General features: G+C 52.4%; 7 protein-coding genes across 9 annotated transcripts in view; 4 read left to right on the top strand and 3 right to left on the bottom strand.

The window, feature by feature from the left end:
• CTTNBP2NL (CTTNBP2 N-terminal like) overlaps nt 1–15,487 on the top strand; it is a 21,198-nt gene extending 5,711 nt beyond the window's left edge. Inside the window, exons 3-5 of one of the 3 annotated variants that reach the window (XM_035561591.2) lie at nt 8,036–8,266; nt 10,433–10,540; nt 11,381–15,487. In XM_035561591.2, coding sequence (XP_035417484.1) covers nt 8,036–8,266; nt 10,433–10,540; nt 11,381–12,862 — 1,821 coding nt within the window. In that variant the 3' untranslated portion in view covers nt 12,863–15,487. The remainder of the gene's footprint in view (nt 1–8,035; nt 8,267–10,432; nt 10,541–11,380) is intronic. The other 2 variants (XM_035561592.2, XM_035561590.2) reach the window with 2 other exon arrangements.
• Nucleotides 15,488–49,972: 34,485 nt separating this feature from the next.
• WNT2B (Wnt family member 2B) lies at nt 49,973–65,975 on the top strand. Its single transcript, XM_035561333.1, has 5 exons — nt 49,973–50,136; nt 61,173–61,393; nt 63,750–64,027; nt 64,495–64,759; nt 65,746–65,975. Exons 1-5 carry the CDS (start codon nt 49,973–49,975, stop codon nt 65,973–65,975), a joined length of 1,158 nt encoding a protein of 385 aa, XP_035417226.1.
• A 9,054-nt stretch (nt 65,976–75,029) lies between these two features.
• On the bottom strand, nt 75,030–97,898 carry ST7L (suppression of tumorigenicity 7 like). The gene is made up of 16 exons (XM_035561330.2): nt 97,836–97,898; nt 96,255–96,337; nt 95,434–95,593; nt 94,842–94,896; nt 94,055–94,170; nt 92,437–92,515; nt 91,515–91,669; nt 90,898–90,995; nt 90,143–90,257; nt 88,282–88,354; nt 87,499–87,601; nt 84,269–84,419; nt 84,039–84,131; nt 81,155–81,294; nt 75,796–75,867; nt 75,030–75,576 (listed from the first exon to the last, which is right to left on the bottom strand). The coding sequence occupies exons 1-15, from the start codon at nt 97,843–97,845 to the stop codon at nt 75,814–75,816; spliced, it is 1,485 nt and encodes a 494-aa protein (XP_035417223.1). The 5' UTR covers nt 97,846–97,898; the 3' UTR covers nt 75,030–75,576; nt 75,796–75,813.
• On the top strand, nt 97,101–109,427 carry CAPZA1 (capping actin protein of muscle Z-line subunit alpha 1). Its single transcript, XM_035561331.2, has 10 exons — nt 97,101–97,230; nt 102,332–102,395; nt 102,642–102,693; nt 103,517–103,580; nt 104,860–105,066; nt 105,481–105,560; nt 105,994–106,072; nt 106,553–106,624; nt 107,245–107,307; nt 107,886–109,427. The coding sequence occupies exons 1-10, from the start codon at nt 97,192–97,194 to the stop codon at nt 108,024–108,026; spliced, it is 861 nt and encodes a 286-aa protein (XP_035417224.1). The 5' UTR covers nt 97,101–97,191; the 3' UTR covers nt 108,027–109,427.
• Nucleotides 109,428–111,517: 2,090 nt separating this feature from the next.
• On the top strand, nt 111,518–117,754 carry MOV10 (Mov10 RISC complex RNA helicase). Its single transcript, XM_035561425.2, has 22 exons — nt 111,518–111,713; nt 112,499–112,595; nt 112,742–112,872; nt 112,964–113,202; nt 113,283–113,523; nt 113,764–113,886; nt 114,002–114,155; nt 114,265–114,419; nt 114,560–114,736; nt 114,834–114,981; nt 115,068–115,229; nt 115,321–115,424; nt 115,610–115,707; nt 115,797–115,916; nt 115,994–116,096; nt 116,327–116,450; nt 116,529–116,720; nt 116,803–116,877; nt 116,983–117,108; nt 117,245–117,333; nt 117,422–117,543; nt 117,617–117,754. Exons 1-21 carry the CDS (start codon nt 111,580–111,582, stop codon nt 117,534–117,536), a joined length of 2,907 nt encoding a protein of 968 aa, XP_035417318.1. The 5' UTR covers nt 111,518–111,579; the 3' UTR covers nt 117,537–117,543; nt 117,617–117,754.
• Nucleotides 117,755–118,137: 383 nt separating this feature from the next.
• RHOC (ras homolog family member C) lies at nt 118,138–126,788 on the bottom strand. Its single transcript, XM_035561426.2, has 5 exons — nt 126,679–126,788; nt 119,943–120,100; nt 119,505–119,625; nt 119,097–119,227; nt 118,138–118,873 (listed from the first exon to the last, which is right to left on the bottom strand). Exons 2-5 carry the CDS (start codon nt 120,096–120,098, stop codon nt 118,700–118,702), a joined length of 582 nt encoding a protein of 193 aa, XP_035417319.1. The 5' UTR covers nt 120,099–120,100; nt 126,679–126,788; the 3' UTR covers nt 118,138–118,699.
• A 1,150-nt stretch (nt 126,789–127,938) lies between these two features.
• Nucleotides 127,939–137,176, bottom strand: PPM1J (protein phosphatase, Mg2+/Mn2+ dependent 1J). Its single transcript, XM_035561422.2, has 10 exons — nt 136,911–137,176; nt 135,385–135,511; nt 134,662–134,985; nt 134,108–134,220; nt 132,529–132,613; nt 130,660–130,778; nt 130,423–130,486; nt 130,088–130,195; nt 129,772–129,923; nt 127,939–129,474 (listed from the first exon to the last, which is right to left on the bottom strand). The coding sequence occupies exons 1-10, from the start codon at nt 137,174–137,176 to the stop codon at nt 129,327–129,329; spliced, it is 1,506 nt and encodes a 501-aa protein (XP_035417315.1). The 3' UTR covers nt 127,939–129,326.
• Nucleotides 137,177–137,870: the final 694 nt, after the last annotated feature.

Here is a 137,870-nt window from a genome sequence, read left to right as displayed (position 1 = left end):
CTATTCTTTAGGTATGGTAAGAGCAAAATACAGGGTTTGGTAACATGTAATTTACTGTACTGTGTATTGCCCAGGACACTTAGAGGATGCTAGTGCAAGTCTTTCAGCGGAGCACGCACTGGGTGTATTTCCTGGTGCGTTAAGGAGGCTGCGTGGTACTAATTATGGCGTTCCACTTCTGGCCTTTTGAACTGTTCTTAAAGTAGTCCTGTTTAGTGAACTTTGTTACTGTCTGATCTCTGAAGATAACAAGGTCCCATAAAGAGAATCTACTCTTACAGTATGTTTTTATGCCCCCTGATTCTGGTAGTAGATGTTTACAGAGCTGTTACACAATTTCTGATAAAAATGGCTTTGCTCTAGTCTGGTTTGCCTTAAGCTTCCTTATGGTTTTCCCAAGTAGGAAAAATATCCAAAAGACCTAAATCTGTAATTAAGAAGGTATTTTGACAGGAGAAAGAGAGATGCTGTCAAGTACAAGTGTAGACGATCTGTTTTCTGTTGGAGGAATGCTGTTACCCTCCCGGAGCAAGGGACTTCGTAGAGGCTTGGCTCCTCTCCTAGGGTCAGCTTTCCGTGTCACCAGAACGTGCTCCCGGACAAGCATGGCTTTAATACCACAACGTGAGATGCATGTAATGGGGCACGGAGGGACTGATGGAAAGGAATGTAGCTCCGTTCCACAGGCTTTTTATGAGCACCTTCCAATAGTGCAATGCAATTATCTTTTCTGTTGAAATTTAACCTGCAATTCCCTCCTGCACGAGGAGTTCCGTACGGTTAAAATACCCTTTTGACATCGATTGTCAGGTACTGGTAGCTCAGAAGAAATTAAATGAAACTGTAACCTATGCTTGATAATTGCAGAGTATAAAATACCGAGCTAATCAAAAGTTAGTGCTTTTTTTTTTATTTATTTTTTTCCCCCTTCTCATCCTGAGAACACCAGGAAAGCTGAAGGTAGCAGGAGAGGGCGGTGAGAGCCTCAAGCCGGAGCTGGCTCTGGCCACGTGCAGCCTTCCAACACAGCACGGGGGCTCCTGGGGGCGCGGGGCTGGCGGCCGAGCGCCGCGTCCAGCAGTGCCAGCGCGCAGCAGGCTGCCTGCAGGTAGGAGATGGTGTTGCCCATTTAGTGCCTGGGGCAAAGGGAAACAGCAGGAGCCACGTAGCTTTTGGTGGCGGCCGGACAGAGCCTCAGCAGCCTCCTGGCCTTGCAGCGTGCGCGTGTCCAGCACCCAGTTAGAGAAAGCCTGGCCGCGCTGCGCTTGTCCTTTGTTTGCTGATAGTAGCTGTGGTAACAGCTTCACAGGGCTTCTCCGGCTGGAATAGTTTTGTGTGTGGCTGTAATTAAAGGAAAACCCACCTTGCTAATCTGTTTGCTCATCTTTTGATAAACGTAAGAATGCTGCCGTGAAGAAAAGGCCCTCTGAGGCTGAACCAAAGAGTGAAGCCCGGAGCCTTTAGTTTGAGCCGAGCCCTGACGTGCGCCGTGAGGAGCGGGGACATCGGGGGCTGGTGGAAGCGTTCCTTGGGTTCGTGCGTGGAGAAGTCATCCGGCCGTAGCCTCGCAGCTGCCTCTGCTTTGCTTGGTTGTTGAGTAGTGATTTTGGTGGCCAGTCAGCCTTCTTTGGAGTCGTGATAGCTTTGCGTGAAGCACGTACATATGTGGGAGGAGGCGGCGTGGAACCTGAGCACAGCGTGGTCTCAAACAATGGCAGCGTTTGTCTCCTGCAGTTCCGTTACATATGGAGACGGCAATGGTTAAAGACCAGAGGTTTGTCTACCTAATTCAAACTTAAATGCTCCTGACCCCTCCGGATTTCTGAAGCAGATCCTATGTTATGTTGTAGGGAAGGACAAGCACTTGCATGGAAAAAGATTGCCTTAACTTGTAAACCTGTAATTTGACTGTAGTACAGTCTGCAATAATTGATATTCCTGCGTGCTTAAAGGAAAGCATTTAACATCTGGCATTTAGCAGAGAGAATCTGTGCATGCAGATTGCAAGTCCTAAAATAGTTTTCTTCTCCCTCGTGGTATCGGGCCGCTTGCTGGCTGGCACCAGCCCCGCTTCGCAGCGTCAGAGCGGAGCTGCGGGGCCTGCCCGTGCAGAGGCTGCCTGCTTTGCCCCTTCGCTGCCCACCCTTCCCTTCGGCTGCCCCCGCTCCTCTGCCCTTTGTCCCTGCTCGCCCTGCCGGGGGTCTCTGCACGGCGCCCGGGGGCAGCTTCCCTCCGCAGCTCCTGAGCCTCATCTGTCAGCTGCTCGGGTTCAGATTATAAAGAGCCGTTGTTAGGTCACCTCTAATTAATGCCTCTCCCTTACTGTGACTTGCCCTTGCTGTCTTCTCTGTTCTTCTGCAGCTTTCCTTTTTTCTTCTGCATTGTTTTAATTGAGTGCTGCTGGGCCTTTGTGACAGGGAGAATCGTCTGCGTGCCTTCGCCGTGTCCCTGCTCTGACTTCCGATGGCCATTCGGATCGGGTGTTGCTGCAATCCAAGCTCTAGCATGAAGGACTGAGAGAGCAAACTTACTGTACTCAGAATATTGTTTTCCAGTGCTCCAGTTTGCTTCCTCAATTTTAAAACCCCATTGAAAAAAAGCTGTTTTGCCTGAAAGTAGCTTCCTGTCCACTGCATAAATCTCAATGTTCTCCTCGGAGCAGGCCTTAAATCTCATTTCTTATTGTGTTCCTTTTCCTGTAGTTATAATCATGTTTAAATCATCCAAAAAAACAGATGCTGTCAGAGTTGCATAATACTAAGGGCTGGATTCTCAGTCCTTACTGCCATGTAGAAAGGATTACATGCCTGAAATATAGGTTAGCTTTCTAAAACAGCACACCATGATCGAAAACAATTCAATATTTAAACAAGCCTGTGTTGGTGTGTTAGAGCACCGGGTTCCCTCCCCCCTGCCCGTTAAGTGAGAGTTCTCTGTATGTTAGCAATGAAGTTCTGTTCACTTCTGGAAAACAGGAAGCAGCTTTCTGGCGTGTTCCTTAATGTTAAGGGCTTAAGCGAATTTGGAGCAGAAACTGTCTTTTGTGCTAATGAACTGTCTATTTTGTGGGAGCTGGCGTTCGTAACTTTGCTTCTGAATTCAGTAATTCATTCTATAAAGCACTATTAATGCGCTCCAAATTACGTGTCCATTTGTCAGTGGGTTTAGAAGCTAAGTTTACGGCACAATTTCAAAACGACAACATCTACCTCTTGATTAAGTAGGCAAAAAAGGTTCAGTAATAAAGAACCTGACTACGGATGCTAGTGTGTCCCAGGTGGGACAAAACGGGCTTTTTGCACAAAGCAGCTTAGATCCAGCAGGGTTCCCATGCGCCCGCTCCTTCCAGAAGACAGGCTTCCTTGCAGCTCTTCTTGCAGGTTTGGGGAAAACTTTGTTTTTCTGCCTTGAGGCAGCCCTGCTCGCCGGTATCTTTTGGACAACCGCTTCCCTGCTCCGTCGCAGTGCCCAGGTAGGTCCTGCCAGAGGGACGTTCTGCGTTTCGGGCTCCCAGCTTGGAGCCGAGTGCGGTGTGGGTCCCGCGGCATTGGTGCACGGTGCTCAGCCATCGCTGGGGACCCGTGGGCGCTGTGCCGCTGCTGCGGCTCATGCCATCTGCACTTCCAACCAAAGGTTCCCAGAGAAGGAAGCTGTGATTTTGTGCTGCTTCATGTTTATCGCGAACGTTTCTTACGTTTTTCGAAGCTGATAGGCCGTGTTCGGCAGGCAAATCTCGTTAGCTGTCGTTCAGCTGGTTTGTTGGCGTGGTGTACTGATGGCAGCTGGGAGACGCGTGGTGTTCAGCACCACGGCCCCTGCTGGGCATCGCTCCGGGGCTGGAGCTGGAGCTGACGTGGGGCCGGGGTCCTGCGCCGAGGTTTTTGTGCAGAGCAAGGGGTCCCAACCCAATTCCCTTCTCGCTGGCGGCCATGACTTCAGCGTGTCTTCGTTCCCAATATCTGCCTCTGGGGAAAGGAGCTAATGAGGAAGTTGAAGGCAGTAAGAAGCTATTTAAAGATTATACCACTCTGCAGCATAAAGGAGGAACTTCTGTGCGTATTATTACTGGAGAACTGCATACGCAGTAACTACGGTTAATTAACACCGTGTTTGTGTTGTGCCCAGGGTTAAATCCCGAACCCTAAAATTACAGAGAAGAGCAATATTCCGCCTTCTGTCCAGAAAAACACTTAAAGCAAGTGATGGAAATTCCCCGTTTGAAGTTCCAGTAAAACAAGTTGTAAAGCTTATTGAAGGCAGAGAGAAAATGCTGTCTCATAAACAAGGTTTCAATAAAAGGAAATCTTTAAGAAAAAAAAAAAAAGTATATTATGGGAACCATCCAGCCCAACGCAGCTTAGAAATCCCAAGAGGAAACAGTAGCTTTTCCCTAACAAAGTGAAGTTCTGCTGTGCTGGTCTGCACAGGAAGCATCTCTTCACTGTTGTCAGATACTGCTTCTGCTCCAGAAGTCAGAGGGAGCCCTTTCCAAAACGGACTAGCCGTGGTCAGCGACCCTAGCAGGAGCTAAAAGCCAGCGAGCGTATGGGACCCCCCCAGTGCCTACTTCTTCTGATCATCGGGAGTTTTATTTGGAGGAGCAATTCACTTGCATAGCTGCTGCCTGTGGTTTTGTTTCTTTGGGGTTTTGTTTGTTTGTTTCTTTGTTTTAAGAGCTGCCCAAACTTAAATTTTGACTTTTTTCCTCTTGGCAGAGGGCAATATAATCATCCACAAAATTGCCATATAGTTCATTTAGTTGCTTTCAGAGTTCGAATTTTTTTGATAAGAAATTAAGTTTACATGTCTGAGATGGTGGAGATGAAGGTACTGAATTAGAGGAACTTCTAACTGTAGAAAATTGCGTCGTCTTTCGAAGAGCAGCTCATCTTGTGGGATCTGTACATGTCGTCTCTGGTCTTCCAGATCCGATTTTCTGCTGCTGGGTTAGCAATGCTTTTTGTAATGTTGTTTGTTTATTACTGAGGCTCGGTCTCATGTCGATTTATATGTTACAATAGGTTGATACTGGGATCTGAGATCTGGGTTGATTTTTTTTTTTTTCCATGCTGGGCTCATTAATAGAAGATTTCTCTTGCATCATCAAGTTGCTTCTGTTCTGAAAGTTTAAAAAAAAAAAAATGTGTTTATGCCTGAATTCCAGTTCAGACAGGACAAAATCAAAACTGCTGGAGCTGTTTCTATGTAAGCCCCTAATCCCCAGCATGACTGGGGGAGGTCGAGCTGAAGAGGTGCCCGGGTGAGCAGCATCAGGCAGGGAGAAGCCCCACGCGCGTGTGCCCATCCCGAGCTGGTGCACCAGGAGCGGTGGTGGTGGCCCCGTGGCCACCTCGGAGCCGTGCCGCCCGGCGGCCTTGTGGCACGGAGGTGGCACACACAGGCTGCAGGTCGGCGTCTGCGTTTCTAGTGCGTGGCGGCCCGAATGCCCGAGCGGTGGATTTCGTTCTGTAAACTCGTTGTAGCCTGTGTAGGATGGGCTGTTTAAAACTTTTCGTGGTCTAGACAGCTTTAATTAAATGTTTATGCTGTGCTGGCTACTAAAGAAGAATAGCTGGACTTCACGAAGCTATTAATGTTATGATAGGCTCATCTGTTTGTCATGCTAGTTCAGGAAAACACTTAATTGCTCAGAGCAGTGAGGAAGAACTTCTCGTTCTTTCCCAGGCAGGAAACAAACCTCCCCGGCTCAGCTCAGCCGAGCTCAGAGCTGACTGGGAGCGAGGGGAACCGCGACTTTTGTCAGCGCTCACAGAAAACCAGAGGTTATACGTACTGGGTGTGAACTTAATTGGTGATAAATCCCAGTTCTTTGGGCTTTTATTAGAAAGCAGCAGCCCGGCAGGGAGCTACCCGAATGTCCTCCCCCTCGCGCACAGCGCCGGCGCCGTGCCAAGGGGTCTCTCCGATGTTTTCCTGCGGCCGTGCAGTGCCCACCACCAGGTGGGTTTGGCCCCGGGAAAGAGCAGCTCGTCTCAAAGCAGTTTGGCAGCTGGATGAATGTCCAGTTTTGTATTCGAAGCCTTTTTAATGCCTGAGTCACTTAGAAGTGCCCTACGCGCTTGCAGTGAGGTCGGGTTGAGTCACTTTTATAAATACTTTGGAAGAACTGAAGTTCCCCGCCCTGCCACAAAAAAAGTCTGTAGTTTTTCCTGTGATTCATTAAACCATGGGTGGCTTATTATCCGAGGCTGCCCTCCCATTTCCAGGGCTGATCCTTTCCTTCCTCTTTTTATTTAAATACATAGAACAATATCTTCAGCTCTGGCCAAACACATGTAGCACCAAGCCGTGCCCACCTTTCCTGAGAAGGCAGCAGGGCTGTCTGGCAGAGCAAAGTGTTCCTCTGTATTTGTGTGCTGCAGGGGTTAAAATGCAACTCCAGGTCAGTATCGGCAGACAGCTGTCTCTAACCAGGTTGGGTCGTGGAGGAGATATGGAAAGAAAGGTGCTTTTTGTGCCTCTGGTCAACGTAACCTATACGTTCCCCCTTTGAGGGCAGTGCTTGACTTTGACGTGTTTTTTCCACGCTAATCTCATGGTTCTGTCTTGGAATATAGACAGGACCAAAAAGTCTCCGTCAGCTATTTGAGTAAAGATTTATTTTTTTTTTTAACATCTGTGTGTTCACAAAGGTTTGTTTTGTTTTTTAGGACTTCTCAGTAGTCGTTCGGTAGGATAAGGCCGTAGCATCCTAACCAACAGATTTCCAGCTGGAAGGGATGGCTCTAAATGTAGGAAACGTAAAGCTTAGGAAGTGTGAGTTTCTTGAATTCTTACATGTCACCAAAAGAAACCTAATCGTTCCTATCTTGCTTCTTGAGCCACTAAGCTTTGTTTAGTCTGGGGGAGATTAGTAAGGATTTTATTAACAATTTACAGCTTTCTAGGTTATTGTGAGAGTAAAACTCTTTAATTGCTCAACATGAAATTCTTTGATGGTGACATAATGAAAAAAAACCAACACACAACTGCTCTCCCACCACCACATCAGTAAATGATTAAATCTCTCGGTGAGCAGGACCTGATATTTACCTTTTGCAGTGGTGGAATGGAAGTGATGGAGGCAGGTAGCTGTGGTATGAGGACGTTAGGCTGAGTGTACTCTGAAGAGGCTGTGTTTTTAAGCAAGACTTCCTTTTCTTCTCTGCCTAGTTTGCGTGAGGCCACTTGGCTGAAAGGGTTTTTCAGCCAGGGGACCAGTGAGAAATGAACGGTGCACGTGCTCCACATAGCTGCCACGCGCACACACTTGGCTGTCACAGGCAGGCACGCTCAGACATCTGCTCGTGTTCCAGTTGTGGAGATACGGGCGCTTCTCGCACGCTGTTTCAGGATCCCCGTCCCGGAGAGCAGGAGGGCTGGAGGAGCGGTGGCGAAACGTCGGGGCCAGCCGAACTGGACTCACTCGCACACTTCTGTTCCTTCTCGATTTTATTGTCTCTGTCAGTGGGGGACCATCAACCTATGTCCATTTTAAACATATAAACGAGGGGGTTTATCAGCTTGGAGCCTAGCTGAAACTTTAAATGTTAACAGCTTAAAAATCCTTTCTGATGGTAGAGGGAGTGTTGTCCTCGCCGTGCGTTTACCTTTGGGTAGTCTTAACTGACTTGATGAGTCTGCCGTCAAAGGAATAGTTTGGGCACCTGCTATGAGAAAGCTGTGGTGTTTGTCCCCTTGGTGCTGCCTCCATGAGAACGGAGGGTCCAGGTGGGCGCTGGGGATCACGCAGGTGGCAGGAGCTGCGCTGCTCCTCAGGTCGATCGCTGGGCCAGCTTCTGTCATCTGAATTGCTCTCTTGTCCTTGTCTGCTAACCACGTGCCTTTAACGTGACACACTTGTGGTTTTTCCTCTCTAAATACACTTATAGCAGGTAGTGGGTTATGTATCAGGCTGTGTCATGATTTCTGTAAGTGGAAAAATGGGGAAGGGATTATTGATGATGAACAATTTTCTTTTTTTAGCTAGTTTTGTATTTTAAGTATGTTGAAATGCAGATTTGTTTTATCACAGGCCCAGCATAGAGACACCTTCATTGAAGAGCGCTATGGAAAGTACAACATCAGTGATCCATTGATGGCTTTGCAAAGAGATTTTGAGACCCTGAAAGAGGGGAATCATGGTGAAAAGCAACCAGTATGCTCCAATCCCTTATCTATTTTGAAAGTGGTGATGAAACATTGCAAGAATATGCAGGAAAGAATGTTATCCCAACTAGCTGCTGCAGAAAGCAGACACAGAAAGGTAAGTTTTTCCTCAAATAAGGTATTCAGAATTTAATAGTTACATTTTGAAAATATGTTGACTTAAACGAAAACTCTTGAACGCCTTGAGTTTTGGTAACTGAAAGGAGTTTTCACCTTTATTTAAACTTCTTGTCACTCAATATGATGCAACTGTTAGGCTCGTTAGTTTGAGATTTGAAAGGCATACAAGATGTCTTTATTAGGGCACACAGGAAAGGAAGTAGTTTATCCACAACTGGGAGGTATGGTGCTTACTAAAATGTAGGAAAAGAATTTCTGGAAGGTTGAATTCTCAGCAAACACATCACTGTTTACCACCGTTGTCTCAGAAAGAGCTAGTACCAGGTACTTATGGGAGTGCACCCCTGGAAGTTGGGCTTTCCTAACAAGATAGGACTTGACCAAAACTAATTTTGGCCTCTTTAATGGATTATCTCTTATTCTTCATATGTAGCTTGAACGTACAGTGACACCAGTGAAGTGCCTGGGCCACATGTCAGACTTTATTTCCTCAGAGGTTTGCTCACCTGGCATACGTACCTCCGTTTGCTAGGGGAGCATAAAGCCGCATGCGAGTCTGAGAGCAAGAGTCCACTGACCTCAGCTTCTCGGGCTTGCTACAACAGCTTCTCTTTATGTGACTATTTAGCTTTTAAAAAACAAACAAAGAATCCGTGTGTTTACATGGAGTTCTTTTTGTCCTGCAGTAAATTTGACAAGCCAAAATGATTAAAATACTTGTCCCTCCTGTATAGTCAGGGCACGGAATAGTTGTCCAAGAGTGTATCACTGGAACCCGCGACTGGGAGGAGCCCTCCTGAGTCTCTAACCACCTGCACTGCAGCACCATGTCTTAACCTCTTCACATACTTCTGCTCCATCTAAAAAGTAGCTGGAATTTTTGCTTTTACTTGCTTTTACTTGCATCAGTGGCAGACTTGTATCTAGAGGCTAGCTTTTATAATGTCAAATTCAAGTATATTTTTGGCTACTGTCTGTCTGAGCCAGTACCATCTTGGGTGTGTTTTTTTGTTTTTTCCAGATGTTTGCTTTGATTAAAACTTACACAATCAAATACGAAGATACCAAATACAAGTAGTCACATTTTATTTCTAATCAAAAGGTTCAAAGTTGAACCCTCTGTTCCATTGCTCATCAGTGCATGGTTTGAAGTTTATTTTCATGTGATCTGTTGATGGGGACAAGAGCAAGGCCGTCCTTTCAGGCTGTGAAGAGTGTGAAGCATTTCTGTCACTCTTGTAAAGAGGTTTCCTTCTAAAGAGGTTTCTGTCGCTCTTATAAAGAGGTTCCCTGGGTGTACCTAAAAATATTTAAGCATTGTTTGGAAGCTTAAATTGCAGGAAGACTGAGAAGCTACTAAATCCCTAGTGAGTGTGTTTTAGGAAAGCCTAGAGTTCTGGAGGTGAGATGCAAGCTCCCCCCAAGAGACACTCTGCCTTATTTGGCTTTTTTTTGTTGAGTTAATAGAATTTCAATTATTCATGTAATTCAGCATGAAAACTGAAGGAGCTCCTTAACTGGGTCCTTATGGCAAGCAGTTTCATTTCAAGAGCTCATCTTGTTCTTAAGTGGAAGAACAAATTAATGCTCTTTAAAATAAACTTTGCACTGCAGTCCTCAAATCTCCTGTAAGAAACTGAAGGAGAAGTCTGAGTGTGAATTACTGCTGGAACTGCAGCGAGGATCATCGCTGCGACTGTAACGCCCTGTGTCGCCTGGGTGCGTCCTCCCTGGGGTAGTGCATCTGCTCTGCTGGATCTGGTGTTAAAGGTCCTGCCAGGAAATTCTGACGAGGGCACCCTACTGCCAGTGGCAGTTGATGGGAACTTCTCGAGGCTGTTTGCAGCTGGGAGGAAAAGCACGCAATTTGGCTACTGGGTAATAAAACGATTTGTGAAGGGTGCGATGGTGAAGGGTGTGAACTTCTTTCACAAACTGGCTCAACTATACCAAATAATAACACAGTGTAACTTGTTCAAAAGCTGCTTTTATGTGATTTCCGAGTTGAATTCGGATGTCAGACTGCAGTGGTAGCACTCCCGTGTCACTTGGCTTTGGGCGGCATGGGGAGGCGCCGCTCTCCCTGCGCTGTGCGGCTCATGGGTGCGGCTGGGTGCTGGAGTGACCCGAGTCTCTTTGGCAGGTGATCCTGGACCTTGAGGAAGAGAGGCAGCGTCACGCCCAGGACACGGCGGAGGGGGATGATGTGACCTACATGCTGGAGAAGGAGCGGGAGCGGCTCACCCAGCAGGTACGCTGTGCCTCAGTAGCTGCTGATTACCCAGCCCACGGAAACCTGGGGCCCCAGGTGCTCAGGCAGGGTTCTGAGCTCGGTACTGGTGTTAGATCACACCTTCTCATCTAAAGAATATCAGGGGCCTCGCTCCTCTGTAAGGCTCTCCTGTTTTTTTTTCATTTTGATGTGAAAAACAACCTCATTTCTCTGATTTTTTTTTTTTTTGAAGATGAATGGTGGTAAAAGCCATTAATAGACAAATGCTTTGAAATCTTTCTTTAGCCTGAAATCTGAGAAGTTCTCAAGAGCAGGGCTGCGCTTACAAATGGTAACGCTTTCTAGCACTCAAAAATCAGAATAAGTCATCATGAAAGGTCTCCCGGTGTGATTGCTCAGGGATTATAATAAATATTTAAGCTGCTGTTTTCTCTTACTCAATTGCTGCAGACTTTAATAAACATGTGTAATGTATCAGCATTTCAAAGCCCAATGCCTTTAAAAGGTAAACCAACAAAGTAGTAAATGAGGTGGAAGGAAATTTTTGCTCAGATCACCTGTTCAATCAGTGCGTGGCAGAACGTGTATATCCCACAAAGTGCCAAATGAGTATCATACGTGATGTAACTACTCACAAGTAATAATTCGTAATAGATGTGAACTGAGTTGCTTGTCATACAGGACTGTCTTGCAGACACCTGGGGCAAGAACCTCTTTCTTTCTCTTAGGCATTGCCATCTTTTACTGGGGAATGTCTCCAACGTGTATAGTAACCCCATTAGCTTTTGGGGTGCTACACGTCATTTACTTTCAGGAGGTTTTGTGGTTCCTTTACAGCTTTTCTTTGTTGTCTTCTAGTTGGAGTTTGAAAAATCCCAAGTGAAAAAGTTTGAAAAAGAACAGAAGAAGCTCTCAAGCCAGTTGGAGGAAGAAAGGGCTCGCCACAAGCAACTGTCTTCCGTGCTTGTGGTAGAGTGCAAGAAAGCCACTGCCAAAGCAGCAGAAGAGGGTCAGAAGACAGCAGAATTGAGCTTGAAATTGGAAAAAGAGAAGAGTAAGGTGAGTAAACTGGAGGAGGAGCTGGCATCCAAGAGGAAGCGGGGTTTACAGATGGAAGCACAAGTAGAAAAGCAGCTCTCGGAGTTTGACATTGAAAGAGAACAGCTGAAAGCCAAGCTGAACAGAGAAGAAAACCGTACAAAAGCACTGAAAGAAGAGGTAGAATGTTTGAAGAAAGCCCTGAAGGAGCTGGAGGCTGCTTGCCAGGAGCACAGTCCTACTGAGCCTTTGCAGCCAAGCCCCTCAGTGATGTCCAGAGGAGTTGCTACTGACAGTCCCGCCGTGAAGTCTGTGTCTTGCCAGACGGAGTGTCCACAAGCAGACCGAGCAAATCCTGCCAGCACCAGCAAAGCTGTGCATACCGTGTTTCCCAGCCCTACTACACCTACTCATTCCTATGCAAAATCCAATGGTCATTGCAATACAGACATGCAAACGGGTAGCGAGCTGCTGCAAACAAATGCAGCAGAGAGCCAGGCTCAAAAGGAGAAATATGCTGGTACAACACTAGAAAACACAGTTGAAAATGGAAGTTCTCCTGTAAGAACAGAGTCACCAGTGCATCTGATGTCCCAGCTCCCTTCTAGTGGGGTCTCCCTGTCTCCCAGCAGCACAGCTGCCTCCTCTCTAACACCTTCGCCCTGCTCCTCACCGGTTCTGACTAAACGCTTAGTGGGAGCTTCAGCAAGCAGCCCTGGTTATCAGTCATCCTACCAGGTGGGGATCAATCAACGTTTCCACGCAGCTCGGCACAAATTTCAGTCTCAAGCTGAACAGGACCACCAGTCAAGTGGTTTGCAGAGCCCACCGTCAAGGGATTTGTCTCCTACTCTAGCAGACAACTCTGCTGCCAAGCAGTTAGCACGCAATACAGTCACTCAGGTTCTTTCCAGATTCACCAGCCAGCAGGGAGCGATTAAACCTGTCTCCCCTAATAGCTCACCTTTTGGCACAGACTATCGAAATCTGGCAAATGCCGTGAGCCCCAAAAATGAATCTGGTCATTCTCCAAGCCCTGGCAAGGTTTCCAGTCCACTAAGCCCATTGTCTCCTGGGATTAAATCACCAACCATCCCTAGAGCAGAAAGAGGGAACCCTCCACCCATTCCTCCAAAGAAACCTGGCCTTGCTCAGTCGCCTGCTGCTCCTGCTCCGCTAACCAAAACCTCTTCTCAGGCGTCCTCTCTGGGTGCCCCCATGGACGTGGCAAGTAGCTGCTCTAACAATACTGTAGTGTCAAATGGCAAAGACATGGAGATACTCCTGCCAACTAGCAGCTAGTCTCCAGAAAATGTGAATGTGACATTCCATGGCTTAGCGTCCTAGAGCTAAGGCACTGGTTTTCCACTCCATGTTATTTATTTCCATAGTAGCAGAATCTGTCTGTATAAAGCATTTAGTATATTTTTCTTTTTTAATAGGTAGGAAAATATTTTTGTTTATGAAGAAACCTTAACTACAGCTATACAGTAGCCTCAAAATGTCTCATGGCAACGGTCAAATCAAATCAAGAACAGGAACCATAATCATGAACTGGGACCTATCTATCAAACTAAAATGGGACTGAAATGCTACTTTTAAATTATGCAGAAATAACTTTTGCAGACTTTTTACTCCAGATGAACATTTTATATAAAGTGCCTGAACTAAGCCTGCAATATGAATGTGATTCTCTGAAAAGGGTGAGGAGGGGGACCATCTAGCTGCAGAAAGAAATTCTTCTCTGAGTCATGAATGTTAAAAACACTGTTTTTCGTTTTAATTCTTTCCGTTTGCTAAAGTAAGTTAGCAAATGTGCTACCAATTCTGTAAAGTGACCACCAGACTGATGCAGCCAGCCACACTTTGTGCTTTAGGTCTTGGCTCCTAGGTATTTTAGGAAGCATACACAAGTTTCTTGGTGTGAAATTTAGCAGTAATCTGGATTGTCCAGATTACTCTGCTTTCAATATTCATTGTCCCAGCAGGTTTTTTTGTTTGTTTGTTTCCTATAGCATATCCTGTAGAGATGCCTGGGTGCTTTAAATGGCTAAGCTCTAGTTTCTGGTGTGTCACCTTTTAATTTTCAAGTTCCTCAAGCATTCTACTGTTGTGTGTAGAACTTCTGAGAAAAGGATCTTGCTACTACTTGACAAAGATCTTGCTATTACTTGAAAAACAAAACACTAGTCCATATGATACAGTTTCCTTTGCAACAGTAAAACAGGATCTTCTACTATACACAAAAGCAATAATTTTATTCATCACGTGCATCAATGGTGTCCAGCTGACATGGATTTTACACACTAGTTTTGGGATCTTGTTGGCTTTCACTGGCTGCTACAAATAGAGAACCAAATCATTACTGTCATAGGTAATTGACTACGTATATGTGTTTAGGTAGTTTCACACGTACCTATTAAATATACAACACGTTATGAAAATCTCTATTCTTGAGCTTCTTCCTAATATTAAGAAAACAAGGGAATTCTTTGAGATTGGAAAAAAAATCACTTAGAGCAAGGAATTGCCTAAGTTTGAGGCAAATCCTATGTAGGAAAAGTTATTTGGGCCCAAAAGGGCAGTGGCAATGGATTCTAGTGCAGAAACGTTTGGTACGAGAAGTGTAGTCCTCACTGCCATGTTCTGCCTATGCTGCCCATCACTCCACAGCACGGCAGAGTTGGTTTTCTGAGTCATCGTGGTAAGAAGTGCAAGACAAACATACCACAGATCAGTGGTAGAGGCTGAGAGCGTAACCCTGGGTTAATTATCTCAGGTGTTGTATCTAAACTGATCCTAAACTTAGAAACATTCAGCGTTTCCCTCTCAGCAGTGTCAAGTTACACACTATAGTTTCCCACTGCCAGCGATGCTTTCTCCTTCATCGTTTTTGAATATTTAATCAAACAAAGTACATCCCACTTCCCTGTTGTAGAAAAGATCCCTGTGGCTGCCGGGCAGATGCACTGCTGGACGTGGCCTGGAAGCTCCTTCACCTGGCAGCTCCTTCAAGCCCTGAGTCTTGCTCTGTAGGACATCGCAGCGCTTGTGCTGCTTTGGAGTGGCTGTTGTCTGAAGTGCCCCTGCTGTTCTTTCCCGTGCAGGCAGATATTTAGGCTAGAACAAGAGGTTTTTACAAACCTTTTAGTAGCCTTTTAAATTGTGGTGTTACGTGCCATGGTTCCTAAACCATTGGAAGGGGCTACATATAGGAAGATGGGCAGCCTGGAGATAAGTGGGCAGTGGCTTTTAGGGAAGCGCATTTATTACTTTTTTAAGTATTCATAGCAGATTTTTTCTCTTGATGAGAGTAATTCTGAAAACTGATGGGCAGATGAATTTAGGCTCACGTATCACTGCCGATTCAAAAGTGAGGCTTTTGTATACACTGCTTTAACGTGTTTCTTTGCTTTTACATTAATCTAAATTGTATTATCCCCTTTCCTTATCAATAGCTCTATAGAGAGAGATGCTATGATGAAGTTTATTAGGAAATGCACTGAGTACTGGTTCTTCTAAAATATAATACGGGAAGGGGGTATGCAAAAGAATGTATTTTTGCTAGTAGCCTATCTTCTGAGAGAAACTAAGCACAAGATATTAAAATGGATCCAACTAATTCAGTAAGACATTTAGAGGTAGTATTTAACTGTTGATGTAGATTCTGTGTGAAAGCAACTAAATATTTCTTCTATAATTCACATCTGTTACAAGCAGAAATTGTTGCAGAGTTTGTCACTGGCTAATGGAGTATAATGAAGTGCAAAATGTACACACTAGTATTAATTCATTAACACTTGTAAATTTGTAAAGCCAAATGTACCAAGCTGAACTCTTTAATCATTTTTATAGCTGACGGCATTAAACGTGTTAAACATTCATATTATCAATAAAGGATTTTATTTTTAAGATGTGCAAATTGCTTAAGGAAATGTTTGGAGTTTTGACGTGGGGCCGTGTGTGGCTCAGGGCTGCCTCGCACAAACCTGCTGAGAGCTGGGCTGGCGCAGGGATGCGGAAGCCAAAGCTTTAATTTATGCTCTGCAATTTCAGAAAAATTTCTTCTATATAACAGATAAGGAGCAAGTGTTGCTGACCATCTTCTGGGCTGTATCGTTTCTGTCTCTCTCCCGGCCCGCAGCACAACGCTGGATTTCTCTGTGTGCTCTGTCCCCACAGAGCAGCACCGTGGGGGCTGCCCCGTGCCGCCCAGCCCTGCCATCAGGGAGAGCCCACGGCTCATCGGCTCCTTAACATTACGCCTCAACAGCGACCTGGTTTTCTTATCTTTGCATCGGTTTGGCTGAACAGGTTTTGCAGCAAGCTGGAAGAAGCTCTTTGTTCATCTCTTCAGGCTTGATGAAATTTCCGAGGAGTGCACTGAGAGCGCTAGTGCGGGCCGTGGCCTAGTCGCACGCAGCAGCCGCTGAACAAGCTCTGCTTCCTTCCCCAGCCCTTCCTTCCTCCAACGCCTCGGCCGGGAGCCCTGCCCGGGCAGGAATTTGGGGTGGTACCCGGGCGTCTCGGCCACAGCCCTGCCTGCTTTTTATAGCAGCAGAGGTGAAGAGGGGTGTGTGCGAAGCTGTTGCCCGAGTCTGACTGCCTACAACCGCTTCTATAAACAATAATGTGTGCCCTACTTTTCCCCTGACCCCTGGCAGGCCGTGCTGCCCTCAGTGAGCATTTGGGTGGTTCTCTGAGCTGCGGGTGAGGCCGGAGCCTGCTCACAGCGCTGATGCCAGTGAGCCCAGCGTCGAGTCCCTGCTCGCAGCCATTTTCTATGCACGAGGGAGGGAGTTGGTCAGTCCCTGGACCACCAGGCGCCCATTCATCCCCCCGAGACCTCCACGCGGGCCATGCCCGGCCCTGCCCCAGCTGGCGGCCCTGCCCCAGCTGGCAGCCCTGCGTGGGGCCGCTGCTTCACCTGGGTACAGCTCCCAAGCACAGTGCAGCAGGCCTGGGTCCGGGGTGTGCTGAGGTTCCCTCCTCCCATCCCAGCCCACCCAACACTCCCACCCCAGGCAAGCCTGACGGCTGCCCGCGCACGGCGTGGAGAGGCCATGTTTACTTGGTGCAGCAAAGTCGAATGTCACAGACAGGCGGCAAAAGCAGTGACTCACTATTTCTGTTTTGTCAACAGCCTCCTAAATCTTCAAGACTAGCCAGCTCGCAGCCCCGCCTGGAATCACCTAGCTGGAGGCTGGTTATTGTGGAAACGTGGGGTTTATGGCAGGCAACTGCAAGCTGCGCTCGCCTCTCGGCGTTCCTGCCGGGAGCAGGGCCCGCAGCAGTGCCTGCAGCTCATCGTGTGGTGGGCCGCCTCGACACCACGTCCCCCTTTGAAGGGAAATGGGACGCAGCTTCGCTTAGTGTGCTTGTTTTCCTGTTCCCCCTGGAAGGAGCTGCACGCACGTCCTCATGGTTGTAAGCGGGCTGTGCCGGCGGGCTGGCGTTAGCCCAGCTCCTGGTAAGCGTGGAAGCTGCTGGAGCAGGGGCAGGGCTCTCCCGCAGGGACACGCGCTGTGGGTGCTGCTGCGAGCAGCGAGTGGCCTGGGGAGATGGCGGCAGCACCAGGGATGGAGAGAGACGAAGCAACGAAGGCACTTGGGGCGATCCTGGCCCAGATTGTGGGGGCGCGGCAGCATCCCCAGAACGGCGCCAAGGCCGAGCTCCCCCTTACTGCAGCACCCAGGAGCGGCCCTCAGCCCCCGGCTGTCCTTCAGCATCCCCCGTGCCTCAGCCCCCAGCTGCCCCTCGGCCCCCTGCCGTCCTTCAGCCCCTGCTCCAGAGCGAGAACCGCCGCGGGCTGCGCGGCCCCGGCGCTGCGGGGGGGGGGGGGGGGGGCGGGGCGGAGCGGGCGCGGGCCGCGGGGTGGCGCCGTCCGGCCGCGGGGCTGCCGGGCCCGGAGGCTGCGCTGCGCCGCGCCGCCGCCAGGGGGCGCCCGGGGAGCGGGGCCGGGGAGAGGGGAGCGGCCGCGGCGGGGCGGGGCGGGGCTGGCGGCGGCGGGACCCCGGGCGGGGGCTGCGGGGGGGGGGGGGGCGAGCGGTGCCCGGGGGTCCCCTCCAGGAGGGTGCCGGTAGAACGGCACAGAAGCACCCAGAGAAGCTGTAAATGAGTCGGCTTAATGAAGCCAGGCGGCTCCTCCCATGGTGCAGGTGCTTTGATCGGGTCAGTTAATTGGCAGCAGAGGACGGAGCCGATTTATTTGCCAGCCGTGGGGGGGAGGGGGGTGGTGGCTGCGTGTCTGCACCTCTCCTGGGGCTGTGAGCCCACGCTGCAGGATCCAGAAGCCGTCCCAGCGCCCAGGTGTGTGCGGTGCCCCCTACAGCCATGCTGTGCCGCATAGAGCATTTGCGGGCTGGGGGTGCCCGGGCAGGGAGCAGAGCCTGGGGTAGCGGTAGGTGAGCAGCCCGTGGGGGGGGAGCAGCCTGCTGGGGGCTGCCTTTTGGTGTGGGGCTGAGGCTCTGTCAGGCACAGGAGGGCGGCTGTCCCGCTGCGTTTCTGCTGGGGAGAAGCTGCTTTCGCTTTGGTGCGTGGCCACCACACAGTGTCGGCTTCGGGGTGTCCCAGTCACTGGCCTGTGCTCTGTCTGCATAACCTGGCCCCCGAGCCAGACCTGGCTCTCTCCCCCCACCAGGGTGAACACAAGCAAGGGAGCCTTCAGGTGCTGAGGGTTGTGAAAAGTCTTCATGCCACAGGTTTAGTGGAAGCAAATGTGCCGAGAAGCTGAGATCTGCTTGCCCTGCCCTCCTGCCCTAGTATTTCAGCCTCGACCACTGCTGCTGGTATTCCCTGGGGAGCCATCCAAGTGCCCCATCCACCATCATAGCCTCATCCCACCGTCAGCTGCTACCACAACCATCAGAGCAGCAGGTTAGAGGCTCCAGGTGAACTGGGTTGGGGGCAATCCCTTGTGGGACAGGGAAAGTAGCAAGCACAGGGCTAGATTCAGAGGCTGAAATGTCCCGTTCCTGGCTGTCAGTCCTCTCCTTCTTGCACCTGGGATGTATTTCCTGGCACTGTCCTGCACCTCTGCGTGCAGCTTCTCCTGGTCGGGGCTGCAGAGAGCTCTTGCCCTGCAGGTACAGGGCCCTAAAGTGCCTTCAAGAAGTCAATGCATGTGGCCACAGCAGTGTTCATACTGATATAATTGCAACATAAATGGGATTTGGTTCATCTAATTAGGATCTGGTGGATATCCAGCTGAAACATACTCCCTTGGAGCTGCACAACTCCAGCTCCAGCAGGCCTCTGTCCCCTGCTGCCGTGCTCTGGTCCCAGCTCTCAGGTGGGTCTGGGTCCTGCAGGGCTCACCCACGTCGGCTGTGCAGGGCTCTGCTCCCCTGGCTCAGCCGCAAGTACCGAGATGTTCTCTGCTGGGTGCCTTTCTCCAGGGCAGCCCCGCCAGGAGCGGTCTTCCAGGGTGATGCTGTGAGCTTCCCTGTGCTTGGTGAGGTTTTTTTTCTTTGTCCTCCCCAGGTTTCTGAAGGGCTTCAGTGCCTGGGAGCCACCAGGCTGCTCGTGCATCACTGGCACCAAACCCTGCTTGGAGGCTGTGCCTGTGCCATTGCAGCACCCACGGCACTCAGGAGTGCAGAGCGGTGACAAAATGCACCGAGACAGCCGTGGGGCCTGGCCACCGGAGTGAGCGCAGAGGGCAGAACCGGGACCCTCCTTCCCCATCAAACCGCAGCAGCTTCCCAGGTAGGGAGCCCTCGGCATGCAGCCTGCCTGAGCCCTGCTGAGCCCCCTGCAAACACAGCCCCACTGCAGGCTTGGGAGGCTGTTAGGGTGGGTGGGGGGCAGCTGAGCTGTGGGGCTGCCTGTGGCTGTGTCCCCTGGGGAGCCGGTGCTGCCACAGCTGCCTCTCGTCCTGGGCAGCGCAGGCTCTGCCAGGTGATTAATCTTTTGTCATGGGGTGGGGGGGGAACAGGGAGAACCAGGCATTAATAAATTTCCAGCTTAGGTGGTAACTCCACTCTCCTGTCCCCGCTGGTAAACATCGCCCTTTTGCTAACTGTCGGGATGCTCGGTTGGGCGCAGCGTTGCTGTGATTGTAAGGGTGGCTGGGGGCAGTGCCGGGGCGGGCAGGCAGCGGGACCGGGGTCAGGGCTGTTTGACGAGGAGGGGTCGCCATCGGGAGGATGTTTGTTTTTGTAGCAGCTGGATGTGTCTCGGGGAGGGATGGGAACGTCTTCTGTCACTCATGGGCTGGAAGGAGGGCTGGCAGGGCAGGGATAAAGCTCCTGACAAGTTTGGACTAGCAGGCGAGTTGATTAGCTGAGAGATGAAAATTCACAGCTCTGCTCTCGCAGGGGCCGTGAGCTGCTGGAGATGTGTTTATGCGAGGGGAAGGCACCCTGTGCGTGCACAGCCCTGCTTCGGCACAGGGCAGGGCCTGGCGAGTGCCTGGGTTCGGCGGTGGGCTCCCATCACAACCCTATCCAGCACCGTGTGGGGCTGGGTGCTGCAGGGACCCGGTGGGCAGCGAGAAGGGCATGGCCAGGAGCTGGTCTTTCATCGCTGGTCTAGAGGAAATGTGGATTTGTCTTCGGCTGGTAGATGGTCACAATGCAGAGAGCATCTCTAAAGGAGGGTTGGAGCAGGAGCATCGCACCACTGCTGGATGCTTGCGGGGCCCCTGCCCAGAGCACGGCTGTGGCATTGTGGTCACAGCACCCAGAGCCCCGGTGGCCGCTTCCCTGTGAAGCGTCAGGGGCCTGCGGGTGCTATAAGTGGGATGGCAGCACGCCTCGTGCAGGCAGGGCGCAGCCATTCCTGCCACATGGTGCCTGTTCAGGGCGATCAGGTTGAGATCAGGTTTAGAAGGATCAGAGCAGCTTTATGAAACAAAGGTACCTGGGTGCTTACGTGGGGGCTGAGAGGGGCTGCAGGGAGCTGAATTGGGAAGGACGCCCCAAGCAGCAGGGAGCCCTGCGGGATGGGTGCGGAGGGGACCTGCGCAGCCGCTTTGCAGGTGGTGGTGGGCATCCGGCTGCTCCCCGGCTGGCCTCTGGGGACACGGCCCCGGGCACCCGGCGCTGCCTCTGATGTTCACTTGCAGTCGAGAGTGAAAAAGAAACCCACCAAGGCGAGTCCGAGCCCTTGTCAGCTGATAGCTGTGCTCTTGTTGTGTCTGATGGCGCAGATTATGTGATGATAGACAGAGATAAATGTGTACAGCTGGAGGCAGAATAAATCGATGCTAGATGTTGTATAATTGTCTTGAAAATAAGGTAATGACTGGCTCTTGGAATGCTTTGATCTTATCAGAAAGACAAGGAATACACTAATGGCTTTAATTAGACTTTGGGGATGAAATGAATTCAGTCTCCTGGGTGAGCTGTTTTATGGAATTGACCATTGGTGGGGGGTAGAAAGGCTTTAATCAGATTTAGGCTCTTTAATACTCACGATGGTGTGTGTCTGTGTGTGATACATACCTACTGCTATGCACGTTTTGGCAGGGCTCTGCCGGCTACATGTGCTTGGGCTGCCTCTGGATTTACGAGTCTTTCTGATGTGCTTTACCCTTTGTGTTTGAGTTCCGCAGGGCACTGTGCCATCAGGAACTCCAGGGAGGTTTCTGTAGAAGAAAGTGTATTTTTGTGCCTGGATGTTCAAGCCGAGCATCTCCTGGGGAGGAGCAGTGTCTACTATTTTTATTTATTGACTTTTAAAGGAGAGTTAAGAACAATTTATCAAAAAGCAGTGGAGAATCTGGTAATTGTTTAATTTCACAACAGCAGGGTTATGGCCTGATGCTCTGGCAGCACGACAGCACGTTGGCCGTGCTTGAGCATCCAGAGTAAGCAATCATCAATTACCGCTCCGTGATTATTACATGCAATGGCTACAGTCAAAGCAACGGAAAAGCTGCTTATCTCTCTAGGAACATATCTTCGTGTCGTCCCCCAGAACATGTGGAAGAAGCGCTATTTAATGCGGGAGGACGAGCAGCATCTGACTCAGCGCGGTGACTCACCGGGCCCGGCAGTTGCTCATCGCCCCGTGTCCGCGGTCCAAGTGTCTGCGGAGCTGGGTGGGGTGCGAGCCCCGGTGGGCTCCCGGCCGGCTGCGTCCTGGGACTGGGGTGGGTGGGGGGCCCCGGAGGCTGCGCATGTTGCAGGCTGCACCTGACCTTCTGCTGCCGACGGCTTTTCGTGGCGAAGCCGGGCTCGGCTCTGAGCAGCGGCAGGCGCGGTGCTGAAGCTAAGCATGCTGCAGTTATTCTTTCTAGGCTGTGTTTGCCCTCCCCGTTGTAACCACAGGTTCGGATTATTTTGGTGGGTTGCCGTTAGCTATCATGTTTCCCTTATGTTAATTTGTTGGTCTTAGATGAGCTCCCAGAAAAGACTTAATAACAAGAGCTGTAGCCAAGGAAAGCACAGCCTCGTCCGGCAGTTACTGTGCAGCCAAATTATCTGTCCGTACCGCCAAGCCTCCCAGCACGGTGTGCGCTCCTCACAAGTGGCGGAGGGTTCCCGGCTGGCCAGACGGGAGCACAGCGGCACCGGGGCTCCCCAGGCAGAAGCAGGAGGTGGCGGCAACACTGCTCCCAGCTCCGCTGGGTGTGAGCAGCAGGGGTAGGTCACAACGCCGCTGGGGATGGAGAGAACTGCATCGAGCGAGCACCGGTGCCTGGGGATTCTGGCTCAAACTGTGGGACCACAGCAGTGACCCCCCCAAATGAGTGGGGCTGAGCCTCCTCCTTCGCTGCAGCCCTGGTGATGCACCTTGGCACCTGTCCTTCTGAGAGGAGCGGCCCTGTGGAGCAGTGTGGTGGTGCCAGAGAGGAGAGTGAAGTGGCTGCCCGCAGTGTGGTCAGTATGGGGCTGGTGACGGGCACCTTGGGGACACGGGCAGCTCGACCACTAGCAGAGACCAGGCAGCCTCCTCCCCACATTGCTGCCTCGCAAGAGCCGTGCCCCTTGCTCTGTTGACGCAGGTTGTGACAAATCACCCGTGTGTGTGTGGAAAGCTCCTCACCTGGGCACAAACACATGCTTAGTAACATAATCTCTTAAAAGCAAAATCCCAGAAATTCCTTTTTCTTCTTGGAAAATGTTGCCTGGGGGAGAAACTCATAATGAAGGATGAAAGCTTAATCCTTGAGGTAGAACAGGACTTTGGGGAGGGAATGAGTATAAACATGACAGTTGTTGCTCGGCGAGTTGGAAAGAAAGGTGAGGGGATAAAACCTGCACTGGGAAGGACGGCGCGGGTGGTGCTGCGGCTGCGTGACCAGGGAAGAGCGACCTGGCGGTGCTTCCTCCCAGAGGTGTCACATTTATCATTTAAATGTGCCTGTGACAAATGCACAGGGTTATCTTGGCAACTTCAGGCACAGAAAAATGTGTTTTGAAGGTGGAAGATGTGGGGAGAGTGAATTACGCTCCATACCTGTGTAACTCATGGAAGGAGACAGCCCTGCCTTACCAGGTATTTGCTCTAGCAACATAGGGAAGGGTCTTTAATCAAGATCAGGCTTTGACCACTATAAAATAAAATACCAATGTTTTTACAGATTTATTTTTATGTTGCCTGCCAGCACCCCTATTTACAGCCCAGAAGACATGACAAAATGCGGAGGTGGAAGCGCAGCGTGTGTGCAGGCTCCTGCAGCTGGGCACAACCAGGATAAAAAAGGCTGGGAAGAATGGCGCTGCAGACGGCAGCCCTGCCCTCGCACACAGGCACCGCTCGGACCAGTCACAGCTCTCCAGCACACACCATGTCCTGGCTGGGCTCCGCTCTGCCCCTGCACTCACCGTGGTCACTGCAGGGGCTGTGGCACTGCCCAACGGCAGTGGAGCCAGGCAGCAAGTGAAGAGCTTTGCCCTGGGCTCTGCGCAGCACAGCAGGGTGCCGGGCTCGGTGCTGGAGGGATTTCACACAGGTGGCTGCTAATGCACCCACTGCATGGCCACCTCCCCGCCCACGGCATCACTGCGCCCGAGGCTGATGGAGGCAGAGAGGCGGAAACTGGATCTGGCCGCGCAGGCGGTGACCCCACGCACTGCGGTGAGCAAGGGGCGGCCGGGCCCTCAGCACCACTGCAGCCCCTGGGGAAGCTGCTGTGGTGCCTGCCCACCATGCCTGGTGTTCTGGGGCCCAGGTCCTGCCCGTGGAGTTGGCTCCTGCCCCAGGGGCTGTGCCCGCCACGGTGACTTTTGAGAGTGCTCGGTGCCAGCTCTGGGGCTGCCCAGGAGGCCATGGTCACCAGCACCCGGAGGAGATGGTGCAGTTCCTCAGGTTGTCCTGCGGGTCCCAGACAGCTAAAGCCCAGCTCAGAGCTGTGGGTGTTCACCCTCAGGCTCAGGGGGTCACAACAGAGAAGTTTCCCAAGGAGTCAGTGAGGGGGATTTTTGCAGGCCAGAGGTTCCCCTTCCCAGCTCATGGGGGGGGGAGGGGGGAGGGGTCAGGTGCTTGCTCCCAGGACAGCATCCCTAAACCATCAGCGTCCAGTCAGAGAAGGACGAGCGCAGTCTGCTTCTCCTATTGTTTAATTCAGAAAAGGAGCAGAGGAGGTGGGGTTACACTCTCCAGAGCACAACCTGCTCTGGGTTTGCTCACTGCGCAGCAACGGTGTTTACGGACTCAGATTCCAAACCTCTCCTTTCTCAAGGCTGTGAAGATGTATTTCCTCTTGTGCCATTTCTCCTTCTGGCAGGCAGGCTCCCAGGTGTGTCTGGTAAATGTCAAAGTGGGAAATAAAGTTGTTCACTGAAAAAAAAAAAAAGGGGGGGGAAAAAAAAAGAAGTGCAAGTGGTGCAGGGTGAGGGCCAGGCTGGGAGCAGCGGGCAGGCAGCACCACGGCCCTGCAGCACCACCAGCATGGCCGCTGCAGCCCCGGGGGGGAGGAGGGGGCTGGGGCGAGCAGCTCAGGATGGCTGGGACTGCACCAGGCCCCGGCAGACTGCTGTCACGCTCGCCCTTTGTTTTTGTCGAGCACATGGGTGGAAACAAGAATACTGCATGCTTCAGCCATGAGGCATCCTGAGAGCCCTGGCTCGGTGCTAGCACTGTCACGGTCACCAAGCGCCAGCCCCGGGCACGCTGCAGCCCGGCTGGTCCCTGCTCCGCAGCCAGGCTGGGCGCTGGGTGCTGCGGGGGCAGCGCTGTGGCCACCGTCCCACAGGGGCAGCCTGAGCACCAAGTAAAAGCACAACATGAGCCGTAACCACGGCCCAACACGTGCACGTCACACTTGGCCTTGTATTGCCTGCCCTGTGTCCAGCCCAGGTTACTGCAATTTTCCTGACGAGTGCGAGCGTGTGTGCCTGCGCCTCTTGGCTAATCTCTGAAGCCCTCATATTACTAAAACAGATGACTGTATTTATCTGAAGTGACTAATGGGCGAGTGCATTCCTGGCTCCACCATCATCTGGTTCTCGTAATGTCAGTCATGATTAACACTAACAAACACACTCCAGCCTCTTCGGCTGCGTTGCACGGCAGTCCTGTGGCGGTGGCACTTGGTCACAGCCAGGTGGCTTTTGGCGACCTCGCTGGTTTGCATACAGCTGCTGGTACCAGTGCACTCGCACAGCCAGCTGTGTGATGCGGCACCGCATGGTGAGAGCTGCTGCAGTGCGGGCCGATTTGGTGCTGTTTGGTGACTTGTGGTGCAGTTTGGTGAGATCCGGTGCAATGCAGCGAAGTTTGGTGCGATCTGGCAAAGTTTGGTGAGCTCTGGTGCAATGCGGTGACATTTGCTGCAAGCTGGTGAAGTGTGGTGTGAGCTGCTGCAGTGCAATGTGCTGTGCTCTGGGGCACAGCGGTGTCGTCTGGTGCAAAGCGATGCAGTTTGGTGCGATCCAGTGCATTGAGGTGTGGCACAGTGCAGTTTGGTGTCATGTGGTGCTGCTTGGTGGGATGTGTTGCTCTTTGGTGGGATGCAGGTTGGCGCAGTGTGATACAGTGCTGTTTGGTGAGTGGCAGTGCACTGCAGGCTGAGGCAGTGCAGCTTGGTGCAGGCTGAAGTGACGCGGAGCAGTTTGGTGTGACGCGGTGCAATGCGGGTTGGGTTATTGCAATGCGGGGCAGTTTGGTGTGGAGCAGTGCAGTAGGGGGGTTGACGTGGTATGCTGTGCTGTGACACAGTGCAGTGCAGGGCCACCAGCCCATGGCTCCAGGTAGCTGCGCCCCACCCCCCCCCCCCCCCACCCCACCCCCCCCCCCCCCCCCCCCCACACCTGCTCACCGGTGCTGGGGCTGTGGGCGGCTCCTGGGACACGCAGTGCCACCCCCAACCCGTCCAGGAAACTGGTTTCCCAGCGAAAATTAGATGTTGACAAAACAATGTTTTATTCACCCAAACAGTTCTGCTCTTTGTGGAAAATATTTGCACTCAAAACATGGCCCCTCACACAAACAGCGGGGAGGAGCCGGCCCAGGAGTGCCGGCAGAGGCGCAGACATGCAGCAGAGCTGCGGTGCTGGCACTGCGTGGTCCGACCTCGGACCAGGACAGACACGAGACACCCCCGGCACCTGTAGGAGCTCCCCTGCAGTGCAAGGCCTCCACAGGCAGAGGGGAGGCTGGGGACAGGACCAGAGCCACCCACCCCAACTGCAGCATGGGGAACAGGGCCACTGCAGGACCTGCGCCCTGCACGGGGGGCAGCGGATGGCCCGCAAGCTGCTGGGTGCCTCCTGCTGCCGCCCCCAGGCTGGCCAGGATGAGGCCAGGGCTTCCTGCATGGGTACGTAGCTTAGGGAGATGCCCCCATGACTGCATAGAGCACAGGGCTCAGGTAGTTCATCCCTGCAACATTTAAAACAAAAAAATAAAAAAACAAGCCAACAAACCCAAACCAAACCCACCCACAAACCACAACAAAGTAACAAAACAAACAAACAAAGAAAAACAAGAAAACACCAAAGACCACCACCACCAAAACCTGATGTCTCTAAGTCAAAACAGGAGCCTGGTCCCCCTGCCAGCTCTGTGTATGGGTTAAGGGCACCAAGGGGGGCAGGCAGCCACAGTGCAGCAGCGGTGCCGGCACAGGGAGCTGTGCCCCCCTGCCAGCCGCAGCAGCATCGCTTCGCCTCCAGCTCCCGGCCCCCTGGTTGCCCCCAGCAGGCAGCAGCAGTCGGGGTCCCACGCTCAGGGACCCGGCCGCAGGGGAGCGGAGGGGTGGCCGTGCCGTGGCTTTGCCCCTGGAGCAGCGCGCAACCTGCCCGTAGCCTTGTGCGTGACCTCCCGGCAAACACAACCCCACAGACCGTGGGAGCCAAGGGGCTGGGCACAGATGCTGCAGATTAGAAAATTAAAAGCTGGGAGGTTTCTGCTGAAGACATTTTTCCGTTCATGAGGACATGGGGTGGAGAGGGTGGAACATGGGGAGGGTGGGAGGGGGGCAGCTGCCTTCAGGAACAACAAAAGGGAAAAGGGGGAGGGCAGCAAGAGGGAGAGATTTTTGATTCATTGTCAAAAATTACCCAAACTTTATTGCCAAAATGTCTACATTTTTATGCGCTTAAGCACAGTGAGTTATGGAAATCTTAAAACAATGGAATGATCTCCTTCATTGCTCTCAATTTGTTCAAAGTAACCACTCCTCTTAACAAAGTGGAATCTCTTTTTCCATTTTATTGACTTACAAAAACATCTTTGCTATCAACAGCATCCATGTGCATGTCATAAATACCAGGGTGGGACACAGAGCTTTGGGTAGCGGGTTTTTTTTTTTTTTAAAACCCAGCTCTGCCCCAGCCTTTTCTCAAGAAACGTTTTTATGGTGTTAGGTTGATTTGGCAAATTTTCTATTCGAACCTGCCTGAACAAGAGGGGCTCCGAATTCCTTGAATCAAGTCCAAACATACAGCTTTCTGGTTCCCTCGCTCTCGTCTTCGCTCTGTGGGAGTCCCTTATCTGTCAGTCACGTACCGCTCTTATAAATCTTCTGCAGCTACAGCGAGGGTGCAGGGTGCGCCTTACACGCTCCGGCTGCCAGGTGAGGGGCTGCAGAGGTGAAAGCAAGGGCCAGTAATCCAGCTAGAGCACATGTTTTGCAGCCCTGGACACACAAAATAAGACAGATAGAACTGGGGGGGTCCTCCCGCAGCCCTGGAGCAGGCGGGTTCTCCTCCAAGCGCAGCACACACAGAGCCGGGAGGATGCCCCATGCCGAGAGGTGCCCGGAGCCCTCCTGCCCTCAGACAGGCGCCCTCAGCACTCCTCGTGGGCTGGCGGCATGGCGCCGTGCACTGCGGTGGGGAGAAGACCCTCGCCAGCAGCTGTGCCTGCACAGGGAGCTCTAAGGAGACAGCAGGAAGGCCGACAACAAGAGCAACGCGCAGAGCTCTGCCCCTCCAGCTGCGCGAAGCCTGGCCTTGTGGGCCTGGGCTTTGATTTACAGCTGCCCTATGACGGGGCTACAGCAGAGAAAGAGCTGACCTGGGAGAAAGTGGGGACCAGCCTGGGGAGAGAATGAGGGGTTTGCTGCGGTGTTCCAAGGGCAGAGCTGCAGCTCTGTGGTCCTGGTGAGGAGCCAGCCCACAGCAGCCACCCGCACCCATGGGCGCCATGGAGGAAGGGACACAGACTGACACGTCCCGTCTGGGGACTGCAAGAGCTGGCTGCACAAGGAGCTTTGGGAGGAACTGTAGCACCAATGGGAAGCACTGGTGCCAGAACAAAATCCTCCAAGAATCCCCTACTTGCAGGTCATGGCGCGAAGGGCTGTCAGCAGATGGAACGCGACCCTGCGCCCAGCGGGGCCCGCGGACGTGCCATCCACCAGGCTTCGCAACCCCCAGTGATGATGATCTGCTGTGGAAAGGAAAGCTTGTGTGAGCCCCAGAAAAAATGTCTTTAGCCTTATAAACTGACACAGTTGTTTATAATATTCCTAAGTGCCATTGCATGATGATAGCAATTCTCCGACAGGGAAAATTTACTTTTTTCCTTCTTTTTTTAAATAAAGTTAGAAAGCTGTAAGTCCCACAAAAGATGTTTGGGCTATTATTCAGGGTTTGTTTGTTTTTTCTGTTTCCTATAAGTAACACACTGAGGGCCATTTGCTGGTGATAATGTTACAGCCTTACTGCAGTGCTGTCGGTGCAGCGGCGGTGCTTGAGCTGCCCTGGCCAAGCCATGCCTGGCACCACGGGCAGCCAGGACCCAGACCCTGAGGCTGTCCCCCTACAGCCGCCCACCCGGCCCTGCACCAGCACCAGCACCACTCACGGGGGCGAGGCTGGGCTCCAGGCAGAGGCAGCCACGGCAGCCCCTGTCATGCAGAGCCAAACCCTGGTGCTGTGAAGGCTGCAGCCGCCCTGGCGCGGCAGGAGCTGAACTTCCTGGGAAAGCGGCTTGAATGTGAACTGCTGAAAGTTAAAAGTTGTTGACCTTCTGGATAAAATTTTTCTGTCCACATTTCACATCCTGGGGCATGAAACCATTACTTTTTGTGTGGAAAAACTCCTCCATGTGAGTCAGGCGCTTTGCTGAGGACGTTGCAATCTCCAGTTTGCTTATATTGAGCTAAAAACAAACAAACAAGCAGTGAAATTGGATAGCTACAGCAATCCTCTAAACAGCGAAAAACAGTAGGGATTTATCAAGGCCTCATGTGAGACACGGCACGACTTCAGCAAGGCTGCTGAGCTGACTGATGGCACTCCTCCGGCACGCCTGTGCCCTCGCGCTTCAGCCACTGCGGCTGCGGCCCCGCGGTTGGGCGTGGGGCTGGCTCCCCACGGCCCTGCCCTCGCCACCAGCCAAAGCGTGAGGACAACGGCCATGGGCCTGAGCAGAGCCCAGGCGCGCACGGAAGCCGTCAGGTTGTATGCACTGACCTTGCCCAGAGCAGCTCTCCCCAGATCCTCCCAGGAGCACCATTTGGCTGCAACGATGTTGATGCCTCCGCAGTTCACAGAGGGTTATTTCATCTTGATCTATATCTTTGGAAAACAGGAATTTAGCCTGAGAAAATGTTGTTACTTTTCATCCAAGTTCCCAAATTCCAATCCCCTCCCATCCCCAGGAAAGCCCTTCTCTGCTCCGAGCTCAGTGCAGCAACCCAAGCTCCCTCATCGCTGCAGCTCCGTTTTGTGCTGCCCCAGGTACCGCAGCCGCTGCTCCGCAGCACGCGGCGCTGCCAGGACGTTTGCTGTGAGAGTCAGGAAACAAGATATGGGAAGTTTATAAACATGCCGTGGATGGTTTATGGAAAGAGGTTATGAAATGCAATTAAATGTTTTATAAAGTGTCCTGATTTCACTCCTCGGTCACTGTATAATTTTGATCATAAATCAGAAAATGAGCTGGAGTTAGAGAACTGAAAGGAAATTGGGAAGGCCAGGAGGGCAACAAAAGGAAGAGCAGAGACGTGGGTACCCCCATTCTCCCGTGGCACTCACTTGCATCTATTCTGCAGTCGCAGCCTCGACGCTCCTGCTTTGAGAAACGCCGCGCAGCCGGTGCCAGCCGGGTGCTGCCTGTGTTGGGGACGCGTGCCTGGTGCGGGCTGGGCACCCCCAGCACATCTCCCATCAGCATGGGCCCCACCGTGCCATGGCGCTGCGGCAGCCAGCACGGCGGCGATGAGGGTGGACAGAGGGACCAGCCCTGCCCCGGGCACGCGGCTGAGCCGGGCAGAGGGGGAAACGTTGGCCAGAGAAGAGAGGTGAACATCAAGGGGTAGAAAGGAAGCCGCAGCGAAGTGCATGATTTATGGGTTGATTTAAGACTGCAGAATGCTTCCTCGCAAGAGCTCCCTGGAAGGAGCAGCAGACGGCCGGTGTTTACCAGGGACGGCACAGCAGCCCGCAGAACTGGCCAAGAGCTAATTGCAAAAGTCTGAACTGCATCCTCCCAACTGTGAAGGGCCAGTCAGAAATAGAGATACAGGGCTGCGTGCTAACAGGCAGAGGCACAGCCAGCATGGGAATGCCGCCTCTCATGTTACCCTGGACGTAAAATGGTCTCTGCTCTGCCAGCTAGGGGGCTGCAGCGCCAGGGCAGGGGCTGTAAGGGGTGATGCGGTGACCTTGGGGTGACTGCTACGTGGTCCCAGCACCGTCCCCAGGCACCTTCCCAGCACCTTCCCCTCCCCAGGAAAGAGCCATGGCGCGATGAGGGGCTGCCACACGGGAGGAGCCCCTCTCCCTTCCCAGCTGCAGTGGCAGAGCCTCCTGCTGGCACTTGTGCCCCTACCAGTGACACAGGGCACTGCAAAAGGTCACAGTGAAAGCTTAAAGGATCTTGTGATTTAAGTGCTATTATTATTTCCTGTCCATTAAAGAAATAATAATAATAACAACAAACCCCTAAATGCAGCAGTACAGGCATCATGTGCCCTGACATTTGGCTTCTCCCTCCCAAGCCACTGATCTGACAGCTCACAAGCCAGAGGTTAAGCTTCCTGGTTCCTCTTTTTGATCTGCATCATTCACATTTTTCCATGTTGTTGGACACAATCAAAAGGAAAAAAGAAAAAAAAAATCCCTTTGAATTAGCAGGCAGGGAGAGACTCTAATTGCTTTCCCAGCTCCTCCCCAGGTCAGGTCCAGCTCGCTGCCGAGGGACCCGCACACGCAGCCAGCCCAGGAGTTCAACAGGCGAGACAAGAACAGGAGCCGCACCTTGGGGCAGGCGAACAGACAGCAAAACACATCTGAAAGTGCCCTCACCCTAGTGCAATTTGCGCTGATCCACATCCAGCCCACCAGAGTAAAGCTGCTCTCACCGCTGCCTTCAGCGGAGCCCCGAGGAAGCCCGTGGCAGCTCGCAGCGAGCTGCAGCCGAAGGGCTCTTGAAGGGGAACCAGCGCTCCCGCTCCGTCTCACAGCCCCTTAAACCAAAGCAGTTACAGCATCCTGAGCCGTTCATTCATTCACATCTCCTTCCTCCTCCCACTCCTGCGCCTTTGTCAAGCCCCCTTCCAGCTCCGTTTTCACCTTTCCCTGGACTCCCCCTGCACCCCCACTCCGGAGCTGCCCGAGTGCCATCCCCTGCCGAGGGCCATGGCAGAGCAGGGCAGGGATGCTCCCGTCCGCACGCGGCTCCACGTGCACGGGCTGGCTTGGCAGACTTATTTATATCCATTACCAGCTAATGCAATGGAACTGGCTGACAATGGGTGAAGCAGCTGCCAAAATCCAACATGCGGCCTGCAGATGTCCCTGGGAACGGCAAACCCTGCTGGAAGATCTGTGCGGTACAAAAGGTTACCCTCGATTTGCTTCAGATGCTACTCTCGCCATTCAAAAGCCATCATTGGAGGAGGGGGCTCCTTTGGAGAGAAAAGCATAAATCCAGCTCTACGTTCAGACCGTTATTATCTTCTCTGGTTCAAATTAAGTGACTGGGGTCATTTTTTATACGTTGCAATTTGTCTTTTACCTGAGGGCATTGTGGAAAGGAAAGAAAAAAAGGTGAATCCAGCACGAAAGCAGGGAATGAACAGAGTCTTTAGCAGACAATTAGCTGAACCAACATCAGGTTCTCCCTAAAACATTACAACGGAGATTAAATGTAGGCAGACACAGCTAATTCCTCGCCAGTGGGTCCAGCAATAAATCATCGCCCGTGCCTGCGGCTGCCTGGCAGAAGCATGCCGAGAGACACATGCAAGGCCTGCGGCCCCGTGGGACATTTTGGGATGGGAGCAGGGCAGGAGAGACCCAGCTCCCAACGGCACCGCCAGCATGGCATCGGGGCAGGCAGCGGCTCTGCACACCCTTGCTTTGCTCACCAAGGCCAAGGAGCGAAGTCAACGCCAAGGCCAGCAGAGCCCACTGGCCAGCAGAGCAGCATGCCAGTGCCACCGCCACAAGTCACGGGGCGTTTGTTGCTTCGTGCAACTCAACTAAAAAAACAAGTCCTCAAGGCATCTGTTCCTCATTTCCAGCAACAGAGGGCTTTGTGTTTTGGGTTGACTTTGTTGTACAAATACTTAAAGAAAACCGGTATTTTATCAACTGCTCCATTAACAGCAAACAAGCTGCTGGAAAGCCCAGGTTAGTGAGCATCACTGCTGCTCGCACCACTGCGCCTCACCACGTGCCCACTGAGCGGCCGAGGCGCTGCCTGCACACCAAGGACGAGCCGGCGCTCACAGCAGAGTCAGTGCCTGGCAAAGTAGCAAAGTGACCCCCGCTCCGAGGCCACCCTCGAGCACCCATCTCACCCCTCCCTCAGCTCATGCGCCTGGCTCAGGACCCTCCGTGCACCCCTGCACACCGAGGGAGCCGCAGATGCTTTTGTGTGGGGTCGCACTGTCGGCTCCTGGGGCAGCACCGAGCTCCAAGCCCAGCCCGGGGACGCTGCCCTGTTGTGCAGCCCACGTCCCTCCGTCCCCTATGGGGGCCACAGTGGCCCCAGCAGAGGGGCAGCTCTCCTCGAGTAGTCCCAGCTGCTGCTCAGCAGCCATTTCAAGTTGGTACCTTGGTGCGCGGTGTACAAAGCAGGACAAACGCCCACCAGGGCACTCGCACTGTCCTTGTGGGACCCCCAGCAGGGTCCCCGCACAGGACCTTACCCCACCTCCATGCCTGCTCCCGCAGCACGCCGCACACACGCTGTGCTGGTGGTGCCCCCGCCCTGCTGCTCCCCTGCGCTCCGCAGGGCTGGAGCTGTTCTTGTTGCTGCACGCTGCCTCTTGCACAACACAGACACCCGGCCTGCCGGGATCAGCCCGGCTCTGCTGCACAGCCAGGGCTCACCCGCATCCCCACAGCCCCTTCCACAGCCGCTGCCAGCCCGCTCAGACCCACGGGGCTCCCTTCTTCCTCCCGAGCCTGGGCTCCGTTTTCCCTGCTCGTGATACTGGGCAGCTCCCTGGCAGCACCAGCCAGCCAGGCAGCCCACGGGCATCCAGGCTAGGGGATTTGCAGACACTTCCAAACAAACTAACCAAACCACCAAACCAAAAACAAAGAGGAAAGCCCACACACAAAGAGGAAAAGGCCCTAAGCCATAACAGTGCAGTTTGGGGATGGCTTCCCAGTCTGTGAGCTCCGCTCCTGCCTGAGGTGGGACAGCACCAACGGGAACCCACCCGGTCTCATGCTCCGGGGTTTTCCTTTAACACACAAGCTCCCGGGGGCGAGGACCATTGCTCTGACCCATCAGAGGGATGAGCAGGCTGCTCTGATCCCTGGGGACAGAGCACATCAGCAGGTGGACATCCCAGCACAAATTATGACACTTCAGACCCACATGCAGGAACCAGCTGTGCAAGGCCAAGAGTGCATCCCGCTGGCCATCACCACAGCCTCTGGGCACCCCTGCATCCATCGGCCCTGCCGGCCCCACACAACACCCGTGGGCATCCACAGACAGGAGCCTGGAGCCCACGACAGACCCCAGTGGACCACAGCAAGGCTTGGCTCTGGCCCCGAATGCAGGGTCCCGACCTGGCAGGGTGAGCCCTTGCTCTTAGCCAGACGTCGCAGAGCAGCAGCAAGGGCACAAAGCACAGAGAAGGCAGCTCACCAAGCCCCAGTGGAGGTACCTGCAGCAGCCTCTGCACCTCAGCCCTTCGAGGCACCAAGGCCTCAGCCCTTCTAGAGCCCGGACTGCGCCCAGGAAACCTCCCCACCGCTTCTCCCTGCTTTAAACAAAGAGCCCACTTCTCACAGCCCTGCAAAGCTAACAGAGTAGGCGACACCACTTGGCGGACGAGCACGAGGAGCATGCTTGACTGGAAATGTTTACTGCTAAGATACACACAGAGTGCACTGATAGGGCAAGGCAGTGTATATTTAGGTTCTGGCTTTGGAGGAGGGCACGTCCTTTACTGAGAAACCGCTGGGCGGAAAAGAAAGAAAAGGGTATCCAATGCTTACAGCAAGTCTGGTCTGCCCCAAAAGCAGATTTTTTGCCCTTCCTAAGAGTTTTATGAGTCTGTAGAAATCAGCAACCTTGGGTTGGTCCCAAGTTCCCCTTACAGAAGGAAACGAGAGGCAGGGAGCCCCTCGCCTGCTTGCCCTGCCTAACAACCCCATTAGCATTAAAATATGCATTCATCACGTTCACCACACTCTGCAAATTTTACGTACATCAACAAAAATAATTCCCCACACCAGAGTCAGCTTCACATCATCACAGCACCGAGGAGGTGGCAATCCCTGCCCGGGGCCGCATCCTGCTCCTGGGGACTCCCCGAGGGGACCGGAGGGTGCCCACAGGGCGCCGGCCCTGCCTCTGTCAGCCCCATGCCTCCTGCGGCGAGCACCAGGCAGGGACATAGCGGGAAGATTTATATCCTCTGACAGGCTCTACACGCTGCGCTATTTTTCTTCATTGCTCTTGACACGTCTCCTGTCACACCGGGCAAACTCCTAGGTCGGCTGAGAGCCAGTGTCAGGGGGAGATGTGAGCTGCTTTCAGATGTTCTATAAAATTAACATCCCCAAAGAATCCCAGAGTTTGCAGAGGTGAAATCGGTGACTACGCCGCATCCACCTGGGATTATTCAGCACCAAGGGACCTCATCCTGAGCCTGCCTTCCTCTCCCAAGGCAGGGGCTGGATGGGGGTGAGGCCCCCCTGTGGCGCTGAGCACTCCACATGCGGGGCCAGGAGGGAGAGCTTTCCCCAGCCAAAAGCTCTGGGCACACCACAGCTCCCACAGAGCTGTCCCGACACCACTCGCACGGCCTCGCAGCGAGGAACTGGGGGCAGCAAGCTCCCCGCAGCGCCCCACAGACACCCTTCCACCGGGAGGAGAAGGATAACCTTGCCCTGAACTTCCCATATTAGAGGAAAAAAAATGAACATTTTTTTTTGTAGAAATTTAGACTTAAAGCCTGTGATCTGTTCTATTTTGATCAGCACACAAGCAGCTCTGTCCTGAAGCAGCCTCTTTTCAATATATTCGGTGATTTAATGAAAAATATGATTTCCTTTTTGTTGAAAGCAGATGCATTTCATGGTTCCACCAAATGAAAATGTAAGCTTTTAGAAAAAAAAAAAAAAAAAAAAAAACAGTTTGATGAAAAACTTTTAAACCAGCCCTGTTTGTAGCTCCCACAGAAAACTATCTCAGCCAGCTCTAATGTTCAACATCCAGCTACGTAGTTTGGGTCGGTCTCTCTCTTTTCAGCACTCCTGTTATTTTTTTCTCCTGAGGATGGGGCTGGGAAGGACTCAGCCTTCAACACGATACAAATCCTGCCCTTTCGGTAAAGTGTAATAAACTTCTTCCCCTGACACGTAGGAAAATGTTTTAAGGCAAGACTTTATAGAGAGCATCAATCACTTCAGAGGTGATGGAATTGCTGCAGAATTATAAGCAAGTCTGAAGTGTCTACAGAGGACTCTAAACACTGTCTTCTATTTATTCTCTGTGTCCTTTGTAAATGTAAACTTCAGTGGAGTCCAGAGGCCTTTCCGTCTCCATGACTTGTCAATCCAGCACCTTTCACCACCACTAAAATCACAATTAAAAAAAAGGGGGATTACAAAAACAAACACAGAGCTCGCGCTCACGAGTGATGGCTGCGGACTGTCGTGCCGCCCCGGTGGGCGGTGGGATCCTGCCCCGCAGCGGACCCCGGGGCCAACCCTGCCCCAGTGCCCCTGCTGCCTGTCTGCCGGGGGGGTGAGCAGGGCACGCATCCTTGCCACAGTGCCCAGACCATGAACCCATCCCTCCTGCCCAAGGGGCAGGGGCAGGAGAGGAAGCCCCGACCCGCAGCAGACCCCATCCCATGGGGATGCTCCTTGGGCTGGCCCTGCCGTGGGCATCCACGTGTGCCATCGCGGGGCACGGGCACGCTTTTATCTCCTGCAGACATTAGACTACCAGAAAGGAACGGTTAACGGTGCACCGCTGAATAAACACAGATTATGGCTCTGAAAGGCTCCAAGAAGATCAAGCAGAGGACAGTGCACTGACAGCGGGATGAAGCTGGGTGTGGGAGAGCCATCCCAGCTGGAAGGCTGCTCAAAGGACCCAGCACGAGAGCGGGGAGCAACTCTTGCTTCCACAGAAAGGAGGAAAAAAAAAGATAGAGAAAAGCTCTTTAAAGTTTTGAAGGGAATCTATTTCAAAACCTTTCCTTCTTTGCCAGAATACCCAGGAAAAAAAAAAAATCTGTACATTGAAATGCCCCACAGCTGCTTTAGAAGAAAAAAAAAAAAAAGCCTGTTTTTAAAAAAATACCTTGCATGGGAGAGCTGAGCCATCCCTTGAGCATACTCATCCCAGTGGGGGAACAAAGCCAACACACTCAGCACAGAGCCTGCGATGGGACAAGCTGCAGCTTTGTCCCTACCAGAGAAGGGGCCAGGAGGTACAAGACAGAAATAAAACACCGGGACCAGTTTTGTTACGGGCATTCGCTCCTTCGGGCGGCGCCGAGCACACACACAAGCCTCGCTAACTCTGAGCACACCTTGCAGTAAACACTGCGATGGGAGATTCCTGCGGCACCCCACAGCACCGAGCTCGCAGCACCCGCCCGAGCCGGGGCTGGGGGCTGAGCCCAGGCCCCCCCCCTCTGCCGGCACCTGCCCCAGCGGCCTTGTGCCAGCCCCTCCTGCCTGCCCCAGACCCACCCGCCCCGAAGGAGAGCCCCGGGCGGGCACGGGGCCCCCAGCACCCGCGTGCACCCCTCGGCCAGCCCCAACGGGGGGGTGCAGGGCGGCGGGGGAACGCGGGGGGAGCCCCCAGCACCCCCAGCCCCGCGGGGCGCGTCCTGCCCCGGCTGCCCGCCGGCAGCGCGGGGCTGCGGGACCGCGGGGGGCCGGGTCGTACCGAGCCGTACCGAGCCGTGCCGGGCCGTGCCCGCCGGCAGGTAGCGCTGCGGCTCCGCGCCCGGCCGCGGCCCCGACCCACCCCCCCCCCCCGCATCCCGCAGCGCTGCCCCGCATCAGCCCGGTGTCCCACAGCACTCGGTGACACCGGAGCGGCACAAGACAAACCCTGCCCTTCCTCCCGACCCCCCCTCAGATAACGAGAACGATTCCGGGGGCTCCAGGAGCTCCCTGCAGCCCCCTGCCGTGTGCCAGCTCCGGGGTGCCGGCTGGGCTGCGAAAACCAGACCTGCCTCTCACACGGCCACCAGCGAGCTAGGGACAGCTCGGGAGCGGTCCTTGCTCAATGGCAGGATCAGATTCCTCCTCTTAATGAACGGGCTCGATTTGCACTAGTTCCAGAGGGAAGGAGCAGGGGTAGGGGGAGAACAACCCTGACCACTGCACAGAGCCAACACCAAATGCAAAACTGCTCCGCGGCCGTCCTGCTGCCACCAGCAGCCTGTGCCCACCGTGATGCCTGCCGCCTGTCTCAGAAAAGGCTCCAGGCCCCGGGGAAGCAGCAAGGAGCACAAGTGCTGTGAGGAGCTCCCGTGCTCAGAGAGGGCCTGGGACCATCCAGCCTGGAAGGGACGGTCAAGGGAGATGGGATGGCAAAGCCAGAAGCGAGCAGGGAATGGCTTTCCCTTTCCCCACATCTTCTCCCTCAGGGAGGAAAAGAGGGGCTCTGCCTCTTGTTTCATCCCACTAAGAAAAAACTTCAAAGCCAAACTTTTCAAAGCCACCCTGGGAGAACTGGCTTTGCTTCCTAGACCTGAACCAGGAATGGGGTGTTTGTGATTCCCGCACTGCTGGCCTGGGCTGTCCTACAGCCACCAAGACCGAGAGCAATCCAGTGACCTTCAGCCTTGGAAGGAAGAGCCTCTGCCCTCGTGCTAACAGGGAACGTGATTAAATGCAGCTCCTTGCTGGTGCACGTCTCCTGGACCAGCTGTTAACGGGAATGTGATCAGGACCCATGGGCAGTTGCAGGTCTGCCTGCAAACATGTGCAGAGTCCTTTCTGGACACTCCAAAATCTCTGGCCAGGGCAGTAAGATGCAGGCATGTATGCAATGGCGTGGGCAGGAAGACACGGCATGCCCCTACTGCACGCGGGGCTGCAGACTCACCCTCCTGCAGAACCTCCCGAGCAGCTCCCGCCTCGCAGCACAACGCTGTGCCCTGTGCTCTCTGCTGGATCAGCCCTCGTGTCTGTGATGGTGATGGCAGCTTGAAGCACGAGGAGATCTGTACCTACAGGAAAGGGAAATACGGTCACATTTTGCAAGAAATTCTCCTCCTGGCGCGCTGCAGAATGTCAAGCTGTCCCCCGGCCCTCCACGCTGCCTCCCAGCTGAGATGCAAACAGCTGATCCCTGTAGGATCACACCAGCAGCCTTTCCTGTGGGCTGACTCAGAGCACCCCTGCCTCCCCAGCCCTGTCCATGGCCTCGGTGACTTTCCGCAGGGGCCTGTTTTCACCGAACAGTTGCTGTAGCAGAAGTGCAATACCAGCAAAAGCTGGCAGGGAATCCAGAGGGCAAGTCTGGAGTAAAATTCTGATAATGCTGTGTTTATACCAGGAATTTCTTCAGCAGATAAATCAAGCAAGGAAAATAACAGATGGGAACTAGCCGGAGACACTGCAGCGGGGCTCACCCCACGCAGCCCGGCTGCCCGTTCACCCGCTGGGCATGCCACTGCCTCTGCCCGCAGGCAGCGGCTTTAAACAGGGACGGGTCCAGCAGAGACCAGGGCACGGCAAGGCCCTGGTGTCTCAGTCAGTGGGACCAGCTCCCAGCATGACCACACCGCACTTCCCAGCGGCTGGGACGCCAAACCCCTCCTGTCCGGGGAGCTGGTCCCGGTGCCAGTCCCTCAGGAACGCGCCTTGTGGTGGGCAGAGCAGCCATCGACACCAGCACAGTAGAGGGACAATTTTTGACTGAGAAACTGCAACAAGCCAAAATGCACCCTTTAGAGCAACACTGGGTTATTTTAATGACAAGGCAGCTTGCTGAGAAAACCCCACTTGCAGCGCTGCTTAGTCCCTCCCAGCCTGCTGAAAGAGAGAATTCCAAGCAAAAGGAATAAATTTGACCCCACTGATCTCTCACAGAGAGAACCAGGTTAGCCAGGGCAGGTTTGAGACTTTCTGGTCTCTGTAAATCCACCAGACACGCTGCGGTGCTGCCAGGCGCGGCTGCACTGCCCACAGGCACACAGCCCCAGGGCACTGCAGGGCCCGGCTGCTGCTGCCACCAGGTCCCAGGGCAAGCAGCACAACTGCCCCAGGGCTGTCCTGCACCCAGCAAACCACCCCCCCCTCAGGCTGCAACGGGGCAACATATGGGACCTGTTAGCTGGATGCATATAAAATTCAAAGCTGCATTAGTCATCGGCTCCGTTACGCTCACCCCACCACCGGTAGATGCTGCTTTTGCAGAAGCGACCGACAACTGCTTGTGTTTCTGCTGTCAGCTCCAATAAACAACCGTGTTTAATACCTTGGGGGGAGAGGAGGCTCAGAAACTCTATCCAAAAATAACAAGTTTCAAGCACGATATCCTTGCCAGCTTAATGCCTCAGTCTCTCCCCCAGCTTGCTGTGCTGCACTAGAGGGAAGCAGGGTCCAAGAGCCAAGGCGACCCATCGCTCATAAATCACCGGCCCCCCGCACACTGTCCCGGCAGCCCTCCCGCGGGAGCCCGCCACACGGCCACACACTTCTCAGCATGCAGGACCCTGTGAATCACGCACCATTAACATTCTTGGAGTGACAACTCCAAAATACTTCGGGGATAAATTGTTTGCTGGCTGATTTGCAGCGCATTTAGGCAACGTTACGAGGAGGTGTGCTGGTGGGGAGCCAAGGGCTAGGTCCCAGCAGCGGGCACGCTCCCTCGGGTCATTTGGATGTCACCCGGCACCGGCAAATGTGGCACAGCTTTGGCCTTGTGATGGACACAGGAACCCCGGAGCCATGGGATGACCCTGCGGAACGTGCACCACTCGGCAGAAGCCGTTCCAGCATCTCTCTGTCCTCACAGCCCCTCCAGTGCTCCGCAGCTGACCTCGCCGTCAGAGGGCTCCGCACCCAGCACCAGCCACAAGAGCATCGCCTGCTGCAGCCCTGCCGCAGCACAGCCCGGCACCAGCAGGCAGGATTCCGGCACTCGAGGGGGGATTAGACATCAAAAAGAAGGCAGACAGGAACACAGAGAGCCCCTTCCATCTGTTTAGCACAGCCACGGCCCCGCTTACCCTGCTCTGCCCCCAGATCAAAGCAGCGGCCGATGGCACTGATTAGCATCTCCCTGCAGAGCAGCGCCCGGCCGGGGCAGCCGAGAGCTTCATCTGCCCAGCAGAAGGAGCGGAGGGACGAGGATGGAGCGAGAGGAGCTGGGGGCTGCAGGGAACCTGTGGGGAGGGAAAGATGGCAACAGAGCAAAACCTCCCATGGGGAGACCCCCGGCAGCTGCAGGGAGCCCCTGGCAGGAAGGAGGAGAGCCACGAGGACAGAGCCCCATCCCGCACCTCCAGCCTGCAGAAGCGGAGCGAGCATCAGCCCCTTACAGCAGACCAGGACTTCTAGTGCAGCACTGAAGGGGATCAGTTCGGCAGCTCTCACGATGCCCTGACCATACTGAAGAGCAAAAGTTCTCAGAGCAGACAGCCTGAGCGAAAGCAGGGCTGCTGCACACGGAGCCGTGGGCTTCCCCCACCTCCTCTGCAGCAGCACGAGGCTCACAGAGGCACGGGGAGATCGCGCAGTGTTCCAGACACGGGCTGTGCCCGCAGGGGCCGGAGACACCTCCCTTGGGAAGGGGATAATGCTCACTCCTGCTGGCAGGGTTAGCCGTACAGCAGGGCAGCTGAATCAGAGCTTCGGCTGCTAATAGGATTACGCCCCGGGGACCGCCAGTGAAGCGCAGCCACCGGCGCTGCCACAGTCCCCGCTCGCAGAGCCCCCGCCACATCCCCAGGGCTGCGAGGTGCACTTGCCTTTTGTTTGAAACATCACAATAAAGGCCTGGGCCGAACCCTTGACACCGGGTGAGCCCAGGGACCAGGCTCCACTTCCACCACCCAGAGGGGCTTTGACCTCTGGCATCCCACCAGGCAGCACCAGGACATGGGGCTGAGCAGCTGCCCCAGCCTCCTGCACCGCAACACCGAGACCTTGCCGAAACCCTCACAAACCCCAGCCTGCACACCAGAGACGTGGCCCCACAGGGCAGGGCTGCAGAGCTGGGATGCCCCCTCCTCTGGGAGGCCCCTGCAGGGCCGGGGTGAGCAGCAGCAGCTGAGCCGCGTTCCTGGCAGCACACCCACCGCAAAATGCTGGGTGCTGCAAGGGGCATCCCACGCAACCAGGCAGCACCAAGCGTGCCAGCAAGCTTTCTCCACTTCAAAGCTTGACATGACACCCCCAGTATCAAGGGGATCTTCCCACATTCTTTGGGAACTCTGGCTCAAACCCTCAATTTCCCGGGAAGCACAAACCTTCAGGTGTCCTACATAAGGGTCTCCACTGCGTTCCTCCAGACGGCCAAACACACTCCTCACATGTGAGGATTAACTGAATAATCAGGTCAAATGCAAATCATCAATACAGCTCAATGAGATGCTGCTTTCTGTGACATCTTCATTTCCTTGAACAGCAGATTTGCACCAGACCAGACATTTTTAAGGCATGGGGAAGCACCAAGCAAAATAGTGCTGTACAATTTTTAGGATAACAACGGATTTCACCTGCTTCAGCCTCCAATCTCCACAGTAGCTAACGTTACCTGGCACTGGCTCTTGACACATCAGCACGCAGGCTATCAGAGCAAATGCCTCTGTTCCTGGCACACTGGGGCTGAAAGCACAGCTTGCTCCCCTGACTCCTTGTCAGACTTCACAGGGGCTGGCAACTGAAAGCACATCCAATTTAGCCACAGTTCATTATCCAACATAGCATGACATTGGGCCACTTGCAGACATAATCCAGCTTCCTCCTGCCTTGCAAGATGTATTGACCAAAGGCGAGGAAACAGCATTAATAGCTCACTGCTGTGCAGACAAATCTGGGCAGCAGCAATGAGGTTCTTTGGGCTATTTCTGTCCAATCCTACATGAGAGTAAATCAGAAGCTTCTGCAGACTTCCATTAAATTTCTCTCCATTAACACCACCGTAACAGAGATCGAAATTTATCCTCTCTTTTAAATATATATATTATTTTTTTCCTGGTACTTTTAAAAAATGCTAAAACTCTTCAGCTTCTAGCTGAGCTTGAGATAAAAGTTAACCTCTGAACCATACAGCATCTTTCATATAAGGCACCATATAGAGAGGGCTTCTTAAAGAAAGTCTAGCTTGGTAACACGTATGTTCTAGATGGTTTCTGTTTGCTCTCGTCCTCACCTCCTGGAGCCAGGGAACAAGGGACACCAGCCTTCCCCATGCACAGCAAACAGAGGCAAGAACCAGAGATGCCAGCTTTGAGCCTTTGAGCTTGGGGCCAACCCACGTTCCCTGGGGGGAAATGCATTCGCACCCATGCTGGTGGAGCATGGTCCCAGTGAGACCTGTAGGAGATTCACCAGTACTGAGGATAAACACGAGGAGAAAGAGGTCCCTGCTCCCCCAGACCCAAGAATGTTGCCCTTGCAGCAACAAAGATTCATTAAGACTCTCAACTCTCATGCTGCAGAGGTTCCAGCACATATAATTTTTCAGAATGTACACGTGTGTGTATGCACGCATATGCACACTCTTTACCAGCTCTCAGCACTCTAACAACAATTAGCATTCTCGTTATGTGTAACAGCCATTTCTACCACCCATCAGAATGGGACCCCAACAATTCAGAAGAGAAATAAAGGGTGACGCTGTCTCCTGCAGAGGCTTTGGGACAGGAGGCGCAGCCCCAGGCTGGAGAGCAGCGAGGACTCCGGCGGTCCCACCTGCAGAGCACGTTGGATTTGCAGCCAGAGCAGCCCCGACGCTGGTTGCTCTCCTGCTCACCGCCTGCCCTCGGGGAGCAGCTCCGGGTAGGTCGGGTCCCCCCCAGACGAGGCTCAGGCAGGACACCCCCCAGCAGCAGTAGCCTGGCCCCCGCAGAGCACAGAGCACGTGCTCCCACCCTGTCCCCACACCTGCCCTGCCAGGCTGTGCACAGGCACCGTGGAAGGAAGCTGGTGAGGTTGTTGAGGGCCAAGCTAAGCCCCCAGCCCTGTGTTCGACTGCAGCTCTTCCTGCTGGCTCCTGCATGAGCCCTTGTACCTCACAAATGCCCCGTGCTTCATCAGAAGCCCTCGTCCCTGGCACCGCCACCAGCTCCGTGCAGCGCCTGGCCCAGGACGGGCACAGCTCGCAGCAGCTCCTCGCCAACACAGCGCAGCAGGAATCAGCCCCAGCGAGCAGCACGCGCTGCACAGCAGGTGTAAGGGGCAGCCCCAGCCTGGGCAGTGCCCGCACCTTCCCAGCACAGCCCCCAGCAGCTGGAGGTGCTGCCTGTGCTGCGGCCGGGCCTCTGGCACCCTTGCTCACCCCCAGTGACACTGGAAAAGCTGATTTCTTGCCTTGCCTCCACACCAGGGCCAAGCAGCCTCGGGGCCAACTTGGCAGATGTACCAAGCTAGGCAAGCACGTGGGCTTTGTAATAATCTGCTATCTGATCTGGGTTTCTCTGGCCTTTCACTTCAGTGGACAGTCCTTCGAGCCCATTCGGGGACTATGAGTCACTGAAGAAGCACTTAAAGTCCATCCTTGACGATAAGGTTAGAACTATGTGCCGTACATTTCCTTCCCTAGTTTGGAGTTACGCTCGGGCTATCCACACTTCCTTGCTTATTCCACCTTCCCCTTTCATCCCCATTCCCCACCACACTGAGCTACAGATCTGTGAGCGGGGCTGTGGAAGCCACCAGCCGGTGACAAGTCCCAGGGCACAGCTGGCAGCACGCAGCCGGCTCCTCCGTGCCCTGTGCTGGCCACGGGGTAAGGAAAGCACTCGTGTGGAAGGGCAGAACAAAGAGTGGGGACTTGGACCACGAAAGCCAGCTGCAATGCTGCCACCAGCCCACGACACATATCTCCACAAGAGCTTGGGGATGCTTGGAGATGCCTCTGGGAGGGAGCCAGCCCGGGTGAGCACGGATGGATTCAGCTCGCAGGTCTTTGCGCCACACTGGCAGCAGAACAAGGTCATGAAGTAACAGAGAAGGTAACGGCGTGCACCCACTGCCGAGTCTGTGCTGGCCAAGCTGCTTATCCGACATCATGCCAAGGAGGGCCATGTCATGTCACGTCCCTTGTGTAAAACAAGGCTGTAAACACTGCATACCTTTGGGCAAGGTGAAACTCGTCGGGTTCCTCACGGGCACCAGGGCTAACTTGAAGTCCAGGTTTCAGAGCCCCAGAAGGAGCGAGCACCAAGTCCAGGATGACGACAAAAGCAGGGAATTGCCTTCACTGGCATGTACCAAACCATACCGCACCCACAGCTCTGCCGCATCCACTGCTGCTATCAGCTGCGCAGGATAAGAAATTCCCCCTACATTAATGAAGTGATTATTCTTAATACTTGGGCACCGCTCATATTCCTGAGGAAAAGGAAACATAAATCCTCGCTTGCACTGACAGCAACAGCCCACATCCCTAGGTACGAGGCAGCTAATTACATCTGATCCTACCAGCCAAAACCTGACCAGCATGTTTGTGCAAGCACTACAGTCAAAGTATGTGCAGGATTTGGCCCTATTTCCCATTTTATTAATCACAAGAAACAATGTTAGAGACATACCTGATAGGTTTTTTTCCCTTGGCCACTTACCACTTGGCAGCAGAGATGAAGTTCTGGCTTTGCAAAATATTTCAAAACCTGTTTCTGTTCCAATTCAGAGTCACCCACCCCCCCAGAAGCTTTCCAGGTTATCTGTGAAAGAAAGCCCAGAGAAATGGATGGCTTGAAGTGCTTCAACTGATAAACTCTAAATATATTATTTTAACTATGATTTTGTTTTGCATTATAAAGTAGAACAAAGATCTTAACAACCACAGAACCAACAGGCTTTGGAAATGGAGAGGATTGTTTTGGAAGTGAAGAAATGGAACATTTGTGCCCTTAAGACCGCGTTCCTTTTCCCCGAAAGCCTGACAGAGTTTCACAAAACATTTCAAGTTGGATGTGCTGCATTTCAGTGGATCAAACCGTCCTTCCTGGGGAGGCTGCCTGCACCATGACGGGACCGTGGAGCTGAGTGGCCGCCTGGAGAGCAGCGCCGTGCTGGGAGCGGGTGCTGGGGTGAACAACAGGAAACCCCCACAGAGCCCTGGAGCAGGGCGAGGAACAGCCACAGGAGCAGAGACAGCGGCTGGAAGGAAAGGCAAGGCACACGGTGCTGCAGCGGTACCGGCCCCTGCAGCCAGGCCCTGGCCTCCCGCGGGCTCTTACACCCCATTTCGGCCTCTCCAGTGGTGGCTCGGGTGGGGGTGTTCCCGCCAGGGCTGCCCCAGCTCTGGGGACACCGCAGTGCCTGGCGGTACAGGACAGGCTCACGCACCGCTCGCTATGAGTGCTCCTTGCTGCAAAAACCCAACTCAAACACTGGCCTGGTTATAAATAAAGCAGCCACTGACCCTGGAGATTAATCAGTGGGCTGGTGTCTCTGCGTGATGTCACCCCATGTTTTTCCACAGGCCTGTCAAATTTCAGCCCTGTCTGATCTGCCGATGACAGACGGGGCTCGCGCCTGCCAGACAGCACCGGGACGCTGCGGTCTGTGGGAGGGGAGCAGCCGAGCGCGGAGGCCGGCAGGATTTATGGCCGCCTTTCTCCTCGGCATGCTCGCCTTCGCTCTCCGCCGCACACACAATACACAGATGCCTCTGCAAGACGACGGAAAATCGGGGCTGCTTGGCGCAGTCGGGGTATTTTTAGGCATATTGCGCCATTTCTGGCCTTTGGTGACTTCTATGATTAACGCGACTGGGTTTGCAGCAATCCGCCTGAACCTGGCTGCTCGCGCACACAGAGCCGCAGCTCAGTGGGGCGAGGAGCAGGTGGGGAGGGCACGGACCGAGCTGCACTGGGACCGCTCCTGCAGGTGAGCTCAGCTCTTCCCAGAGCACCAGATAGATCTGTTTGCCTCCGGGAAGGCAAAAAAAGTCTCCTGGGTGGAAAGCCGCATCTGACAGCATGCAGGGTTTTTTAATGCCACTAGCCAAGCTTTATGCCTGCTTGCAGCTCAGCTTGCTGCCCAAACACCATCCCAGCCACTGGGGCTGGAGGAGGACAATGATGGCCATGGAGCCACGGGGTGGAGGGGAAGCAAATGGGCACTGCAGCACGAGCCGCTCTGGGAAGTCAGCGCCACGCATCTCATGCCATGTGCTCAGGACACTGCAAGGACAACACCATGACCCATCTCAGGGCACACCAATGCCTGCAGCTCCCCATGCCCATTCCCCTGCCGCCTAACACAGGGTGAGCAGAGGAGCTCTGGGTGCAGCTGCACCGCCACGAGCACAGGGAGATGCCCTGTGTGGCAGGCAGGGGCTGGGCACCAACCAGCACAGGAGCAAACGGTCCCCACCACAAAGTCCATCCCCAAATAAGTTCCCAATAAACATGCTCATAACAGGGCTTTCTTGCCTCAGAAAATGAGTTTCACATGAGGTCAGCAGGCCTGGCACTGAGGGTTATCCTGGGACAGCGATTTTCCCCATTGGGGTTCCAGGCGGTGCGATTATGCAAGGCTCCGAGTTATTCCTGGGGCTGCCACATGTAAGGTGAGCTTCCTAGCTGTGCCCAGCGCGGGCGTTTTGGAGGTGCAGCAATCCCTCTGCAATCCCCACTAGCTCTGTACGCTCCTGGCACAGCACCAGCACCTGTGCCTGCACAATCAAAGCAGGAATCCAGCGCTGCTGTGGGGAGACAGCTGGGGCGTGAGGGCGACCTCTCTGCTCACGCACCAGAGCAAGCCCTGCTCGCAGGTCAGAGCACAGCCGCCATCACCCGCGGGAAGGTGGCACGGGCAGGCAAGAGCACACCGCCCTCACCTCTGGAAGGGGATGGGGAGACTGCTGCAGAGCAGGGTCAGGTACGTGCCCCCAGCTTGCAAACTTTTCCCCAGCCAGTTCCCAAGCACTGCGCAGGCTGGACACCAGCTACAGGGCAGCTCAAGGGGTGGGAATGCCCAAGGCTCTCCCTGCCTGCACATTCCCACATGCTGCTTTCTTTTCCAGGGGCAGCACGAGCAAGGGGACTGTCCCTCTGTCCCTGGCCACAGCACCATGTGCAGCAGGTGCTCAGTGGCAGCCAACACAAGGCACAAACCAGCACCAGACACTGCAGCACCGCACCTCCAGCACCCAGGAGCAAGCCCCAGAGCGACCAACCTGCAAGGAAAACAGAGAGCTCAGTCCTTTGAAGTTAATGAATCGTGAAAGCCTTTGAAAGCAGAGCCTTGTTTATTTACTCCAGGCAGCTCATGTGGCTGAAGCACACACACATCCCGAGCGCACTGCTAATTTGAGTGAAAGATCAAATGCGAGCCTCCTGCCCGGCCAAGCCGCGGCCGATGGAAGAGCGAGGGCTGGCCCCGCTGCACCGAGTCTCCATGGGATGCAGGCAGGGAAGGGAGAGCCCGATACAAAATGGGGAGGCAAGGCGATGGCCTGGGCTGTCAGCCAGACCCTGCTGAGTACAGTCAGGAACCAGGCGGACAGAAATGCCGCCCGTTGGAAGTAAAACTCTGTGAATTCGGGCCTAAGGGCACCACCCCAGCACCTACGTTCAGCTGCAAGCCCCCCAGCAGCACCCTCCCCTCCCAAGCTGGAGCTGCTGCAGCCTGGGTCCAAGTTCTGCCCAGTGCCATGACGCAGCTGAGATCCACACAGCCAAATGAGCACCTGGGAACGTGCCACCTGCCAAATCTGCTCTCCTCTTCCCCACAACAGGGGGATGCAGAGAACTCGGTCTCTTCTCTTTGAATGAAAACCAACCGAGTAACAGAGAACAGCCCACGGGATGCCAACAGCGAGTAACAGCTCTGCACCGCCTTGCTGCAAAGTGCCACGGCACCGAGGACCTGGCTCTGCCCATCAGGCAGACGCTCGTGCTGTCCCGCAGCAGCCACAATCTTCATTAGAAGCACCAGAGACCCCAGCATGCTATCTGCTCTGATGGGTCTTCTAAACAAATGCACAGCCTTCCACAATACTCTATAAATATCAGCCTTTTCAGTGCAATGGCTTCGCGAACAAGCTGTAAGGCAATATTTCATTTAGGCTCTCAGACAAAAGGACGGCACCCTACCAGCACTCGCTTTCTGCTGCTGCAGTTTTCAGAAGTATAATTGGATTATAACCAAGCGTGGGTTTCTATCCCAGTTTCTCCCAGGCCAGCAAAGCCGCTCTGATCTGTAACAACAGGAGTCGGAAGGAAGGAGCGGAAAGCTCGTGGGGCAGAGGGGAGGGGAGGGCTGAGAGCTCCGGCAATGCTGAAAGGACTTCAGCAGATATTGGGGGCCGTGGTCCCAGTGAAAAATTAGGCATCTAGGGAAGTGCCAGCAACGAGAGAGGTTACCCATGTAAGACTAATGCCTTCACCACCAGGGTGAGGAAGGGCCGGACTGCAAAGGGCCACAAGGGAAAGGGGAGCTCCCAGCCTCGGCCCTCACAAGCTACTAGACACCTGGGGAGGAAGGAGAGTTTAGAGTCAAGGGCAGCTCCTCCGCCAGCCCTCCTTGTCCCGCGGTCCCAGGGACCCAGCAGAGATCGGAGACCCCCCCGGGCGCACGCAGCCGCCAAACGCGGCCCGACGGGGCGGGCTGCAGCCGGGGGCCGGCGGTGCCCGCGCACGGGGACGGCGAACGGCGCTGCCCGGGGACCGCGCCCTGCCCCGGCCCCGCTCCGGAGCGCGGGGGCCCGGGGAAGCCGCGGGCACGGCGCTGCCCCGGACCCGCCCCGCGGGCGCGGAGAGGCGCGGAGCGGGGTCCGGGCGGCCGTTTCCCACCCTGCAGTGACACCTGGCGGGGGCGAGCGCGGCAGGAGCCGGCGGCGGCCCCGAGCATCCCGCCCGGCCGCTGCGCCCCTGCCCCGGGCGGACCCCGACGGGGCGGCCGCGGGAGCGCGGGCGGGGGCGCGGCGGCCGGAGCTGCCCCGCGGGGCGGCGGGCGGTGGGCAGGGGCCCGCAGGGGGCTGTCCGCCGTGCCCTCGGGGAGGCGGGGGTCGGTCCGGCCGGAGCCGCGGCTCCGCGCTTCTGACTCTGCCCAATGAGAGCCCGCAGCCCGCCGCGAGCTGTCAATATTTGGCCGCGGCCCCCGCGCTCCCATCCCCAGTGCGTCCTCGCCCTCCGCGCGCAGCCCTCCATGGCCCGGCCCAGCCCCGCCGCCCGCCCCGCTCCGCTCGGGGGGCGCTGAGCCCCGGGACCCCCCGCCCCCCCCCCCCCCGAGCCCCGCCGCCCACCCCCGCAGCAGCAGCATGCTCCCGGGCGCGGGGGCGCAGCCGGGGCTCGCTCAGCCGCGCGGAGCCGGGAGCCGCGCACCGGGGCAGTGACGGGCACGGCTCGGCGCCCGCACCGCCGTCGCCCGAGGGGAGCGCGGGCGGGCCCCCGGCCCCGCTCGTTCCTCCGGCCGGAGCGCGCCGCGCAGAGATATGCTGAGCACAAACCGCCTGGAAGCGCCTCCTGGGATTGCCGTGGCCCCCGGGCGTGCGGAGTGCGGAGCCTTCCCTCGGACGGCGGGCGCGGCCCCGCGGATTTACCTGCCCTTCGTCCTCATCCTGCTCGCCCTGCCGCCCCGCGCTGACTGCTCGTGGTGGTGAGTGTCCCGCCGGCACGGGAGAGCCCGGCCCCAGCCGCCCCGACGGGCGGCAGCGGAGCCGATCCGCGGCGCTCGGGGGGAGCCGGGCCGGGGGCCGGGAAGCGGCCGCGGGGCCCCGGGCAGCGCTGCGGGACCGGGCAGGGCCGGGCCGAGCCGAGCCGGGCAGCCCCGGCTCCCCCGGGGGTCCCACGCAGGACGGGTCCGGTCCCGCCGGGCTCCGCGCCGCCACCTGCGCGGCCCTTGGGGAGAACCCCGCGGGGTCTGCCTGGGAGCCGAGCACCGGGAGCCCGCTCCGCCGCCCGGCCCTTTAAAAGGCAGCGAGGGCAGAGCAGGATCAGTCCCCTCGGCGCGGGCTGCAGCTGGGAAGCAGCGCGGGCAGGGGGAGATGGGGCTGCCCTGATTAACCCGCTGCGGGCGGAGAGCAGCCTGGCTCTCCCGAACCTCTCCGGGCTGCAGTGTCGCCCCGGCACTTGCACGGTGGCTGCTCGTGGGCTCCCGGGGCACTGCTCTCCCTCACTGGAAGGCGATAAGGCTCCATGACAGCTGGAAGTGATGCCATAGAAAATGCCAGAGGAGCTGTGGCGAGAGGAGCCACACAGCCTCTTAGAAACTGATCTCCTTCTGTCCTAATTCCTGTAACAATGAAAATTCATGTCTGCAGAGTGAGAGTAATTAGGAAAACTGGGAATGGGAAGTTTTTCAAGTAAGCCTTTGCTGCTTCAACAGCTCAGTAACACTAAAGAGGGGAGGAAAAAAAACACCGTTGCTGCAGAAAAGTTCTCAGTATCCTCCCGTCCTGTAACAGCCCTCTCTAATCTTGTGCAAAACACCAATTTACGCGCCAATCCCATCATCATTAGCACATTGCGGTGGATGAAGCCGAATTTAATCAAATTCAATCCGTCTGACACCGAGGGGGGACTGGTGGCTCTGGAGCTCGTTAAGTGCCGCTGAGCACGGCCCGGGGCTGGGAGCGCTTCGAGGCTCTCGGTGAGAGCTTCCCGGGACGGGGAGAGGGGAAAAGAAAGGGGGAGAGGAGAAGGGGAAGGGAGCAGCGCTGCAGGGGCAGCCCGGAGCCCAGCTGGCGGCAGGGGTGCCATTCCCGGCACTGCCCCGGGAGACCTCCTGCAGCCCGATCGGCCCCCGTGGAACCGAAATCACCGGGTGAGAAAACGAGTCACCGGCCGCGGGGATCAGGTTGATACAGGACTGGCCTGACTTCCAGCCGCTATCTGCCCCCACCCATCAGGGCTGGTGAAGACAGGACAACATCTGCGCGGAAGGTGATGTTGCTGATATGCCAAAAGCTGAGGAAGGAAGAGTCTTAGGGTAGCGGGGAAGTTGAAGTATTTCTCTTCATTACCAAGGAGGCAGGAGAAGGAGAGGGAAGCTGCTGGAGCGCAGGGTAAAGCAACTGGAAAAAGACCAGGCTACGGCACGGTCACAAAGCCCTCTGCCCAGAGCTGAACAGTTCTGCTAAGGCACTCCGATACCAGCTCACAAGAGTAAAGTCTTTCTTTAGGGACGGCGCGAAAAACATTTTTCTTGCTTTTGTACCCCACTTCTCCCCACAATGACCATGGTGTTGGCCCCAGTTCCAAATGTGCGTCTCTACCCAGCAAGCGGGAGCAAAACCAGGCACGCTTTAAGCCTCGGTAGCTGTGGCTTATTTGTAGGAAGCTAGATTTAGCTCGCACAGCAGTTTGTGTTCTCAGCTTGCAGGCTGACTCCCCGGTTGGCAGCCTCTCATTTGAGGGAGAAAGAGGAGCCGGGGCAACCTGGTGATGGGGGCAGGGGCTCAGTCGGGGAGCGGGGCAGTGCCCCCACCCAGCCCAGCGTGCTCCTTAAGCCATGGTGGAGCCCAGCACACTTCTTTGGACCTCTTCCATAAAGCAGAATCGGTCCCAGTGTCGTTAAATATGACTTTTTTTTTTTTTAAATTTAAACCAAATATATTAAACTCAGAAGTTGACATTTTTGGTTGTACTTTCTCTCTTTTTTTTTTTTTTTTTTTTAAGACCAGAGCATTCCTCAGAAAACCTTCATTGAAACAAATGCTTGCCTGCTGTACATGTCGGTTCTGATCAAACAGCGTGTTTAGATGAAATTGTGTTTTACTGAAAATGGTTTCAACCAGCTGTGGTTTGGGAAAAAGTTGTTCAGTGATTTGCATAGGTTTCCAAGCACATCTTTAGCACTACTGATATTACAGTAAATACATTTGGTGGTGCATCATCGTTCCTTATTTTTATTATTATTGCCAAATTCTTCTAGGGATTCACACACAATAAACTTGTGGAAATAGAGGAAATGCTTCTCATTTTCAGAGTCAAGTTTTAAAGTAGATTAATAGAAAAAACTGGGTCACTTCTGATCAGAGTACATGGAAAGGAAATATCAACCAAATGTTTCTTCTAAACAACTGCAAATTATTAATTTTTAGTGACGTCAGGCACGGCCCCCGCCACCTTACAAAAACTTCAGGAATTGGTGAACTTTGGTGCTAGAAAAAGTGTCTGTGGACGTGCGTGTGCTTGGGCTCGTAGCGGGAGAGAGGAGCGGGGGCGAGGGCTGGGGCGGGTGCCGGGGCGGCGCTGCCAGGACCACCAGCGGCCACAGGACGGACGTGGCTGGGGGAGCAGCATCCATGCAGAAAGCTCCCAAACTATAAAACGTTACTTAGCAACCAAATACCAGCTGAAACACAGACAGAAATTAAAAAGGAATGCAACGGGAAAATCCCTAAATCCCGTTTACACTTGAGTGCGTCCAAGGGTAGGGAGCGCAGCATCACCCGCGGTGTGGGGCCGGGCGACAGGGAGCCGTGCCCAACACAGGCCTGGTCGCACTGCAAGGCAGCGTCAGGCCCCAAAAGCGGCCTCCAAAATTCCTTCCGAAAGATTTGGAAGATTAGACAAATGTTGCTTATAAACATAAACTGTGCAATAAACAAACTTGGTGTAAATAACTAAGTAGAGTTTACTCGCTATTGAGAGCCCTGCTGGTTGCTCTAGTGTGGAAAGCCATTTCAGACCGAAGGTTTGGTTAACGAAGAATGTACACAAAGCTGTATACACACACACCCCGTGCACCCCACCCTCACACGTACCCGCTTGCCTGCAAACCCACATGAATCCCCCCCACCTCCCAGACACACCAAATCCTCGTTAGCTAACTTGTTTATTGCTAACCACAGCCCTTGGAAACTACAAATATTTAATTTCATCTGGCATTGGAGCAGATGGGAGGCATCAGGCTCCCAAAGAGATAAAACAAATCTGGGGAAGGAAGAGCAGCGCGAGTTTGCGCTGGGGCCGAGCAGCGTGCAGGATCTGGCCGCGCACGGGGCTCTGCTGGGATTGGGGCAGGTCAGGGCCTGGAGCACGGCGTTTGGGCATGGGGCATAGTACCTGGGCAGGCGTCATGGGGGATGTTCTGTCCCGTCAGGCAGCCAGCGCCACGTGTCGGCTCCCTGCCTTGGCCTGCCAAGGGGCCCAGGGATCACAGGGAAAAACGTGCTGAGGGCAGAAAAAAACACTTTGTGGAGAAAGCATGCATTATGTTCTCCGTGCTGGAGTAGCCCCAGGAGCGGGTGCCCAGCCCTTGCCCAGTGCCTGACGAAGCCACAGGCACAGTACGTGGGGACGGGGACGCTGTCCCTGCAGCAGGGAGGCAGCAGTAGTGGTTTCTGCCACTGCTCATCTCCAGGGCTTGCTGTGCATTTCCATCCCAGCACCAGTGCTGGGTCCTGGCCCAGGTGCCGTGGATGGGCACAAAGAGTGATGGAGAAATGGAGCCACGTGTCGGCGTGGTTATCAGATATATGAGCGAGGCGCTCGTTTAAACAGGCATCACACTGAGGTGTGTGGGAGGGGAAATAGCATCAATAGGAATGTTTGAAATTAAGCCAAGGGAAAGACAGCTGCATGCACGAGCCTCCCAGGCAGCCGGTGTAACCCTTTGGGGGAGCGCGGGCACTGCCGGCTCCCCTCGGTGCCAGCCTCGGGCGGGCAGACCCTCAGCGACCTCTCCGGGCCTTGTCGGCGGAGGCTGCAGCAGCGGCTCGGAGGCCGGTGGCTCTGGAGGCCCCGATGCTGCCCTGCACCAGCTGCTTCCCTCCAACACTGCTCCTGCGGCAGCACAGCTCCATCCCATGGGCTCAGCTCCGGGGCTGTCCCAGGCACGTTCCTGGGACAGGAGCTGCCACCCCAGGGAGGGCGAGCAGCGCACAGAGGTCTGGGGGGGCCCAGCGCTTGCCCTGGCAAAGTGCTCTGCTCGGTATTAACAGCGGGAGGTCAGCAAACAGGAAGTATTTATCCCCAAGTGCTTCGTAGCCCCAGCCATCCAGGGAGCCCTCGCTTTGAAAAATAAGTTTTAGAGTAACATCAGACTGATGGAGAATGAACTCCCTGGCCTCTGTAGCAGTCCTGGTGTTCTGCGTTGGGAGTGTATTGGAACAGATGGGTTCTCTCAGTCACTCCACTCAGTTATAATAATCCTGATTGTATTTCTTAGTTCATTTTTCATTAGGGTCACTTTCACCTATAACAAGTGTCTCTTAAAAAAGAAACGCACAAGAAAAAAAATTCCTTCTGCTTTTCCAAACTCGTTAGCCTTCACTATTACTAATACCAATTTCAGCAGCACCTACAGACCACCATGAGGTGAGACCATGCCGGGCCTGTTAAAACAGGCATCCCCTGTTCCGAGCAGCCTTCGCCCCAGCACACGCGATACGCCAAGGACAAGAGAAACTTCTTTGCCACCAGCAACTGCATTGCCTCCGCATTTCTTGGCAAAGTGCTTTGGGATTTGGGGAGGGGAAAAAAGAAATTGTTACTTGAAAGGATAAAGCATAATTTTGATGAGCACTTTGGATTGTGTTTCTACATCAGCCGGCATCTGTCAGAGGAACAGCTTTCCCCCACCACAGTGCTAGGTTGCGGTCGTTATTTCAGAAGGCACCAGGGCCCTTTTCTGCCTCAGCTTTCCTGATTTTCCCCCCCACCAGCTCCGCAGGCGCACCCAGCTCCCCCCTGTGTCCCACCACCCCCAGGGCAGCCTCATCCCTGGCTGCTCACCTGCAAGGGGAGGTCCCAGGGCGGGGACCCTGGCAAGGAACTGAAGGCACGCGACAGGGAAGAAGGGTGGCACACAAGAAAAGAGATCACAGCGCAGAAAATGAGAAGTACTTGAATGGCACTGGTAGTGGCCCAGCATTATGATATTAAAAACCATTCAAGTGAGACTAACGCTCTCAACATACAGAGTAGTGGCTCTAAGTGAGGAAATTAGGACTATTAATCATTCCAAGGCGTTAACAATTCCAGCAGGCCAGGATGGCCCTGTTCCCAGTGGGGCTTAATAAAATACTCAGAGTTTACAATAATAAAATAATATCTCAAATGTCTATAGCACCTTGCAACCCAAAGTGCTTTGCAATTGGCTATAAATTGTCCACCCACAGCCATGGAGAGCAGGGGAAGGAAAGCACAATCTCCATGGGAAGTATGCAAAGCACTTGAGGAGGCGAAATTTTGTCAGGCTCTCCGGAATTTGCTCTTTATCAGATAGAGAGACAGGGATGTTGGATTTGATCCTATCTGGAAGGTTTGTCTCCCAACTGAGAGCTGCCTAGGGCTCTCCAGCCTCCCACCAAAACACATTTCATATCGACTCCTTGGGAAGGAAAGAGAACAGAAGCCAACAGAGCTTGGCTCCCAAGTCGATCTTTCAGGACTACCAGCATGCTCACGAGAGCAGTGGGTAAATGAATCGGCTTCCCCAGGGGAAGGACTCCAGCAGCACTCGAGAGCCCAGACGAGCCAGGCGGTGCTTTCAGCTCCCCATCAGCAGCGGTGCCCCAGGAGCAGAGGGCAGCAGCAGAGCCACCCTGTGCCAGGCACCTCCTGGCCCCCGCCTGCAGGGGCAGAGCCCGGGCAAGGGCACGGCAGCGGGTGCCCACCCGCTGGCCATCGGTTATATCAGGTTCAGAGGCATGCCTAACGCGTGGCTGGGAACAATTCCTCGGCTGCCTCGCTTGCTTTTTTTGGTGGTTGTTGTTGTTTTAAACGTGGTCTGGCAAATGGAGAGCCCTGAGCACTGCTCTGCAGCAGCGTGCAGCTGCCCGTGTCCCTGCAGGGACAGGGAGGGAGCCTGCAGGGAACCACAGGGAGCAACTTTGGTAGCAGGGGGTCCTGAGGTTTAAGCTGACCCGGCTGTCTTAAGCAAGCGGCGAGCGCCCTGTGTTTGGTGGGAGAGGCCAGGCCACGAGTGGCAGCTCCTCAGGTCAGAGGCTGTTAGATGGGATGGAGGAGCCGAGCCTGCCGCCTGCCTGGAGACCCTGCTCCCAGCCCCTCCAGGTCGGAGCAGCATCTCTCCACAATTTCAGAGCCACAGAGCTGGCTGCGACTGTCAGAAGCAGGCTTTGTGCTGCCGTGTCTGCCCCCGGGCACTTCTGTTCCCACCCTGCACAGCAGCTACAAATACTTTGCAAGGTGTTTCAGGATCCTCAGGAGGAAACATTAACCTGCCATCATTTTTCAGCCATTAACTCTCTCTGCATTAACGAACGACAAAGAAAAAGCCTTGTGCCTCAGCTCCCTGCATGTCAAAGCAGGCGGCAGCAGCAGCCGCTGCCCTCGCTTAGGATCTCCCCGAGCTGTCCCGACGAGCGGTGGGGATCCTCTGAGCATCCTCTTTTCCTGCATCGTCAAACTTGCTCACGTGGGCATCCCTCTCCCAGGGTAAATTTAACCTATGATTATTCTAATTCAGAATTGTGCCTTTAATGGTATTGGTGCAACCCTGATTCCCCACAGTGGGGACTTCCAACATTTCAACAGTTGCTTTAATCATAAAGCAGAGCACAAAAAAATAAAATTTTAAGATTTGCCTTAGAATGCCAATTCCAAAACTTTCCCTCTTGAAACTAAGTAAAGCTCAAATAGTGTGTGTTTTTTTTTGTTTGTTTGTTTTTTAATGCCATATAAAATATTAGATACAGCAGTGTCTAATATTATTTTCATTAGAAATTGAGTTAGAGCACTCATATTTCTCAACACCACCTTGACCTTACAGAGATGTTACAAACTATAGCAAGTTCTGGGTCCTCTGAAGTTTACCCATTCCCATGAAACATTTTCTTTCTTCAGAACTTGTTTTCCAGGAGCCATTTCCCACCAGATACCTGCTGTGGGGTCCAAACAAAGGCACGACCCCGCAGGAGCCCCTCGCCCTCACTGGGAGCTCGGTGCACAGAGCAGGCTCGCACTGTTGCTGTTGCATTGGTGGGGAGTGATTAGGAATTAAGCAAAATTAGGAGAAATTTCTTTACCAAAAGGGTTGTGCAGCATTGGAACAGGCTGAGGCAGAGCTTCGCTCGCTCCAGCAGGAGAGGTTCCCAGCCGCCTATCGCCGGGCGCCTTGGACTCTGGCGGAGCTCTCGGTCTGCTCGCTGCCACGCCTGGGAGCCAGCCCTTCTCCTCAGGCTTCTGGTCTTTCTCGCTAAAGAGCTCAGCAACAGGGGGCTGGTGCCAAAAGCAAAATTTATCGATCCAGAAAGAGGTTCCCAAACACCAGGCAGATGAAGTCAGAGCAAGGCGTATGGACCTCTGGTCCCGGGGACACTGTGCTGCACATCCCCGGACCTTGCAGCCAGCACGCAGTGGCACAAACGCCCCCTTACCCCGCAGGGAGGGGAGCAGCAGTTTGTAGGAGAACTCTGAGCTGCTGAGACTTTGCACCAGAGCAGCCTTAACTGAGGGCAGAGAAGTGGCGTGGGCCACACAGCTCCGCGAGAGCACCCCAAGGAGCCTACGAGCCCTTTGGGGAGCCAAAACGCTGTCATGGGAAGCGCGGAAGCAGAGCGCACACAATGCAGGGGCAAGCATTGGGAGGGGGTTAGCACAAAACGCATGCTGCCAAGTAAATAGATGCGTCTGCCTCCGATTTGCATGTTTATCTTAGAAGCAATTTAGGTTTCTCCTTGTTTACAAGAGTAGAAGTCAGCAGACTCTTAGAGTAAGAAAAACAACTGGGAGCCAACATGTGACAGTTGTCTCCTGTTCTCGCAATGCACCGCAGCAGCCAGCGCTTGCAGGCTATTGAGAAAGAGCTCGGCTCGCCTCAGCTACATCACCGGCTGCCTGCGTGCAGCAGATTTGCTTGCAGAGAAGAGAAAAGATAGCGGGAAGCTGGGGCCACTTTACCTCCTCTCCACCCAGGCTCAGGAAGCACTTGCCTGTGGAGCACCAAGTCTGGTCCGTGCTGGTGCCGCGCGGGTCGCTCCTTGCAGGAACCGATGCTGAGCGGGCGGCGCAGAGGTGCAGCAGGGTGAGCAGCAGCACAGCGCTCCCTGCACCGCTTCGCACCCACCTCCCAGCACCACTGGGAGCTGAGCTCCAGGAGCAAACGGGAAACACAGCACACAGCACGGTACAAGGCCATCAGAGGGATCGGTGCCAGCCCCCAGGCCTGAGCTGTGCAAACCCCTCTGCCTGTAGCAAGGGGCTCTGCAGACACTACAGGGCTTGTTATCCCGACCTGCACATAATTAACCATTCCCACCCTCTGCCCTGGCCCCTCCTTTCTACAGGATGCCCATGGGGACGTGCCCTGCCTCTCTCCATCACCTGTGTTTCTCTGCACCCAGAAGCCCAGGACCGAGCAGTCCCCGAGGACGTAGCAGCACTTTGCTCTCGCAGCTGTTTCTGAAGTTTGGGGTAGTTTTTTCCGGCTGTAAAATGCAGATTCCCCAAGAGTAAAACACTTCACAGAAATTTGCCGCTTCCAGCACAACTTCATTTCTAAAAAATGAAGCAGACCATTCTGATAAGGCAGCTGGGGACTTTTCAGAACATCCTTTTTATTTCCTATTTCAATGTTTTTGAAATGTCATAGATTTTTAGAAATAAGATCAGAAGGGATGCTTTAATCAATCCAAAACAAATGTTTGTTGTGTTTTTTTTCCCTCCCAAAATTCTGCTTGGCAGGAAATTTTTCGATGTTCTTGTCTCACTCCATTTCAGAGTAACTGAACCCCACTGGAGACTTTCCCACAGAATGGAAGAGCTAGGTCTCGCCGCTATGACCGTGGGCTTTCCAAGACAAAAGAGGAATTTTCTCCCCTTGTGCCATGCCACTTTCCAGTGCCACAGCCATTCTGGGAAGGGTTTCAGTACATAATTGCAGGTGAAGGCCTGCAGGTACCGCTGCAGATCATCTGCCTGTGGTGTGCACCCACAACCAGAGCAGAACAGGCGGATGCCTGCCCCGTGGACAGTAGCGAGGTGCTTGCTGCAGGCAGGTGTCTCTGCCCTCCTCCTGTGTCCTCCTTCCACTTTCTTGCTGATAGCATTTGCTCGGATCTGGATATTTGGCAGAAGAATTAATAACAGGAGAAGTAATTAGCTCAGTGTGCAAAAAGGGGAATGCCTGGTGTTTACCTTTTCTGGAGGGTTTCCCTGGGTCTGGGTCCCTGGGGTGGTGCTCGGCACCACCGTGTCCCCAGGATCCCTGGAGTGGAGTGGAACCCCCTCCCCTGCCCGGCATCGGGCAGAGCCCCTGCTGACATCCCCCCTGTGCCAACTGATGGGGAGGGCCCCATCAAGGAGCCTTTCGCCTCCTCCAGCTTTCCCTGCATCTCTTCTCCCCACAGTGAGGATGAGCTGCGGCTTCTGTCACAGCCTCCTCCCAGAGGACCACTGCACCCACTGCAGCCCCCCCCCCACCAGCCCCCAGCCCTGGGCAGCTCCAGCAGGGATGTGTGCACAACTCCATCCCCAGCAGGGACACGTGCATGTCCCTGTCCCCACCTGGGACTAAGCAGGCTGACCTGGGCCAGGCACGGCCAAGATCCCACAGTGCCCCCGCCATCGCACCAGGAGCATGCGGCCTCCAACCCTCCTCCTCCTCCTCCTCCTCCTCCTCTGCCATGGGGAGCCCCTGCTGCTGGTGGGAAAAGGACACCGGGGAGGGCCGTGAGGGACCCACCACCACTGCTGTGTGAGGAGAGGCTGGCGAGCAGGGCTGCAGAAGTAACATTCGCTGGCCCTCGGCGCCGTGGCTCGCAAAGCCATGGGGAGCTGGGTTTGTTATCCTCAGCTCCAGCCTGAGATGACCTTGTGCTTCTGCCAGCATTTAAACAAAATATTTTAAAAAAGGGAAAAGATCCCATTGCTTTCTGTGTTCACAGGGCTTTCCTGAGCTATCTGTGAGGCTGACAGAAATGATAGAACATAGCCAGAGAGAGAGAGACAATGAAATATTGCCCAAGTTTATTGCTTTTTATTATTATTAAAGGGAGGGTCTTATTTCCATACTGGGGGTTTGAAACATTTGAATCCCACCCAAACCTCTTCCCTTCCAGCCAGAAGCACAGCTCCATGGTATGTGGCAAAAATCATTCTCCGGCACAAAGCAGCCTTGCGGCTGGCTGGGGTGAGCAGGCGGCGGAGGCAGGGGCTGGATGGGGATGGAAAATTCCACCTCGCCTCCATTGTCCATGCTGGCCCGAGGCAGCAGCGAGGGCTGCTGGGTGCGGAAGGAGTCAGGATCCCCCTCAGTTCCATGGAAGGCTGCCCGTTAGGCTCAGCGAGCCGCACCAGGCCGTGTTTGCACATTTGTCTTTCTGCACCAAAACCCTGCCCACCCCCCTGCTGCACGGCAGGAGGCCGAGATGCAGGCAGCACGCAGGCAGGACGGGGGATGCAGCCTAGCCCTGGATGTCCATCTTCAGTGGTGTCCATCATCTGCTGATGCCATGGACCCCCGTCCCCGCACAGTGCCCCAGCCAGAGGGGAGGGCGGGCGGCATCGCGGAGCCGCTCCAGTGCTGGCCCTGCCGGCCCCAGCTCGGCTCCATCCCGCTGTGCTCAGCAGGGCCGGGCTGCAGCGTGGGGCTGGGATGGAGGGACAGAGGCTGGGAGAGTTCCTCTGCTGCCCCTGGGGACTCCCCTTCACAGAACATCCCGAGACCCTGCACCTCCAGCCCCCGAGCACAATGTGCTAACACCGGCCCCGTCTCTCCTGCAGGTACATCGGGGCGCTGGGCGCGAGGGTGATCTGCGACAACATCCCTGGGCTGGTGAACAAGCAGCGGCAGCTGTGCCAGAGGTACCCCGACATCATGCAGTCGGTTGGGGAGGGAGCCAAGGAGTGGATCCGGGAGTGTCAGCACCAATTCCGCCACCACCGCTGGAACTGCAGCACCCTGGACCGGGACCACACTGTCTTCGGCAGGGTCATGCTGCGAAGTAGGTGCTGCCCCGTGCCCTCTGCCCCCACCCGGGGACGTCTGCGCCGTGATGGGAAACGCAGATACAGGTGGCTATGGACGCCACTTGTTTAGCAGTAACATTTTGAAAATGTCTCAAAAAAGGGGGTTGGGATAAAAGTTCTTCCATGGTGGGATAAAGTTCTTCGTCCCTGGGGAGGGTCCCACAGGCGCCCAGCTGCAGTACCGCACGCTGTCCCCGCTCCTGCTGCCACCCGCCTGGAGGTCTGGGGGCCGTGCCTGGCCTCAGTGTGCGGCTGGGAGCATCTCTGCTCCCGCTCGCTGCCGTGCCCGGTGGCTCGGGTTACTGCCGGAGGAGAGCTTTGCCTTTCCCTGTAAATTAATCAAGCAGTAATGGGAGCAGACCACTGCTTTTGAAATAGCTGCACCAGATGAGATGGAGCAGGGGGAGCACTGGGGGAGAAGGGGGAAGGAGGAGACACCTCCAGAGAACAGGCTCATATGTAAACAGTAATGGGATATATAAATATTTGGAGAGCAGGGTTGGCCAGGAATCAGCAGTTCACGTGGGAACTCGCTGTTCCCTTGCATGGCAAGGGAGGCAAGGCAGAGCTCAGGCTCCAGCCACTGCTTCGGGCTTCGACCTGCAGAAGGACGGCAGCCACGGGGCAGACGCCAGCGCTGCAGGGAGGGCAGGGACCAGGAGGGTCCTTCCCGGCTCCAGGTGAGGACAGGGACACCGACACGGTGCCTGTGAAGCACTGAAGGTGGAGTGGAGCACTTAAGGTGCCAGCAGCGCTGCTGCAGACCCTGGGGCCACCCGCCCATCCCCGTCTGCAGGCTGGGACCTCGCTCGGTGAGCCAGGCTCAGCTCCAAGTCCCTGGGGTCAAAATTCACCAGGTGGGACTCAGTCAGGGGCTGGGTGGGGAATCATGAGGTATGCTTGCTAAAGCACAGAAGGTTGCGTGTGCAACAAGATGTCCCGCGGGACAGACAGCTGCAAGGTGATGTGCTGCGGGTGGGGGTACAACACCACGCGCGTCACTCGTGTCACCAAGTGCAAGTGCAACCTCCACTGGTGCTTGCTAAAGGATACCCATGGACTGGGTATTGCCCATCTGTATTTCCCATTCCAGACCACGGGGCATGTTTTGTTCTACAAAAGCAGGGCCGTACCCAAGGAATGAAGAGGAAGGGCACAATGGGGGCAGGAATGGGGACGGGAGCACTCCCAGAGCAGAAATCAGCACATGGCTCCCGCTGTTCACTGTGAGGGCTCCCGCAGTGAGCAGGAGCGCGGGGAGCGCGCGTGGTGCCCTGCTGCAGCGCAGATGCTGCTCCCCAGGACGTGACAGGCCGGGGCACATCCAGCCACGCCACCCCAAATCAAACACGGCTGGGAGCAGGAACAGCTTTGACGCACCGGGAGCCGCTCATCTGGAGGACATGTGAGCAGGGAGGGTGCCGGGGGCTCGCTCCCAGCTGGCGGGGGCTGGCAAGCGGGGCAGGCCGGGGGCAGCGCAGGCAGGGCAGGCCCGGAGCAGCCCCAGAGCGGAGCTGGCAGGGGGGAGCTGTGAGCACCAGGCCGCGGCGCTCACCCCGCCACGCTGCGGCCTGCTCGGCCTCAGCCCCTGCGTCCCGCCGCCGCTCCAGCCCCACATCCCCTCCTGGATGCTGAGGACAGGGGATGATGAAAGCTCCTCTCCGTAGCCCCATCCTGCCAGGCCCAGAGAGAACTCTGTTCCCTTTGAAGTTGCTTTCAAAGGCTCTCAAAATGAAGACTAACATGGTTTTGATTTGCAGCTTCTTTTACAACATTATAAAAACAGCTGCGAACTCAAAGCAGAGACGCAGAGCGCCAGGCAGCACTCTGGGCTGCGTGGGGAGCCCCGTGGCAGCCGCCCCATCTGCGGGGACAGCGGCACCCATGGGAGCCACCTGTCCCCGCATGCTCCGGCTCTGCCACCGCCCGTGCTCAGCAGCCTCCAGGCCATTGGCCTCAGCACCCATGGGCCCGGCTGAGCCAGGGTCATTGGGGGCCGGGCCGGCAGCCCTGTCAGCAGCCTGGTGCCAGCACCCAGCAGGAGCTGCTGCTGGGGGGACAGGGGATGAGGTAAGGGAACGGGGTAAGGAAACAAAGCAGAGGCTCAGTAGCACAGCTCAGGCCCCCCAACTGCTCCGTGAGCTCAGCACAAAATTCCCCTTGGGCTGGGTACTGGGGAAGCCGGAGCTGAGCGGTGCAGGCAGCAGGGACGGGCAGGACTCAGTTTATCTTTACCGAAGGTGCTGCCAGCTCCGCGCCCCCTTCTCCAGGGCTGCCCGTGCCCAGGACGAGCCCATCCCTCACTCCCTGTCCCCTCTCTCCGCACTGCAGGCAGCAGGGAGGCTGCCTTCGTCTACGCCATCTCCTCGGCGGGGGTGGTGTACGCCATCACGCGGGCCTGCAGCCAAGGGGACCTGAAGGCCTGCGGCTGCGACCCCCTCAAGCGGGGCCGCGCCAAGGACGAGCGCGGGGAGTTCGACTGGGGCGGCTGCAGCGACAACATCAACTACGGGATCCGCTTCGCCAAAGCCTTCGTGGATGCCAAGGAGAAGAAAGTGAAGGATGCCCGGGCGCTGATGAACCTGCACAACAACCGCTGCGGGAGGATGGTGAGTGCGGCGCTGCCGGGGACACCTCTGCACCACGGGGACCGCCTGGCAGTGCCGCCGGGAGATGCTCCTTGCTCCGTGGGTGGTGGGGGTGGCTGGGGTGGGACAGACCATGCCAGGCAGGGCACCCACCCCCCAGCACCCCTCCGCAGGCTCCGGCTGGCATCAGTGACCCTGGTACCGCTCCTCGGCCCGCAGTGGTCAGAGGTAGGGCTTGCACTGCCAGCAGCCCTCCCACCTTTGCCAAGCCCAATTCCTAGAGCTCACTGCCCCCGGGGCCCCACCGGTAGCCAAAACAGCAGTTTCCCAGGCTCTCTGTGGCCTGTTTGAAGGAGGGGGCTGGGAGCAGGCTGCCCTCGTGCACTGGGAAGCCCGAAGCGGGGCAGCCCCGAGCTGAGGAGTTCTGCAGGGCTGGGGGCAACGACGTGGGGCAACTGCCGCTCCTCACGGCCTCCCTCTTCTCGCAGGCTGTGAAACGCTTCCTGAAGCTGGAGTGCAAATGCCACGGAGTCAGCGGCTCCTGCACACTAAGGACTTGCTGGCTGGCCATGTCAGATTTTCGGAAAACAGGGGATTACCTAAGGAAGAAATACAACGGGGCCATCCAAGTGATAATGAACCAGGATGGCACCGGCTTCACCGTGGCCAACAAGAACTTCAGGAAGCCCACAAAGACCGACCTGGTCTATTTTGAGAACTCACCTGATTACTGCGTGATGGACAAGTCAGCAGGTAAAAAAAAAAAAAAAAAAACCACCCATGATTGCCTAAAAGCAGCTCTTCCTCCCCTCCTGGCAGGCCTGCAACTCCCAAACAGTCCAGCCTGGCAAGACCCCTCTGGGATGTCAGCTCTGAAGCCAAGCCTGGGCAGCAGGGGCTGGGTACCCCCAGGGCCCTGGGGGGTGCTGGTGGTCACTGTGCCATGTCCCTGCAGCACACCGAGGTGTGCACATCTGCACAGAGCAGGAAGGGATTTGTCCAAAATCCCCAGGCTTTACACCAAAGACCCGAACCTTGCAGGCCTCTTGTAGTTAATGTAGCACAGAGCCTTTCTTCTGCTGAGCGAAGATCCCTTAAATTAAATGCCTGTTGGTGGGCCAGCCTGGTGCATCTCTGAGCGCAGCCTGAGGCGGGGATGAGGGGCAGGGCAGGCAGTGTCTCTGCTGAGCCCCTACAAGGGGAATCAATGGCTGTCAGAGCCCAGAGCACGGCTGGGGCCAGGGATGCTCCCCAGTTCCCATGGCAGCCGGCACAAAGGCGCTTGGCAGGGAAGGCAGCCGCTTGCTCCAGCCCTGCTAAAACGAGCCGCAGGCCCACACGAAGGAGGCATTTTGGCTTTCCCAGCCACAGTCGCCCTGTTCCTGGGCACACGCTGAGCCCCGGCCTTCTCCAGGCACAGAGGGCAGCGCGGGGCAGAGCCCGCCCTGCCTGCTGCAGGCAGCGCCGTGTGCCGGGGTAGCACGGGCCAGGCGTGCGACCCACGCTGCAAAAGCGGAGCAAGCACATGCTGCACAACCACCCCCAGCCCCCTCGTGTAGCAGCACACTGCAGCACGTCCGGGTGTGCTGTATCAGAAACAGGGAGATTTCATCTGCCGAGAAAAGAGCCCTGCGGAGGGTTCAGCTGGTAAATATCGGCTGTGGGTGGGGGGGCTAGAGGAAGCACTCGAGGGAGGCGGAGGAGGAAGGTCCTGACCGACTCTCGCTTCCCTCCTCTAGGCTCCCTGGGCACCGCAGGTCGCGTGTGCAACAAGATGTCCCGCGGGACAGACGGCTGCGAGGTGATGTGCTGCGGGCGGGGGTACGACACCACGCGCGTCACTCGCGTCACCAAGTGCGAGTGCAAGTTCCACTGGTGCTGCGCCGTGCGCTGCAAGGAGTGCGAGGACACTGTGGACGTGCACACGTGTAAAGCACCAAAACGGGCTGAGTGGTTGGACCAGACCTGAAGAGACGAGAGCAGCAGAGGGAAGAGTCAGCTGCAAAGCCCCCCCCAACCTTTCCAATTTTCTAGAACACCTGTGCCCCGTGGGCCATGGCGTTCTGGGAGCTGTAGTTCAACTGCATGGCTTTTATTTAATTGATTCTGCAAAGCACTAAAGAAAGGACTACATTTCCCAGGAGGTACTGTGGACCCTTCTCATTGCTCAGCAAAACTAATCCCTTCCCTAGGAGGAGTCCGCAATCCTTGCTTCAACTGTGAAACTTCTGTTGCCTGTTGTTATCTCTGCAAAGGGACAGTGCACCTGATAGACTTGGAGAACCCATCGTCAGGATGCAATGCCTGAGGAATGCTGCATCTCGCCAGAGAATTTACAGTGAAGTTTCACCAGCAAAACAACACTAGTTCAGAATAATAAACTCCTGCAGAAAGCACTCTTGCTTTTTTTTTTTTTTTTTTTTTTTTTTGCAAGGCCAGAGGAAGGGTGTTGCAAATTCTTAAGTTCAAGATCTCCATGTTTCCCTCGAGCAGACCTGGCATACTGATCCCAGCTGCACTACTGACACTCGCTGAACGAGAGCAACTCCTGCACAGTCTTCTCCCATCTCCCCAGTGAGGATGACGAGCAGAGTTGTGAACTGTCAACTGAAGCCTGAATGACTGCAAGAAGACAAAGGCTATCCACAGACGTTTGCAGACACGGAGGGCTAGAGAAAGCAAACAGAATCTGTGAACTTACTGGTAGGTTCAGAAGTTGATGGGTACAACAGCATCTCTCTGTAAAACTCACTTGTATGTTGTGTATACTGCTTATTATTTTAAGTCAAAATTCATTATAAACCTGTATCAGAAAATGACGTTTTTGCTTTTTGAATTTCTGCATACCCAGCTGTGTGCTTCCTCCCAAGTGGGACTCAGCCTGCAGTTCTTCCTACCTGCTTGTCCGCAGCTCCTGCCACCCTAAAGCAGGGACCTCCCCACCCCAGGAATTACCCCCTTGTTTCTCACACGGCAGAGCCGTGGCATCCAGCATGCAAATCCCCCAGGGGAATCCTCACAAGCAGCAGCACGCTCCAGGACATCTCCTGACATAACACTGGGTCAAGCAGGAGGCACCAGATTAGCTTCCAAATCTTTTCCTTAAAAAAAAAAACAAAAAACCCACACCCACCCACCACCCAAAGTCAAAAGCTATCACTTAGAATTGCAGCTGATGAGAGGAGGGGCAGGGAGCAGCAGAGCAGTAAGTGGATGCGTTACGGAGATTAACCCCTCTATCTCTAGAAATTTCCTCTTTTCCCCCAGCTCAGGCAAGCACTGATTACAGAGATGCTTTGTTTAGTACAGAGATGCTTTAGAGTCTGATCGGAAGTTCCCAATCCACACAAGCAGCCAATGTACAAGAGAGCTGAACCCATTAACCAAATTGATCCACCCCCAAATTTACCCAATCCATGGCAGTTCCTGAGCGTATCCTGGAGCTTAAGAAGTGTAATGTCCTGTGACAAGGCTGTACTCTTATCTGCACGGAGCTCACCTCGGCAGGGTCTAAGGCTGCAGTGGCTCATTAGCCACTGGACTAATGAGTGCACTAGCCCTAACTGCTGGGGGCACCTCTGCACTTCCCTCCCAGAGCTCAGCTGGGCAGGGCGCGCTTCCTCATGTCTGAGTCAAAACGGTACTGGTTTTCTGTATATTCATCACCACCGTGCTGAATGGCGATAACGACATTTCTTGCATGTCAGGAGATACTCGAAGCATGTTTTCATGAATGCTGTAAGCTTGCAACAACAGGAAAGGACAAGCCAGCAGTGCCATCTGTAAATACTTTAACTCGGGTCTGATTTTGTACTGCTGCTGCCTCTAGAAAGGCTGTCGTGTCTCTGCAAGGACTGAAGGTTTTCTCCTGTCAGCAGCGAGATGTGGCTGCCCAGCTCCCTGTCTGCACAACACTAATGCTGGAAGGGCTGGAAGGAAGGGTCAAAGAGCAGGATGGGATTAAAGCAAAGAAGATTATTCAATTCCTAAGCCACCCACTGGCCACCGCATGAAGAGCCATCTGAGTGAGGATTTTACCCAAGGGCCCTAGGAAATACCAGTCTGAGTGGTGAGAGGAAACCACGCTGAGAACTGCTTTGATGGGAAGTGCTCAAAGAATTTAACCAGCCTGCCATGGGGCCAGGTGATAGCACCCCGTTCCCAAACAGCCAGACCAAGGATGGTGCTTATGCAGGAAAAGGCCCTTCAGCAGAGCCTCAGACGAGCAGAAAGGTGACCTTTAACAGAACTAGTAAAAGGCACGAGGATCCCATCTCTCCACTGCCCGGCTGTGCTTCTTGCAGAATTAAACCAGCTCCATCTCCCTGCTGAGTCCTGCACTGATTACGCACAAGAGGGCTCAGCAGCACTCTTCTTCCCCTCGCTGCTCATGCAGACCTGCGTTCAAGCTGAAGTTTAGCTTTTCACCAAGATTTGTTCCGTCTCTAAGCTGTGTCAGGAATGCTGGCAGGTGAGCGGGAGGAGGGCTGAGCCAGGCCAAAGGCATTTCAAGCCCGCTGCAGCAGCGTTCACGAGCGTGCAGGCAAATCTACTGGGAAGAGTGCTCTCATTTATCTTCATTACTGCTCCACCTACCATCAATTTACGACAGGCTTTAAAAAAATGCTGCCCCCTCTGCAATCAATCCAGGCCTCTCCCCCCTCGAGCTCCCAGAGCAGCACAAGCTGGGAGGGACCCCAGTGCCCTGGGACCTGGGGTCGGCTGCTGATCAACATTTCTTCTTCCCCAGCACTTCTGGGAGTTCTCCCCCAGCAGAAATACTGCTTCTGAGCAGATCTGTAGGCCCACCTGATGAATGATACCTCCACCTTGTCTGCTGCTAACAGATTTCTTCCCTTTGCAGATATTCAATGTTGTAAAACAAAGGAGAAAGAGCTCTTGAGGACAGGTTGTCTTGCCTTTATTGGCTCTCCCCCTTCCTGTATCAGCACCAAGATACTAAAACTGGATGCCTTTATCACTTTAATGAACAGCCACAGCTGAGAAGGCAACCCTCCATACCCATACCTGTTTTCACTGGCATGACTGAACTCCGTGGCCTCACTGCCTTCCCCTTTTGCTCTTCTGCCCCCACATCAGAAGAGCAAAACTACTTCGCAACAGGCACGAGGATTACAGAAGCACCTGGAGCAGCTGCGGGGATAGCCCAGTAGCTCGAGTCTATCAGGCAGAAGAGGCGTGAGGTTCTTCTGCAGAGGGCTATGTGCGACCGTGCTCGTTTCTTGTTTATTAACAAGCGATTAGCAAAAGCACGAAAAGCACGATGCCCAGGAGTCAGAACGCCGGTTAACTAGAACTAACTTCCAGTGCTTGCGCAGGAAGACGGCCCATTGCAGGCTGAATGTAATTCAGACTGCTGGATGTCTTCTTGTATATGAGGCCTCCCGAAACTCCCCTTCACTGCACTCATCTTCAGAAAGCAGATGTTTTCCATCTATAAAAGTTTATGAAGGCTGCAGTCTTGTCAGGGAATACTCGGTTCCACTCACAAGCCCCTCTTAAGTAATCTAAAACGTACAGGGAACCTTTTATGGAAGATCATGTTCTAATTATGTCCCAGTCAAAAGCACGGCTGAACTCAGAAACAAGGAGAAGAAATTGCTAAATGAGCTCCTGAACAAATTACCTTCTCTGAAGAAGCTGGACAGGACACACAGGAGGAGGAGGAGGCAGAAGACATCAAAACCACAGGACCTATACAAACACAGGGCATTCTCTCTACTAAGCCACACGCAAGTGGGAGAGGGCCTTAGCCCAGGCACCACCACCATGCTTCTGGATGGGCGCACTGAGAAGATGGATTTGATTTTTGACCTACAGCAATCCAGAGTGCACACACTGCTCAGTTACACCCTAGTCCTAAAAACCCCTCGTCACAGCCATAGACCCTTCCTGTTCACCACCACATCCATGCTTACACAAAGGCCTTCGCTCATGTACCTGTGCCAACGGCCGCTTCCTCCAGTGAGAGCGAGCTGCATGGGGGTTATCCGAAGAGCCACACTGCCTGTAACAGGTCCAAGTCTCGGGGACAGATTTGCTGGGGGGATTTTGACTAACATTTGCATAACCTGTCAATATCTGTGTGGGAGCTTTCATATCCCTCATTACTGAACACAAGTCATGAAGGGCTGCTCCAACTAGCAGCAGGAGATTACTGCTCTGAAATCGCAGCTGATGAGTCACTGTAGAAGAATGCAATAGTCACATACTGTCACACTTCTGTAACTGATGATAGCCTGCAGCCAGATTAGAAAAGAAATCAAGAGGTTCTTAAGAGAAGAATCTGAGCTGATGGGGCTACAGTGTGATTGCACAATTCAATGCATCCAGAGTAAAAGGAAAATGTCATTGACCAGACATAACCAAAGCAAGAAGATCCCCAACAGAGAACTGTATTCATCTTCACGGAAGCACCCTTACTGATGCAATAATGTGGGTGTGTTACTGAGCATTCCCCAAAGATCAGACTCACCTAAGAGCCTACCAAAAAGTAAGACACAACAATCAAAGCTGGAAAAGAAGAGGAAAATTCCAAGCACATGAGCAGCATCCCTGATCACTGTCTTCTTCCTGCAGCGCTAAGGGCTGGGGCGTGCAGAGCACGCCTCGCCTCTGAGGCTCTAGAAAGGGAAAAGGGAGCCAGGAGGCAAGAGGCAGAGTTTGAAAGTGAAGTTGCCTTTTCTCTCTACCACCTTTATTAGAATTGGGTGGAATTCAGACCACAGAAGACTGAACACAGAAGCCCACTGCTACTGCTACTGTCAATGTAACCTGATGTTTAGGGGACTTTTTCCCACCATACACAGACCAGAACAGCAGGCACATCACCGATGCAGCCATGCAGCCTTCAACTGCAGAAGAAAGAAACAAGGAGCCTGCTCGTTCTTTTTATCAGCAAAACACGGGGACGCAGGTACTGCTCTGAGGCTGGCAGAATATCAATCCCATCTGCTCTCGCTGTCCTTGCTACCAACACCGTCCTCTGCTAAGAGCACAGCACCAGTGCACATCTGCTCTCTACCTCCACAGCTGGTCCTGTTCTGAAGTCTCACTGCAGCTTCATGTGGCTCCCAACCACACACCCCATATATTAGTAGTCTGGGAGGTGCATCTCCCCTCAGCCTGTCATCTCTGGGCAGGGGGGAAGGGCAAAACTAATTTATGTCTGTAAGACCCCCACATGTATGTCTCCTTTTCTCTCTCGAGTTCGTGCTCATATTTAGCCCCTCCAGCCTGCTGGCACAGGAGGCTGCTGATGCAGTTCGTAGAGGTGCAAGCACTTCACTCGCCCCCCTCCCCCTGGAATCTTCCTCTCACTTGTGGTCCTTGGGATTCACCCAACGTTTTTCAGAAAAAAAAGAGGACCTCAAGACAAGTATGCATTTAATAAGCAGTGAGACAAATAAGCTCCAGTTATCCCAGCAGAATTACAACACCAGAGAACAATTTTCTGCATTCCTCTGAAGGCCTGAAGGAACCCAATTGCCTGCTCTCAGCCTAAATAGGTACCAGACACCAAGTGCTCCATAAGCAAACAGAGCCCTCAAAGTGCAAAAATGAAATAAGTAAAAAGCTTCACATTACATATAAACCAGCCGTTTGCACCTTGTTATTAATGGTCTTGACTATGACCTTTAAACCCTGCCTTGCTCAGAGTCATGGATCTACAAGCCTTGGCACCCTCACAACAATTTCAGGACAAGGAGGCAGGAACTAAACAGGCCTGGCCGATGCTGGAGGAGATGCGGCAAGGAAAAGCAGAGAACGGGAAGCCTGGGCCAGGAACTGGTCCAACGTGGCATCCAGGGCTAAGAGGGGACCACCTCCAGCACACATTTGTCAACACAATTTTGGTGACTGCGGTTTCGGACAGGATGGGAAGTCCTGTTGCCACAAACATGCCTGCACACAAGCTAGCAGTGCATGTGTCTCTCCCTGGTTTCGGGAACAAAGGACTCACACCAGAGTATACAAGTGTAAGAGAGTTCGCTACCGAGAGGATAATTCTGATATGGTTTATTAGCACAACCAAACTAGAGCTGCTTCAGGCTGACTCTGTCAACCAGAAATATTTATTAGCCTAACCTGCCTCACCACTGCTTTAAGAGCTTGATTATGTTAATATTATAAACCAGTGGAAAGTTTTACCCCTTGAAAGCTGTTCAGCACAAAGTCACTACCTCTGGAGGAGACAACCCTGCAGTGCAAGTGCCTGGAGAGTGCTCTGGAGGCACTGTCACATGCCTGGCTCGCTCTCACATCCTTCCCAGGCAACTAGCACGGGCCACTGTATATCCTTGGTAGGACCCACCATACCTGTTATGAACTGGATTGGAACACTCCTCCTTGTACAACAGGGCAGAGTTACAGAGCTTATTAATTTCTCAGATAGTATGCTTATAGGAATAATATACCTGATGGACATTTGTCAGGCTTAAAGGATTAGCATATCTAAATTACATCAAATATCAAATAGTATTTGGCTGTTGAACTTCCAAAGACTTCATCTGAAGTAAGCCAATATTACGAAGTTCTGCTCCAGTAAGAAAATAAGTCATGTTTGTGTGATCTCTCTAGATGCATGTGCAATAAAGGCCCTGTCCACAAACATATTTAGATACTTTTCATTAAAATCAGTGGTAAAACTGGGCAAATTCACATCAGAATTTAGTTGCCTAACTGCTTCAATAGCTTTACTACCTACAATAACGTTTCCCTCTTTCCTTCCTGCCTGTCCTCTTTGGAGATCACTTACACAAAAGAGGTTAGCAGGAAGAAATGCAACATTCCTCTACCTGGACATTCTGACCAAAAATTACTCTGGTGTGAGATGCTTTAAGACACTTTGAGCAACAACAAAAAAAACACATGCAAATTCAAATCCTGCCAGTATGAATCAAAGAGACTACAATTATGCTGCTTCACTGGCTACTCCAAATGAAAATTGGAGAAGTCTACTACATTACATACAACCTACAAAAAAGGTTTTTGGCATCCCGGTGTCTATAAGGTTACCACAGCGCATGTTTCAGGGAAAACAATCAATGTTTATCTGTCCTGAGTCATAACTGTCTTGTTACATATATATATAAAAGCAACCTAACTGCACGTGGGTTGATATGGTATTGCTATGGTATGCATCAGGTGGTAAGTCCCTGCTCCTAAGTGGCTAAGGAATGTTGCTGTAAAGCATGAACAGTCCTGCTAGGAAATCATACAGAGAGCTCCTCCTTCCTCAAGAATTACTGGCACTTCTAGAAAGACAGGAAGATTTTCATTACATAGACTGTTGCCAGCTATACTTTCAGCCTAAGCCCATCCCCTTTCTGTTACTGTTATGTCAGGGGAGGACAGTGAAAGAAAGCAGCTCTTGGGATGATACATGGGAGGCACTGCTTCATTTATAACCCCACACAAATGCTGGAAAATGTTCAACTTTAAAAAGCATTAGGTTGGTTACCTTATGGGCCCCTGTGGACCAAGAAGTGAAATTGCATGAACACAACGTATCTATTAATCACCACAACGATTCCACAGTGAGAAACAACCCCAATGGCTCACACTCAAGTGGAAAGAGAGTTGAGAAAATCACCTACTAGTAGTAAGGCAACTCAAAAACATCTTGGTAGCGCCTTTCTGTAGGGCTCCTCTCTTGACTCCTCAATGAATTCACGTGTTTAGCTTGGATTAAAGCCCAGTCAATACAAATATACAGTGGAGAATAACAATGGCAATTCTACCTAAACATGTGTGCATCCTCTCAGCCACGCTTGCAAACAGGAGACACATAGGTGACCATCCGTTTTATAGTCCTTTGTTTACAAGGTAAAGAATTTGAAAAACTCAGCCTCCTGCATTAAGATAGATTATAGGTCAATTCAAATGATCTAGGATAATACACATTGCGTATTTTCATTTTATATTCTGCCAAAAGCTGGAATGACAACTCTACTATTTGCACGTGCCAACCAGACCTTTGGCAGGGGGCTTTGCAGAACAGAGAGTACTAGAAGCTGCAACTGTGCTGAAAGAAGACTTTTAGAGAATCAGAATTAAAGAATACTTTATCTGTACTAATTAAAATATCCCCTCTTTCATAGGAGTCCTGCTTATGTTAAAGAATTAAATAACTTCAGGATGGAAAAAAAAAAACCATCTGCTGATTGATTTAGGTACTACTTCAGAAAATAGTGTAGGCTACAGCAAGCTTCTTCCATTCAGGATTTAAAAACTAGAATAATTTATGACACCTTTCAAAGAACCCATCGAGGTCACAGCTTACATCAATCTTTCACAAAGATCAGTGTAGATTAACCATGTAAAATCTCCCTATTTATTATGGATAACTGTACGTGTATGTCTGTGAAATGTATGAAGATGGGCAACTTCATGTGCTCAGAGTTAGCATTTATCCACAAGCCCGTGCTATTTTTGCCACTTCCACATTTTAAGACGCCTTGTCTAACATGAGTCTGCTTCCTCAATACTGAGCAGCAGACCTGAATGTTAAAGAGTTGACATTTTCTCTAATGGGGGAAGAGTGGAAATGGAGGTCACACCAATTACCTCAAAGCACTTGGCTGCCACAGCTATCTTTTCACCTTTGCAGTAAACAGACCCTTGTGGCTGGTCCATATGTGAAGTAATTCCTTTGAAGAGTGCTCCACACCTCAGTTCTCTTCAAGACTTGATATCAACAATGATAGTACTTTTTCTTTGGACTAACACTTGAAAGTTCAGGTCTCCCAAGCAGACTCCCGTGCAGATACCACAATCCCTTTTGGCAGTTTCAGAAACGATCCTGCTTTTCAAGGCAAAGGGATTTGAAAGACAAAAGATGTACAATTAAATCTAAAGAAATAACAATATGAAATAGAGGAGCTTATAGCACGATTTCCTTGTGTAATGCAAGCTTACAGGATACAGAAGAAACAAATCTTTGTTTGTACGCTATAATCTATATTAAAACAGAAGCTTATGAATTCAATGAAACTCAATGCGTTAAGAAGTAACCTTTTAATAAAGAAAGCAGAGCCATATTTTGCTCTTAACAAATATTTTGAAAAAGGCTTACAAAACTAAATCTAAGCCAGTTATCTGGTGCGTCTGCAGCTGAGAAAGAAGTGTCAATACTCAAAACATCTGCTCAATTTGTGTTCTCTCATTTCTTACAGAGGAAGTATTAGCTTCCTGTTGTACAAGCGATTAAGAGAGCAATGAGATTATTGCTCAACAAAAACTATTTTCTTAGATGACTACAGACGCCAAGGCCAAAGAAGAAATTCATACATAAAGCACCATTACCAACATGGAAGCCTGTGAAAGACACCAGTTTGAAGAGCACACCTTTCTTTGTTGCCTTCCCACCTTGGTGTCAGCTAACCATGCCCAGTGGGTGCTGGCAGAGACGCTTGTGGGAACAATGAAATCGAAGCATCGTGGAAAGCATGCTCCGGTCAAACTGGAGTCAGCTGATGCCACAGACTGGACAGCATGAGGACCTCAGTGTTTTCCATAGCGAAGGGTAAAAGGACAGTCCCAAAGAACTGGGAAAAAAACAAAACAAAACAAAAAAAAAACAGATCACAGCAATAAATGAGCTCAAGTTCAAAAAACAATTTCCTTTCATAGGTTCAAGGTATGAACAAAGAAAACCTCTATCTTATAGTGTGTTGCTGCAGAGAAGTGTCTGACTTTAAAACCAAGACCAAAAAAAAAAAAAAGAGAAACCTCTCCAGAAAGCCGCGGCTCCGAGCACAACTCACCCAGGGGATGTCCAGGGCTCAGCCGGAGGCCAGCACACTGGGAGCACTCACGGGCCAAAGCACTCGCAGCACCTAGGCACAAGCAGGACGCGTTAGGATGGCGTTTCTGTGCTGCAACCCTGCCAGCAGCTCCGTGCTCACACCGTCAGTTAACCAGATGGAAAGGAGGGTAGTGCATTTTCTTGTACATTCAGGCACAGATTATTTATAGGTCATCGATTCAAACGTGTAAAAACTGAACAGACAACCCAGCAAGACCAGCCCGTTCTTCCAGACAGGATCCATATTCTAGATGCCATCTAAACAGTTACAGAAATAAAGATTAAGCTAAAACAAATGGTGCACACTCCCCTGCACCTTCTCAACCCATCCCCCCGACCGTTCCACCGGGACTTGTGTTATCCTCACACAAACCCTCTTTTCATGAGGCAGCAGTGACAGGACTCATTTACTTTGAGGGTTTTACTTTGGCCCTCCTGGCTTCTATCATAACCTCAAATATTACATTAAAAAGGCTTTTAAAACATAACATTCACAACAGCGCAGGAGCTTTTCATTGCAGCTAGCTTCTTCCCTGCCTGCGTGCGTGTGGCACCTTCACATTAAGTGCATGAGTTAAGATGTAGATTAGCAAGGCAAGAAACCTTTGCCCTTGGCATCGACACTCAGCTGTGACAGGAAACTTCAGGCTTTTTTTCTATGAAGTGTAGAACCACTCATTACACATTGGCAGGGAAGTGCACATCTCCAAACTATACACATTTTCTCTTAGATAAGCAAAAGACTCAAGTGTTTATAAATATGAAAAGTTCAGCAGCTGGCTAAAAAGTTAATTCTCCAGTCTCACTTAATGAGCTTTGGGGAAAGTGGTAGGGGGATTTGTTCAGAAAGTAAAGCAGATTGTCACAGAAAACAGGACTTGACAGACTGGGGTCTGTTTAGTCCTATATTCTGTCTCTAGCTGGCTGCTATCAGGAGAAGGGCAAGGAATCCTCTAATGGGGAGCTACACCACAACCAGAATGAAATATGTTTTCTCCTTATCTTGCAATCATAAAAATTAGCCAATTATTAATTTAAGTCCCATGACTTCTTTCTTTGTTGTGAAAATATCAAGCAACCCATATCAAAATACTTTGGAACATGAATTGTCTTAGGATTTTGTCCAATTCCCTAAACAAGAACGTGTTTTCAGTAGGATACTGGAACACTGCTGTATTTTTTCAATACTTCAAAATGAACTAACACTGGTCTATTCCAGTAGCGTATATTGGAAAAAAGGTTAGGACTTAAAAAAAAAAACGGGATTGACTTGTTCTTAAGTTAAGCATGTTAGTTGGTCTCGGGAACTTCTGACAAGACTCTTTACAGTGCCTTCTGTCACACTGCGTCTGCAGTATTCTTGAAAGCAGACTTCTCAGTGTCTTTGTCACAGTTTGTAAAAAGGAACTTTGCAACATCACCTTTGCAAGATCCTAGACAGCTACCCAGTCCTCCACCTACACAATTATTCAAAAATAAAAATTCATACTGAATGGAAACAAGATCCTTTTGTCTCGTTTTGACAGAAGGCATTTTTCAGCTTGCTCAGTGAGCTGTACATCCTAGACACAGACACAGACACAGATTTCTAGGTTGGAAGAGACCTCAAGATCATCGAGTCCAACCTCCGACCTAACACTAAGTACTCCACTAAACCATATCGCTAAGCTCTACATCTAAACGTCTTTTAAAGACCTCCAGGGATGGTGACTCCACCACCTCCCTGGGCAGCCCGTTCCAATGCTTAATAACCCTTTCGGTAAAGAAGTACTTCCTAACATCCAACCTAAAACTCCCCTGTCGCAACTTTCGCCCATTCCCCCTCGTCCTGTCACCAGGCACGTGGGAGAACAGACCAACCCCCACCTCGCTACAGCCTCCTTTAAGGTACCTGTAGAGAGCGATAAGGTCGCCCCTGAGCCTCCTCTTCTCCAGGCTGAACAAGCCCAGCTCCCTCAGCCGCTCCTCGTAAGACTTGTTCTCCAGACCCCTCACCAGCTTGGTCGCCCTTCTCTGGACTCGTCATCCAATCCTGTACCTCCTCCCTTCTGCCACTTACCAAGAGAATTCCGAACAGCCACAGACCTGTCTCAGGTTATCGGTAACAGCGACTCTTAAGAGATCAGAAATTTAGCTGAACCAAACAGCAAGGCCAGCCCTTACCCACAGCACCCTCTGAAGCCCCTGCAGTCTTTTTGCAGATCATGGGTTCTCTGCCCCGTCATCACCCAAATGACTCACGTGGCACATCTTCCCCTACTCCTACAGTTGGCACATCTTAAAACTCGAGTTGCAAGAGAACTAATAAAGCCATAGTTGGCTCTAACTAGATTAGTAAATGCTAAGCACTTCTGCGAGCATCAGTCCCTAGTGCCTGCAAATCCTTCCACCTGCATAAAACAACCAAAATCCCGCCGGCGCCTGATCCCAGGGCCAGCAACTACAATGGAAAGACTGCCATCAGTTTCAGAGGGAGCTGAATCGAGTAGGTGCCAGTGCTAAAGTCTTTTGTTGATGGTGTATTAGGTTGTATACATTGGAACTAGCAAATGCTTCATTGTGATTTTTGGCCACTTGGAATACTTTTAGCAATTTGCCAAGGTTTACCCTGTGATTTATTACGGAGGAAACAAACTCAAGCACTAACAAATGAAAATATGTAAACTCAGACTTTTAAAGTCAATAGAAAGGTATTCAACTTCTTAAAGCTGTTTAGAGGCATGCAGTTCACTAGATTCAATTGTTGGGAACAACAGTTTAAGAAGCAACTGAAATATAATCTAAGTAGTCGTATTTAAATCACTTAGTTATAGCGAAAAAAATCCACATGCACAATACTTTTCAATTGTCATTCTTAAAACCCTGCTTTAGATTTGCTTGAAATTCAACAATTCCAGCAATTTGCTAGAAATCTGTTTTGTACCACTTTCTCACTAAGGCCAAAGCATTCCAAGTATCTACCATCCAGAACTTTATCATCTCAAATGATTATACTTAATAAGTTAAAACATAGTATCATGAAATAGTACTTGAAATCATGAAAAACACAGGGTTTTTATTTTAATTAGAAAGTTTAAAGCACTGAAATTACCTGCAGGTATAACACTAGATACAGCACATTTTTATACCAGTACTCTTGGGTGGGTGGGGTGTCATTAAACATAAGTTTCCATTTTCAGTACAAAATTATTTTTAGGAAGAATTTCTTCACAGAGAGTGGTCAACGTTGGAATGGGCTGCCCAGGGAAGTGGTGGAGTCCCCATCCCTGGAGGTATTAAAGGGACATGGATGTGGCACTAAGGGACACGATTTAGTGATGGGATTCAGTAAGTCAGGATGATGGCTGGACCTCATGATCTAGGTCTTTTCCAACCTAGATGATTCTATCAAAATTCATCTAGATGCCACATACCTCCAAAGCACAAGAGATAATGTTTTATGAAGTGTTCACCACAGCACTATCTATAGTTAAAATACAGAAACAACTTGCAAAGGATCTGAGGCAATTCAGGAATAAAATTGAAAGTGTGAGTTTGATACTGAATATCATTGTTTCTTACAAGTTTTCTGAATGGTTCTGAAAACAACAAGAATAGGATCAAGAGTACAATAATCTAATAATTAAGATAAGGAAGACTATTAGTCAGAGTATGAACAAAAATTAACATTAATTCTTTCTAAAATAGCAGAATACTGGAAGACGATGCCCTTCCCAGCAGCCAATCTCAATAGATTAATACAGAATTCACTCCTTTTCTGTTTATCTAACAATGTAATTTCCACTTTTGCCAGTATGAAACAAGAACAGTGAGTGGCAAGAACCCCTTCATCTGTGCCTGTCATCTCTGTCAACTGCTTGGTGGAATTATGCAGCAATATGCATGCTTCTTGATCATCTTTTCTGCTGAGCAAGCACTATCCATCCTTTCCTACAGAATGTTAAATAAATACACTGCCAAATGACCAAACCTTGTGATTCTTTCCCCACATTTGGACATGTCAATTGACGTTCGAAATGCCGTTATATAAAGCCAACTAACTTGTACAAAGTCTTTTTTTGGTTCAAGAAACCTAGCAGAGAACTTCACCAAGCAATTCTTTGTTAGCATAACATTTGACCTTGTATCTCTTTGGAAATCACACAACTTTGCTAATGCAGTCCTTACAGAATTAATCAAGCAGATAGTTAGACCTTAGTTACTAGGGATCCGGCCAATTATGAGCAGCACTGAAATTTGTCACTGGCATGTCCAACTACATTTTCTAACATAAAGATCAACAGAAACGTGGAGACGGGGCCCCACTCTCAGACCTGCATGATTTGGATGTTGTACACTGGAATTATTAGCAAAGCCAACACTTTTAGGAGCAACGTATTCTTAAGAAAAAGGGCTTGCCTTTTGGGTCTCCGTTACCTGAAGTATTAAAACAGCAAGAAAGCAAAACCTCTTTCACTTTCTATTTTGACTAGCAAAGTTTGAAATAACAATTCACTGAGAGTTCAGTGCTCTTGAGTTGTGACTCCACTCCACGGCATGAGATCCATAGCTCAATAAAGGCCTAATATATTACACAGTTGAGTCTGTGGGTAAGGGAAGCTGCCTATGCAGTTTTTTCCTCTTTGTTGAAGTATGACAGTACACCTTTCAGAGTCCAGGAAAAGATTCTAAGATTAGAGCCAGTACCAGTATTAACAGGTAAGCAACGAAAAGAAAACCCATAAAGAATGAGACAGAAAGAAGGAAAAAAGAGAGGTGCACAGAAGCCGTTCACATGAAGAAAAAGCTCATAGAAGACACAATTAAATATATTTAAAGCAGCAAAGATCATTTTCGCATTCTACCAACTTCAATATTTCATAACTGCTATTGCAATTAAATCACTGCTTTCTAACCCACCCATATGTACACTTATGTATTCCGCTGTTTGCTGTTGTCCAATCATTTGTAGCTAGGTTCTTTAAGGCAGGCATAAAAAAAATCCAGAAACGAGGCAGACCTCAATAACATTTTATTGAATTGTATGAATTATTCTCTTTGTAGATTTGCCCAAGAATTCAACTTAGCATTAACAAGACCTTCCTTTAGTAGGAACCTAAAGGCATAGTAGCTGTCCAAGCAGCTCTTTTTTTTTTTTTTTTTTTTAACCAACAGTAATAATGCAGCAGGAAGCATGCTAGAAAGTCCTATACCAAGCCCTTAGCAGACACAGTGAAACATGGCAAACGTCTGCTATATGGAAGCTGGCATCTTTGATTTTTAAAATACAAACACGTGGGAAACGTTGGTAAAATAGAAACGACAGAGCCAATACTTACAGCTTTAGCAAAAATGACCATCAGCTCAGGAAACTGGTGCGTAAGGAGTGCAAGCATTGCCGAAAAGGAACACAGGCCTGCTGTGAAGTGGATGAAAAAGGGAAGTTCCTTCTGTGGGTAAACGGAGACTTCGTGAAATGCTGAAAAGGAAAAAAAAATAAGAATAGTGACATTTGATAATCAAAGACAGTTTTCTGAATTATTTACATAGTTTTATGCTTAATTCCAGACTTACAGAATGCATAAATTCAGTGTCAAGACTGCTGTGCAGCACCCCATATTAAGTCCCAGTACTTTATTCAAACTTCTCAAAAATCTTCCCCCCATATTAAAGGCTCATCTTACTTATTGATAGTCAGTACACTTCCCAACCATCTTTTTCACTTGCATGGGATTTATTTCTGAAGCATTTCACCAGCCGTAGATTTTGGTACTCTTTTAACAAGACACAGGGAAGAGTTACAAAATCCACAAGCTGTCAAAATTACAAAGATCATTTTAAACAATTCAGGTGTTTTCAACCACCTGAAGCATTAATTCTGTTACCTGCCCTTCCTATAAGATCAAATGCACAGCATGTACAAAACAACCATCATGTTATATATAAATGCAAAGTAGCTACTTAATACTTTTCAAAGATTTCTGGTTGGTAGACTACAGTAAATTTTTCAGAGCAGCTGACAGAGTAGACCTCAAAGAAAACAGTACCAGGACGAGGTTATAAATTCTCCACATAGCAGTTTCTTGCAATTTCCAATCTACGGTAACAAAATCACAAGAAGGTGATTAGAAAGGCTAAGGGGCTGGCATATGGAGCTTTCAGCACTCAAGACACTACAACTGGTTGCTAGCTGAGGACCTGTTTGGTGAATTTGCAATTACTTACCGGCTGTGAATACCTGCAGCTCTGACTTTTAACCAATGATTTTGAATGGTTTTCAAATGAAGAAAAACCTTTCTACAGACATAAGTAATTATGAAAGGGCTGCATATTTCTTCACAAGCTGGTTTTAAAATCTAACAAAAGCTTCGAAATTTAAGTATACCTTTTTGGAAAATACAAAAATACAACTGCACTAATTCTCACTGTATTTGTTTTACATTTTGTACTTGTAGGGTTTTGATACGCAACAGACTGAAGTCTGAAGATGAATCCTCAGTTACTGTTTCTGAATGTTGGCACGTAAGGGAAGTTATCATTATAAAAGCAAGCCCAACAAAAGTGACTTGTGCTATTGCAATTCATAAGTATTTGGGTTTTGTTTTGCTTTTAAGTGTATGATTTTGGAGCACAACTAGGCAGAGCATTTGGAGTTCCATCTAGTCAGAGATGCTTAATGATATCCCAGAGATTATCAGTTCACTCATTAACAGACAATCAGCCCTGCTATGCCATGACACAGTACGACAGCAACACAGTCTCTACTTGAAAAAATCAAAGAAATTACTTTGTCTACTAAGGAATAAATGTCATGCTCTCATAGAATGTAGAATCTCACCTGATTTTTAAAACACGGAGATATATAATGTAAAGAAAGCGATAACCTAAGCTGGAAAGATTCTTTTTGCACTAGTTTTTCCTACATTCGTTAGCTACAATCAAATCCAAAACAGGTAAGGACAACAAAAGGCAATTCCATACGTTCACAGCCATTTGGGAATTGTCACTAGTCAGATCAATCCAGGATTTTTGCATTATTAATATGGCCAACATAATTTGTTTTAAATTTATCTATTTAAAGTAAAGTATCAAGATTCCTTGAGGAAGTACTGCAATAAAAGTGTTAAGATGATTTTATTTATGGGTAGTTTTATATTTAAAACATAACAGGAATGCGTGAATGATCGTGTTGAAATATCTGCATGTGTTGGTGTTTAATTATGTTGAAAAGTCTACAAGTTAGGGTTAGTCACTAACCGAGGAATTCCTTCTGCAATATCCTGCGTAAGTGAGAAACGAGTAATTTAAAGCAGTCTGGGGGCAAATTTAAATTACACATTTTAAATATAACTTCAGGTTTTTTTTAAATAGAAACACATATGTGCAGTTCTGCTTTCCACAGCTGTGGTCTCAGTGGGTCTGATGGTGCTTTTGCAGTAGCTCTTTCCAGTCCTGCGGGACTTGTGTTTCTTCACAAAAGGAATTCTATTAACATGTACAATAAAGAGTCCAATTCTAATTTAAATTAATGCTATTTTCCTAAGTATGATGAGCACGGGCATTAATGGTTTATTTTCAGGTTGCCTTACCAAAGCAATAAAACTTGTAGATTCATACTCCCATGAAGTAATCTCAAAGTACTGGACATTTGGAGAAGACTTACTTTTCAGTGTCAAGTGTTAACATAAATCTATAAGATGATCTAAATGGATAAAAATTTCCAAGCAGCATAGTGTCCAACAGATTAATATGTATCACTGAGTTAGTGACAGAAACCAAAATACATTCTGTGAAGATTCCCTGTAGGATCACAAACACATTCTGCTAGGTACTTGAATGCAGGACTGAAAACATGCATTCCTTCCTTGCTAAAAGGAAACAACTCCTCTACAACAGTTTTAAAAGAAGTCATGGATTTTATAAGTAATTTAAAGAACTCGTCCATTTAGTTGCTGTCAAAAATTGTCAAATGCAGGCTGAAGGTACCACACACAAACTTTATATTTGAAGAAGCCATTATGTTCTTACAGAATCGAGCTAATGTTTGGCCTACACACCTGTGATATGCTTAAGGATCGTTTGGGAGGGACATCAACAAATAGCTGAACCCCCTTCAAGGGAAGCTCTTAACTAAAAAACATTGTAAGGTAAATAAAGAACAGCACAAATTGAACATGTCCTTAAGTTATGTTTTATTATCGTTACCGCTTATAAACCACTTACTTGGCAACAGTTCTCTGTCTGCTGTTTCTGTGCAACTTGGATAGGGATAGAAAAGATGACCTTTCTCTAATGGGTACGGGATCATCCTAAATGCTGAAAAAGAGTGAATGACATTAGATCTGTATCTGAATCAAGTGATCAGATTCTCACAAACAAAACTGATTGTGACTGAGGTGAATAGAGGCAAAGACTAGCCTATCGTACAGAAAAAAAAAAGGAGAGATACTTACTGCCCTCCCATGTACAGTGCAGCAGATTTAGAGCCCCTTCTATTCTCTTCCAGTGCTGGAGATGAAAAAAAGCATATGCTACTGCCTCACTGTCCCCTCGTTTCAGGATATGCTCTGGAGGTAGAACCAAACTTTTCATTTCTAGTAAGTACTAAAAGTAAAAAAAAAAAAAAAAAAAAAAAAAAAAAAAAAAAAAAAAAAAAGAATGGAAAGCACACCTGGTTACATAGGATATTCCAAAATCCTTACAAACTGTTAAACAGGATTGCTTGAGGCACAGGTGAGCACCACACAGAGACCAGCTTCTACCTGCTGCTACCACAGCTCAATCCTGACACAGGTTAGGCAGCACTCATTTTTACTGCAAGTGAAAAGCTGCAAGTCACATCAGCGTAGGCTCAAACTGGGGTTTTCACACATACAATATCAGAAAAAAGCACCTATGGCAAGGCAAAAAAAAAATTCTTGTGGAATATACACAAAGTATAATGCCACATGTACAATAGCAATGAACTACAAGTTTAGGCTAATAAAAAAATTATATTTCTGCTGATCATTTCAGCAGCACAAGTTTCAATGTAGGAGGATAAATATGTTAGCTCCCAAGTATCAGCAGCAAATCAGAAAGTACTCAACCAAAGGAAGAATAAAAAACTAAACCCAAAGTCTTATTTTAATGTGGTTTTTCAGTGCTATCACAAAGAATCTCTGATTTCAGTTTTTTCCAGTTTCAACCTTCTCCCTACATCAGCAGAATGCGATGCACAGAAGGGTTAAAAAACACAAGGATTAATAATTTTCCATTTTCCTTGAAACATAAGACATGCAATTTTGCTTCTTCATGTTATATTAAAAAAGAGTTATTCCTTTTGAACTTCAATTTAAAAATCAGATGAGTATTTTAAAAAGAATTAAGTGACGGTTTCAGCTCTAGTATGTACCTGTGAGTTGGTCTCTCCTAGCATACAGTGTCTCATTCAGTAACAGCCAAAGCTAATCCACATCTTTAATCAATGTAGCTGGCAATTCCTTTGACTGTCTCCCAAAGTGTAAGAATGCAGCTAACTCACCGATTTATTTCAGCAGATGCCACAAACTATGAGATTATTTACTAATCCATTTTGAGGACTTAACTTTTCCCATTCAGATTCTTGAAGGAATGTAGTAGTGGTTGTGCCCCGGCCAAATAAAGCACATTTACTGCCTGGCTAGGTTTTTCTCTTAGTGCCTTGGGCCCACACTCTGGAGGGTAATATTCTTGCTAATCCCCTCTAATCTTCTTCATTTTTTTTTTTTAACACAGTAAAGGATCACTCACACAGGGCTGCTGTGGGAAAATGGTCTCAAATATCTGCCCTTTGACCTGACTCCTCATGCTCTCCCCAGTGCCCAGTTTTCAATAGCCCCAACCACTTTAAGGGAATACAAAGTCGTGATGAAGCCCCACTGCAAGTATCGCCACAACATCCCAATGTTAAACTCCATGTTTTGGCGGTCATATATAACACCCATATGTTACTACATAAACAGCAAAATTCCAGAATCTGGAAGGTTTTAATGTCCATACTTAACCATAAAACAGGCAAGGTATTAGCACTGAAAATGTTGGTTTTTTCAGATTTCAGAAAGTCATTCTACCCAATAAAAATTTAGAAGATACTCAGAAGATCATTGGAAATGAATATTTCATACGTTATCATAATGCAGTTACAGATCTCTAATTTGAAATGGCTTTAGAGTACCATTTTTCTAGCACTATAAAATGCTTTCCTTACTTTCCAAACAAAACCCATCCTTGTAAAAGCATAACTGAGAACAAAGAGAAAAAGACGTTCTTTTCCTTATGCAAAACGTTATGTGTAAAGAAAACCACTTTCATTGGATACCAGAGCAAAGGGATTTCTACTTTCTAAACTCATTTATTTTCAGCCTATGGATCAGAACAGATTGCAAATTCAAAAACCAGTTTTTCTTCCCCAATAGTCCACTGCAATCCACTAGGTATGCTATTACACTTGTTTGTAACCTTCCTCTCCTCCTTTTTATTATTTTTATTATTTGACTACGAGAATTTCAGAACTCTGTGGAGTTCTCAATAAAATTCTGACATGCAGTCTAATAAAGTAGTGTTTCAAGGTAACATTGTAATAAAAAACTCACCAAGAAAACTGGACAGATACAATTAGAAAGGAAGATCAAGTTACTGAAACCTGGATTCAGTTTCCACAATTGTTTGTAAAACTACTGAGCATATTTTGCAAACAGTCTGTTTGAAATTATATCTAACTTCTTTAAAAAGGTATATGAGACTCCTGAAATAACTGAAGGACAAACAAAACTTAAAAAAAAACTTTTAGACGATGATAATGCATTATAATCTTCTTCCCCTAAAGGCAGAGGGGAAAGAAAAATCTGTCTGAGACTGTCTGAAATGAACTTGCTACGCTCTTGATCAGTCATGCAAACAAGCAGCAATTTCTCCCACCAATTAGCTTCCCCAGTGCACATTCTATTAGATTGGACAGGCAGACAGAATAGAGTGGTTGGATAATTCGAGCCTTCATAGCAATAGTCATCCGGACTCCACGATCATTTGCAGAGGATTAGGTCCAGAACTAAGCCAACCTTCCGCATTCAAGGTTTCAAACTGAACACATCACTAATGCTAGTACAGTAAAAAGCCACATAGAATTTTATTTTCACACAATGCTCAGTGGAATCCTCACCTTGGCCACTTCACGTAATGACAGGCGTTAAATGTAGAAGTACTGATTCTTATTCTTGTTTAAAAACAAAGAGAGTAAGTGACAGATCTATCACTAACCAGAGTACCACAGCCTTGCTTCTAAGCATAACGAAGTATTTTGAAATACTATGAGTGGTCATTGTTTGGTGAACTTAACTTGGCTTCAGGGATTTTAAATATCTAAATTTGTTAATATTTATCCTTACCCAACAGAAGGACTTCAGTAACACATTACTGGATTTTCCAACAAGTTAGACAATTTTAATTTTTTTTGTAACAACACTACTAGAATATAAGCTATTACAAAAAACTAATTCTGGCAACCAAACCTTTATGATATAAATACTAGACGGTTTAATAACTCAAGAGTTATAATCAACTTCAGGAAAACATGGGGCTAAAAAGGCTCAAAACAGACGTTAACATAACATGACTTCTTTTAGAAAACAATAAAGTGGTCCAATAGCAAAGAAAATACTCTTACTTTTGGAACATGAGGGTTAAATTCCACAGCTCTGTGAATTGCTTCCACGGCATTTATTTCTGCTGTACTAAGCCCTCTTTTGGAGGCAGTTTCTGGGGAGAACCTAAAGAGGAAAATTCATACTGAACAAAAGTAATAACTAATAAAAGCTATCCAGATGTTTATTTTCTTTATAAGCTTGGAGTTCATTAAAAATTGACTGATTTATCAAGATAGATAAATGCTTCTAGGAGACAAATGTTCATGCTAATTTAGCTATCTTGACTGTCATCCAAGCCCATATGACAAAGATATGTTAAACTTCTTGAAATTTCATGTCAATCACCCAAGTGATTGAGTGCCCAAGTCTTTCATAAGATTGATAGAATAACAGCTAGCAGGAGTTAAAGCTGAAATCAGCTGCATAAATGGATCAGAATGAAAGTGAAATGCCATAAAATCCACCACAATTACCTATCACCCAATCCACAAATTAAAGAACTGATGAATGCCACAAGCAAGATACTGAAAACAAGATTTATACAAAGGCATACCTGTACATTGGTCTTCAAAAAATGCCTTCACCTGTATTAACTCTATGAATGCTTAAAATAAACCTTAAATTATGCTTAACTATACAAAACTATACACCTAATTATACATAACTATATGCATATTTAAATATGCATAACGATCTTAGAAATATAAATATTACATACTGGATTTAGACCTTTTAAATTCGTATTTTACAGCATGACCCAAGATTAGCAACAAACCGCTGTTTTCACAGTTGTGCTTGCTTACCTTTCTGAAACAGCTCTGGCTTTTAACAGGGCTGCTGTGTAACATATTGCTGCTGATTTTGGAAGACTAATATCTATGATAAAATAAAATAATTAGACTGTAAGATTTTTAGGCAAGACATTTTCAAACCCATTTCCTTTGAGCTTAGAGATTTTTATTTTGGTATACCATACAATAAACGTAACATCTGAAACATTTCAACTTTGATTAGAAACTTTGAATTTCTGTGCACAAGTCTTTCTGGTCACCAGTCAGTGTCAGATTAAAAACTCAGAGTTGTAGTTAGATGGTAAAGAGACTAAAACAAGCCAGAACACTGAAACTGAATTCAAAGAGAAACGCATGTATAAATATACGCTTAAGAACAGTGTGCCTGTATTAACCCACAAAGGTTTAAAACAAGCTTCCAATCTTTATCTAATTTTGCAACATTAACACAGAGTTTTACAAAATACTGAGAGACCGACTAGAAGCTGACCAAAAAAATATTACATTACAGACAGGTAGACAAATTTTAATGAGAACACAATTTCCATTCTTTTCCAGGTGCATAGGAAAAAATTCTATTAGTTGTAGGTTTTATAGAACATCTGAGGCCAAGTTTGAGCTGACAATTATAGATTAGAATGTTAGCACTCCACAGTACAAGTTTACTTTAAAAGCAGACAAAGTCTGGGGTCTAATTCCCAAGTACCATGTTGTGTATAGTCAGATGGCTCTTGCTTTTTTTGTAAATCCTATCCTGGGCTTGTCCATCACTTACTAGAAGTCTGGCTGTCGTGTCAAGCAAAACACAGGGAGTCTATGGAGAGTTTGAAGTTCATACTCATTTTTCCAGATGCTTAGAAAAAAATCAGAAACCTTTTCTTAAGAAAGTGTCACAATTTTTGATGCTATGATAAAGAAGTACCAGGAAAAAAGCAAATGTTTTTGTTAAATTAATAAAAACCCACACAGAACAACACAGATGATCAAATAAAAGAAACTGGGAGCTAGAGTGACCACAGAAAATGGGCACAGGATTTTGACAAGAACATTTTTTTTTTATTCCCTGAAGCTATAAAGAACAGAAACACAAGAGAGGACATATCGACTCCTCAAGGGCGTTGAACAATTGCCAAAAACATCCTCCTTCCATGTTCCTCCATTTTAGAGATGATTTAATGGACAGATTTGACAGCAGCACTTTGTACACTAATGATGTGGGCATTATCTAGGTGGCAAAACTCTGAGGACAGTAAGAAAGTAAGGATATACTTTATTAGCCTTTATCTAGACTCCTACAACACCTGAAATGTATTACTTCAGATGCAAAGTGAAAGCAAACCACTGCCACTTAATGAACGAAAGCTTGTATACCACTAATCTCTGGCAAGCAGCATGCTTGTATGTCACTAATCTCTGGCAAGCAGCCTCGCTATTACAGAATCTTGAGGCCAAGACTGGAACACAAGAGAGGGGAAGACTACCTTTTTCAGCCTATTTACATCAATTACTTAGGAGGCCACGAGCTAACTGAGAAAGGCTGATGAAATTAGGCATAACCATGGATGCAGAAGAGATTAAAAATTAAAATAATCCTTGAGCTGAGGCAAAGTGAGCTCCAAGATATCTTTACGAATTAGTGTTAACTTAACATAAAAGGTGTGCATGGGTTATAGGTCGCCTAAATTTGAGCTCACAATTCAAAATAAAAGAAACAACCCACGCTCTGGAAATACCTACTTGTTGCTGATGAAGGGAATCTAAGTCAAAGAGCTGAGATACTGGTTAGACATCTGCTTTCGGATAGGCAAGCCTTGCCCAGTTCACCTATGCACTTATACAAAACCACCAGTATTTCCCAGTATACATCACTTACCATCATACTTTGCTAAAACTGCCTGAACATCTGCATAAGCCTGTAACTCCAGTAGCGCCTCCAGAAGGTTTTCGTGAATATTCAGCATGCTGAGAAGTGGAAACTCTTTCATTAACTGCAAATCGGTACGAAGAAATAAATTAGGCACATATAGATTTTCACTTGAATCCCAGAAATATTTAATAGAAATCAGCATAATAATTTAAGCTTTTTCAATGTTCTTTTCTCTTCTAGCATTCGAAACTGGCATGTAAACAACATGAAAAGTATCGCATTATTCCTATCTTAAAGTCATCACATTTTTCCTCTATTCACCTACTAGAAAATACATATACTGAGGTTCACAAAACATGCTCTCAACCCAGATTTGCATATCTCCCACAATGGGTTGATTTGGTCAGTAATACTTTCCCATGTAAAAACAGCCTATGATAAACCTTTGTCAAGTGAAAGAAAAATTAGGAGGAGGTATAAAGCTGGCTGTTTTGACAGGTTAGTTGTTAAGCCAAGCACAAAGGAAACTGGACAACAGAGCTTTGAACTTACGACATTATATAACAAAAATTTGAACCCCAGATATGAGAAATAAAAAAAACTGTTCTCAAGAAAATCATAAAGTGTGATGTGCAAATCTCACTGGGAAATAATTCAATTAGATTTACTATGATGCCTACAAAAGGATTTTAAACCAACAGTTTGAACGACGTGACTGAAAACAACAGGAGTTGCTCCCATTTTTTTTTCTAATTACTTACATCTCTCATCATTTTGACTGCTTCTCGTATTCTTCCAAGTTTTCTTGCACACATAGCTAGTCTCCTTTTCACATACACCAGTACATTGGTGTCTCTTCCTGACGAAAAAGAGGAAAACAATAATCTACCAGTTTTAATCCTTTACTCTCCCTCTCCCAAAAACACACCAAAAATCCCAAAACCTTCTTCCTAACCACATGTAAAAGCATAACAGTCACTACTGCTGTCCCAACCAAAGCCCGTCTAGACCAATCCCAGAAACTTTTAAATAGGTTAAATGACAAAAAAAAGTTTGTTTTCCGAATCAGTGGTGTAAAAACAGAAGATGCTATGGCCAAATGCTAATTGTTCCATTAGTCTGCTCTATCTACCCTGCTTTCCAAGACAACAACGCATCCAGCCTCAGCAAGACAACCTATGATGAATACGTAGCACACCTGCCACTTTCTAGATTCATTTGGGTACTACATAAGATCATAGAGTACATGCACAAGCATACTAAAAAAAGCAGGAAGTGCCTCACTGAATTGAAAATCAAACTAGAATCGCTAATTATGAATTTAGTTGTACGTTTCTGCTCACACAAAAATAAGCGTTTTTGATTTAAAAGTGCTTACTCAGCTGTGCTTCATGCTGTGGACTTTGGGAATGGCAGTTCTGAGACTTCCTGTAAATCATTTCTCCTGCTTTCAGAGCCTGCTTAAAGTACTTCTCAGCATCTACAATAGTTGTCGCTTCTTCCTCTGCTAGAAGAACATATGCAGTGGCACAACTGTAATAAGGAAAAAAGCCACAGATCATTCAGAGGGACAACATTCACTATTTTTGAATAAGTACAGAAGAATCAGAAACGGGGAGTTTTCATATACGTTAAGTATCTAAACATCGACAATATTAAACTACCAGATTATTGACTGAGTAACCTTAAAAGAGCGTCAGGAAAACAGACTTTTCAGCTTTACAGAAACACACATATTAGGAGAAAAACTAAAGAAAGTTCTAACAGCAAGTAAGATTATTTTCCTTGAAATATTAAAAATGCTCTGGTAATTTTCTGGTGATTTTTTTTGTTTGGTTTGCATTTTAAAACCAGTAGATAGACCTAATTACACAAAAACAACCAGAGTACATAAAGAAATGGATCAGAGAAGTGCATTGGATTCTTTCATTTGTGTTGTAGGAGTATTTTTAAATCCCTTACAGGAATGGCATCTATGAACCTCAAATATAGCGTTATCACAATGCCACCACTGATACACACATGATCTCATATAAGATTAAGATTTCTCCTTTGTTATTGCTATGGAATCTTTTCTAATAAAAGTGGAGAACAAAAGCTATTTTTAAATTTAAAATAGTTCAATACTTGAGTGTAACTTACAGCCATGTGTGAATTCTCACGCTCACAGAAATCCCCCTTCAGCTATGCAGAACTTTGCTAATTATTATTATTAGAAGACACTGACAGTGTGCTCAACATGAATCCATTTATTCTTTCAGATTAGAAACAAAGCAAATGATCTTATACTCTAAACTTACTCATTGTTCAACTCTAAAGCCTGATACGCTGCTTTAATCCGGGCTTGAGGGTTTCTCTCTCGCCATGCTTTCTGCATTACTGTTGCAAAAACATTTAAAGACTGGTGAGATACAGACAGGCTGGTGAAACACCTGGTAGCAAATCAGAAAAGGCGAGGCAATGCTGACTGCTCAAGTCTCAATTCTGCATTTATATTCACGTCTATTTTGAAAATTCCTGTTTTCTGTGTAACTGTTGTAGGTAACAGTAAATAAATGTTTTAACTCCGGCAAGAGTTTCTACCAAAAACAGCAGAATCTTGTACCTTCTCACTATGTCAGAAACTTAACTTAAGATAGCAACACTGTCAGGAAGATTATTCGCTGACCATTTAAAAACTCCAACACTGAGAAGCAAAGACAGCTTACATAACCAGACAGATGTACAATTTCTAAATTGCTACAGATTTTGGCAACATTTCCCGAGACTTGTTGAAAGCTTGGCAGGAGCGATCATTAAACACAGGTTCTTGCACAGACCTGCACAGAATTTTAATTTAAGCTTTCAAACAGAGCTTCAAAGAAACAATGATAGAGGTAAGCTCTGTGTTGCACAGGCATACTTAAGTATGAAATAAGCATAAAATGCTTCAGTATTGAGACAACTGCCAGATCATAAAGGGTTAAACAGCTTGTTTCTAAATTTACAAAGCACATCTGAGTAGCATAGCCACAAGGCAAAGCGGATTCAATATACACTACATTATCACCTTATTAGAAAGCGTTACAGGAGGCAACAAAAATGGGTGAAATTATCTCTAAACCTTTCCCCACTATTCTTCCATTAGGGAAAAATGGGAATCCCAAACTGGAAGCCAGTTTCTAGCAAAAAACACTCAACTTACTTATAGCTACCATTTTCAGTGCAGAACTAACAGCTTTCACGCTAAATAACAGTTCTGAAATAAGTCCAAAACCTTACGTTCATGGAATTACATATCTGGCCTATCTCAAAGTATGATAAGAAAATTGAGGAATCTATACATGTTTCTTTTGGAACAAAACCTTCTGCTGTCCAGCAAGAACACCATGGAAAAATGTTTGAGTTTTCTTTTGGAAACAAAATATTAGTCTTGGCTTAGTAAGCGAGACAATACACTCCATTTGTGAAACAAAAACACATCATTCATATCAAACATGTCACAACTAGCTGACAAGTAATGCTTCCGGAACTTGACAAATTGGTAATAGCTAACACCTAGTCTGACAATAACCAGGTAGAGAGCATATTCTGCACTAAACATTCGGAATACAATGACAAAATAATGGAGACTGCACTATTCATTATTACAGTTCAAATGAGACCACTTCATTGGTTGTTGAGAATACAGTCCAGGTTGTTAATTATTTAAAAAGCGTGAGATCTTAAAATATGTCAGGATCCTGATAGTCTTAGTAGATAAAACACAAAGTAAAAAACATCTTTTCTCTAACACCACCTATTAAAGCTCCTAGATAGTAGAGAAAGGCTATTTCAGAAAATATTTGACAAGACAGCTTGTACTACCTTGAAGTGTATTAAATATATCCACTCTACATATTCCAACTGTTATGTACCTTATGTATATGTCACTGGTACCTGTATCTGAAGGCCGAAGGGCATCTGTATCACACGTGAAAAAGTTCTGATGATCTTGAGCAGACAAATTCATGTCATAGTATGTAAGGGGCTCCTTCCCAGTCACCCACGTGTATCTTCAATGGGAGAAATTTCAGTAAGATGCACTGCTAGTAAATAGTAACGCTGATGCAAAAAAGGATATCTGATGTGCTTAACTACAAGCTAGTGCAGATTTCATTATTGTTATTATTAATAAAAGACTGGAGTTACTAATCAGAAATTTTCAAGTACTCCTGTTCCATAATCTTAACAGTTTGCCAGCAGGCTTCCTGCAGAAGGAAAGTCTTTCTGAGGCTGAAGTCCTAATCAACTTGAAAAACAGCTTGCTATGAAGCAGCTTTTTCTACAAAATAACACTAGGAGACTTAAATACAGTTGTATCTGTTTAATAAGAGAGATTTAAGATTCTGAATCAGTCTCAGCCTCTGAATAAAACTGTAACAGCTGTAAGATCATGACTTTCATAGAGTTTTTGAAATAAGATGAAAATAATTCCGGGAATACTTTTCTCCTACTTTACTTTCAAATAAATGATGATGTTTACAATAATATTTGCATTCTTAACATTGAAACTGCCAAAGCTTGGAGAGGTGCCTTTTAAACACAGGATTGGCATCAATCACCCCTATAATCTCACAGGTTTCAGCTGTCTCCCAATATTACTAGTACAAGCCCTGCAAAGGAGTCATGTGTATGCTCCCAATTAATTTTAAAAACATGCAATGGAAAGTAAGATAGTTAATACCTGCTATACTCTGCCCCTCTGAAAAGATTAAGAGGATTTCGCCACACCTTGCACTCTGAAAAGAAAGTACTTACTGAGTTAAGAGCAGAAATATTACCAGCTTGATTTAAAATGCAGTAATGCAAATGCAATCTTACTTTAAAAAGCAATTTTTATCTTAGATTTATTTGACCTGAGCACAATCATACAATCTTTATCATCTCCCTGAATTTCTGCTATCACTTAAATATTTTTGCTCCCCACCATTGTTGTGGTACAAAAGCACATGTGGGAAAGATTAAACACTGCCATTTACATTCAAGCAATTTTACCTTGCACATGTTTAGAATAGCTAATATCTAGGGTTACTTAAACAGTTTTAGCTGAACGTGTAACATATTTTCTAGATGATGTTTTTAATAATGAATGTTTTAGATCAAAGATACATTATCACTCGATTTCTTTTATCATATTAACAAAACGCATCGTAAGCATAGGCCTTTCCCCAATTACTACAAGCACCAATGCTGAGTCAAAGCCATTTAAAACTCAACTCATTTGAACCAGTCGCCTGCAAGCTTAATGAAAACTGTTCGGACACATTAACAATCACCTGGCATATTCTGCCTGTTTGTCTCATTCTCTCCAACTGAGAACGCTGCTGGTGCTGGAGGGCTATTTTCCACACCGCCAATGAGGGGCCTCAGATGACTCACAGATACCTGCTCGATGAAAGATGTGCCATATTTTCGGAAATGCCACCACTCAAATACCTGTTATGGGAGAAAAAAGCATCAGAAATTTCCTTAGGCAACACCCTTCCAACATAAACATCAGAGATGAAAAGTAAATTGCACAGAGCAAGGACATCCCCTTGCAAATTATTACAGACAGGACCTATCTACATACAAATTAATACTAATTATCTGTTTCGGGCCTGTCTCATCATGTGGAATTACCCCCATAACATAGAAGAGATTGGAAAAAAAGTAAATTTTAGTCTAATCATGTTACTCTCCCCCCAGGTTGTTAGGATAACTTCTAAACCCTTTCAGAAAGTGCCTTGATCTTATACACTAAAGTGTGCTGTACAGGGAAACTGCACATGCAACCACAACATGGATATAGCTTTTTCACTTTACAAAATTAATCCCAAATAATAAAGCACAAAATGGACAGTTAAAACAAGCCTGAGTTCCTTAAAATAGATTCAAGTTATTTTCCCCAGATTCACCTAAACGTACAAGACACATAGGAAAAGAGTACTTATAATACATCGGAGAAGATACTCGGTAACAAGCTCCTTTGTAGTACAAAGGCACCCTCTAGAGTCTGATAAAAGCCTGTTTTTACCCTTACCTGCATTTACCCTTAATGAAAGAATCTTAGAGGTGCTAAATTTGTTAAAGGAGAGGAGAATAGTGGACTACTTACAAATATCAGGCCAGATATGAAAGATGAGGTCACTGTAAGGGCAAAGTAGAATTTTGGAGTCAAAGTGCTTAAGAACACAGTCACTGTTAAGAAACACAAAAAACAAAGACTTAATGAGCAGAACTGAAAAACACAAAGAGCTTTTTATTAAACACTGCGTGAAATACTACGCAAACATAACACACAGCGCAGCCCGTGTAACTTCACAGGTTATGTCATTTTATTAGAAAACCCTTTCAGTCTGCTACTGTCCTTCCGTAACTGTGACAGCCGATTGGGTTCCACGTGACCCACCCCCCAAAAAAAAATCGGTGTAAATTCTTAACGGGGCCGGGCAGGGCCCCCCCGCCTCTCACCGGCGGCCAGCCCGTCCCGGAGCCGCAGCGGCACCCGCAGCACGGCGTAACACAGCCCGAGCCCGGCAGCCACGGCCAGGAGCCCGCGGGCCCAAGGCGCCGCCGCCGCCGCCCGCCGCCGCAGCTGCTCCCAGCGCCGCAGCGCCGCGGCCGCCCCGGGGCACGGCGGCCCCCGCCCGCTCCCGGTCGCGCTCCCGGTCCCGCTGCCGTCCGCCATGGCCGCCGCCGGGGAACGCCGGGAGAGAGGCGGGGCGGGGCGGGGTCCGCCCTCGGGGCTCGGCGCTCACCGGCCGGGATCCCCCGCGCCCCGCGCCCGTCCCCCCGGCCCCGCTCCGGCGGCGGGCGGAGACCGCGGGCGGAGACCCCGCGCCCCGCCAGCTCCCCCCAGCCCCGGCCGGGCCGGCCCTCACCGCCCGCCCCCCCCCCCCCCCCAACAAGGCCCGTCCCGCCCGCCCCTAAGATGGCCGCCCCGCGACGTCTGCCCGCAGCCAAGATGGCGCCGGCCGCGCTTCCTGCCCGGCGCCCAGCCGCAGCGCCCGGCATGCTCCGCGCGGCGCCGGGCCGGGCCCAGAGGTGCCGAGATGGCGGACCTGGAGGAGCGGGTGTCGGACGACGAGAAGGTGGGGGAGGGGGCTGCGCCGGGCCGCAACGGGACCGGGGGGAGGCCGGGGGGCGCCGCAGCGGGGCGGGGGCCGCAGCCCCGGTGCCGCCGTGACAGGGCGGTGCAGGCCGCCCGCCCCCGAGCGCGGCGCCCTCACGGCGGGGCTGCGCCGCTCAAGGGGATCCCGAGCGGGGTGGGAGGGGGGGGCGGGGAACGGGTCGTGCCTCCCGCTCCTGGCGGCGCATGGGCAGCCCCGAGCTGCCACAGAGGACGGGGCAGCCTCCTCCGAAGCGGTGAGTACCGACGGGCGGTAGTTGAAGGCAGAGCTGCCGCCTTCCCTTCCCTGCGCCGTGAAGATGAGCTCGTTTCGTTTCTTAAAATCCTGCGGGGCGTCGAGGCTTGGGGATCTTCAAAGATCTGGGAGTTTGGAGCCGGCTTTAATTTCTCTCTTAAACTGCCGCTTTCAGTTTCATTATGGCGACATTCGTTCTGACAGAGAACCTCAGAGGTCCCCTTCACCCGTTAACGTTTTAGACCATTGTTTGAAACAAGTATTCCAGAGCAGAACGTGTAGTCATCAGTACACTACTGAAATCTATCCGATATAGTATAAAAATCTTTAACCTGTTGGCATTTAGCTGAAATTTCATTTGAACTGCTGCAATGGAAACCATCACTTCATTGCATTCAATCTGAAAATTAAAACAAAAGTAAAGCTCTATCACGTTGTGGGTTATGGCGGTACAGCATTCAGAGCAGAGGAGGTGAGGTAAGTTGTTGGTAATCCAGCAGGTCATCACAGAGCTGGAAATAGAAATGGGGACTCCGTTTGTAGGCTGCATCTGAACTTGACTCTTAGCCTAAGTACTGAGTCTGGGAAAGAGAGCCAGCGGTGCAAGGCTCTGGGGCCAGCTTGGCCTTGTTCCCCTTGCCCCTACGTTCACCTGAAATCTGCAGTTCTTTCAAAGCACTTTCAGGGAAGACATAGCCTGCAGGAGGCCCTTTAGGACTATGTGTGTCCAGATATTTTATTTGTCAAAGCAGCTGGGATTTCACTTGAAATTGGACCCTGTGTTCTACTTCATGTCCTGGCTCAGGCAACCTGGCATCAATTTAAAGTAGCTCCATGCCTGGCACAGGTAGAAAGCGAGGTTGTGAGGATTCTGAAAAAGAAACATGCAGTAAAGATTCATTATAGTATCCATTTTATAACCACTCAGGAAACAACAAAGAAAATCAAACAAAAGAGCAATAAAGTTAATTCCTCCCCTCACACCTCCCACCCCTATAAACTGCACTGCTTTATTCTCTGTAGGTGCATTTTAGGAAAGCTAGGGGTTCATTAGTTTAAACCTTACTGCGGTGTGTCCTGTTGTCTATTTTCTGCTGCCATTTTACCAGTTTAAACTAGTAGTTGAGCAGCTTCCCTGTCAGCTACTTTCCCCATTTTAGAAAAAGGAAGTTAGTTTTGCTAGCTTACTGCAGAGCTACCTGAAATGGTAATGATGGCCAGGAAGTAGGTCAGTTTACAGAAAGTCTTTTTGTGCTTCTGCAAACGAACATCCTGTCGCTGTGCTGACACCGCTTTGAAACAAATCAACTCTAAAAATGACAACAGCAACTCAAATGCTTGACATTTAGGATTAAGTACTTCACAGTCTGCTTCCTGCACTCCAATCCTGATTTCAGTAGTTTGATTTAAGTACTTTATATTTTATTGCTTCACAGGAGAGTTGGTGCACAGGATGCTCTAAAAGAGTGAACAGTTTTCATGTGCAGTGGTTGCTGTTTGTTCACGGCTGGTTCTGTGAGAACATTTGATCGAAATGCAGAGACCCCTTTGTGTTCTGCTCATCCTTTGAGGTGGAAGGCTAAGACTCCTGCAATATTTTTTTTGTTCTCATGCTCCCTTCCCCCAAGGATATGTCTATCAGAAACTATCAACCTAAAAGTCAACCTGTTAAAGCCCCTGTCCCTTTTATGAAGGTTCCACGTACAGCACAATTCTGCAGCCACATCATTGTTGCTTTAGTGCATAGCGTCATTTTTTATGGCTTTTAGGGGCCTTGGTTTTCCATATGTTGATTTAAAAACCTTATAAAAAGTAATCTGTTCATCTGGACAGTTAATTCGCAGTGCATGGTCTAGTCCAGTCCTCCCCTGAAATGGATCTTGGCATGAAGTGGGTATCTGTAAATGCTTTAGTGCAGTCTGATATGCCTCTGTTAATGCTTACATTTGCACTTTCTCAGAAAAGCACATGGTATAATGTCAAGTCTTTCAGACATTAGGGCTCTCTCACAGTGAAGTCCACAGAGGATAGAAAGCAGAAGCATCCTTCTTAATTACTGCTGTTATCTTCATCACTATCCAAGCTTTCAATAGTGAAATCTAACATGGTTATGTGACCAATAAGTCCTAACTCCAGTCCTTCAAATCATGAAAGTTTTCACACAATAAGTAGTACATTTTTAGGATTGCTGTATACTTACCAACCTTATCTAAAAGCAGAAAATTAGGAGAAAATGGTTTTACGTTTTGTATATTTGCGCATGAACTACACAAGTCATTGACAAGTTGAAAAAATTCAGTACATGTTTTTTTTCCACTCATACTGCAGAATTATTTCAGGCATAAAGAACATGCTGTGTTGTTTTTTTTTTGTTTTTTTTTTTTAATATATGCTAATTTGGAAATCGATCTATTTTTATCTGAAGCTCTGCCCAGTAAGGACAGAGTTGTTACTTGATACTGCTGGAATAAGGCAATATACCCTTTGTTTGGAAAGGTGTGTATTTCCTTTCATGGCTTACTTTAAATCATCACAATCATCACAAGTGATACAACTTTTTCTAATTAAAAACATGGAAGACTTGAAGCAGCAATTTTTTTCCAGCTGTGGCAGTAATTCAGATGAAATAGTTGAATGTATACATAAACCTTTGTTTTACTGCTCAAATGGAAAGTAGGAAGGTAATCAGAGTTTTAGCAAATGTTCTGTAGTCATCTTCAATAAGCATCTAGTTGAGCAAGGCCTCTTACACAGCCTTGTTAGCTGTGCTTGGAAGAAGAGTGACATTTTTATCCTTCTAAGGTAAAGATCCAGTTTTGTGACATTTCCTGTTTCAAGTCTTGTCCAAGAAGATTTTATTCCCTTCTATCTTGTAAAAACCATAAAAGATTTGGTTATAAAAGCAAACTCTTACTAGTTTCAACAGAATCAAACAAAGGCCACCTAAACCCTAATAATCCAAGACAAGTATATTGGATTTCAGAATACAATGAAGGCTTTTTTTTTTAAAGAAAAATTTAAAAAAACTTTACTTTTGCTTTTACAGCTTGGAAGTTTACAGATAGTCAGGTATTTTCCTGCCAGCTGGACTTTTCACTTATTGATTGTATCAATTCCAATTCCAGATGCCTTAATTCTTTCACTAGTGACAGCTCATAGCTAGACTACGGTACAGTTTCCAATAAAATGCTATTTCAAGATAAGGGAGGGAGTAACATGCCAAAGAAGAAGGGTACCAAGTAATCCTCAAGAGAATACATGCCAAAAATGCTGGCACACTACAGGGAGTAGTTCTCAGTTCTTTTTCTTACCCAGAGACTCCAAACAGGCAGTAGCTCTTGAAGAAAGTACAGCATGGCTTTGATAACAAGAAACCAGCATGTTCTGAAAGAAAGCCCTGGCCAGTTCCAAATTCAGCACCTTTTTGATAAGCCAGCGTGAGTTTTAACAAGCTTTCCACTGTTTCCTAATAGGTTTAAGGTCTAAAAGTTTGAGTATGTCCACTCGATGGTATTGCACAGGACACATGATGCAGATGAAGAGCAGGTCCCTAAAAAGGGGCCTACAAGAAAGCAGGAGAGGGGCTCTGCCGGGGAATGTGGTGATAGGACAGGGAGTAACGGTTTCAGACTAAAAGAGGGTAGGTTCAGATTAGGATATTAGGAAGAAATTCTTCACTCAGAGGGTGGTGAGGCACTGGAACGGGTTGCCCAGAGAAGTTGTAGACACCACCCCCATCTCTGGAAGTGCTCAAGGCCAGGTTGGATGGGGCTTTGCGGAACCTGGTCTGGTGGGAGGTGTCCCTGCCCAGGGCAGGGTGGAATTAGATGGTCTCTAAGGTCCCTTCCAACCCAAAGCATTCTATGGTTCTGTTTCTATAATCAATATACATACAGACGTGCTTAAACACAACATTGCAAGGCTTGGAGAGGTACTTGAAGATGTAGCAAGAACAGGGTTGGTTTACATTTCCTAGCCTTGTATTCCCAAAGTTTATAATACTGCACTTGCCTTTGGAGAGGGATTCCACCTGAAAAGTTTCTTTATGGTTGCTAATAACTAGGCTGTAGCTTGTGCTCTCTGCAGTACATGAATACTTCAGATGAACCAAAGGATCCTGCACTGGGTGTTTGTTGTACCACAGGAGATACTTAGAATGACAGAATAAACAGATCCACATAGAATCCAATGGCAGTTGATGTAATTGGTTTACTGTTCAGTTTATAGAGCGATCAACCTCTCATCCTCCACCCATTGTTTGCTGTGAGTCAGTGGCATCTCCTTCAGCCAGCAGTAAGCAGCAAATGTGTTGCATCACAGGGAGTCAACAAGTCTTGCAGTGTGTCAGACACACCTTAGCGGTGTGATCACCCTGTAGGTTGCCGTCTAGTTAAAGCATCAGTTTTACTGCAGTGGTTTCTTATTCTTTATATATGTTGGCATTTAGGTTCCTGATTACTAGCAAAGACCAGGAAAAAATGTTTAGAAACGTCACCAAGAGTGGGCAGCCAGCATTTATATTCTTTAAAAAAAAATAAAAAGACACAACTACAAAGGTTGAATAGTTCCCATTCTAACAGGTGCCCACGTGGAGTTTGGTGTTCTTGCTGAGTACATTTGGGGTTTCTTTGCACTGAAAAAAAAATGCCTAGGCTTATGAGAATGATGATTTCTACTTGGAAGAGACATCTAGATTTCTCCCTAAACATGGGGCTTGTTATTACTGTCAGATTTGGGTTTGTTGGTGAACTGCTTCAGTGTAGGTTGCAGTGTGTACGAATTCAGTAAACGATCTTTTGTCTTTAATTACTTCTCTGCATCATTGTAGGTGCGTATAGCTGCAAAATTCATCACTCATGCACCCCCTGGAGAATTCAATGAAGTATTCAATGGTAAGTAAATGAAGAAAAACGATCAGTAGCATTTTCTTCACATTTCATCAATGAGAGTCTATGGTTATGTCATGATATGTTGTTTTTAAGGTCAAGTAGAAGCAAGGGAAAAGCATGCACTCATTCTGTGACTACTTATGCTTGATGAAATGATTTTAATCATTCATATTTTTGTACAGTTGAAAATGAAATAAAGAAACATTTGTTCAAAACCAATAACCTATCTGAACACCCTTTTTTCTCCAGATGTCCGGTTATTGCTCAACAATGACAATCTTCTCAGGGAAGGAGCAGCACAGTAAGTATTAATGTTTCAAACATAGAATGTGTGCTTCTGTGGTTATTATTTGACTTACAACCATGATTCTGTGACAGAGCAAGCCATTTGTTCTATTGAGAGCAGTCTGCTGTAGTTCATTATCCCCCAACAAAATATATAACAAAAGGCATGGCTGATTCTTTTTAAAAGGCTTAAATTGGAATTTGTGGTGTAGAGGCCATATGAAACTGACAGGAAGGCAATCTGCCAAAAAGAGTAATTCTGCAGCAGCAGGAATGTCTGATCTTGTTGAAGCATGATTTGTTAAGCAAGTGAAGCCTGAAATACTGAGTAGTCCTTAGCAAGAGCTTAAACTGCCCTCAAAAAATACTTTCAGAATATCTTGTTTACTTGTGCAGTCTCATCAGGTGTCTCAAGGTTATGCATACAAGCCTTTTGATGCTAAGGTTTTACCTTGAGCTGTGAGATCAGTGAGCAGGTCTTGACAGAAGAAAATTTGCTGTAAATATTAGTCTACTCATATTTGTTTACCTTACTGCGAAATTTTAGCTGGTGTGTTCCTGTTTTGCATTGGCTTGCTCATTATCCCTCAGGCTGCCTGCTGTTCTACTTTTGAACTCTGTACTTTCATGGTCATCACTAAATAAATCTGACTTTAGATCGGGTGTTTTTGTAGCTATCATCAATAAAAGGTATTGAAAAATCCTTTAAGAGTGCTAGTGTGTATTATTTGCAAGTTTAAGTTGAAGTTTTCTGTAGTATAAATCACACCATGTACTTATCCCTGAGTGAAGATAAATGTGAATGTACAGCTAAAGTTCATGCTCTTAATTCTTAACAGTGCATTTGCACAGTACAACATGGATCAGTTCACTCCTGTGAAGATAGAAGGGTATGATGACCAGGTAAGGGAAAGCTTTACACTGAATGTTTGTATTACTGCACTATACAGAAGGAATAGATGTGTTGTTTCATCAATATCTTGACAATTTTCATTCTACCTGCAAATCATCTTTCCTCCTTCCACTAGATCATCCTCATGTTACCAAGTTTTTGTTCTTGTATGAGAGGCATAGGTGAAATGTTCCCTTAAAGCATTGTCTGTTACTGCCTGGTAACTAATTCATTGCTAAGTAGAGCCCCACACCAAAGTCACTGCAATTCCAGTTAAAGTATGATTGATTAAAGATTGTTACTACATGCTCACATTCCTACTGTGATTCAGTAGTGGATTCTTAGTAGTGTTTATGCTATGGTCTGCATTTTTATCCATCCCCAGTTACCTAAAAAAAAATCATTGTATCTTAGAATATATCAATGTAATACTGCCCAATCCATGTCAGCAAAGCTTTTCCCTTTTATAATGCTTCTTATAAAAAGACTAGGGAACAATGTCTTTTCTAGAATGGCACAAGCTTTTAGTTTTAACATCTTGATGCCTACACACTGAAGTAGGACTTTTTACAGGATTTTTTTTTTTTTGAGAGCAAGAAGTAAGTGCTACAGAAGATAGAAAGCTGGCTTGACCATCTGTTCTGTTCTGAGCCAAGTACTGACCTAGCTTTCCTGGTGTCCCAGATACGTTCATGGGAGACATATTTTAAGAGGGCTGTCCGTAGAAATAGCTTTGACAAGAGGAAGCTACTGTACAACCTGCAAAGTGAGCCAGTGTTTGGGAAACCAGAGAAATCTGGTGAATAAGACAAAGGAGAAAGAAGTTACTGTGCTGCTTTGCTGTCTGCTTAGTTTGTATGCATCAGAAGTAGCCACGTCTACCTTCCCTCCTCAGCTGGAAAGAGATCTAGTACAACATGGAACATGACAATAAACAGTCAATTCCAGAGAAAAATTCTTAGTTTCTTTCAGATATGGGGAAGAAAAACAAAATTTTAAAAACAAGACCACTTGTTTGTATTGTAAGGTCCCCAACTTTAAGCTAAGTGTATATGTTACTGTAATACAGTCATTTCTGGGACAGAAGACTAGTGCAATATTAACTGCAAAGAGCAGACAGCTCACAGCCTCACCACAACTACTCTTAGTTGAAATTATTACGGAAAATCCATGTTTCTTTATGTGATTTTGTAGTTACATGACCATCCATTGAGACATGGATAACTATTCAAATAGACAAAACACATTTATAGCAGCATAATGTATTAATTTCAGTTTCTTATTTTACAGGTGTTAATCACAGAACATGGTGATCTGGGCAACGGCAGATTTTTAGACCCAAGAAACAAAATCTCTTTTAAGTTTGATCATTTAAGGAAAGAAGCAAGTGATCCCCAGCCTGAGGACACAGAATCAGCTTTAAAACAATGGAGAGATGCCTGCGACAGTGCATTGAGAGCTTATGTGAAAGATCATTACCCAAATGGCTTCTGTACTGTTGAGTATCCATCTTGTTTTGTTGAAAATTCTTTGCTCGGTGTCACTCAATACTTTGAGTGGACTTTGTGCTAAGCAGTGTTGTTTGAATTCTCCATCCTCACTAGTGTTTTTGCTAACTTTAGAACAACAAATTTCAAAAAGGGTGCAAATATCTTGGTATGCACATAGTGGTAGAGATTTATTAGACCACCTTGTTCATATTTATGACTGCCAAACACCTTTCCACCTGCCATTAAAGAAAAGGAGGCATTATTTGCACGATTGCAAGTGGAGGTGCTGGACAATGTAACTAGTGGTAAACATTCCCAATGGGATACCACAATGCCAAACCTCCACAGTGCTACCAAGAACAGAAATTGCAAGTGGTTTTCTTCAGCTCTTGTGCCATTTCAACTCTTTTTCTGAATGCAGGTTTATGGTAAATCTATAGATGGACAGCAGACAATTATTGCCTGTATTGAGAGCCACCAGTTCCAGCCCAAAAATTTCTGGTAAGGCTACTTAAACAGTGCATTTTCTTCCTTTACTAGTCCTCAAACAAACCCTTCCTCTATCTCTACTGGGGGTCTGAAGGGCAAGTAGCCTTGGGCTTCCCCAGGAGCTCTGATTCTCATTCTTTAGTCTATTTTCCTTGCAAGCCCTTTGGCACTTCCCTAAAGCTTCCAGTGAGGCTCAGTGACCTACCTAGAGAAAAGTTTATTAGCAGAGCTGAATAGACACCCCCTTATGTATTCCAAAGCATGAGTACATTGGAGCCAGCCTGTAATGAAGCTGCACTGTGGCAAGCTAGGCTTCAGAAATGGAATTCAGTGGCATATAAGGCACTTCAATACTGATCACAAGATAGCAGGAATAAATTGCTCATTAATGTAGCTCTTTGTTAGCACCTACTGGAAATAGTTTACATGTTTTGATTGTTCTTAGGAATGGTCGTTGGAGATCAGAATGGAAGTTTACCATCACACCACCAACAGCTCAGGTGGCTGCAGTGCTCAAGATCCAGGTGAGCTGCATTGTCTGGAAATAACAGGAGAGGCTGCTTGCCTTACACTAATGCATGTGACTCAAAACAAGATGCTGAAATACAGCAGAGATGTCCTTCTGGAGTCAAGATACTATTAAGCTAACAATTCAGGAAATTAATTCTTAAAACTTCAGTGTTTTGGGCATTGCTTACAACCTGGCCTGTGGCTTACTATATAGCATTACCCTATATGCCTCCAAGTCTGCTTGACTTTGTACGGCTAAAACCTATTCCATGAATTCTTTTAAAATTGCTCTTATTTCAACTCTAGGCGTTTACTTCATTAACATAATCTTGAACAGTCTTGACAAAGAATGAAACCTTCCTGCTTTTAGTCTCCACGTAAGCAGAGAAGACTGGCACAACAAAGCTGTTGTGCCATTCTGGTAGCATTTGGGGGCTCTAGGGATTATAAAATGAGTGTTAATGATAACCTGCATTTTGTCTGTCTTTGTTTAGGTTCATTATTATGAAGATGGTAATGTTCAACTGGTTAGTCATAAAGATATCCAGGACTCTGTACAGGTTTCAGTAAGTATGCCAAAATAATTTTTAATGATAAAGCACCTATTTTGTTTCTTGAATATCTCATGAATTATACCCTTGTATGACTACATTCCATTGACTTTAATGTAAGTTTAGAGTGCCTAGTCAGTGTAGTTGTAGCGTTTATTGTTACATGGAAAGCCCAGATTCTTAATTGCTTAAAAGAAGTCTACTTAAAAAGTGCAATCTCCATTGAACAGCTTATCTTATGAGTGTCAGTTAAAGATGGCAGAATACGCCCTTCTGTATACATCCTAGAGAACTGAGACGTAAAAGCAGTATACTAAAGGAAAATAAGTAGTCCTGTAGTACAGTAGAGGGAGCAATTGTCATAAAATCCCTAATCTGTACCATGAAGGCCTACTTCCCTTTTGCTCACTAGGGTGCAGTCCTGTTTCAGTTTGGAACACAAGCTTAAGCTAGTATCTTGAACTCCACGGAGATGTGTAGTGAGTGGAAGGAACCCAGCTACAAATAGCAGCTGCCACCTCACATTATCCATTTCATCTATACTCAGTCTGTTATTTGAGAAATCCATTGCATTAGAAATCCATTGCATATAAGTTATTTTTGAACATATAAATATCTATTTTTCCCCTTTGTAGAGTGATGTCCAGACAGCTAAGGAATTTATTAAGATAATAGAAAACGCAGAAAACGAGTATCAGGTAAGATCAGTAGCTGTTAAATAAATGCAATTGAATCATATCAATTTCCATTTACAGTTAAAGGAAGTACAAAAAATTGACCTCTAATTCTGTTTCTGACTTACTGTGACTGTTATCTGTTCTTATCTGTTAAGAAGAATTACTTTGAAAAGGGCATTAGTATTTGTTGACAGAATCTAGTTGTAAAGCTATGTGTAATTAAAATAACTATACAGCAAAATTGATTATTAAGGGGTTACAAATGATGCCTGGAACAAGCATGGAAGGGGAGTGGACAAGTCTAATAGTTTTCCTGGCAGGTAAAAATAGTGAAAAGGAAATGCGTGAAAGCTTTTTATGTTGTCCCAGCCTGTGTGCAAGAAGCAGATGTGATAGATAGTTCAGAAACACCTGTGAGTGTAGCAATGTCTCCTTAGGAGAGTTTCATAGAATCCCTTTGCTTGCACACACACTGGTGACAGCATTAACTAGTCAGTAGCATGCCTTCCCCTTGTAGAAAGGGTTTTGTGGCTTTAACAGAGTCACTTTTCCAGAGTATATTTTTACGACTATAACTGAGTCTACTTTTGCCATTGCAGACAGCAATCAGCGAGAACTACCAGACTATGTCAGACACCACTTTCAAAGCCTTACGCCGGCAGCTACCTGTCACCCGCACCAAGATAGACTGGAACAAAATCCTCAGCTACAAGATTGGCAAAGAAATGCAGAATGCTTAATGTGAAAATAAGGAGATTTATGAAACGTTTGTGTGCAAAAAACAAATGTGGTCCTATGCCAAGTAGATGGTTCCTAAACCAGTGCAGGATTTTTCTAGGGCTTTCAAAGTTAACAGGTTTTCTAGCCTCAGAGAAAACTGTGGAACAAATAGCGTTGTCTTTGTGTTTTGTGTTTCCTGCCGCATAAACTTCCTATTGTGACTGCATATACTGATAGGTTGTTTTAATTAAACCACATTCATGGTTCAGAAGTATAGCTGTTTTCAATCACTAATTGTACTGGTTGGAAAACTTCCTAGCTGGAAAAGCCCTACTATAAATACAGCTGAGGGTGCAGAGCATTTCCTTCACCTGTATACAGCACTCCAGGTACTCCAGTAACTTTGTCAAATCTGCCAACAGCTCAAGGCGCTATGCTGCAAGATATAGTAATGCAAGAGACAGTAAGTGCTCCTATGTATCCTTACTACTGACCTCCACAAAGCAAAAAGTCTGTAGACTTAAATTTTACTATACAAAATGAGTTTACAAAATCCATTACGGAAATCCCTACAAAGCCAGCTCTTCCAGGGTCTCTTTTTAATCTGAAGATTTGAGCCACGTTCTCTGGAAGTGAACGTTTTTGCTCTTCTTTCCCTCATGTATGTACGGTTATCGGACATCTGCATTTTTACAGGCTGCGAGCATCTGTGTTGGATCACTGCTGATCCATGTAGACTGGATGAAGATTAAAATGCAAATGTCTACAGAATAATAGGTGTGTTGCGCTTTAATGCTTTGTGGCAGGTTCATAGAATTTGTATCACAGGTGTATGGATGGATAGTGTACAAAATAAATAAACTTGCACCAAAGTGAGAGAAATAACCTTTCCATTTTGTCTCTATTGTGGCCAGTTTCTTGTCATACTTAATGGGAGATTCTGGAATTAATCACTTCATTGCTCTCTGACTGCTTGCTCGATGTTACTTTGTTTCTCTGTAAAAGTCAAAAATAGCAGTCCTATCAGTTTCTCTTAAGGGGAGGTTGAAGAGGCACGTGTATGCTTTCCTCAATTTAAACTTGGAAAGTTGATTCATTGCAAAATGAAACCCCTTTGGTTAATTCACTTTTCTTTGTTTACACTTGGTTATAACTGGGCCTTTTTGCAGGTTCTGTTTTTTAAACTGGTTAGTGTCTTCCTATCTTTTAGTACACAAAGAAAGGGGTTGAGAAGATAGGGATGTAACTGCCTGTGCATTATACTTGAGGTTTTGCACAGTAATGCCACAAAATAAGTGTCTACCCTTTGTGAGAAATTTTGTCAAAATAAAATATATTTGTATTTGCTGTTGAGACTGACCTTTCATCCTACAGGCATCCTCTGTATAGTCTAGTAGAAATACACGGGTCTTTGTTTTAAAGCCATTTGTGTCTGTTCTTTCCTGGTCTCACTTCTGTTAATGCCTGGTGAAGGCAGAAGTGCAGGTGGCAAGCTGAAAGCAGCGATGGGGATGTTTGCAAACCTTCAGGTGCTCACATCCTGGTATGCAGACCTGGGAACTGGGGGTCTAAGACCTTTTAGGTTGAAAGAAAAATAATCATACTGCTCTAATGAAGCACTTCACCTTGGTAAAACAAGTGTTTTTTTGCTAATCACCTGGGTCTTGTTGCAAGACCTACTAGCTTCTTACACTCCACTTTTGAAACTCATTGCTGGATAAATGCATATATAACATACGGGGAATAGTACAGCTGGAAGGGATCTTCAAAGATCATCCAGTCCATACATCTTATGTCACTTGCATTGGACAAAGCAAGACCGCCTTAGTGCTAGGAGCTTTTGTCCTCTGCTCAGTTTGCACACAGCTGTGCTAAGAGCTACTCAAGGACAGCACTTCTATCACCAGCATTTGTAGGAACTGTTTCCTCCCTGCAGCTTGGAGGAGATGAAAGGTGTGGATAAGTGCCTAAGGTGCTGTGGTCTGTGGCCCCATCCAGGCAAGCACTGCAGGAATTCCAGCAATGCGAAGCTGGGGGTTAGGGGGGGCTGAGATAAGGCTGTGCACACAGCAGAGCTTTTATCTACCAGCACAGCCTGTCTCAAGGCTAGTCTTTTACTGATCCTAGTTTGTTAAATTGCAAGTTCACCCCCACTCATTCCAGTGTTAAGACAATTTTTATCTCCCTGCCCTTCTCAAACTTCAGCTAGCCAACTTCCAGGGCCAACTCATTCCCCCACCTACCTCCTCACCCTTCTCCCTCACCAGCCTCAGCCGTCCCAGTCTCAGCTACCTCCTAGCTCCTTGGAGAAACAAAATTCAGCACTGCAACTCACTGCGACTGAGCCGCCAAGCAATTGCCAGCAGTGACACACTCTAATCTTTAAAGCTGTTAGCTGTTCTCTGCTCAGGCCCAGAGGTTTCAGATGAGACCAAGGCCAGCTAGAGACTGACTCCTCCGGGCTCACTGTTCAAGCGTACACCAGTCAGGGTCTGACCCCACGCCAGGCACAGCGAGCAGGCACTGCAGCTCGACCGAGCCAGGGCAGCTGAGCGCAGCACAGCACGGAGCATCCCTGCCAGCCCCTGGGCTACCCGGCTGTCCCCCAAGGAAAGAGCTTTCCTAGCTATTTGTGAGCTCAAAGCTTAAAGTTCCAGGATTCTGCCAGCAAAAAGTGACAAAAAGGCTTACAAGCAACTTCTCCAAGTGACGTCCATGCTTTTGAAGCCTCAACACCCTCCCACAGCCTGTGTGGGAGCCCTACCCCATCACACTCCAGTAGCCGCCTCCACAGCGTGCCATATCAGCAGCAGTGCTTGAGTCAGAAAGCCACTCGCCCAGACCTAAGGAGGTGAAAATAGCAGACTTACCCTGGCGTCCTTTGGCCACAGACAGCACGAGCAGCACCGCGAGCAGTCTCAAGGCCTGAGCTGTTTTACCAAAGCAAGCCAAGGATCCCCATCCTTAACTAGGCAGGCTGGAGAGCTACAGCACAAGAAATCAGAGGCAGAGCCAAACATAGAGCCCAGGCAGAGCTGCTGCTGCCGCCCTATTTATAGAGCAGCCGCGGGAGCCCTGTGAGCTCTCACCCCCCATCATTGGCTCGAGCAATGCCACACACCTGGGCTCTGGCTGCTCCTGCCCTTGGAGCCCTGACAGCGGCACCGGCTGCCACCGCCCCTGCCCGCCGGGGCATCCGCACCGCTGGGAGCGGCCGGCCCGGACCCGGCAGCGCCGCTCCCCGGCCCCTGCCCCCGGTCCCGGCGTCTGCGGCGGGGGCCGAGCCCCGCGGCCCCCCCCCGCTCCAGCTGCGGCCCCGGGGCCGGGCGGGGGATGCGGGGCCCGCGGTGCGGCCCCGGGGTCGGGGCCGGGGTCGGGTCAGGGCCCGGGGGGCGGCGGAGCGGCCCCGGGCGGGGGCAGCGCCCCCACGGCCCGGCCCCGGCCCCGGCCCCGGCCCCGGCCCCGGGCGGGCGGGTCCGCGAAGCGCTCGGCCCCTTTCGCTTTCGTTTCTCCCCGCGGAGCCAGCCCCCGCCCGGCACGTCCCGGCTAGGCACGGCTCGGCTCGGCTCGGCCATGCCGCGGTTCAGCGTGGCGGAGGCGAAGCGGTGCGGAGAGCAGTTCGTGCAGTTCCTGCGGGACACGGGCCGGGAGCAGGAGAGCCGCCGGGACTCGCTGCGCACCATCTACGGCGGCGAGTTCCGCGCCAGGTGAGCAGCGGGGCCCCCCGGGGGCTCGCCTCGTCCCCCCCCCCCGGGCCGGACGGAGCCCCGAGCGCTGCCGAGCCCCGGGGGGGACGCGCCCGGAGCCAGAAAGCCCAAAGCGCCGGGGCCCGGCTCCGGGAGCAACCGGGGCGGCTCTGCCGGGCGGCCGCTCTCCCCGGGCACGGCAGGGGCCGCTCCGGACACCGGCCCCGTGCCCCCGCGCCCCTCCACCTCCCCTCAGCCGTGCCGGGACGATCCCGGCTGCAGGGACCCCCAGCAGCCCCCCGAGCGCGGCCGGGGTACCGCCGCCCGCACGCCCCCTCCTCGCCCGCTGGCCCCGGTCCCGCCGGCCCCGGGGCAACGTCCCCGTCGATACCCAGCGGCACAGCCGGGCCCGGCCGGGGCTCAGCTGGAGGCGCGCTGCGCTGCGGGAGGAGCTGCGGGGGGCACCGCAGCCTGGGAGCCCCCCCGGCCACGTAGGTGCCCCTTGGGCAGCCCCCGCTGCCGAGGGTCTGGGGACAGGGCCGCCCGTGCACCGACAGGGACCGCAGGGGCCAGGAAGCGGTGCCGTGGCACAGCAGGGTGCTGCTGGAGCAGCCTTCAGGGATGGAGGATTTGCTACGTTTGTGGGGCCGGTGGAAAAGCCCCGGTCCTTTTCCCTTTCCCTCCGTCCCCCAGAGCAGAGAGAATGTCTGGGGTGAGGGGCCCGGCTTCACCCCCTTCCTCTCCGCACCTCCCAGCTCCCCAGTGCTCAGCCCCCACTAGAAACCTTCTCTCTCTTTTATGTGCAGGACTGACACAAAGATGCCCAGTTTCTCTTGCATCTTGTATGCCCTGAGGGTGACCCACCAGGCTCAGGTGCACGGGGAGTCTGTGCACTTCAAGAAGGTGAGGGAGGGCCTGGGCTGGGGCCGTGCAGCAGCTCCCGCAGCCCTAGGGACGGGCTCTGCAGGAGCCCACAGCCCCTGGCAGGACCCGGGCACGCACTGAGGGCCTGTGCCTGGTGCCACGCTGATGCTCGCCGCTCCTTGCAGGGGAAGAAGCGAGTGGTGGTGGCAGACCAGTACCGCAGACCCAGAACGAATGTAGAGACATCTGCACCCGCTGCCTCAGGCCAGCAGCCCAGCTCCGGTCCGCAAGTGCCACTGAGCCGTGCCAAGAAGTGGTAGGACCCCCGGCACCCTGCCCGTGGCTGCCCAGGGGGACCTGGGTACCCCTGCCCCAGCCAGGGAAGCCTGACTCCGCTCTTCCCATAGGGCCGAGTTCATCCGTGGGAAGCACGGGGTAGAGATCGTCTCAGAACATGACCGGGCCAACGGGCAAATCCGCTTCGATGTGACACTTGGCCAGCCCCGGACGGTCACCGTCCAGGTGAAGAACCAGGGCGCGGAGGCCGTGACGCTGCGTCGCTGCCAGTCTCTCCGCCGCGTGCGGGAGTTCTCCTTCCTGGACGAGCAAGGGGCGACGCAGGGCCAGCCCCTGCTGCTGCACCCAGGTACAGCCCCAGCCCCTGCTCGGTGCATGGCCCCGGGAGGGGATGCAGGACGCTGGCCCCCAGCTCTCCCCTCCTCGCAGGCGGCACGTACCCCATCCAGGTGCGGTGCCTGACCAGGTACAATGGGTTCTTCCGTGCCGTGGTGGTGTTCGAGTTCACCAAGGAGCCGGGCGAGTCCTTCAGTATCGGGCGCTCCATTGCTGCCATCGCTCAGAGCCAGCTGGCCAAGGAGCTGGGGCCCTCGTCATCCTTCGAGCCTTACCAGGCCAACCTCCAGCGCCCCGTCACGGTCATCACTGAGGAGGGTGTGCCCCCCAGCAGGTACGTGGTGGGGCTGCCTGCTGCCATCCCACATGGTGGGCCCTGGCTCTTCCCCTGGCTGGGGCAAGGCTCAGCTCATAGGGACCCGGCTTTCCAGCACCTGGGCTGTCTCTGATGGTGTTTCGTCCCCGGGCGGTGGCTGGGGACAGCGCTGGTGACTTGCCAGGGCCATGGGTGGTCACAGCCCTGGGGAGAACCCAGCCTGACTGTCCCCACAGCACCGCTCTCTCCTCCACCCAGCTCCCTGAAAAACGAGCTGGAGAAAGAAATCCCACTGAGCACCTACCCGTACCCAAAGAGCCTCAAGGAGACAATCAAGCTCGGACCCAAGACCGACCCTACCTCCAGCTGGGTTAAGATGCAGTGAGTGCTGATGGGCAGGGACAATGCCTCCCCGGACTGCGCATGTCCCCTCTGCTGCCCCTGCATCCTATGGGGCCACGTGGGGCACGGTGACATCCCCTGCGCTGGCCCCCAGGTCACTGCTGGAGGCACCGCTGCAGGCTGAGAACTACCAGCAGAAGTTCCAGCTGCTGCTGCACCTGGAGGAAATCCAGATGGAGGTGGACATCCGCCGCTACGACATGCAGGAGGTGACCATGGTGCAGGACAGGACGCTGCTGGTCCTTGACGTGAGTAGGGAGAGCTGCTGCGGCAGGAGGGGTCCACCCAGACGGGCAGCCCCAGGGGCTTGGGGTGGCCCTGGCAGCACGCTGGCATCACGCCGGCCATTTGGTGCAGGTGCCTGGCGTGGCTGAGAACCGCCCGTCCGTGCTGAGGGGCGACCACCTCTTTGTCAGCCTGAGCAGCGAGCGGGACAGCTCCCCGCTCATCCAGTACAAGGGCTACGTGCACGACGTGGAGCTGGAGAAGGTCAGGCTGGGCTTCTCCTCCAAGTGAGTGGTGTCCGTTCCTAGCTGGGCTGGCAGGGCCCCGGCAGCCCTGCTTGGTGCCAAAGGCCGGGCGCGGGTGGGGAAGGGCAGGGGAGGCCGTGGGGCAGCATCCCCTGTGCCCGGCTCACACCGCTCCTTCCCAGGCTAATGAAGAAGTTTGTGAACCAGCTGAAGTTCGACGTGACCTTCACCTTCAGCCGCCTGCCGCTGCAGGTCCAGCACCGGGCTGCAGCCCTGTCCATGCAGCAGGGCTTGGCCAGCCTCCTCTTCCCCTCTGCCTCCTGCAACAGGTCTCTCTTCACAGGCACCTACCAACCCCGGTGAGTCCCTGTGCCTGGGGCCAGCTGCCCCATGGGGACAGGATGGGATGGGATGGGGGGGACAGGGACCCAGCACACTCAGCCTCGGCCTCCACAGCTGGTTCGACTGCAAGCTGCAGGCAAACGAGGAGCAGTGCAGAGCCGTGACGCACATCGTGACGGGGATGTCCAGGCCGGCCCCATACCTCATCTTTGGGCCTCCTGGGACTGGCAAGACAGTCACCCTGGTGGAGGCCATCAAGCAGGTGAGCAGCCAGGGCCCAGGACCAGCTCATGGCATTGCTGCCAGCACCGTGGGGCTCAGCGCCTTCACCCCCTCCTCCCCACCTAGGTGTGGGCGTGCTTCAAGGATGCCCGGATCTTGGCCTGTGCCCCTTCCAACAGCGCTGCTGACCTGCTGTGCCAGCGCCTCATCACGGACATCGCCCCCCGCTACATCTACAGGATCATGGCCAGCTCCAGGAGCTACCGGGAGGTGCCTGCAGAAATCAGGGTAGGTCCGTGCCCCTCTGGCATGCACCCTCGTGGCATGGCCGGGCTGGCGGCCCCAAGGGAGGGGGCTCCCATCTAACACCCTGTTCCAGCCCTGCTGTAACTGGGACGACGAGCAGAACTGCTACGTGTACCCCAGCAAGGAGTTCCTGGGGCGCTACCGGATCATCATCACCACACTGGTGACAGCAGGAAGGTCAGAGTCCCCATGACCAACCCCAGGGGCTGCCTCGTGCCTGGGCCGTGAGGGGCTTCCCTGCTGGGGTGCAACAGGGAAGGATGTGGGAGAGCGGGGCAGCCCCAGGGAGGGTGATGGCGAGGGGAGGAAGGCTGGCCAGGCAGGCAGAACCACTCACGCAGCCTCACGCTGCCTTTCCCCAGGCTGGCATCGGCCAACTTTCCCCCAGGGTATTTCTCCCACGTCTTCATTGACGAGTGCGGCCATGCAGTAGAGCCAGAGAGCGTGGTCGCTATCGCTGGTGAGTGGCTCCTGGGTCAGCATCACTGCCCCGGGGCTCCCCCCCTCCCTTCCCCACCTCGCAGCCAGCGCTGAGCTCCCTCTGCCCAGGCCTCCTGACTGCCATGGACCAGGAGACCAACCCCAACGGGGGGCAGCTGGTGCTGGCAGGAGATCCCCAGCAGCTGGGTCCCGTCCTGAGGTCGCCGCTGGCCACGCAGCACGGCTTGGGTGAGCAAAGGCAGGGGTGGGAGCGATGCCAGTGCCCGAGCAGCACGGCGGGGAGCCACGGGTCTGGCTGTGCGCAGGCACCTCGCTGCTGGAGAGGCTGATGCTGCACAATGTGCTGTACGAGAAGTCGAGCGATGGCTACAACCCGCAGTTCGTCACCAAACTGCTCTGGAACTACAGGTGGGGACGGGGCGAGCGTGGGGCTGGGATGGGGCTGTCGCAGCGCACAGCTCAGCGCAGGATGCGTGCGTGCATGCGCCCCGCGCTCCAGCTCCCCTTCCCATGGGTGCCCCTGAGCCTCGCGGTGCCCCAGCCTGTGCAGGAGATGGGACAAACCCATGGCCCTGGCCACACAGTGCCTGGGGAGAGCATTAGGGCCACCCCCTGCACGCTTGTCCCACCTCTCCCAGGTCCCACGAGGCCATCCTCAGGATCCCCAACGAGCTCTTCTACGACAGCGAGCTGAAGGCCTGCGAGGGTGACGAGTTTGATATTCGCAACTTCTACTGTGCCTGGGAGCAGCTTCCAAAAAAAGTGAGGGGGCACCAGGGCAGGGGCTGGGAGGAGTCCCTGAGCTGCAGCCCAGCTGACCCCAACTCTCTGCGCCCCCAGGGCTTCCCCATCATCTTCCACGGGGTCTGCGGGGAAGACCAGAGAGAAGCCAAGAGCCCTTCTTTCTTCAACACGGCTGAGATAGAGATCCTGGTCCAATACCTCAAGAAGCTGCTGCAGAGCCAGGGCAAGCGGGGCTGCCCCACCATCTCGCCCAAGGAGATCGGCATCATCTCTCCCTACAGGAAGCAGGTGAGGGGCAGGCAGCAGCAGGGGGTGGCGCAGCCCCCCCCCTCCCCAGTGCTGCTGCAGCATGACCCGCGTCTCCCTGCAGGTGGAGAAAATCCAGAAAGCCGTCACCGTCCACGACCCTGTCCTGAAGGCGCTGCCGGACATCAGGAAGCTGAAGGTACAGAGGGTCCCAGCCCCGGTGCAGCTCAGCCCAGGGGGGCCCCGTGTGTGGCTGGGGGAGACAGCGTCGCCCCAGCAGCTGCTTACCCCCCACCTGCCCCAGGTGGGCTCTGTGGAGGAGTTCCAGGGCCAGGAGCGCCGTGTCATCCTCATCTCCACCGTGCGCAGCTGCAGTGAGTACTTCCAACTCGACCAGACCTTCAACCTGGGCTTCCTCAAGAACCCCAAGGTACGGCACCCCCCGAGCAGCCCCCTCGGCTCCTCGCTGCCTGCAGCCAGGCGGAGCTGCTGCAGGTGCAGGATGTGGCCCGGTAGCAGGAGGTGCTGCTGCAGGGTGAAGCCCTCGCTCTTGTTCCCTTGTCCAGAGACTCAACGTGGCCATCACCAGGGCCAAGGCTCTGTTAATAGTGGTGGGCAACCCGGCTGTCCTCAGCAAGGACCCCCACTGGCACAGGTGAGCCTCACCTGGCTGCCCCCTGCCACCGCTGCTCAGGGCCGGGGCAGGACGTGTGGCCATGCTCACCCCTTGCTGTGCCTACCAGGTTCCTCAGGTACTGCAAGGAGGAGGGCGGCTACACAGGTTACCCCTACGAGGAGGAGACCCCCGAGGAGGACAGCCTTGCGGCCCACCTCAACTCTCTGCACCTCAGCACTTAGCAGCCAGGTAACCCCGGGCTCCGCGCGGGCCCTCCTTCGGGAGCTGCCCCACGCTCCTGACCCGTGGGTCTTCCCCACAGGAAACCCCCCTCAGCAGGAACAGCCCCGCGGAGCTCCAGCAACCCTGACCTCACCCCTGGCTGCAGCAGCCTCCTGCTCCCCCCCACCGTGTCCCCTGGCATCCCCCGGGTACCCCCTGGCCACCCCACGCATCCCTGTGGAGCCGAGCGCTGGGCCAGAGCCCAGGCTGTGCGCTGGGGACGGGGCCTGCCCGGGGTCCCTGTGGCAGGGGAGAGGTGACTGTGGCTGCCAGCCGCGAGCCTGACCCAGACCGCAGGGCACAGACCCCCCCCCCCCCCGCAGCATGGGACCATGGACCAATTTTATTTTAATCAGTTTTTGATACAGCCAAAGAAAACCAATTGCCTTTGACTGCTCTCACCTGGCCCCCAAGCTGGGCGGTGTGCAGACACACACAACTTTCTTTCCCCGAATAAACATTTAGAGAAAACATTTAGAGTGTTGGTGTTGAGTCCTGGGGCCTGCCTGGGGGCACAAGGGGCACGGACCAGGACCAGTAAGGAGGCCATGGAAACAGCGCTGCAATTACTGAAATACCAGTTTGCATTTATTCTCCCAATTACACAGTTCAATTTACTGGTGCTAAGTCCGTAGTGATTCAGCCTCGGAGGCGGCTGGACAAGGCCCTGCCCCGGCACCAGGCCTGGGGAGTGCTCCTGGCAGCAGCCGGGCCCGGCTGTGCCCGGACAGGGCTGAAAGCTGCCCCGGGCAAGTCCCTATGAAACCCCGGTGGGCGCCGTCCTGGGCAGGGGCAGAGAGCTGGGGGCCCGAGCAGACCATGGCCACAAGCCGTGGGGGGCGGCCAGCAGCCCCCGGGCCATGAGCCCTGCCCAGCGCACGGCACAGGTGAAATTGGGGGGATCGGTGTAAAACGGGGCAACACGGAGCTGCCCGAACGCACCGTGCTGTCCGCGGGGAGCGGCAGGGACTGAAGGCATTGCCCCCCCCGGCAGGGCACAGGGATGCCCGCGTACCTGGGGCAGCTCTCAGGAGGAGGGTCCGGGGCAGCTGCGGGCAGGACGAGCTCTCGCTGTGGTGTCCGGATGCTGCTTGGGACAGTGCCCGCCTCGCCGGCCGGCTGCTCACAGCAGCGGGCAGCCCCTGCGCTTCTTGTTCTTCCTGACCTGCAGCCCCGCGCGGGTAGCCATCTCGAAGACTTCCCGCACGCCCTCCTTTGTCTTGGCCGAGCACTCGAGGTAGCCGAAGGCGTTGATGCGGTTGGCCATGTCTCTTCCCTCCTCTGGCTTCACGGGCTCCTACACGGCATCAAAAAGGAGGCTTAGGAACATCACCCGACGACAGCAGCGAGAAGCACAGCGACGGCCTGCGGGGCATCCCCCAGCGCCTGGACCAGGCGCTGCAAGAGGGAACCCCGGGGAGGTGGCACAGGGAGCGGGGCCCCCAGGCCCCAGCCCCTCGCACACCGCAAAGCCAGGACACCCCCGACAGCCACGCGCCCAGCTCCAGCACATTCCCCACCTGCTTCATCTTCGCCAGCTCCCGCCGCGTGTGCTCGTCGTTCCGCAGGTCCTTCTTGTTCCCCACCAGGATGATGGGCACGTTGGGGCAGAAGTGCTTCACCTCCGGGGTCCACTTCTCCGGGATGTTCTCTGCGGGAGGCAGCGCGCAGCCACTGAGCCAAGGGGCGCTGGGATGCACAGCAGCACGGTCCCAGCCCAGGCTGTGCCCTCCCCAAGCTCCCCAACCTCGTGCATTCCCAGCATCTTCTCAGGGCGCACATAAAGCCACGGGGTGCAGTGGGGAGACCTGACACCCCCAAACACAATGGCACAGGGTCTTCCCAGAGCTCAGGGTGGCAGCAGGGGCTCAGCCAGCAGCACCCAGCTCTGCAGGACCCCAGGTTTCCCCTCTTTCCCTGGACCCTACCTAGGCTATCCGGGCTGTCGATAGAAAAGCACATGAGAATAACGTCCGTGTCTGGGTACGAGAGGGGCCGCAGTCTGTCATAGTCCTCCTGTCCTGCCGTGTCCCACAGCGCCAGCTCCACCTGCGGGGCAGAGGGATGTGGCTCAGCAGCTCGCAGACCCTGCAGGCAGGCTCGTCGGGCCCAGAGCATCACTTTATCTCCCTCGGCTATAACCAGGGTCCTTTTCAAACTGGGGCAGGTTCAGGGTGACCCAGAAACCCAGGAGCCGCGGGGCTCCCATCCGAGCTCTGCCGGTGCAGGGAGCGTCGGAGCTGCCCGAACCTCGCCACGCTGCAGTGCCGGGTGGTGGCGGTGTGCGAGGGCACACTGTCCCCGGAGCTCCTTCACCACCACCCCCTGCAGAGCCGCGGGAACCGGTGCCCAGCCACAGCCCTCACCTGCTTCCCGTCAACCTCAATGTCAGCAATGTAGTTCTCGAACACCGTTGGCACGTAGACCTCGGGGAACTGGTCCTTGCTGAACACGATCAGCAGGCACGTCTTCCCGCAGGCACCGTCTCCCACGATCACCAGTTTCTTCCTGATGGCTGCCATCGCTGCGGGAACGGGAGGGGACCGGTGAGCAGGGCCGCGGCCACAGGCAGTGCGCACACCCGGTCCCTCCTGGCCCCGACACCCCACGGTCTCTTGCGCAGCTGCCCCGGAGAGCGCACGACCGGGCACGTCAGCACACCTCGGCGTGAGCAGCTTCCAGGGCAGGAGGCAGGCAGCAGGAGAGCAGCCCACAGGCACTGCAGGGAGCAGTGCAGCTGGAACCAGCCCCACATTTACACCCACCACTGCGAGGAGCGCTGCGTGCAATGGCCCAGCCGCCGCAAGCGGTGCAGAGGCTGCATGTGGGGACCCCCTGCAAAAGCACCAGCTCCGCCTTACCGAGACGAGCGTCTTTCAGCCCGTAACGCTGCAGAGCGCGGCTGCCCAGCCCCGGCCACCAACTCCCCCAGCTGAGTTTCCTCGCTATGCCACCAACCCGGGCACACGGGCTGTGTGGTGACCTCAGTTGCACACACCCTCTGGCTCTATTTTCAGATTATAAATTCTTCAGGGTGTCACCCAGGCATGCTCACTGGCTCCGAAATAATCAGCTCAGTGGCAGGAGAGCGCCAAGCTGAGCTTTCGGGGCCCTGAGCAAGCCCGACCTGTGCCTGGCACCGGGCGCTGGGCTGGCCCTGTCCCAGGCCTGTCACAAAGGAGCCTTTGCCACCCAGCTGGGAACTGACACCGGGGCAGGAGAAGCTGCCAGCCATGGCTCAGCAAGCAGAGCCAAGCCCCCCAGCCAAGCCAGCTGCCTTCTGCCCCTAGTGAAATGGATGCTCCCCCGTAAGTAAGACTACGCCTCACATCCCTGAGTTACAGGATGCGATTACAGCTGAAGCTGGGAATGGCCCAGCAGGATGCCAGGAAATGCCTGCCCTGAAGTCTGATCGAGCAGCAGGGCTGGGATCGCAGCCCTCCTCACCCTCAGGCTGGGACCCAGCAGCCCTCTGACACCTCCAGGCCCCAGAAAGTTCGGTCCAGAGCCCGACCCATTTCTTAGGCACCCGCATGACACCATTACTTCTCCATCCCTGCAGGAATCCAGGGCAAGGCGCACGATGACAGCTCACGGTTTAATCCCTGGGAGGGCACGCACTGCTCTGCGGGCTGGGGAGGCTGCAGCTCACCAGAAAGCCGCTCGCAAGGGGCCAGGCACGAAGGCAGGGGCTCCGCTTGTTGCAGAGCTGCGGCAGCCCTGGCAGGCAGGTGTTTGCTCGAGGTGCTGGGGTGATTCAGCTGCCGTAACCCCGCAGGAGGGATGCGTACACCCACGGCTCGGAGCTGCCACCGCTCCCCCAGAGCACGCTCAGGATCCTGGCAATGCCCCACGCTGCGCTCAGCCGGAGCCCAGCACACAAACAGCTCCTGCGAGAGAAGCCAGCGTCTCCCAGGGCGATTACACACACACCCTGCCCTGACATAAAGGAAGGAAAAGAGAAAAACACGAGTAAGGCTGCATTGTAATTAGCTGTAAGCGAGGGATTAAGAAATTAGACACTGTGGCTGACTTGCATTTCAAAGCAGGCTGCAGAGAGCTCCTCTTATCTGCACACTTAGCAGGTCACCCCCAAGCTGCCTCTGCCCCACGGAAACCTCCCAGGGCTGTGCCCCACTCCGCAGCCTCCCACAAACCCTCCCAGCGCCCAGCATCACCGCAGCTCCCGCAGACCGAGCAGGAGACAGAAAGGTTTCATCCAGATACGGGCTCTGGCCACAGCCCCAGATCTCCACAAGTTATAAGCACTTGGGCTAACAAGGTGAAGCACGAATGTTTTGTGGCTGCAGACTGCTGTAGAGGCATTAATAAAAAGAGTAAGGCAGCACTTGTAATGAGAGAAGAGAGAGGACCAAGGGCCCGGCAGGATCCAGCAATCCTCCACCAGAGCCTCACACGTAAAACTCTCACCCCGGTGAGCAGCGTGCCCCAGCACAGGGCGAGCACGTTTGTGCGCCGCCAAAGCTGAAGAAGGCACCCGAAGTGCCCAGCAGGCTCCTCTGCCAGGCTGAGCTCTGAGGGGAGCCCCCCGGCACGGCTCACACCCCACGTCCCCCTGCCCTCCTCCTCCTCCTCCTGCCGCCCCACGGCTCCCCAGCTGGGCCAGGAACCCCCCAGCCCCACGCATGGGCAACCAGCCGGGGAGGGCACGAGGAGGAGGCACCACGTTTGAGGTATGGAGCCAGGGAAGGGATGGAGCAGTCTGCTGTCTCCTGCCCTCGGGGAGGTGGGGCTCAAGGGTGGCATATCCCTTGGGATACAAGAAGTGCATCCCCCCTGTTGCAAACCAGCCTTCTCATCTGGGCAAAGACTCGTCCAGTCACCTGCCACCATCTCCACAGCACAGGAAAAGGAAAGCTCATGGGCAAAAATATATACTAGAAAATGCCTTTGCCCACAGTAAAATGTGATTTGCTGCTTTGGTATTCCGCACCTCAGAGTGATGGAGGAAGAAAGGTGCTGTGGGAAGTGCTGGTATCTACGCAGTACAAGGCAGGGGGAGACACATCTGCAGCACAAGGAACAGAGAACAGCAGCGGAGGCAGGCAGCCCAGGGCCAGACAGGGAGACGAGGTCTGCCCGTGCCGAGCCCGCAGGATATCTGACCTGAGACCTGATCTGCACACAGCCACGCGGCGCGCAGGGGGCTGCCGGCTCCCAGCAGAGAGGGGCTGCACAGCCCAGCCCACCCCCACGGCCCCCAGCAGGAGCTGACAGGGACAGGGCTGGGGCTGGGGCCAGCACCCACCCTGAGCAGGGGGGCCCCAGCAGCGCCTCGAGCCCTGCCCGCCGGTGACTCACGGGGCAGAGGCACCGACCCGCCCAAAATCTCAGCACAACTCATTCCATTACTCAGCCGAGTGGCCCAGAAATAGCCCATTGCTAATGCGAGGCCGGCCTCCAAAGGGAGGGCGGGAGGAGGCCGGGAAGATTTTGAACTCTTCTACCATTAACTGCCCGGAGTCCCTGTAAGGGCTGCTGCCTGGCCACAGCGAGCCTGGCGCACACAGCACCTGAGGGCACAGCGGGAGCAGCGCTGCGGGTGCCTCAGTTCAGACGCCTTGTGCTCCTCCATGGAGCGCATGAAACAGAGTGGCACCTGCCTGCCAGCACCCGGTGCTGAGCAGCACCGACCCAGCCTTTGCAGGGTGCTGGGGCTGCAGCTCCGCAGCCGGGCCGTGCTCGGGCACGTGGGCACAACGCACGTCTCGTGGCACCGCCGCTTCCTCCAGCGCTGACTGCCGCGGGTCAGCGCAGCCCAGCCCTGAACGGGCAGCTCCTCCGGCAAGCCAAGAAATTGCAAAACGAAACAAAATTGCTCCGCTCCATCCTCCAAGCAGCTATTCTAAAGTCATCATCATAAAAATAGCAAGGGCTCGGGCACAGCTGTTACGTGATCAGCCTCTCCTGAGCCTCATGCCTCAAAAAGCAAAGTTCCTGCTGAGCAGGAAACGGGGAATTCCTCCGGAGCAGGATGCATCTTTCATCTAGTTTCTGTTACCGGATCTCAGGAAATGGCAGAGGGAGACATTAACGCTTTGAAGAAGGCATCAGACCTTTGCAGGGACACCCGGCGCTGCCCCACGGCAGGGCTGGCCCCGGCCCCGCTCAGCAGCCCCCCTCACCTGGGACCAGCAGTGGTGAGCAGGGTGAGACAGAGGCCCAGCATCAGGCAGCACTTGCACGGCCGCCGGCCTCTCCTGGCAGAAGACAGAGAACAGGCAGGAGGACAGGCAAGAGGACAGACCTGGGGCTCGCGGCCACGTCCTGCCGCGGCAGTTTGCTGAGCTGTCAGAAGACAACTCCCTACAGGCTTCCTGACAGACCATCCAAAATATTTCTCCACCTCTGGCACCTCTGTAGTCACTCCTCTAGGACTAGGGGCTAACGAAACACTCAGCACCACCGTTCGGACCCCACCACTTCAGATGCCGAGTTCACTACGTCCCCAAAGCTGCAGGGCTCACAGCTGGAGGGGGAAGCCAAGGGCCCAGCTCCTGCGGCCCCGGGCAGGGCTGCGGCCGTGGGGGCCCCCCCAGCACTATGGGAGGAAACCGAGCCTTTGAAGGGACCGAGATAGGCTTCCGTCCACTCGGCGCTGCTGTGTCTTCAGCTTCTGCTAAACTTCCAGAGGTTTAACAAACAACAGTGTCCTGGGTACTCAGGCATCCTGGGTACTCAGACTGTTTTGATTTAACTTCTGCTTGGGAAGGAGCCGAGCTAATTGCAACACAAACCAGGTTCAAGGCTAAAATATTGACGAGGAATTTAACTGGGTTTCAAATCCCCCAAAGCACAGGCCTTCAGCTCAGGCAGCGCAACCCGTAACGCAGACGAGATCCAAGGGAGCTCGCGGCACCCAGAGAGCACGAAACACTAGCAGGGAACACAAACAAGGTTTTCTACCCAGAGCAGCAGAGGACAGGCTGTCTCCACTTCTAAACATGGCTTTGTGTGTGCAAAGGGCTGCTGCCACATCCCGAAACGCGCCAGGCGAGGGCACATCAGGACAGGTCCCCAGGAGAGAGGCAAACAGGAGCCGCTTTCGGGCAGGCGTGGGTCGGTGCTGGCACTGCCGGAGCCCAGCGGGGCCGGGGCTGGTGACAGCACCCCCAGAAACCCCAGCAGGGGGGAGGCTCCCACCCCCCCCGACCGGTTGCATGCAGCTCTGTGACAGCAAAGCGGGGAGCCTCACAAGAGTGTTTCACGGCTACTGCCGTCCCTGAAGCTAAAATCATTCTAAGGGGACTGAAGGCGTCTGGGGACAATGGCAGGGGTACGCAGCTATGTGCGTGAATCACCAGCAGCAAGTCCCACAGCGCCAGACAAGTTCCTGGCTCGGGTATCAGGGGGATTCTTAAACAGAAGCAGAAAACCATTCCAACAGCTGGAAGGGAAGAGCAATGCCAAAGTGAAACACCATGGCAGTGAAGCTCCACTCCCAGCTCCTGGGCGTATCTTGGTCACGATACCCGGAGTGCTTGTATTTGTGGGAAAACTTGTGCCTGCTGCTCGCTGCTGCCAGGGAGAAACGCTGTGGAGCACACAGCTCCCTCTTCAACCCCCTCCAGCCCCTTAGAGCAGCAGAGCCCCTCCTTTGCCAGCCGGGACCTCGTGGGATTATTGCTCAGCAAATCCCACACGGCTTGTTTTGCAGGGCTGGTAGTTTGTGTGCAGATACTCAGAAATCAACGCATTATACAAACACTAACAGGAACAAGGAGTCTTATTGTAACTAACTTAAACGTCTTCTGTCGTATGATAACACCCAAGGAAGCGAGAGCAGGATGACCGCCCTTGGAGCAGTGAATACACCACAAGTGCACAGAACCTTTGAAATGAAGCTCACAGTTCTGACTTCAGGACAACAGCCATGGACTCCGGACTTTTGGGTATCACTAAAGAAGAAGAAGCTAACGAAGAGAAGCTAACTTTTTATGTATTGCTGCTGAACTGCTAAAGCTACCGAATGTATTTTATTTTAATTGGGCACACTGAAAACAATATGAGCAAACTATGTGGCACAGCAGGAGCAGGCAGCAAGGAACACCCCTCCGGCGAGCCGAGGTGGCAGCGAGCCCTCCTCCTTCCCACTTTGGGCTCCATTCGGTGTCTGTTCGCCTCCTGCCCTCACCTCCTACCCCAGAGGACATCCTTACTGCGCCTCCCGCCAAGGGCCAGCCTTCCCCGGCTCACAGCAGCACGAGGACCTCGCCGAAAGCTTTGGTGCCCCAATCTGAGTGGATGCCCGGAGTGGCGCAGTGCCTCACAGCCACTGCCCCAGGGCCAGCCAATATTTGCTAACACCTTTCTTACTCTGTCAATGGGGCCTCCCCAGTGCAAACTGCAGGCCACCAGGTAAGAACGGTTAAACGCCCCGGATAACCTGTTGGCAGGCAGTGACTTGGCTCCTTCTCCACTTGGAAAAGCATCTCCCTGCAGACGCCGAGGCTGTCAGGAACACGGGCTCAGTTTCAGGCGTGCAATTAGCCCTGCCAGCCGCAGCCAAGAGGGAAGAGCCGAAAGGTGCGCTGAAACTGCCGGGACCCCCGAAGGCGCTTGGAGGAAGGGGAAGGCAGCGCAGAGCCGTCCGCAGAGCCGCCCAGGGCCCGGCCACGGCTCGGGGGGCTCCGAGGGGCTCCGGGGCCGCGGGAAGGGCTGGGGGGGGCTCGGGAAGGGCTGGGGGGCCGCCGGGCGCTGGGGCAGCGGCGCGCTCATGCTTTTGGAATGCGCCCCTGCTCCTAAGACATTACACAGCTGTCCGCCACCCCCCTCGTATAAATGTTTAACACCGAGCTCCGCGGCGAGCAGAGCCGACTTTGTCCCTTTTTCTGGAGCAGGCACGGCGGGGCCGGGGCCGTTCGCCCCCTCGGGCCTCGCCGCTGCCCAGGGCAGCCCCGGGGACCCCCCCGAGCCCGGCCCCGCCGCGGCCCCCTCAGCGCTGCCCCCCCCAGCGCTGCCCCCCCCCCCCCACACTCCCGTGCCGGTGAGCCCCGACCCCCGCCAAGCCCCCGGCCCCGTCGCTGCCCCCCCCCCGCCGCGGGGCTCCCCTGGCCTCCGCGCCCCAAGCGCTGCCCGCACCTCGCTCCGCCGCAGCTCCGGCCCCGCTCCCGGCCCCGGCTCCAGCCCCGGCTCCGCAGCGCGGCTCGGGCGGGGCCGCCCCGGCCTGGGGCCGCCCGCGGGGGGCGGAGCGCGCGGGGCCGAACCGAGCCGAGCCGAGCCGGGACCCGGCCCCGCGCTGCCCCCTTCGCCAGCGCCCCCGGCGGGCTGAGCCCGGCCGCCCGCGGTCCCCGGCCCGACCCGGCCCGGCCCCGTGCCCCCCCCGCCCCCGAGCTGCCCCCGGGTGTCGTTACCGACGGGAGGAGAGCGGCAGCCCCGGCACCGGCCCCCGAAGCAGCGGCCGCGCCCAGGGGAGCCGGGGTTGCCTCACCCAGACCCCGCCGGGCAGCGCCGAGGGCGGAGAGCGGCGGTGCCTCGGCAGCCCCCGGCCCGCAGCCCCCGCTCCCCCCCGGCCCCGCACGGCTCCCGCCGATCCCTGCAGCGCGGCCAGGGAGCGGCAGCCCCGGTCCTGGCCCGGGCCCCGGCCTACGAACGGTTTCTATTTTCAGGTCTCGGGGACAACTTTTCCTTAATTTGTCAAGCCCCAGGCCAGGAGCTGGCGCCAAAGGAAATGTTTCCGTAGTAAGAAAGGGAACCGCAGAGGCAGCGCTAAATGCAGCCTGTGCCCACGCCGCCTCGCCTCACCCAGCAGCTGCGGGAGGCAGAGCTGGTTCCCAGCCAGCGGCAGCCAAGAGCAACTGGGCTGCACAAACTGGGGGAACTGGGCTGCACGGGCAAGCATCAGCCCAGGAGCACCAGGACGGTGGGTGCAACTGGCAGATATGCGAGCGCAGGGGTGCTTCCAGCAGGCAGCCCAGCCAGGACGCCCCAGCTCCCACAGCACCGGTGGCACAGCCACAGGAGGGGGGGCCCGTGGGCAGGGAGACCACCACAGCGCTCGCCAGCCAGGGCCCCTTGGGTCACCGACCCCCCTGTGGCCCTGCCCAGGGAGCGGGGGCTCCCCATCCCCACGTGCAAGGGTCTCAGGGTGCTCTGGCTGGCGCAAGGGCAGGCAGACGGCAGCTCACATGATTACCGAGCCTGCCTACACAAATTAATCATCACTAATTGGATTTTAGGTAAGTCTTCTTTGCAGGAGTTCTGCAAGTAAGTCTTTGAAGTGGGATTGCGAGTGGCACCTTTATTTAAACAGTGCTACGCCAGGACAGCTGCTCCAGTCCCAGCATCTCTCCCTGCTCCCTTCAGCACAAAAACGTCAATAGGTTAAAATCTCGCTGGATAGCTTTCACTTCCACTAAGTGCACCCAGTTTATTTACATCTCGCTGATTACAAGAGACAACCAACATTTACCAGAGGTGACACTTGATGAGAGCTGGCCGCACCCAGTGACAGCAGGACACGAACTGCTGGTGCCACAGGGCCTTTCAAAGCAAGGGCCAGGGCCCGGCTGTCCCCCCCCCCCACCCCCCGGCCACGACGGCAGCCCTCACGTTTTGGTGGGATGCGATACTCTGCAGAGCTGCAGGTCAGAGGTATGCAGGATGCAAAACAAAATACTATGGAGAGAACAACTGCTGCTACAGCTCTGCTCAGCGCCAGCTCTTAGACGAAGGAAAAGGACCGAGCTGTCATTTTTTCCCCCAGTGACAACCAAGCTGCTTTTATTGTGGGTTCCCAGCCCTCAGCTAAGCAGACCCATGCAGCATGTTTAAGCTGTTAAGCTTGGCTGAACGGGGCTGCTCTGCAACTGCTGCTCAGCAGTGGCCAAATTAGAACTGCTCAGAAACACAGACCTATATTCCTACCAACCACCACCCCGTACCGAGAAAGAATTTAGATGCTTCCCAGCTCAGCTCTACAGTTAACAATAAATAATTGGCTCTAGAAACACAGCAGTGATCCAAGGCATGAAGAGATGTGGTGGGCAGAGCCCGTGGCACAGCCAGGGGCTGGCAGACACATGCAAGTGCAACTGCTCCTTTCCTACCAGGTGCTCGCCATGCACCACAGTGACTGAGCGCTGCCACGTCCTCCCAAACCTGAGACCGAGACCAAGTGCCCAGCTGGGGATGGAGGCTGGAGGAGCCCAAGGGGGCAAGCACAAGGCTAGGGCATCAGTCATGGGGCTCACCCCCCACCCCAGCACCCCCAGGTGGGCTGCTCGGGCCTGGGCACAGCCATCCGGACACAGCACCCGGCCCAGCAGCAGCAGTTTCAGTGTCTGTGGTGCAAACTTCACAGGGCAGGGCCAGGGGGAGGTGACTGCAGCAGCAAGTACAGGCCTCACCAGGCAGGAGTGCTCGGCCTCCCAGCCCGATGGCTGTAACCAGCACCTCCAGGCCAGGACAAGGTGCCAAGCATGCGCTGAGAAGCCAGGGAGCATTTGGGCTCTTCACAGCAATCAAGAAAATGGCAGCACGAAAAACATCCCCTGAGCCCAGTCCCCACTCCGTCCAAGGCCCTTCCATCTCTGCAGGGTGCTGGGACGCAGCACGTGAGGGGGGCTCTGGGCAGGGGCTGGGAGGGCCGCAGGCGGAGGCTCCAAGTTTCTCCTCTTGTGGTCAGCTCAGGAAACAAGCGCTGAAGGGAGAGGTGCCCCGAGGCAGCACCAGGTCCTGCTCGCGCCTGTCCAGGCAGCGCGAGCCCCTCTGCCCCAGGTCATGGGGCATCACGCGTAGTTCCCCGGGCCACCCAGGGGGATCACGAAGACAGAGATGTCATCGCCGGAGCCCAGCCTGTCATTGGGCAGCCGCCAGCCCCGCTCCTTCAGGACCCCCCTGGAGCGCACCACCAGCTCCTGGGCCACCATCGTGTACCTGGGCGGGCAGAGCACAGCGTGGGTCAGCAGCACCCCAGGCCCACAGCCAGCAGGCTGCGAGGCACCACACTGCTGGCCCCAGCAGGGAAGGAGAAGCTGGAGGAGCCAGAGGTGCAGGAAAGGCTCCCTCAGAGAGATCCAAGCTCAGACACACACATCCAGACGTGTGCTGTGTACTGCGGAGCAACAGCCCCAAGGCCAGCAGGTACGTGGCCACGACACTGCTCCAGGGAACAAGACCAAGTGGGATGTCACAGTGCAGGCCACGCTTGTCCCCTCCCCACTCGCAGCTCACCTGCACAGGTCATTGGGCTCATAGCTCGTCAGCACCTCCATCACCACGCTGGCCACCTCCTCGTCGTTGGTGACATCCCAGAGCCCGTCGGTGCCCAAGACCAGAACGTCGTCAGGGCAGTGCTCGTACTGCGTGAGGTCGTAAACCCTAACCTGGGAAGGAATGGGGCAAGACACGAGAGTGAGGGCAGACGAGGCTCGTGGACAGCCCCCCGGCACCGCCACACGCTCCAAGCGCACCGCGAGTCCGGGCACCCCGACCGGCTCCAGCCGTCGCAGGAGCCCTTGGGCGAGGAGCAGCCAGAGGCCAGGCTCACCTCCGGGAAGCAGGACAGGAAGGGCTTGATGTGGATGTTGGAGCTGAACACCTTGAGGTCGTGGTCTCCCAGGCCGCGCGTGACCCCGATTGTGGCCATCACCCGAGCCTGGAGGAAGGCGAAACCAAAAGAAAGCTTGAAGCTGCTTCATCTCCACCTCCATTCCCAGCTGAGAAAACGCACGTGGTGTTGGAGCTGCAACAGCGCTAGCAAAAATGCGAGCTGCATCCTGCAAGTCAGCACGGGCAGACTGAAAGCGGCCCTGCGGTGCCACCACACCGCCCCCTCCCAGGCAGGGGGACCCCGCCCCGCACAGCTCATGCCCAGCACTCTACCTTTTTGCCTTCCCCATAGATTAGTGGAAACTTCAGGTCATCCTCTTCGATCTTTTTGTAAGCCCTGGTTAAAGCAAGCCAGAGGCAACGTGTCAGCAGGCAGGCAAGAGCTTCCAGCGCCTCCCCTGTGCGCTCAGGACATGGACAGGCATCCCTGGACAGGACACCAGCATGCCCCAGGGCCCGCACAAGGAAGGGAGCTGGAGCCAGCAGCCTCCGGGGGGGCAGCAGGGTTACCAGCCGTTCATGTTTTGGTCTCTGTACAGCATCTTCTTCCCCAGCTCCTTGGGCTGGATCCTGCGGGGGAACTCGAGGTGCGTGAACTCCTTCCCCAGCAGCTCAGGCCTCAGGAACGCCTGCGGGACGAAGCAGAGGGCTCAGCCGTGGTGCCAGGAGCGGGGTCCTGCCAGCATCGCCCACCCCCTGGGCTGGCATCGCCCACCGGGCACCCCCACGCCGCACGAGACAGCCGGCACACCAGCCTGCCGGGAAATGGGCTCGGTGCTGTGGGGTGGGGATAACATCAGCTGCTCCAACTGCAACGCCAGCAGGGAGCGGTGCCGCAGCCTCCGAGGCACCCTCCTGAGCTACACCCAGAGGAAAGGAGCAGCTCAGGGTGGCCATGCCAGTGCTGAGCAAGGAGTTTGGGGAAATAAACCCAAAAGAGACCATAAAGAGGGCAAGTTCCAGGAGAAGGTGGAATTGGCCCAGGAGGAGGCAGAGCTGCAGACCTCCCGGGGCCCTGGCTCAGCACGCAGCGCGGGGCTCGCTGGGCGAAGAGCTGAGACCTCTTCCCTGAGAGCACGTCCTGGCTGCAGCCACGGCCTGGGACGGGGAGCGAGAAGCAGCACAGAGCCTGTGCCAGGACACCCGCCGGCCCCTGCCGTGTTCAGGTGACCGCCAGTGCTCCCGTGAGCATCGCTACCCCGTGCTGAGCTGTCACTGCGCTGCTCCTGCGGAGCAGGGGCCCCCCAGGGACCCAGCCCCGGAGCCACCTCCCCAGCACCCTGCGGGTGTCGGCCTCAGCTGCATCCCACAGAACCCCCCGCACCGCACCCAGCAAACCCCAGCATGCCCTGAGCCAGGAAGCCCCGGCCGAACCCTGCACCAGCAGCCCTGGAGCTTCCCCAAGCACAGCCTGCAGGCGCCAGGGATTGGGACGGTGCTGGAAAATGCAGGTGGAGGAAGAGAGGAGCTGAAAGAAAGGGGAAGAGCCCTCGGGGAGAAGGGCGGTGTTGGTGCAGAGGCATGGAGAGCCCCAGCCACAGCCTGGCCACAGCGCGGCGGAGTAAGCATGCGCCTGGCCCTCTGCCTGCGTGCCCTGCGCATCGCAGCCGGCTGGAGAGGATCCTGCTCACAGCAATTTCTTCCCCGTGGTCATTCAAAAATAGATTTGAGAAAAAGTGCCTTAGTGTTTTTCCAAATATGCTGCAAGCCAGGAAATCACATCCAGCAAGACCTCCTCTAGCAGAAACGCCTCCTCCTCCGTGCTGCCGTCAGAGAGGTCTTTATAACCTTAAAAAGTCTCATTGTACAGCACAGAAAGGTTTGTCCAGGACAAGCAGGAAAGGGAGCTTTCAGGAAGAAAGCTAGAAATCCGCTGGCACACTTCAGCTGCCCCCCAGGGGGCAACCAGGCACGAAAGTAGGACTGAGCACAGCGCTGTGGCCCCCCCAAACACACGAGGGGGCACCACGGGTGGAGGGCACAGAGCCACGCTCCCCTGCACGCAGGGATACAAAGCAGCCTGGTGTGGCACGCAGGGAGGACGTGGTGCCACGACGGGGAGGGGACACTCTGTGGCCCCGGGGCCTGAGCCGAACGAGATGGGCTGAACCAGCTCCACGCACTCCTACCAACACGGTGCCGGTGCCGTGCCGAGAGCCTGGCATCCCCGGTCCCGCAGTGAGCCAGGAGCCCGGCAGCCACGGCACAGCGAGCGGGGGAAGCTCCCAGGCAGCACCCCCCCGGCCAGGACGGATGGGTGCCTGCAGCAGGGCCCCGCACCCCGCAGAGGGGACAGCCCCGGCAGGGAGCACTGGGGGGCTGCGGAGGGGCCGGGAGGTGGCTCGGCAGGAATGAGATGAGAAGAAAGGTCTTTCTTACTAAAAACTGCAGCCTCTGCCTCTCTGTCTCTGGAGTAAACTCCCTGGACATTGGAATGATTTCCCCGTTACGGATGATAATGGCCCTGCAATGAAACATGGAAGGATGAGATTAGAGAGGAGGAGAGGGGATGGGGTGGGCTGGCTCAGCTCGGGGCAGCCCCACTGGTTCCCTGCCCAGCTGCCCCAGGGGTGCAGCGTCCTCCCCCCGCTGCGGGCCCTCTGCCCAGCCCCAGCTGCAGGGACAGCAGCTCCTGGCTGGCACAGCCCAGCCCTGCAGCCTGCACCCAGGGCAGGGGAGAGAGGACGAGAAAATGGAAGGGAAGCATGGGGCAGAGGGGATGGAGAGCAAACCAGAAGGGATATGGTTAGAGAAGGAGTAGCACAAAGGTTACAAAGCCTCCGTTAGCAGGGGAGTTGCACACAGGACAGGCAGAAGTCACCAGCTGCAGGACAGGGTGCAAGCGCCCAGCCCACACCCACACCAGTGCTGCAGGTTAAAAAAGTGTTTGATGGGTTAAAACAATGGCTGTTTATGAGATGTTTCTGGAGGTCTGGGGGCATCGAGGATCTGATACCTGTGGCCCATCTGCCCCACTCGCTGTCCTGTCAAGGGCTGCAAGTCCCCTCCAGGGACACAGAGCCCAGGTGAGCCTGGCTCTGGAGGGCTTTGGTGCCCGAGGAGGGAGCGCAGACCCTTGCCCAGCTGCACGGCTACAGCCGTGGTGTCCATGCACGCTGCCTTCCCCGGGCACTGCCAGCAGCTGGAGCCCCAGGCAGGGCCCTGCACCTGAGGGCAAGCGGCTCCCCTCCAGCCCCAGCCTCTCCCTGGTGGTGTGGTCCTCACCCAGCCCCGCGGCACCCCACGGCCCCACGGCAGACTGGCAGAGGCCAAGCACAATCCCTGCTCATCACCTCCAGCCTCCGCTCGCGGCTCCTGCCCACGCCGCTCTGCACACCCCCAGCAGAAAGGCACCAAGATCTCCTCCGCCATCCCAGGGCAAGAAGTGTTCAAAGCAGCTTCGCCCTCTGTGTGAGACGGAGTTGCCTTCCTGCTGTTTCTCGTGCGGTACGAACGCACCCAGGAGCGACTACAGTAATGCATCCAAGGAAATGAATTTGTCAGGCAAAATCCTTGGCCTCCAAGCTCCCTCGAGCCTTGTCTGCGCACAGACTTGCATGTCCTGATGGAATAGTTCACTGGTATGAAATGTGCCCTAAAATTAATGCTCGCACATTTTCTGCAGCTTTGTTGAGGGCAATTTTCACTCTCCATCTTACAGCCCAGGCCAGCACTGGTGGCAGGGGCTGGTGTGCGATTCGGAGCCATCTGCAAAGCAGAGACACTGCTGAGATGGAAGGTGGCAAGTCCCAGATTTCAGGAGGAAATTCTGCAGCCCCTCAGTGCACCAGGCAAACACGGAGAGCACAGTGAGGCACGGCACGGCACGCTGTCCTCAGGGCTCGTGGCCAGGCCGCAGGTTGCTCTGGGTGCTCCTGCCCTCCCCCAGACAGCCCAGCTCCTCACCGCCCTGACACTGGGGCAAGCCCCGGTACTGGGGGAAGGCCGGGGGCTGTACCTGCTGTCACCAGCGTTGGCCACGTAGAACTTGCCCATGAGGTAGACGGCGGCCAGGGCACAGCAGCCCCCGGAGATGCTCTGGGATGCCCGCTCCTGCTCGATCTGGTCATCCTGGGGAGACAGAGAGTGGGTCTGGGCAGCACGAGCAGCAGCCCCCACCAGCAAGCAGAGGTCCAAGCAGCCCAAAATAGCATCCTGCTGCTCCGTCAGGCTGAGGCCGGGCACCTTGCCCCATGCAGCCTGGGGTCCTGTGGGCAGCAGGGGCACGGCTTCCTTGGGGCTGTGGAGCAGGCAGGAGAGAACAAGACGGGAGGGGAGCAGCTGGGCACTGCTGGAACGAAGTGCAACCAAACCCTGCACCCGCACAGGCCCCGAGCCCAAAGCCTCTGTGCTTTGAACCCCTGAAATAGGGGACAGCATCACACTAGGGCAGGAGCCGCCCTGCCAGGAGCCCTCGCTGCAGACCTGCCTCCTGCTGGAGGGGACAGAAAGCAAAGCAAACGCTCCCAGCCAGTGCCCAACAGGCGTCCTCGCAGGCCAGGGATCGCTCACCATGTGCTTGAAGGCGTTCTCGATGGCACCGATCACCAGGCTCTCATGAGAGACTGCTTTCTCCAGGTGAAAGCGTGGCAGAGCATCGCTGGGGACCTCTCCATTGTCCTCTTTGATGGGTGTCCGGCTCAGCTCAGCTGCGCCAGCCCTGGCATCGTGCTGGAGGCAGATGGGAGGCGGGGAGGGGTCCTGCAGGATGTCCACGAGGTCCCGGAGCTGCTCGCAGATGTGCAGGTGGAGCCTCCTGGATGCCATGACGGCAGCACCGCTGCCCGCGTGGCCATCAAACAAGGCCCAGTAGTGGAAATAAAAACCCTTTCTGCCCTGCGGGGAGAGAGAGGAAGGTTCAGCGAGTGCTGTGAGGAAGCAGACGGTGGGCGGCAGGGAGCAGCTGGGGCTACTGCTGCAGAGCGAGCAGCCGGGGACACAGACACGGGGCTCTGCCTCTGCCTCGCGTGTCCCAGCGCGGCGCGGGCAGGAGCAACGTGGGCGGCTAACGAAGGGCATCTGGACAGGGCTGCCGCTGGCTCGAGTCCAGCCCTGCGCTGACACCTGGCACTGCCAGCGCCCCGTCTGCAGCAGCTAGCTCCTCTGGGGCAGCCCACAGGGGCACAAGGGCCAGCGCCTCCCAGTGCCAGCCAGCCCCAGTCCAGCAGCAGGGCACAGCCACGCGTCCCCTCCTGCCGTGCGGCCGCTCCAGCTCTCACCCCGTGCTGCTCTCACCCCATCCAGCTCCCTGCTGCCATCCCCGGAGGGTGGGTGTCCCCTGGGGCTCGGCCTCCTCTCCACAAACACCACCTCGCAGCACGCCTGGTCCTCGTTGTGCTGGCTCTTGCCCGCATTTATCACCCTGCAAGGAGGGAACGAGGTGTCAAGACTCACTCTTTCGCACCCGAAATATCAGGTTTTGCCCATAGGTACTCCAGAAAACCCAACCCTAATTCACTCGCTGAGAACGGGGGTGAGCCAGGCTCCCAGCCACAGCAGAGGCCGCCCCAGCAGCACCTCACCCCCCAGCCCCATTCCTGCCCCCATCCCCACTCCTCACAGGGGCTCCCGTCCTCCACAGCAGCAGCCAGGCAAGCAGAGGTCCCAGGCCAGCCGCGGGGGCTGACCTGGGGCAGTGGCAGCGCTTGCTCCCTCTGCACCGCGGGGGCCAGGGACAGCGGCTGGTCGGGCACCCGCAGAGGGAGGTGGCCAGAAAAAGGTGCCTTTGCCACAGGTCCCCACCACTGCCCCAAGAAGAGCAACTGCCTGAAAACCTGCAGCAGCCTCAGTGCACACACAGCCAGCCTGGGCTCAGACACTGCAAGGGGATTATGGCCTCATCGTCAGAGCAGCACTGCTCAGAGGGAGCAGGTGGCTCAGAGGGGAGGAGATGAAAATGAAACCAGCAGAACTTTTGCAAAAAGATTCACATCGACTTTTTACAGCTTATGCTGGCAAAGCAGATTTCAGATCCAGATTGCCAAACCTGCTCACGGGGGGAGGCAGTAAATGTGCACAAGAGCTATTTGGGCACGGACTTTTCAAGTGGTTTGCAGAAAGAAGTAAGTCTCGAGACACAGAAGAGAAGTCCTGCTGCTGAGCAGAGGGTGGTTTTCGTTCGCTCCCCCCAGAGCCTGCAAGGTTCCTGCTCCTCTGAGATCGAGCACGGGGCACTCCTACCCCAGCACCTCCCCAGCCAGTCTGCACCTCGGGAGGCTCCCAAGACACTGGGCAGAGCAGCTCATGCGTGGGACACGGGACCAGGCCGTTGTCATGGAGCAGTACCGGTGTCATGGAGCAGTACCGCTGGCCTTCAAACCTGCCTTCGGTTCAGGGTGAAACTCACCCCCAGTAAAAGGAGAAGGGAACCAGGCCCTCGAAGGGGAAGTCGGAGTCAGGTCCTGTTCCCAAGACGGCTTCAATTCCCTCCTCCCCCCTCCCGGGGTCTGCGAGAGATCGAGCAGTTCCTTCCCCACTCCCCACCCCCCCCCGGTGTCGGTTCCCCGTCCGTGACACCGGCACTGGGCACATCGCTGCCGAAAACAGCGGAGCTGGGAAGGCGGCGGGCAGCAGCCCCCCCCCGCACAGCTCGCCCGGCGGCAGGCGGCCCAGGAGCCGGCTTCCACCCGCTCGTCCCGTCCCGTCCCGTCCCCCGGCCCCGATCCATCTCTAACGGCCCCCCCGGGGCGTCCCGCACAGCCGGTAACGGGCGGGGGGCACCGGCCCCGCGCCCTCCCCCCCCCCTCCTCCGCCCCGCTCACTCGGCGTAGCCCGTGCTCCAGGGCAGGCGGCGGCGGCCGTCGCGGGGGCTCTGCACGGCCCGGCCCGTGTGGTCGTCGGCGCGGCGCAGCTCCTCGGGCGTCAGCTGCAGGAAGGCCGGCCGGCAGAACAACGCCGCCGCCCCCCCGCCGCCGCCGCCGCCGCCCCCCGCCCCGCCGCGCCGGGGCTCGGCCGGGGGCTGCGCGCCCGCCCCGGGGCCCAGCCCGGCCACCAGGTGCGCCACCGCCGAGCGCACCCGCAGCAGCATGCCGGGCCGAGCCGCTCCGAGCCGAGCCGAGCCCGGCCCCGCCGCCCCGCCCCGCGCCCCGCCCCGGTTACCGGGGCCGCCGCCGCCGCCCTCCCCCGGCGGGAGCCGCGCTCCGGGGGATGCGCAGCGCCGCCAGGCCGGGTTAGCCCCAGGTTAGCCCCGCTCCCGGCCCCCCGGCTCCTGCCCAACGCGGAGTCAGGACCGGGGGAGGCGAGGTCAGTGCCGCAGCCCCCCCGGGGCGCCGCTGGGGACCCCCTGCGGGCAGCCCGGCGCTCCTCCTGGCGCTCCTCCCGCTGCCAGCCGCGCAGCAGCCGGCACGGCGCGGGGCAGCGGCCGGCAGCGCTGGGAGAGGCCGCGGGAGGCGGAGGAGCAGCAGGGGGAGGGACGCGCGTGTGCTGCCCGCGGGCTCACCCTGCCCACGCGTGCCCGCTGCCCTGCCCTCGCTCTGCCGCAGGTGAGCGGACGGGCTTCCAGGCTGGCGCTTCCCGGGCTGCAGCAAAGCCACCTACTCCGACCCAGCATCTACTTCCCGTGGCAGGTGCCTTGTCGCTCTCCCTGCGCTCCTCAGTGAAACCCAACCCACTCGCAATCGCGCCAGGCTATTAATAACTAGCCAGCCTGCAGAGGAGCAAGGAGCTGCCGTGGCTAAGGACTGGGAGCAGAACCTCTTCCTTCCACTGAAGCTGCAATAGGC

The sequence above is a fragment of the Cygnus atratus genome, chromosome 24 (genome assembly GCF_013377495.2).
Source record: "Cygnus atratus isolate AKBS03 ecotype Queensland, Australia chromosome 24, CAtr_DNAZoo_HiC_assembly, whole genome shotgun sequence".
NCBI lineage: Eukaryota > Metazoa > Chordata > Aves > Anseriformes > Anatidae > Cygnus > Cygnus atratus.
Note: the sequence above shows the minus strand (reverse complement) of the source record. Positions and strands in the feature narration are given on the sequence as shown.

What these genes read in the sequence shown, in the direction of transcription:
- WNT2B (XM_035561333.1), top strand. Translation starts at nt 49,973, where the DNA reads ATGCTGAGCACAAACCGCCTGGAAGCGCCTCCTGGGATTGCCGTGGCC. An exon ending in CGGCAGGGTCATGCTGCGAA is followed by an intron (nt 61,394 to 63,749) that starts GTAGGTGCTGCC and finishes TCCGCACTGCAG; the next exon opens with GCAGCAGGGAGGCTGCCTTC. An exon ending in CGTGATGGACAAGTCAGCAG is followed by an intron (nt 64,760 to 65,745) that starts GTAAAAAAAAAA and finishes TCCCTCCTCTAG; the next exon opens with GCTCCCTGGGCACCGCAGGT.
- CAPZA1 (XM_035561331.2), top strand. Translation starts at nt 97,192, where the DNA reads ATGGCGGACCTGGAGGAGCGGGTGTCGGACGACGAGAAG. An exon ending in GGGTGTCGGACGACGAGAAG is followed by an intron (nt 97,231 to 102,331) that starts GTGGGGGAGGGG and finishes GCATCATTGTAG; the next exon opens with GTGCGTATAGCTGCAAAATT. An exon ending in AGGACTCTGTACAGGTTTCA is followed by an intron (nt 106,625 to 107,244) that starts GTAAGTATGCCA and finishes TCCCCTTTGTAG; the next exon opens with AGTGATGTCCAGACAGCTAA.
- ST7L (XM_035561330.2), bottom strand. An exon ending in ACAGCATGAAGCACAGCTGA is followed by an intron (nt 90,996 to 91,514) that starts GTAAGCACTTTT and finishes CTTTTTCGTCAG; the next exon opens with GAAGAGACACCAATGTACTG. An exon ending in AGTTTTAGCAAAGTATGATG is followed by an intron (nt 88,355 to 90,142) that starts GTAAGTGATGTA and finishes ATTTTATCATAG; the next exon opens with ATATTAGTCTTCCAAAATCA.
- MOV10 (XM_035561425.2), top strand. Translation starts at nt 111,580, where the DNA reads ATGCCGCGGTTCAGCGTGGCGGAGGCGAAGCGGTGCGGAGAGCAGTTC. An exon ending in AGGCTGGGCTTCTCCTCCAA is followed by an intron (nt 114,420 to 114,559) that starts GTGAGTGGTGTC and finishes GCTCCTTCCCAG; the next exon opens with GCTAATGAAGAAGTTTGTGA. An exon ending in AAGGACCCCCACTGGCACAG is followed by an intron (nt 117,334 to 117,421) that starts GTGAGCCTCACC and finishes TGTGCCTACCAG; the next exon opens with GTTCCTCAGGTACTGCAAGG.
- RHOC (XM_035561426.2), bottom strand. Translation starts at nt 120,098, where the DNA reads ATGGCAGCCATCAGGAAGAAACTGGTGATCGTGGGAGACGGTGCCTGC. An exon ending in TTGAGGTTGACGGGAAGCAG is followed by an intron (nt 119,626 to 119,942) that starts GTGAGGGCTGTG and finishes TCTGCCCCGCAG; the next exon opens with GTGGAGCTGGCGCTGTGGGA. An exon ending in CGACAGCCCGGATAGCCTAG is followed by an intron (nt 119,228 to 119,504) that starts GTAGGGTCCAGG and finishes TGCCTCCCGCAG; the next exon opens with AGAACATCCCGGAGAAGTGG.
- PPM1J (XM_035561422.2), bottom strand. Translation starts at nt 137,176, where the DNA reads ATGCTGCTGCGGGTGCGCTCGGCGGTGGCGCACCTGGTGGCCGGGCTG. An exon ending in TGGAGCACGGGCTACGCCGA is followed by an intron (nt 135,512 to 136,910) that starts GTGAGCGGGGCG and finishes CCCTCCTTGCAG; the next exon opens with GGTGATAAATGCGGGCAAGA. An exon ending in GACCAAAACATGAACGGCTG is followed by an intron (nt 130,487 to 130,659) that starts GTAACCCTGCTG and finishes TGCTTTAACCAG; the next exon opens with GGCTTACAAAAAGATCGAAG.